Raw genomic sequence first — 135,133 nt, forward strand, 5'->3', positions numbered from 1 at the left:
ACCGCGCTAGCTATCTAATCATCATCAACGCTGGCTAGCTTAAAGAGGAAACATTCACTTTGTAACAGAAGCAAATATATCATCAAGTTCAACATAATCGTCACCAAGATCGAAGTTCAGGACACGGACATGAGACAAGTACTAATTAAGAGCATGAACTAGTAGCTACTGATCCTGCTGCTCCCTCTCAGGTAGAATAGCATAGAACATGTATAGCTCTCCTGATTCATCATACTGGAGCATGCAGATGAATCTGTCTCCTAATCTTGGGTTGCGCTTCACCTTACTGCCCCCTAGTACTTCTCTGCGATCGTTAACAATTTTGCTCCAATCTTTCACTATTAAGCATTCTTCGCTTTCAGAAATCCTGAATGCACTCATGTGCAATGTAGGAAATCTTGGTCGTAAGCTAACCATTGACATGCGACCTTTTGTCTCGATCCACTGAGGCACAACTGTCATCGGAAGTCCCTGTTGAACAACATCGTATAGTAATTAATATACTAAGCAATGAAAGTTTAGCTTCAAAAATAATGTATGCAAAAGATGCACTAATTAAGGATAAATATTTAAAATCTTACCATCTTTTGATTATAGATGTGACCGTAGTTCAATACGATCACCATTGGTCGCACGTTTTGAGTACTAACATTTCTAAGTTTAGGAAAAAAATTGTCTTGACAGTATTAAGATCCTCAAGCCATAAAACATAATGACTTATCTCCTCGCAGTTTAGTTGAGCCCCGGGACAGTAGTAGGTCCTGTCTACCAAGCGCCGGACATGTTTGCTTGAACCGAAATAAGCTGACAATACAAATTAGTTGTCAACTATTTTTGAATAAACTGTATGAAAGACATAAACATATGCATGCATGGTTGAGAAAAACTCACCAAATGGTAGAACTGGAGGCGTTTGCACATCGACCCAGATGTCTATATTACCTTCAATATCATCTTCCGGACAAATATCAAAGGTGATAACCATATCAGGCTCAAATGCATAAACCTTGCATAGTGCTTGCCAAGTTTTGCATTCAAAATGGGTGTATGTGTCTCCATTATATAATTTGACGTTGAAAGTATACCCATGCTCCGTCTTCAAGTAAACTCTCTTTACCTCCATATCATCTATAGCACTAAAACCTATCTTATCCAAGACAAAAATTTTTGCATGGCAGGGGATGCGCTAGTAGAATAGTGAAAATTTAAAATTATAAGTTGAAGCAAATGAAGCATAAGTTTTGCATTCAAATAATAATTGACAAAGTGACTTACTGTATCAACTTCGAATGTCTCATCCAGCTTGATGCTGAAGCGCCTACCATCAACAAGGAAATTTTGGTCGCACAGGCCGCGCTGGTCTTCACAGTGTTCACACAAAATAAAATCTTTTTCGTCGTCAGATGACATTTCCTATGTTCATATAGGTGAAACATTAAACACCTATATCTAGCCAAATATATATTCATCTAACATTTGATATTAATATATCTAACTATATATTCAATTGACATTACTATATATTTAACTTTTCTATCTAATTCATCTAACATTCGACATTAATCTAACATTTATATAAACTCAAAATATATAAAAAATTAAATAAACAGAAAAACTCATTAACAAATAATATTTTAATTAGATCATCAAATCTCATATACCTAAATTTTCTTACTAAAATAAACTAGTTATATTAATTATTCAACTAGTTCTAATCTCATATACCTAAATTTTCTTACTAAAAATAAACTAGTTATATTAATTATTCCACCAGTTCTAATCTCATATATCTAAATTTTTTTACTAAAAATAAACTAGTTATATTAATTATTCAACTAGTTCTAATCTCTAGTTCGACAATTTTTCTATCTAGCTAGCTAATTCATCTAACATTCGACATTAATCTAACATTCGATCATCTAATTAACTTTTCTAAAAAACAGAAAATAAGTAAAAAAATGTGTGTGTGTGTGTATGTGTGTGTATGCATGTGTGTGTATATATACGTATATGTGTGTACGTATGTGTGTATGTGTGTGTATGCATGTGTGTGTGGTATATGTGTGTGTGTGTGCGGCCCCGTACGCCGCCGCCCCGTACGTACGAGCGGGGGCGCCGGCGTACGGGGCGGGGGCGCCGGTGTGTGTGTATGTGTGTGTATGTATGTGTGTGTATGTGTGTGCGGGAGCGAGAGAGAGACGTACGGCCGCGGCGATGGCGACGGACGGCGGCGGCGTTCGGGGCGGCAGCGCGAGACGACGACGACCACGGGCGGCGGCGGGGACAGCGACGATGACGACGGACGACGGGCGGCGACGACGGGATCGAGCGGCGCGCGCGGCGGAGGTTGGAGACGAAGTTGGGATGAAACTGAAATTTTCGTAAGAGCTATATATATAGGGATGGGCCTTTAGTACCGGTTGGTGGCTCCAACCGGTACTAAAGGCCTATTTTCGCCAGGCCAAGCGGCGGGAAACGAAGGCTTTTAGTACCGGTTGGAGCCACCAACCGGTACTAAAGGGGGGGCCTTTAGTACCGGTTGGAGACACCAACCGGTACTAAAGGCCTTGCGCTGCCACCCCAAAGTTTAGTCCCACCTCGCCCGGCGAAGGGCAGCCGCACTGGTTTATAAACCCAACCACGGCTACCTCTTCGAACTCCTATATATAGCAGGCTTCTGGGCCTAATTAATTAGGGCGCGCTGCCCTGTGAGTCTGCTGGCCCTCCTGGGCCTGCATCTGCACACCCTAGGTCTGGTAGACCCACAGGGCAGTGTGCCAACAAATTTGTTATATAGTTTTTTCTTTTCTGCATTACTTATTTTCTTTTATTTATTTTTGAGTAGTTTTTATATAGTTTTTTCTTTTCTGCATTATTTATTTTTTTCTATTTATTTTTGAGTAATTTTTTTGTATAGTTTTTTTATTTTCTGCATTATTTATTTTTGTATAGTCCGAAACCCTGATATTCGGAAAGAGTTTGTCCAATTTGTACACGAAGTGCGTCCAGTTTTTGCCGTGACCCTCTCTACTCTTTCGCGCATGCTATGCGGGTGATATGGTGATACCATGCCAAGTTTCAACATTTTCAGGATTCATTTTGTAGTGATTTTCAATTTCACGGTCATTTAGCTCTCTAAACAATTAGGTAAATGACCGAAAAACAACAAATGATGTCAGAACATGTTGGAAATTGATGACGCCGCTTTAAATGCTGCATACTGAACACAAAAGAAGTCCGGAGTTTAAATAAGTTATTAAAAATAAAAAAGAGGTGCAATGCTGGTTAATTTGCTTCAAGCCATTCGGAATAGTGTAGACTGCACTGCACATAGCTCAGTGCAATCTATGCTATTCCACAAGGCTTGAAGCTAATCAACATGTAGGTGAGCATTGCAACTCTTCGTCATTATCTGTGCACTCACGGCTTATAAACCGCTCATACTGCCTCTCTCTTGGCGAAGATCACAAGATAGTTTGGTTAAATTGCATTACTTGTAAGTCCAGTTAACATGGATGCTTATGATGCAAGAGCAACAGCAAAAGTGAAAATTTGGCACAAATAGGTAGTTGTGTAACTAAAATAGGTAGGAGGAGAGATAGCTCTTATGTCACAAAAAAGAAGTTGTATCAAACCTTTTATGTCGGATCTAGAACAAACCAATCGGTATCGCCATCATACAGCCCAACCGTGGCTCGTGATGCATATATATGCATATCAAATGCACGGTTGGACGTATGATGGCGAATCCGAATGATTTGTATTCAATCGATGAACTGGTAGATGTATGCAGTCGATGAACTGGTAGATGTATGTAGTCGATGAACTGAAAGACTTATGCAGGGAAGGCGAGAGGTGGGCTAGCTATATATAGGGTCGTCTGGCTCACAAAGTGATTGTGGTAGTTTCGATCCAACGACTCACATGAACTAGGAAGAAACACACCCTTGATCCAACGACTCGCAAGAGCTAGAAAGAAACACACGATCCGTGTGATTCTTCCTGATTGGTGGGATGCACATTAGTACCCACTCCGGACTCCGAAACCCTGATACTTGGAAAGAGTTTGTCCAGTTTGTACACGAAGTGCGTCCAGTTTTTGCCGTGACCCTCTCTACTCTTTCGCGCATGCTATGCGGGTGATATGATGATACCATGCCAAGTTTCAACATTTTCAGGATTCATTTTGTAGTGATTTTCAATTTCAGGGTCATTTAGCTCTCTAAACAATTAGGTAAATGACCGAAAAACAACAAATGATGTCAGAACATGTTGGAAATTGATGACGTCGCTTTAAATGCTGCATACTGAACACAAAAGAAGTCCGGAGTTTAAATAAGTTATTAAAAATAAAAAAGAGGTGCAATGCTGGTTAATTTGCTTCAAGCCATTCGGAATAGTGTAGACTGCACTGCACATAGCTCAGTGCAATCTATGCTATTCCGCAAGGCTTGAAGCTAATCAACATGTAGGTGAGCATTGCAACTCTTCATCATTGTCTGTGCACTCACGGCTTATAAACCGCTCATACTGCCTCTCTCTTGGCGAGGTGGGACTAAAAACAGCTTGCCATAACCTCATTAGTACCGGTTCGTGGTAAGAACCGGCACTAAATGGTGATGGTGGGGCCATAGCCTGACCGCAGGCTGATGCAGCCTCTTTAGTACCGGTTCGTGGCATGAACCGGTACTAAAGGTTCGCCACGAACCGGTACTATTGATCGCCGCCACGAACCGGCACTAATGTACACATTAGTGCCGGCTCTAATTCAAATCGGCACTAATGTGCTTCACGTTTGACCCTTTTTCTACTAGTGTAAGATGATCTCTCACTAAATTATCAAGAAGTGTTCTCCCTGAGTATGCACCGTTGCGAAAGTTCTTCGTGCTGAGACACCACGTGATGATCGGGTGTGATAGGCTCTACGTTCAAATACAACGGGTGCAAAACAGTTGCACACGTGGAATACTCAGGTTATACTTGACGAGCCAAGCATATACAGATATGGCCTCGGAACACGGAGACCGAAAGGTCGAGCGTGAATCATATAGTAGATATGATCAACATAGTGATGTTCACCAATGAAACTACTCCATCTCACGTGATGATCGGACATGGTTTAGTTGATTTGGATCATGTGATCACTTAGAGGATTAGAGGGATGTCTATCTAAGTGGGAGTTCTTAAGTAATTTGATTAATTGAACTTAAATTTATCATGAACTTAGTACCTGATAGTATCTTTCTTGTTTATGTTTGATTGTAGATAGATGGCTCGTGCTGTTGTTCCGTTGAATTTTAATGCGTTCCTTGAGAAAGCAAAGTTGAAAGATGATGGTAGCAATTACACGGACAGGGTCCGTAACTTGAGGATTATCCTCATTGCTGCACAGAAGAATTACGTCCTGGAAGCACCGCTGGGTGCCAGGCCTGCTGCTAGAGCAACACCAGATGTTATGAATGTCTGGCAGAGCAAAGCTGATGACTACTCGATAGTTCAGTGTGCCATGCTTTACGGCTTAGAATCGGGACTTCAACGACGTTTTGAACGTCATGGAGCATATGAGATGTTCCAGGAGTTGAAGTTAATATTTCAAGCAAATGCCCGGATTGAGAGATATGAAGTCTCCAATAAGTTCTATAGCTGCAAGATGGAGGAGAACAGTTCTGTTAGTGAGCATATACTCAAAATGTCTGGGTATAATAATCACTTGATTCAATTGGGAGTTAATCTTCCAGATGATTGCGTCATTGACATAATTCTCCAATCACTGCCACCAAGCTACAAGAGCTTTGTGATGAACTATAATATGCAAGGGATGAACAAGACTATTCCCGAGCTCTTCGCAATGCTGAAAGCTGCGGAGGTAGAAATCAAAAAGGAGCATCAAGTGTTGATGGTTAACAAGACCACTAGTTTCAAGAAAAAGGGCAAAGGGAAGAAGAAGGGGAACTTCAAGAAGAACGGCAAGCAAGTTGCTGCTCAAGAGAAGAAACCCAAGTCTGGACCTAAGCCTGAAACTGAGTGCTTCTACTGCAAGCAGACTGGTCACTGGAAGCGGAACAGCCCCAAGTATTTGGCAGATAAGAAGGATGGCAAGGTGAACAAAGGTATATGTGATATACATGTTATTGATGTATACCTTACTAATGCTCACAGTAGCACCTGGGTATTTGATACTGGTTCTGTTGCTAATATTTGCAACTCGAAACAGGGACTACGGATTAAGCGAAGATTGGCTAAGGACGAGGTGACGATGCGCGTGGGAAACGGTTCCAAAGTCGATGTGATCGCGGTCGGCACGCTACCTCTACATCTACCTTCGGGATTAGTATTAGACCTAAATAATTGTTATTTGGTGCCAGCGTTGAGCATGAACATTATATCTGGATCTTGTTTAATGCGAGACGGTTATTCATTTAAATCAGAGAATAATGGTTGTTCTATTTATATGAGTAATATCTTTTATGGTCATGCACCCTTGAAGAGTGGTCTATTCTTGTTGAATCTCGATAGTAGTGATACACATATTCATAATGTAGAAGCCAAAAGATGCAGAGTTGATAATGATAGTGCAACTTATTTGTGGCACTGCCGTTTAGGTCATATCGGTGTAAAGCGCATGAAGAAACTCCATACTGATGGACTTTTGGAACCACTTGATTATGAATCACTTGGTACTTGCGAACCGTGCCTCATGGGCAAGATGACTAAAACACCGTTCTCCGGTACTATGGAGAGAGCAACAGATTTGTTGGAAATCATACATACAGATGTATGTGGTCCGATGAATGTTGAGACTCGTGGCGGATATCGTTATTTTCTCACCTTCACAGATGACTTAAGCAGATATGGGTATATCTACTTAATGAAACATAAGTCTAAAACATTTGAAAAGTTCAAAGAATTTCAGAGTGAAGTTGAAAATCATCGTAACAAGAAAATAAAGTTTCTACGATCTGATCGTGGAGGAGAATATTTGAGTTACGAGTTTGGTGTACATTTGAAAAATTGTGGAATAGTTTCGCAACTCACGCCACCCGGAACACCACAGCGTAATGGTGTGTCCGAACGTCGTAATCGTACTGTACTAGATATGGTGCGATCTATGATGTCTCTTACTGATTTACCGCTATCGTTTTGGGGATACGCTCTAGAGACGGCCGCATTCACGTTAAATAGGGCACCATCAAAATCCATTGAGACGACGCCTTATGAACTGTGGTTTGGCAAGAAACCAAAGTTGTCGTTTCTGAAAGTTTGGGGCTGCGATGCTTATGTGAAAAAGCTTCAACCTGATAAGCTCGAACCCAAATCGGAGAAATGTGTCTTCATAGGATATCCAAAGGAAACTATTGGATACACCTTCTATCACAGATCCAAAGGCAAGACTTTTGTTGCTAAATTCGGAAACTTTCTGGAGAAGGAGTTTCTCTCGAAAGAAGTGAGTGGGAGGAAAGTAGAACTTGACGAGGTAACTGTACCTGCTCCCTTATTGGAAAGTAGTACATCACAGAAAACTGTTTCTGCGACACCTACACCAATAAGTGAGGAAGTTGATGATATTGATCATGAAACTTCAGAACAAGATACTACTGAACCTCGTAGATCAACCAGAGTGAGATCCGCGCCAGAGTGGTACGGTAATCCAGTTCTGGAAGTCATGCTACTAGATCATGATGAACCTACGAACTATGAAGAAGCGATGGTGAGCCCAGATTCCGCAAAGTGGCTTGAAGCCATGAAATCTGAGATGGGATCCATGTATGAGAACAAAGTATGGACTTTGGTTGACTTGCCCGATGATCGGCAAGCAATTGAGAATAAATGGATCTTCAAGAAGAAGACTGACGCTGACGGTAATATTACTGTCTACAAAGCTCGACTTGTCGCAAAAGGTTTTCGACAAGTTCAAGGGGTTGACTACGATGAGACCTTCTCACCCGTAGCGATGCTTAAGTCTGTCCGAATCATGTTAGCAATTGCCGCATTTTATGATTATGAAATTTGGCAGATGGATGTCAAAATTGCATTCCTGAATGGATTTCTGGAAGAAGAGTTGTATATGATGCAACTGGAAGGTTTTGTCGATCCAAAGGGAGCTAACAAAGTGTGCAAGCTCCAGCGATCCATTTATGGACTGGTGCAAGCCTCTCGGAGTTGGAATAAATGTTTTGATAGTGTGATCAAAGCATTTGGTTTTATACAGACTTTCGGAGAAGCCTGTGTTTACAAGAAAGTGAGTGGGAGCTCTGTAGCATTTCTGATATTATATGTGGATGACATATTACTGATTGGAAATGATATAGAATTTCTGGATAGCATAAAGGGATACTTGAATAAGAGTTTTCCAATGAAAGACCTCGGTGAAGCTGCTTACATATTAGTCATAAAGATCTATAGAGATAGATCAAGACGCCTAATTGGACTTTCACAAAGCACATACCTTGACAAGATTTTGAAAAAGTTCAAAATGGATCAAGCAAAGAAAGGGTTCTTGCCTGTGTTACAAGGTGTGAAGTTGAGTCAGACTCAATGCCCGACCACTGCAGAAGATAGAGAGAAAATGAAAGATGTTCCCTATGCTTCAGCCATAGGCTCTATCATGTATGCAATGCTGTGTACCAGACCTGATGTGTGCCTTGCTATAAGCTTAGCAGGGAGGTACCAAAGTAATCCAGGAGTGGATCACTGGACAGCGGTCAAGAACATCCTGAAATACCTGAAAAGGACTAAGGATATGTTTCTCGTATATGGAGGTGACAAAGAGCTCATTGTAAACGGTTACGTTGATGCAAGCTTTGACACTGATCCGGACGATTCTAAATCGCAAACCGGATACGTGTTTACATTAAACGGTGGAGCTGTCAGTTGGTGCAGTTCTAAACAAAGCGTCGTAGCGGGATCTACATGTGAAGCAGAGTACATAGCTGCTTCGGAAGCAGCAAATGAAGGAGTCTGGATGAAGGAGTTCATATCCGATCTAGGTGTCATACCTAGTGCATCGGGTCCAATGAAAATCTTTTGTGACAATACTGGTGCAATTGCCTTAGCAAAGGAATCCAGATTTCACAAGAGAACCAAGCACATCAAGAGACGCTTCAATTCCATCCGGGATCTAGTCCAGGTGGGAGACATAGAGATTTGCAAGATACATACGGATCTGAATGTTGCAGACCCGTTGACTAAGCCTCTTCCACGAGCAAAACATGATCAGCACCAAAGCTCCATGGGTGTTAGAATCATTACTGTGTAATCTAGATTATTGACTCTAGTGCAAGTGGGAGACTGAAGGAAATATGCCCTAGAGGCAATAATAAAGTTATTATTTATTTCCTTATATCATGATAAATGTTTATTATTCATGCTAGAATTGTATTAACCGGAAACATAATACATGTGTGAATACATAGACAAACTAAGTGTCACTAGTATGCCTCTACTTGACTAGCTCGTTAAATCAGAGATGGTTATGTTTCCTAACCATGAACAAAGAGTTGTTATTTGATTAACGGGATCACATCATTAGGTGAATGATCTGATTGACATGACCCATTCCATTAGCTTAGCACCCGACCGTTTAGTATGTTGCTATTGCTTTCTTCATGACTTATACATGTTCCTATGACTATGAGATTATGCAACTCCCGTTTGCCGGAGGAACACTTTGTGTGCTACCAAACATCAAAACGTAACTGGGTGATTATAAAGGAGCTCTACAGGTGTCTCCAAAGGTAGATGTTGGGTTGGCGTATTTCGAGAATAGGATTTGTCACTCCGATTGTCGGAGAGGTATCTCTGGGCCCTCTCGGTAATGCACATCACATAAGCCTTGCAAGCATTACAACTAATGAGTTAGTTGTGAGATGATGTATTACGGAACGAGTAAAGAGACTTGCCGGTAACGAGATTGAACTAGGTATTGGATACCGACGATCGAATCTCGGGCAAGTAACATACCGATGACAAAGGGAACAACGTATGTTGTTATGCGGTCTGACCGATAAAGATCTTCATAGAATATGTAGGAGCCAATATGGGCATCCAGGTCCCGCTATTGGTTATTGACCGGAGATTTGTCTCAGTCATGTCTACATTGTTCTCAAACCATAGGGTCCGCACGCTTAACGTTACGATGACAGTTATTATGAGTTTGTGCATTTTGATGTACCAAAGTTAGTTCGGAGTCCTGGATGTGATCACGGACATGACGAGGAGTCTCGAAATGGTCGAGACATAAAGATTGATATATTGGATGACTATATTCGGACACCGGAAGGGTACCGGAGAAGTATCGGATAAAACCGGAGCACCGGGGGGGTTACCGGAACCCCCCGAGGGGTTAATGGGCCTCATGGGCCTAATGTGTAGAAGAGGAAGGGGCTGCCAGGGCAGGCCACGCGCCCCCTCTCCCCCTAGTCCGAATTGGACAAGGAGGGAGGGGCGGCGCCCCCCCTTTCCTATTCTCCCTCCACCTCTCCTAGTTGGACAAGGAATCGGGAGGGGAGTCCTACTCCCAGTAGGAGTAGGACTCCTCCTGCGCGCCCCATGAGCCGGCCGCACCCCCTCCCCTTGGATCCTTTATATACAGGGGCAGGGGGCACCTCTAGACACACAAGTTGATCTACGTGATCGTTCCTTAGCCGTGTGCAGTGCCCCCTGCCACCATATTCCACCTCGGTCATATCGTTGTAGTGCTTAGGCGAAGCCCTGCGTCGGTAGGACATCATCATCGTCACCACGCCGTTGTGCTGACGGAACTCATCCCCGAAGGTTTGCTGGATCGGAGCCCGGGGAGCGTCATCGAGCTGTACGTGTGCTAAGAACTCGGAGGTGCCGGAGTAACGGTGCTTGGATTGGTCGGATCGGGAAGACGTACGACTACTTCCTCTACGTTGCGTCAACGCTTCCGTTGCGGTCTACGAGGGTACGTAGACAACACTCTCCCCTCTCGTTGCTATGCATCACCATGATGTTGCGTGTGCGTAGGAATTTTTTTGAAATTACTACGAAACCCAACAAATCATAAGTGGGATGCTTGTTCAAGTAAGAACAGCACCCAAGCACCGGTCCACCCACATGTCAAATTATCAAAGTACCGAACGCGAATCATATGAACGTGATGAAAACTAGCTTCATGATATTCCCATGTGTCCTCGGGAGCGCTTTTCCTTATATAAGAGTTTGTCCAGGCTTGTCCTTTCCTACAAAAAGGATTGGGCCACCTTGCTGCACTTTATTTACTTTTGTTACTTGTTGCTCGTTAAAAATTATCTCATCACAAAACTATCTGTTACCACTTATTTCAGTACTTGCAGAGAATACCTTGCTGAAAACCGTTTATCATTTCCTTCTGCTCCTCGTTGGGTTCGACACTCTTACTTATCGAAAGGACTACGATAGATCCCCTATACTTGTGGGTCATCAAGAATCTTTTCTGGCGCCGTTGCTGGGGAGTGAAGCGCCTTTGGTAGGTGGAATTTGGTAAGGAAAAATTTATATAGTGTGCTGAAATTTACTGTCACTTGTTACTATGGAAGGTAATCCTCTGAGGGGCTTGTTCGGGGTATCTTCACCCCGACCAGTAGAGCAAAGAGTTGCTCCTCAACCTACTGAACCTATTGAAAATGAATATGAAAATGAAATTCCTTATGAGTATCCTTCGGGTATGATAGAAAAACTGCTAGCTAATCCTTTTACAGGAGATGGAACAAAGCATCCTGATGAACACCTAATATATGTGGATGAAGTTTGTGGATTATTTAAGCTTGCAGGTATACCCGATGATGTTGCTAAGAAGAAGGTCTTCCCTTTATCTTTGAAGGGAGACGCATTGGTATGGTATAGGATATGTGATGATACGAGATCATGGAACTATAGAAGATTGAAATTGGAATTTCATCAAAAGTATTACCCTATGCATCTTGTTCATCGTGATCGCAATTATATATATAATTTTTGGCCTCGCGAAGGAGAAAGCATCGCTCAAGCTTGGGGGAGGCTTAAATCAATGTTATTTTCATGCCCCAATCATGAGCTCTCAAGAGAAACAATTCTTCAAAAAATTTATGCTCGGCTTTCTGAAAATAATCGCACCATGCTCGATACTTCTTGTGCTGGCTCTTTTATGATGAAGACTATTGGATTTAGATGGGATTTATTGGATAGAATTAAACGCAACTCTGAAGATTGGGACCTTGACAATGGTAAGGAGTCAGGTATGACACCTAAGTTTGATTGCGTTAAATCTTTTATGGATACCGATATTTTCTGTAAGTTTAGCACTAAATATGGACTTGATTCTGAGATAGTAGCTTCTTTCTTTGAATATTTTGCTACTTATGTTGATCTCCCTAAGGAGAAGTGGTTTAAATATCATCCTCCCATAGAAGTAAAAGTAGCTGCACCAATTAAAGTTGAAGAAAAGACTATTACTTATAATGATCCTATTGTTCCTACTTCTTATGTTGAGAAACCACCTTTCCCTGTTAGGATAAAGGATCATGTTAAAGCTTCAACTGTGGTTTGTAAAAGCAATATTAAAACATATACACCTCCTGAGCAAGTTAAAGTTGAACCTAATATTTCTATTGTTGAAGATCTCTTGTCTGATAATATAGATGGGCATGTTATTTATTTCTGTGATGAAACTGTTAGAATTGCTAAACCCTGTGATACATATAAACCTAGACCTGTGATAGGCATGCCTGTTATTTCTGTTAAAATAGGAGATCATTGTTATCATGGATTATGTGATATGGGTGCTAGTGCTAGTGCAATACCTATTGACTTATACAAAGAAATTATGCATGACATTGCACCTGTTGAGTTAGAAGAAATTGATGTTACTATTAAACTTGCTAATAGAGATACTATTTCACCAATGGGAATTGTTAGAGATGTTGAAGTCTTGTGTGGGAAAACTAAATATCCTGCTGATTATCTTGTTCTTGGTTCCCCACAAGATAGATTTTGTCCCATTATATTTGGTAGACCCTTCTTAAATACTGTTAATGCTACCATAGATTGCACTAGGGATGTTGTTAATGTCGGCTTCGATGATATGACTCATGAGTTTAATTTCTCTAAATTTAGTAAACAACACCGTGAAGAAGAATTGCCTAGTAAGGATGAAATTATTGGTCTTGCTTCTATTGCCGTACCTCCTAATGATCCTTTAGAACAATATTTGCTAGACCATGAGAATGATATGTTTATGAATGAAAGAAGAGAAATAGATGAAGTATTCTTTAAACAGGAACCTATGCTGAAACACAATTTACTTGTTGAAATCCTAGGGGATCCTCCTCCACCTAAGGGTGATCCCGTGTTTGAGCTTAAACCGTTGCCTGATAATCTTAAATATGCTTATCTTGATGAAAAGAAGATATATCCTGTTATTATTAGTGCTAACCTTTCAGAGCATGAAGAAGAAAGATTATTGAAAACTCTAAAGAAGCACCGTGCTGCTATTGGATATACTCTTGATGATCTTAAGGGCATTAGTCCCACTCTATGTCAACATAAAATAAATTTGGAAGCAGATGCCAAACCAGTTCATGATCCTCAACAACGTCTGAATCCTAAAATGAAAGAAGTGGTAAGAAAAGAAATACTAAAGCTTCTGGAGGCATGTATAATTTATCCCATTGCTGATAGTTAGTGGGTAAGTCATGTTAATTGTGTCCCTAAGAAGGGAGGTATTACTGTTGTTCCTAATGATAAAGATGAATTGATGCCACAAAGAATTATTACAGGTTATAGGATGGTAATTGATTTTCGCAAATTAAATAAGGCTACTAAGAAAGATCATTGCCCCTTACCTTTTATCGATCAAATGCTAGAAAGATTATGCAAACATACACATTACTGCTTTCTAGATGGTTATTCTGGTTTCTCTCAAATACCTGTGTCAGCTAAAGATCAATCAAAGACTACTTTTACATGCCCTTTTGGCACTTTTGCTTATAGACGTATGCCTTTTGGTTTATGTAATGCACCTGCTACCTTTCAAAGATGCATGATGGCTATATTCTCTGACTTTTGTGAAAAGATTTGTGAGGTTTTCATGGACGACTTTTCCGTCTATGGATCTTCTTTTGATGATTGCTTGAGCAATCTTGATCGAGTTTTGCAGAGATGTGAAGAAACTAATCTTGTCTTGAATTGGGAAAAGTGCCACTTTATGGTTAATGAGGGTATTCTCTTGGGGCATAAAGTTTCTGAAAGAGGTATTGAAGTTGATAAAGCCAAGGTTGATGCTATTGAAAAGATGCCATGTCCCAAGGACATCAAAGGTATAAGAAGTTTCCTTGGTCACGCCGGATTTTATAGGAGGTTCATTAAGGACTTCTCAAAAATTTCTCGGCCTTTAACTAATTTATTACAAAAAGATATACCGTTTGTCTTTGATGATGATTGTGTAGAAGCATTTGAAATACTTAAGAAAGCATTAGTCTCTGCACCTGTTGTTCAGCCACCTGATTAGAATTTACCCTTTGAAATTATGTGTGATGCTAGCGATTATGCTGTAGGTGCTGTTCTAGGGAAAAGAGTTGATAAGAAATTAAATGTTATCTATTATGCTAGTAAGACTCTAGACAATGCTCAAAGAAATTATGCTACTACTAAAAAAGAACTTTTAGCAGTTGTATTTGCTTGTGATAACTTCAGACCTTATATTGTTGATTCTAAAGTAACTATCCACACTGATCATGCTGCTATTAAATATCTTATGGAAAAGAAAGATGCTAAATCTAGACTTATTAGATGGGTTCTTTTGCTACAAGAATTTGATTTGCATATTGTTGATAGAAAAGGAGCTGAGAACCCCGTTGCAGACAACTTATCTAGGTTAGAGAATGTTCTGGATGACCCATTACCTATTGATGATAGCTTTCCCGATGAAAAACTAAATGTCATAAGTACTTCTCGTAGTACCCCTTGGTATGCTGATTAAGCTAATTACATAGTTGCTAAATTTATACCACCTAGCTTCACATACCAACAAAACAAAAGGTTTTTCTATGATTTGAGACATTACTTTTGGAATGACCCACATCTTTATAAAGAAGGAGTAGATGGTGTTATTAGACGTTGTGTACCTGAGCATGAGCAGGAACAGATCCTACGCAAGTGCCACTCCGAAACTTATGGAGGACACCACGCGGGAGATAGAACTGCACATAAGGTATTGCAATCCGGTTTTTATTGGCCTACTCTCTTCAAGGATGCTCGTAAGTTTGTCCTATCTTGTGATGAATGTCAAAGAATTGGTAATATTAGTAGACGTCAAGAAATGCCTATGAATTATTCACTTGTTATTGAACCGTTTAATGTTTGGGACTTTGATTATATGGGACCTTTTCCTGCCTCTAATGGATATACACATATTTTAGTTGCTGTTGATTATGTTACTAAGTGGGTAGAAGATATTCCAACTAGTAGTGCTGATCACAACACTTCTATTAAAATGCTTAAAGAAGTTATTTTTCCAAGGTTTGGAGTCCCTAGATATTTAATGACTGATGGTGGTTCACATTTTATTCATGGTGCTTTCCGTAAAATGCTTGCTAAATATGACGTCAATCATAGAATTGCATCTCCGTATCACCCACAGTCTAGTGGTCAAGTAGAATTAAGTAATAGAGAACTCAAATTAATTTTGCAAAAGGCTGTCAATAGTTCTAGAAAGAATTGGTCCAAGAAACTTGATGATGCATTATGGGCCTATAGAACTGCATATAAAAATTATATGGGTATGTCTCCGTATAAAATGGTATATGGAAAAGCATGTCACTTACCTCTCGAACTAGAACATAAAGCATATTGGGCTATTAAAGAACTAAATTATGATTTTAAACTTGCGGTGAGAAGAAGTTATTTGATATTTACTCACTTGATGAATGGAGAACCCAAGCTTATGAAAATGCCAAGTTGTTTAAAGAAAAGGTTAAAAGATGGCATGACAAAAGGATACAAAAGCGTGAGTTTAATGTAGGTGATTATGTATTGCTATACAACTCTCGTTTAAGATTTTTTGCAGGAAAACTTCTCTCTAAATGGGAAGGCCTCTATGTTATCGACGAGGTCTATCGTTTCGGTGCCATAAAAATCAACAACTTCGAAGGCACAAATCCGAAGGTGGTAAATGGTCAAAGAATCAAACATTATATCTCAGGTAATCCCATAAATGTTGAAACCAATGTTATTGAAACCATAACCCCGGAGGAGTACATAAAAGACACTTTCTAGAACGTTTCAGACTCCGAAAAGGAATAGGTATGTGGTACGGTAAGTAAACCGACTCCAAAACAATTTTTAAGGCAATATTTCTCCGTTTTGGAATATTTAAAAAAATAGAAAATTAGGTACCAGTCCGGGAAGGACACGAGGGCCCCACGAGGGTGGAGGGCGCGCCCTACCTCGTGAGCACCTCGTGTGCCTTCCGGACTCCGTTTTCTTGCACGATACATATTTTGGTCAGTAAAAATTCACTATATATTCTCCCGAAGATTTTGACTCCCGTATCATGCAAAAATCTCCTGTCTTTGTTTCGAGTTGTTTTCTGTCAGGGTTGTCAAGGTCAGGCACTATGTCGTCTCCCTCCTCCTCCAACCATGAGGGCAACGACGCTTTGCTAATGAAGATAGAGCTGAAGAGAGAAGAACCTATGATCAACAAGGATAAAGGGATCAAGAAGGCCATGGAGGACCAAGTTCCAGCAACAGAAGACACCCTTCAACTGGATCATAATCTTCTTACCCCTACAGAAATCGAAGCTTTCAAGATGATTGAGTTGGCTCGTATACAAATTTAAGTATCTCACACGTGAAAATATTTTTTGAAGGAGCATATCATCGCACTCAAGGGCATTATCCGCAAGTTAGAAGACCTCCTACGCTCGAAGTGTGACTATCCGTCATCAACAACCCCACCTTCTTCACCAACAAAGGAGACATAATCACTTGGGTATGGGCACTCCCCTTGGCAACTGCCAAGCTTGGGGGAGGTGCCCCGGTATCGTATCACAATCACAACTCCTATCTTTACCGTTTTTCTTAGTTCGATCCTATTAGTAGTATTTTGATCTAGTAGAATAAAGTTTATGGCATGATCTAGTTTCGAGTTTTACTTTATTATCTCTCTATGTAATCGAGTCCGTGAGCTATATAATAAAGATTAGTGATTGAGTCAAGGGCTTGCTTATTTTTGCCATGATCCTAAATAAAAGAAAAGAAAAGAAAAAAATAATAAAAAGAAACAAAAGTTCATATTGATCTTATTGATAGTAATGACTTCACATAGAAAGAGTGTGATGATTAAAAGTTGTTGGGAGTTGGCAGACATAGCTTTGGTCATCGTTGCAATTAATAGGAAGTAATAAGGAAAGAGAAGTTTCACATATAAATATACTATTATTGACATATTTTATGATTGGGAGCACTCATCAAAATATGACATGCTAAAGAGTTGATGTTGGAGAAGGAAGACAACGTAATGGGTTATGTTTTCTTATATCTGAGATAAAGTTTGTTGTCATGGATCATCTAACATGTTGAGCTTGCCTTTCCCCCTCATGCTAGGCAAATTCTCCGCACCAAGTAGAGATACTACTTGTGTCAGTTTTGCCATGAGAGTCCACCATATCTACCTATGGATTGAATAAGATCCTTCAAGTAAGTTGTCATCGGTGCAAAGCAATAAAAAATGCTCTCTAAATATGTATGATTGGTTGGTGGGGGAGAAATAAGCTTTATACGATCTTGTGATGTGGAAGTAATAAAAGCGACGGACTGCATAATAAAGGTTCATATCACAAGGGGCAATATAAAGTGACGTTCTTTCGCATTAAGATTTTGTACATCCAACCATAAAAACGCATGGCAACCTCTGCTTCCCTCTGCGAAGGGCCTATCTTTTATTATTATCTTCTACCTTATGCAAGTGTCATGGTGATCTTTACCTTTCCTTTTTTATTTTATCCTTTGGCAAGCCCAGCATATATATAAAATTGGATGTAAGGGGGCATGAGTTATTATTGTTTACATTACCCTTGAGGTAAAAGGTTGTGGGGCGAAACTATAAGCCCCTATCTTTCTCTGTGTCCGATTAAAACTCTGTAACCACAAGTATTGCGCGAGTGTTAGCAATTATGAAGGACTAGATGCTAGTTGAGTATGTGGATTTGTTTTTTAGCTCTGACATAGACTCTTTCTGATGTTATGATAAATTGCAATTGCTTCAATGACTGAGGTTATAGTTTGTTGGTTCTCAATAAGGTTTCTGATTCATACATTTGCATTGTGAATAGATCATCACTTGAACATAAGTAATCATATGACAATATATATATATATATATATATGTTGCTGTTATGAGAATAATCATGATGCCCTCATGTCCGTATTTTATTTTTATCGACGCCTCTACCTCTAAATATGGGGACATATTTATTGTTATCGGCTTTCGCTTGAGGACAAGCGAGGTCTAAGCTTGGGGGAGTTGATACGTCCATTTTGCATCATGCTTTTATATCGATATTTATTGCATTATGGGCTGTTATTTCACATTATGTCACAATAATTATGGATATTCTCTCTTATTTTACAAGGTTTACATAAGGAGGGAGAATGCCGGCAGCTGGAATTCTGGGCTGGAAAAGGAGCAAATATTAGAGACATATTCTGCACAACTCCAAAAGTCCTGAAACTCCACGGAATACCTTACAATAAATAATGAAAAATCCTCGCCAAAGATGAAGACCAGGGGGCCCACACCCTTCTCACGAGGGCGGGGGCGCCCCCCCTACCTCGTGGGCCCTCTGGTGGCTCTCCGATGACCATATTCTCCTATATGAAGTCTTTCATCGAGAAAAAAATAAGAAGCAACCTTTCGGGACGAAACTCCGCGCCACGAGGCGGAACCTTGGCGGATCCAATCTAGAGCTCCGGCAGAGCTGTTCTGCCGGGGAAACTTCCCTCCCGGAGGGGAAAATCATCGCCATCGTCATCACCAACGCCCTCTCATCGGGGGAGGGCAATCTCCATCAACATCTTCATCAGCACCATCTCATCTCAAAACCCTAGTTCATCTCTTGTATCCAGTTCTTGTCTCCAAGTTCGGGATTTGTGCTTGTACGTTGCTAGTAGTATTAATTACTCCTTGTAGTTGATGCTAGTTGGTTTAATTGGTGGAAGATCATATATTCAGATCCTATATGCATATTAATACCCCTCTGATTATGAACATGTTTATACTTTGTGATTAGTTACGTTTGTTCCTGAGGACAAGGGAGAAGTCTTGCTATTAGTAGTCATGTGAATTTGGTATTTGTTCGATATTTTGATGAGATGTATGTTGTCTAGCCTCTAGTGATGTTATGTGAACGTCGACTACATAACACTTCACCATTATTTGGGCCTAGAGGAAGACATTGGGAAGTAATAAGTAGATGATGGGTTGCTAGAGTGACAGAAGTTTAAACCCTAGTTTATGTGTTGCTTTGTAAGGAGCTGATTTGGATCCATATGTTTCATGTTATGGTTAGGTTTATATTATTACTTTTGTTGTAGTTGCGGATGATTGCAATAGAGGTTAATCATAAGTGGGATGCTTGTTCAAGCAATAACAGCACCCAAACACCGGTCCACCCACATATCAAATTATCAAAGTACCGAACACGAATCATATGAACGTGATGAAAACTAGCTTGATGATATTGCCATGTGTCCTTGGGAGCGCTTTTCTTTATATAAGAGTTTGTCCAGACTTGTCCTTTGCTACAAAAAGGATTTGGCCACCTTACTGCACTTTATTTACTTTTGTTACTTGTTACTCGTTACAAATTATCTCATCACAAAACTATCTATTACCACTTATTTCAGTACTTACAGAGAATGCCTTGCTGAAAACCGTTTATAATTTCCTTCTACTCCTCGTTGGGTTCGACACTCTTACTTATCGAAAGGACTACGATAGATCCCCTATACTTGTGGGTCATCAACGTCGTCGTCCGTGATGGACTACCACACTCGTAGGGTTTGGAGAATAATCTTCATCTTGACCGCCCACACTTCGTAGTTGGCGTCGGTGAGCATAGGGTACTGGATGGGGATGTTGCGATGCGTCTATATGTTGGCGCCGCCTATTCCGCCGCCACTGGTCGCTGACTTGCCGCCCTTCTTCACCTTATCGCCATTCTTGTTCACTTTGGAACCGCCCTTGCCAGATTTGACTGACTCAGCGTCGCTGTCCGTCATCATATACCATCGAGGCTCTAGATACCAATGGATCGAACCACCCAGGATCATCACGTATGTGTACGTGCAAAGCTAACTCGAACAAGCACACTAGTAGCTTGATCGATTAGTGCCTAGTACACACGTACGTGCAACTAGCCCGAAACTTGCGTATTTATATGCCTCAGCTGGCTAGCTTGATACACTGGATCGATGTATTTCGGCGTCGTCGGCGAAACACTTGCGAACGAAACAAACTGATGGATAGATCACCAAAGGCTCGTATCGAGCCTTGCTCTTGCTTTTTATTGCTCTGAACTTTTCATTGTGTTATTACAAGGGCTGGGGATAGATGTGTATATATATAGTAATACTATTCATTACCCAGGTTGCAGAATAAGTTATTATTCAACCGAGGTAATATTATGATCACTTCATAAGTAAATTACGTTTGGAATACAAATAGTTACATTCATAATGATTCACTACATAAAATTTGGTATAAGAAAAATTAAAAAAACAGGTTACAAAATCAGAAATACCGTATTTTATGTATGTTTTTACGTTCGTAACTTTACGTAATATAAAATATTTTTTATGGCGAATATATATTTTCTTACGTTCTCTTTTTATGTATGAAATAAGTCAAAATTTACGAAATCTAAAAATGCGGTGCATGGACGTCAAAACAGAGAGGGATGAAGAATAACTATTCGTCACCCCAGGGTGAAGAATAACTTTCGTCACCCCTCTCTATTTTTACATCAATGCACTGTATTTTTACGTTTCGTAAATTTTGTCTTATTTCATCCGTAAAAAGAGAACGTAAGAAAATATGTACTCGCTGTAAAAAATATTGTATGTTGCGTAAAATTATGAATGTAAAATCATGGTATAAGACATACATAAAATGTGATTTTTCTGGTCTTATTACCTATATTTTGGTTTTTATACCAAATTTTATGTATTGAATCAATGTGCATGTAACTATTTATATTCTAAACATAATTTATTTAAGAAGCGATCATAAGATTACCATGGGTGAAGAAATAACTTATTCTGTACCCTACGTGATGAATAGCATCACTATATATATATATATATATATATATATAATATATGCTAAGCATAGCCTACTGCTATTCCTACTCGGTGTAGTAATGCTAATCCTACTCGGTTTGCAATTAAAATCATTAAGCTACACGTGAAGGGCGGCCAACCAGCTATGCCACGCGGCACAAGCTGGTTGGCCGCGGTGAGAAATCTTTTGCAATTTTTTAGATAAAGTTGTGGATTATTTTTTAAATACTAAGCGTGGAGGGCGGCCAACCAGCTATGCCACGTGGCGCAAGCTGGTTGGCCGCGGTGAGAAATCTTTTGCAATTTTTTAGATGAAGTTGTGGATTATTTTTTAAATATATATTTTTACATGGAGATGAGGACCTCTGGTGGTGGCCAACCAGCTATGTCATGTGGCGCAAACTAGTTGGCCGCAGTGAAAATCTTTTGCAATTCTTTTAGATGAAGGTGTGAATTATTTTTTAAATGTATATTTTTAGATGGAGATGAGGACCTCTGATATTTTTAAATGAAGGGTTATATAAAGTGATACTCGCTAGTAGCTGTTGTGGTAATTTTTTCTTTTTCTTTTATACTTGTTTTTTAGATGAAGATGAGAATTTTTTTTCTTGAGATGTTTTTTTAGACGGAGGCGAAAACTCTATGTATTTTTTTAAACAAAAACATGCGCACAATTTTCTCTCAAGCGGCGCCACAGGGTGGCGCCCCAACCATTAGTACTAACCAAACTAGGACACACATGCACGTGCCGTGCAATCTTGGATTCGTGCTTAACTCTTAACATTATCCCCGTCCGATGTGAATAGCTGAATCTGGCGGAGATTCTGCAGCCGCTCCCGTGCCCGATTGGCTTTTTTCCTTGCAGATATCTGCGAATGCCGCTATCATTTGAGAGACTGAGGAGGTGCAACCTGCCATCTCTAGTTGAAAAAAATTGCAAAAAAAATCTCCAGGATAGATCTCTCAGTTCTCAACAGGTGCCGGTAGGCTGATCTGTGTAAAGCACGTTCTTGCCGCCATGCATACTTACCATCTCAGGTCTACATTTGACAGGTATTAGATACAAAATTCTCCAAGTGCAAGTCATGTCAAATATGTAACAAAACATATTACAGACATGCATTTTTGGTAGTACAATGTAGGCAGGTAGACATGACAACGATTTTTTTGTTTGCATCTCTGTGTTGCAATTCTCTTTGTGTTTAAGTTTTGGTGGTACAAGTTCGGGTCATCTATCCAAATGTTGTTTCTCCTCCCACCTTACATTCTCCCCATTGTTTTAGTCTGTCATTTTGTCTATTATCAGCTTCGCCTTACACTCTTACTAGTACTCAATTGTCACGAAATGAGAGCAAATGCGATGTCCGGATTTCATTACGAAAATGCCACACATATAAATATGTATTGATTAAAAGAATATATAGTATTAAATAAAAGGACATCAAAGACCAAGGGCGACTGTGCACAGAGTGAACTTTGAAGCATTTATGCATGCAATCGATGCAGTATGAACGTTTTATAGATCTGAGTTTAGATTTAAACAATGTAAGAAGATAAAAATGGAAAATTTATCTGGCCATCACCCGATATTGACATCTGTAACGCTGACCCCAAACTTCTTGCTTCCAATAAAAAAACACCACCGTACACTCTAAATAATTCTCCAGGGACTGATTAGTAAATCAGCTTTGCATACATTATTATTTTTCAGGAGAACTTTGCAATACATTACTTGTAATGATTATGTGAATATGTGAACAAGGCAAAATATAATTTATATGAGGCTTCGAGCGGAAATGTACTTCGCTACACATCCGTTCACCTCGGTATTGAATTCCTGGTACAAGCAGTTACTCCCGAAGTCAGAACCGGCAACATATTTCAACCCTCCACCCCCCCCCCCCCCCCCCCCCCCCGCCCCCCTTGCCCACACACACACATGTCTAGCCTTTATGCACATATTGCGTTGTCCAATAGTACAAAACACATTCTAATTTGGCAAGTGCAAAGTTCGATCATGAGCAAAAAAAAATGCTGACTTACATAGATTCATGTGTGAGCGACATCTTAAGACTTTGACCAATGGAGACTAACATATGTTAGGGTATATAGACTGCACATTTGTGAACAGTGCAGCTGTATTTTTTTGTCATGTAGTATATCACTATATTAACTTTTTGATACACTCTCCATTTTTGTTTACTCCGCATATTATGTTTATCTAATTAAACTCAAACTTTCAATAAATTTGTAGAAAAATATATTAACATATACATCACCAAATCAACATTATTAGATTCATCATTGAATATATTTTCACATCATATAGATTTGTCATTGTAAATGTTCATATTGTTTTTTCACAAAGTTGGTCACACTTTATAAAGTTTGGGTTTAGCCAAAGCTAATATGCAGAGTAAAAAAACAGAGCAAGTATATTTCAAATAGAAAAATATTTAAAATGATGGCTGCCAAAAAAATAAACAGAACTTATATTTTTTGAAAAGAAGGGAATATTTAAGCTCCTACATAACGATTCGTGTTGAGTCGAGTCAAGTCGATTCTTAACTATTTTTTGCTTTTACTATCCACCCGAGCTCACACATTGGACACATCAGAGCAGCCGCATCCACATATAAGCTCCTACTTAATGATTCGTCTATTTCTCAAAAAAAAGAACTTAATGATTGGTGTTGAGTCAAGTCAAGCCGCCCTTGTTTGTCCCATCCATGCGCACCTGTCATTTACAGGTCCTCTTTAAAGCTAGCACGTTACGCTGCCCCTTTGCCTATCTGTATCTGTCGTCTTTAATTCCTTTTTAAGGCTAGCACGTTGCGTTGCTCCTTTGGGACATCTACTCTAGAATCTCCACTGCACCTGCAGGCTGTTGTTGCAACATTGGGGCAACCCTAGCTACCTCTCCCTCTCACGGCTGGACGGAGGTAGAAGAAGACACAAGATATAAGAAATTCTGGGCCGGCGCACGAACGCCGCCGTGGGCGCACGCACATCCTAATCTTTCCTCCTAATCTTTCCTCTCCTTTACGATGTCTATATGGCTGACTCCAACTCAACCAACCAATACACCGGGGGTGGGTTTTATACCCAACACGCACACACACAGCCAGGCAACAACCTACCCGGCTCTTATGCACACGACTTGCTCCACTACATGCACTCACGCACTAATAGCTGACTTGATCACCCATGATCCACATGACCCGGACCTGCCTCTCCGCAGATCCCTACAGCCACACTACACACACCAACAAACTAGTTCGCTACAGCCGCACACACAATGCACACCAACGAACTAGCTAGCTACTGCCAGCCATGCTACTGCACACACGCTACACACGGCCGGTCGCCACAGACCTGGCACGTACGCACACACTCGCCGGTCACCACGGAACTGAGCATGGCTTATTTCCATCAGCTAGCCAGCAAGCAAGGAGACGACCATTCATTCATCTCGTTGCTCCTCCTCCGCCGCAGCTACTTCTTCCGATCTCTCAACGTCTCCTCCCAAGGTTAGTCTCTCTCTCTCTTTATGCAGCTAATAGATTGTTAGTATTTTCAAGTGTTCTATGGCACCATCATGTTGAGTTTTAATATGTACATCCTGCTGTAAATCGGTCGTTGTTTGGTGAAATGGGAAGTTGTAGTGTTGATCCACAGCTCGTGGCTGCTCAGTCGTCCATAGTTGCTCAGGATCTGTCGGCCGTCGCCTCCCCCGCTGGCTGGAGAATAAGGGGAGGGTCCGGGCCTGAGGCTTCCCTCTTCCTCTGTACTGAAATCGGCATTAGCACGGTCAATGATGCCACACTCAGGTGTCTAATACATATACTGATATACATGGCCATTTCCAAGCACTAGGTTGCTCAGTGCCCTTGCTCGGGGATATCCTTTCAGATGGTCTACACGCCGTATATACTCTGCTTCTTTCATTCTCACCAACTTTAGCCCCGGCGGCAAAACCGCTTTCTTTCTCCTGCCTGCGTGTGGGATATCCTTTCAGTGAAGAGTGAACACGCAGAGAATTTTTTTTTTCGAATAAGTGAACACGCAGAGTTAGTACTACTATGTAGGATATGTGGGCAGGGCAGGATTTGCAAAAATATATGCATAATTGAAATTCCCGGAGCTTTCACACGCTGCCAAATACTCCATACTGTTTTCGTCTGGGTTTCTTGAGCTCTGTTTTGGGCGTTCTCCCTAGAAAACACGGTAGAGTAGGAGAGCAGCGTTTGGTACGTGCTTGGGGTATCTTTTTTTTATGCGGGTAATAATTGTGAGCTTTATAAAACTAGGGCATTTGTGGAACAGTGGGCAAGAAGATGGTATACTATTGTACTGGATACGAACGAGACATGTGTACTCTGTGGGTCAGGGCTAAGCCCATCGGTATCCACTTCGCCATCTCTCGGGTTCAGGACGCTGGGTGTTGCAGCGAGGACGCCGATATGAACGGTCGCTAGGCCAGCCGCAGCGAGAGCCCTAAATGATGATTTCATTGAAAAGATCGAAAGAGTAGATTGTGGGCTGCTTTAAGCCATCTCGAAATAGGCTTTCGCCCCGCTATATAGATATAGCAACCACACGATACAACTGATAGTCTGTTGCTGGGACAGACAGCACAAGCAAGCCTAAAAGAAATAACAGAGAAAGAAAAAGAAACTAATGACAACAGAGTCAGGTCGACGAAAACGATGGTACCCGCAACCGCTGCGCCCGCCGGAGAATTTCCACCACGCTCCTAGCACTTCGGACCGCCGCATACCAAGCAACACATTCAGGAAGGAACGCGACGATGCCAACGCTGTTGCCCGGACTGGTCCTAGGGTTTCCCCCTGTACACGGAGGGGCGTGTGGAAGAGGTAAGCCCGGCGCCCTTCAGGAAGGATCGGCGGCGCCCGCGGGTGTCACCGCGTCGATGCCGGCCAAGCCGACAGGGATTTCTCCCGTCCGCCACACAACCACAGCCCCGGCCGCTCCGTCGCACTCCACCAATCTTGCAGCCCACCAACATGCGCCACCACGATCTTTAGATCACCACCGCCGTCTCACCATGGAAAGAGAAGCGAGACCGATGCATCCGAGAGGGGACAGCCGGGAACAAGGAGCGGCAGAAATCAGCAGCCACGCGGGAGGGGACAACCTCCACCGCCCTTGGCGGTCACCGGCCGGACGCAGCAATAGGAGCACACCAGGCCCACGGCCCGGCCGAGCCAGAAAGGACTCGTGAAGCTCCCGTCACCACGCTGCAGTTAGCGCGCCACCGTCTCCGCAACCCCCCGCACGAGCCGCACCTCCGTCCGTCGAAGCCGTCACACATGACCAAGCGGCGAAGCGAAACCTACGAGGCCGAGAGGAGACAACCGGAAATGATGAGCAGCAGAATCGGCAGCCACGCGGGAAGGGACGACCTCCACCGCCCATGGGGGTCACCGGCCGGACGCAGCAAGGAGAGCACACCTGGCCCACAGCCCGGCCGAGCCAGATAGGGCTCGTGAAGCTCCCATCGCCGCGCTGCAGTGCGTGTGCCTCCGTCTCCGCAACCCCCCGCACGAGCCGCTCCTCTGTCTGTCGGTGCCGCCGGCCAGGCCCGCCCAGACCCAGATGGGGCCCAAAAGGGCCGAGATCTGGGCCAGAAGGGCGCCGCCGCCTGTCGCCGCGCCAGCCCACAGCCAAGTGGCTGCGCCGCCGCCTCCTCACCATCCAGCGCAGCGCCGCCACCGGAACCACCGCTGCCCGAGGAACACCACCGCACACCCGCGATGGGGAAGGAAGACCACCCGCAGCACCACCGGAGGACCGAAGCCGGGCCCCCGCCACCACCACGGGGCACAGCCGCCACGGGCCAAGCCCCCATCCACCACCGCAGCACCGCAGCGCGCCGCCGACCGGAGAAGGAGCCGCCTCGCCGTCGGACCCTGTGCACGCCCGATGCCACCGCCCAGGGAGGGAGCCCCGCGCCCACTAGCACCAAGACGTGGAGGAGAGATCCCCCGCCGCCAGCCACCGCGAGGGGCTTCGCCCTGGCGGTCCCGGCCAGCGGCGGAGGCAGGAGGAGGAAGGGGAGGGCGCCCGCGGCGGGATCTGGCGCCGCCGCCCAAGCCACCCGCGGGGGGGACAGCGCGGGGGCAAGGGGGGATTTTTTTTCAGTGTAAGTCTTTGAGGTGCTTTAAGCCATCTCCAACCCAGTGATCTATTTCGTCCGTCCGCCCGCAGTGAGGCATTATCTTTAGCCTCGGATCGGAATGTGTGATGTGCGAAAATCAGTTCTGATTGTGCTGAGGTGGTCTTGTGTGTTCACCATCGCAGCGTACGGCTCTCTTGTGAAGTAGATCGTTGACATAGCCATCTTTGACACTGAACGGAGATAACTTATTAGAGATGCTCATGCTCTTGCTAGATATGCTATTTTTCTTTCAGAGGGCATCTCCAATGTTAACCCGCAATGCAATCCACATACGTTTCAAGCCGTGTTTAAACCAATTAGACAAAATTCATCAAACCCGATGAAATTCAATAAAGTTTGGATAAAAAATAGCACAAATCATTCATACATAGCATGCAAATAAGTCCAGTATAATAATAGTTCAAATTCAAATTGAATGGATCATGTTGTCCCACACATACTGCCCCTTGAGCTTCATGTATGTGCGTAAATGGCCATCTCTCTATCATATGATACATCACGACAGCGCGTACGGGCTACAGAATGTGTAGAGCAACATTAGTGAATGAATGATCAAACCAACAAGTTGAACAACAAGAAGCAAAACTTACAGTCTCCCCCGCAGCCGCGCGCAATGGCCACCTTGCCTCCTGCATATCAACCACACGACAAAACTTGGCGGCAATTGTCTGGATGGCGTACCATCAATAGGATAACGATTTCACATTGCAGTCCAATTTTGGGAACCTTTTAGAAGGTTCTGGTCCTTTTTTGTATTATTTTTTTCTACTCAACTCTTTACATATTTTGTTTTGTTTTTATATTTTTTCAGAAATTTCAAAAAATGTTCATGTTTTTTTATAAAAACGCTCGGAATTTAAAAAATTGTTTGTCTTCTTCAAAAAATGTGTTCATGCTCTTGTTCACCCAATCCGGTGTGTCCTCCAGCTTCCCTAGCGGCACGTGGAATGCACTGTTTGTTAACCCCTCCAATTTCACCTCTTCCAACACATCGCCACCATCCGTCTCGTTGATGAACACTAGTGGTAATACACGGGGCGAAACATCGTTGCTTAGCAGGAACAACATCGGGTGTCCACTGCTGATCAAATGACAACCCTTTGTGTGCTTCCTCTCACATGGAGTACTTTATAGGTGACCGTGCGTAGAGTCTTCAACCATATTTTTCTTCTGTTTGCCCATCCGATGGACCGCAAGCATCAAATAGATGTTTTCTAGTAGTAGTACTCCACTACTAAGCATAACAGCATCTCCAACAACCGCGCTAAAGCGCCGCGCGCAAAAAATCTGTTTACCGCGCGCGCTGCGGCTGGTTTTGCGCGCCCGCCTGCGCTGGCTCCAGCAGCCGCGCTATAATGCAGCGTGCGCGCGCCGCTCCAGCAGAGCGCAAAAATACAGCACGCGCGAGCCGCACAAACTACATATACATGTATTTATATGAGCAAAAATGATCAAACATATATGATATTTTGGACAAAAATGAACATGTGAAATTTGACACAAACAAGTTGATGAATAAAAGTTCATGCCCACAAGTTCATCCAACCAAGTTCAAAATCATGCCCACAAGTTCATCCAACCAAGTTCAAATGCAAACTAAAGTTGAAGACATGAAAGACACATCAATCTTCATCTTCCTCGTCTTCGTCTTCGTCCTCATCTTCCGAAAACGACTCTTCAGCCTCCGAAGATGAATCTTCCTCCCTCTCCTCATCACGCACCGCATCACGCACCGCATCATGTGAAGCTCCGACGGTGTTGGCAAGATCTTCAACGGCATCTTCATGGGAATGTGTGTGAGAAGCCATGGCGGCCGGAGGTGCACCCATGCCTCCCATGAGAGAAGCAAAACTCAAGCCTCCCATGGCGGCCATAGCGTCGGAGGGTGCTCCAAAGCCACCCATGCCTCCCATGGCGGCCGGAGGTGCACCCATGCCTCCCATGGCGGCCGGAGGTGCACCCATGCCTCCCATGACGTCCGGAGATGCACCCATGCCTCCCATGACTCCGAAGCCACCCATGCCTCCCATGGCGCCGAGGCCACCGCCACCCATGGCGCCGAAGCCACCCATGCCTCCCATGGCGCCGAGGCCACCGCCACCCATTGCACGAACCAAGGCTCTTTTTTGGATCAAGACTTCTTGTTGGGCAAGATGGACATACTCTTTTTGCACCGCATTGAGGTTAGATGTGTCCAAGAAGAACAAGTGCTTCTCCCATTCCAACAACTTAGCTCGCTCCTCGTTGCTCACTTTCCTCTCCTCCAAAGTCACCTTTCTCTCCTCGGCCGCCACCCTTCTCTCCTCGGCCGCCAACCTCCTCTCCTCGGCCACGGCATCTTGGTTCCTTACCATTTTCCTCACCTCATTGGCTTCGACCCTTGCCTTCACAATAGCTTCCATAGCATTTTTGAGCTCATCATCTCCTTTCCTCTTCTTCTTTTGGGTTTGGTCTTTCTTGCACCCATCCGGTCGTTTTGGCTTCGAGTATGAAACCGAGTTGGGTGTGGGGCTTCTCTTGCCGTCATCACTTGATGCATCATCCTCCTCCTCCTCATCATCATTCTCAATTGCTAGCTTCCGTTTGTTGCTCAAATTCAAATCCTCCAAACCAACACGCTTCTTCCATTTCTCATCATCCTTTAACACTTCATAGCAATGAGGCAAGGTAAAGACCCTGCCTTTCTTGATCTTCCCCTTCTTGGTTGTCCTTGTCTCTTCTTTGAACAAGTTTTGTGCAATGTTGTTCTACAAGAAAAACAAAACAAGTTAGCACTTCGGTCACCAAAAACAAGTATGATGAACATATATGAGATGCCACTTGCTCGATCATCCTCATTTGTGCCACTTGGGTTATCTTGTCAACTGCCTTTTGTACGGCTGCCCACTTTTGACAATCCGCGTTGATTGTCGACCATCGGGACCGAAGTGATCTCTCAGAGCGGTCAATTCCACTCAAGTTGTGAGCATCATACTGTTCTTTCATTCGCCCCCAATACGCGTCTCTATTTTGATCACCTCCAATGGATGGATCCCTCGACACTTGCAAATAAGTATGGCATAGTAACTTGTCATCGTTGGTTGAGTAATTGCCCGCTCTTTCTTTCGGCGCCTCGACAATTCCCTCACCCTCCTTGTCCACCTCAAACTCATGGTCTTGGAAATGGATGTCATTGGTTTGAGACCAATGCGAATTGTTGGACCCAACACCCATAGTGGACATGTATGCATAATCGTTGAGACTACAAAGTTTTTTGAACAATGCAAATAAGCTATGTATATGTGATGATGATGCATTGAAAAAATAAGAAGAAAAGAAAAGTTGGAATTTTTTTCACCTTGGGGGCATTTGGTCGAACACGTGGTGCGCGTCGGCGGCCGGCTCAACGAGTGAGCTCGCCGGCGCTTCGGAAGCCGCCGCGGCCGTCGAACGCCCTGCAAGCTTTTTTCCCCTCGCCTTTGTGATGCCGGAGCCGTCCGCCGCCTTGTTCTTCTTCGCGGATGTTTTGCCCTTCTTCGTCCGCGCCGCATTGGGTACCTTCTTCGACGGTGCGGCGGCGGCACGGGACTGCGCCGGCGCGACGCCACCCGGCGCCGTGGTCATCCGCGGCGGCAAGAAGAGGCTGCGCGCGAGGCCGACACTCGGCGGAGCTCCGGCGGTGGCGACGCCAGCGCTCGCCGCGCTAGGGCTTCCGGCGGCGGTGGCGGCGGCGGGGTCACGGCTGTACAGCGGGGTGAGCGGCGCGCCGGTGTGCGCGTCCATGGGTGGGTGGCAGGGCGCCGGCGCCGGCGCGCGTGGGGCGTAGGACGAGGAGAGGAGAGAGTGCGGCGCGAGCGCTCGAGTGTGCCGCGCGCTGTAGCTGGCGCCCCAAATACACCGCGCGGCTAAGTATTTTTGTCCGCGCGCCCAACCTGTTATAGCGCGCGCGCCGTTTTTGCGCGCCCGCTGGAGCGACCCGCCGCGTTGCGCACGCGCTAAAACGGCATAATTTACGGCGCGGCGTTAGTTTAGCGCGGCTGTTGGAGATGCTCTAAGCTAGATCTAACCCTGTAGTACGAGCCAGCATGAAAACCGGAGCTTTGCCTTTTGTTTAGCAAGGACAGACCCACCATTGCGATCGTTGTTTTGTCGGCACTGTTTGATTAACCAAGATCCTAATCTTAGCAGGCCTCATTGAGACGGATGGTTATTTTTATATGTAGCATCGTATTCGTAGGCTTCAATCCATTGGTCCTTACCAGGAGGCTCCTGACATGGTCATGGTGCGCACCAAGGACAAATTTTTCTAATATGCTTGAGCCCCGGGCCAGTTAAAAAAAACACAACCCAAGGGGGACAGCCCCATGTGAACTTCGGATTTCTTTACTTGTAATGAAGAGGAGGCATCCAAGAAGTTGCCAAACTCAATCTCTGCAAAACTAGTCGCCAGTAGGCAGGATTAAGCAACAAACAAAGAAACAAGAAAGAAATAAAATGATGGTGGTGGGTAAACCACTAAACACCCACATCGAACAAAAAATACTGATTATTTCCAATCACTTATTTAACAACATACTAAGAATCCCGCAAAAAATAACTAAGAAGTGGTGTAATTGTAAAACTTTGCCCTCCATATTGGCATCTCAAATCTGAGGTGCTTAAACTTTTTTCTGTTTTTAGATATGTATGTTGACAATAAGGTGAAATCATATACGGCCAATGGGGTTTAAAAAGGTGGAGATCCTTGAGATTGCTTGCAGCGCCAGCAAGTTGCGTGTAACCTTAGGATCAACATGGATGGGTAATCTTGAACTGCCGGAGAATGGCAGCTCCAGTGTGTGTATAACGTTAAACAGTGATGGAGTTAGCTCCCGGCGACCCGGGGCACCTGCCCGGGCTGCTCCGGCCATTGTTCACTAAACTGAAACAAGTCTTGCTGAAGGGTACGAATCTCAAAGCTGTCAAGGACTCCAAGCACACCTTGAGAGCAACCTTGTGAACCATCCAAAGACACCTATTATGAAGTCGGAAGAACTACCAGGTTCCTGCTAAATGCATAGCATATATTCTCTTTAAGTTCCTTTTCTTTTCACCTACCACTGGCTCGATCCACTGTTTGCAATCTGATGTGTATTTGTCCATTTCTTTAGTACATGGGTTATATTATATATATTGATTAGAAACATGTATTTGGTCATTCATATCTTGCATTCTTGCGCGTTAAGTTGATCGTCTTCTCTTGCAGTGTACGTAGTGCTGCTGTTCTCCTCTTGCAATGTATTCTCCTCCAGTCTCTACATATTCTAGATCTGTGCATATATATAGTGGTGCTCATTTCACTATTTACCGATTACTACTAGGGAGGGTTTTGCTAACACGGAACCAAATAGGATGTTGTCAGATTTCCGATATTTTAGTGCTCCCCTACCGCTGCACCTGTGAGCCATCACATGCGTTATCCTCGTATGAAGTTGTTAAATGTAGCTATTCTGCTCATGTCGTCCTTTTCCCCTTTTCTTCTCGAGATCCGCTTGAAACTTTCAGCTACACCGAGACAACCGTGGTTACCTAGGCTGGATCTGTCAGCCGTCACGTGCATGACCCTAATCTGACGATGTTAAATAATAAATGTCCATAGATCTTACCATTACTTAACGTCTCGTCTTGCAGTTCTCTTCATTTCTATGTATTCAACCCCAACACCTCTCCTCATTTCGACGAATGCAACCCCAGCCTGAACCAGTCTTATCTTCCTGCGCCTCTCGTCTTCTTGGATGTTCCGCGAGAAGCTAGCCGTATCCCCAAGCAGATCTTCCAGGTCAGTGATCCAGACTTTTGTACTCAAATAGCGTTCAAATTTACAGTTTGTGTATTTTCTTTTGGATTACATCATGACATTTTATGGCTGTGTTCATCCTTGTGATGCAGAGGCCGGGGTAATCCCCTTTTTAGAAAAAAAGTATTGACATTTTTCAAAACTGAAGAACAGATGAAACTCGAGTTATTAAGTAGCTTGTTAATTAATAGCAGGATATGCAATTGTTATATTGTGCACTAACACGTGCATGAATTTCTGCTACACCATGGCTATTTAGGAAGTATGATATTCTTAGAAGAAACGGGAGGGGGTGATTAATTGGAAGGGTGGGCGACTACTACGGTAGCTAATGTTTATACATGTGCTCCTAAGAAATATTTCCAGGCCTGGGGTGCCAGTGGTAGGGCTGCAAACGAATCAAGTTCGGCGAGTTGGACACGGCTCAGCTCAATTTATATTAAAATTCGAGCGAGCTCAAACTAAGTGAAGCTCAAGGTCGAGTTATGGAACATGACTCATGCTCAGCTTATAATGATCTCGAGTCGATCTCGAGCTAGTTTCGAGCTAAATGAGACGATGCAAAATATAAATCTGGGACTATTATTCTAACTAGATAAGGAACAACATAACATAAAGAAGCACTAAAAAATTATTCCATTAGAACAAGGATAATTAAAATTTCTTAGATGTAATTTGACTTATGCTCTCACGACCGAATGTCTAGTATCAACATAAGATAAGGATTCACGAAATATATATAATTGAGAAAATGAAGCAGATGGTGGTCTTCAATTGAAGGTACGACCATCACTTCATGCTTGGAGAGCTCATCTTTAGACGAACTACCAACATATGGTGGTCTTCGTGGATGAAAGAAAAGAAAAACAAAGGTGCATATGATCAAAACTTTTGGTAGAAACAACAGAATATTTAACGCACGGCCGACCATGTACTATACTAAGGTCTAAATTTGCTCTGCGATTAATTAAGCTTCCCTGCTTGCTTGTAAATAAAATGGAGAAAAATGATGAACGGCGTATAACATAATAAATTATCCTATTTCCATTTAATATATTATCCTATTACTAGTACTAGGGAGGGTTTGCTAACACGGAACCAAATAGGATATTGTCAGATTTCCCATATTTTAGTGCTCACCCACCGCTGCACCTGTGAGCCATCACATGCGTTGTTCTCGTATGAAGTTGTTAAATGTAGCTATTCTGTTCATGTCGTCCTTTTCCTTTTTTCTTCTCGAGATCCGCTTCAAACTTTCAGCTACACCGAGACAACCGTGGTTACCTAGGCTGGATCTGTCAGCCGTCACGTGCATGACCCTAATCTGACGATGTGAAATAATAAATGTCTATAAATCTTACCATTACTTAACGTCTCGTCTTGCAGCTCTCTTCATTTCTATGTATGCAACCCCAAGACCTCTCCTCCTTGCTATCTATGCAACCCGAAACTGATCCAGTCTAATCTTCCTGCGCCTCTCGTCTACTTGGGTGTTCCTCGAGTAGCTTGCTGGATACCCAAATAAACCGTCCAGGTCAGTGATCCAGCCCTTTGTACTTGTCAAATAGCCTTCAATTTTACACTTTGTATACTTCCTTTTGGATTCTATCATGATAATTTTTCAGATCTGAAAAAGCGATGAACTCGAGTCGTTCGTTATGTAGCATGTTAATTATTAGCCGGATATGTATTTGTTTACTAGTAACATATGCATGAATTTCTGCTACACTGAGGATATTTAGAAAGAATGATATGCTTAAAGAAATAGAAGAGAGGGATTGGAACGGTGGGCTACTACTATGCTAGCTAATGGTTATGCATCTGTTCCTAAGAAACATTTCTAGGTCCTGGGTGCTTGTGGCCTAGCGCGTTCACTGCTCCTCGCTCTGTCGGAGACAACAGGCGCGATGGGCCGTCTGCCCCGTGCTGCTCTTGCTAACTCTTCAGGCTCTTTACCATGACGAGTAAATAGTGTAAAACTACCACATTTCAGGTCATGATTCAAAAAACTACTTCCTCCGACCCACGGTATAAAATTGTTTTTAAGCTGTCATGGAGTACTTCTTTTTCAAAATTTCCAAAAAACCAACCACCAGATTGGTGAGCATTTTGCACGCGGCTGCGCTGCAGGGCGGGCGCGCGGCTGTGAACGTGACGGCGTGCTTCTCTGATCCGGCGGCACCATGTGCAGGCAGTGCGCCTGTTCATCGCCCGTGCCGCCTCTGCATTTTCTATACTACTAAATAAAAAACACAACACAAATAGTGGTGCCCATCTCACAATTTTACACCGATTGACTAAAAGGGAATACCAAGGGTTTGGTTGTTAACTAGGACGCAACTAAAAATGATATTCTCAAATTTCTCCACATGTTGACTAAATGGGTATGTCGGGGGCCATCACACGCATGCATTTCACCCCAATCTCAACTTGTTAAGCATTGAAGTCTGGTCTCTTTGATCTTCCTAATTCAACCGATCTCGCTCATTCCTAACATCCTCTCTGCTTGCTTGCCGCTCTCACCTACAAAAATCCTACACTTACGGACTACCAGTTGCGGACTCGTCGCACGGACATACCTGTCCTCCCCACGCTAAACTCTCCCTCCCTGATTTCCGATGGGAGCCCCAACATGATCCAATAAGATAAGGCCGCACCAGCCCGTAACTATAGTCCGTAAGTATCACCCCGTAACTCTAGCAAAGCTCCTCTCACCTATGGCAAGTGGTTATCCTGGCTGCACCCTAATCTGACCGTGTTAACTGTGAATTATTGTCTGCTTGGCCTTATTGATTGTATTCAAACATTTAAGTCAATGGTCTCGCCCAGACATAGTGCTTCTCTCTTCATTTCTATATATGCAACCCCGGCCCAACGGAGTGCCAACCAGCTGGTAGGTGGATACAATCTGATACAAGTTGTGAAATGAAGTCTTGTCTCTTTGGTCTTCCTATGTATATACTCCCTCCGTTCACTTTTATAAGTCGTTTTAGACAACTGAAATTGACCTGTTTTATATGCTGTCTGAAATGTCTACAAAGCCTTATAAAAGTGAACAGTAGAAGTAATTTTTTTTACTTACTCACCTGTCATTGCGCATACTTAATGCCTCTTCCTGCCCATCTCTTCATCACTATATATGCAATCCCAACCAGTTGCTGCTAGGTGGATCCAATCTCGTCTTCCCGCGCCTCTCTTCTACTTGGATGTTTCTTGAGTTGCCCAGCAGATTGAGCTTCCAGTCCAGGTTAGTGCTCCAGCTCCTGTAAATTCTTTTGGTAACAATTAACCAGCCTTTACTTCTACAGTTTGTGGAATTCTTTCTTAACACTTTCAGATCTGAAAACGGATAAAATATGACCTGTTAAGTAGAACATGATCTGTATTCGTTACTAACATGTACATGAAATTCCACTAGCGCAAGGCTGGGTCAAGAAAGTATTATAATCTTAGAGGAAATAATGCAATACCTTTACTATTTCCAATGACAAAAAATATTATTTCAAAAGGTGCTTAGTGTTAGCATTAATCTTGTCATGATGTATCAGCATGTTTACTTTTAAGTTTGCATGTAGTTTAGATGGTCTGGGGTAATGGTACACCGGCAAGATGTACGTGCGATGTAAGTTGGCACGAGATTGTGCATGGTGAGATGGTAGTGGCCGTGTGAGGCGGTGCACACGCGAGATGCCGTGCTGTGTGAAGCACCTGCACAAGACCTGGAGCCAACGGCCTACATAAGACTTAGCAGCAGAATAGGCCATGGAGTTAGCTAGTGCATGCACGTATGTAAGTTAGTTGAGATATGGTTGAGTGAATCTCACTAGTGCAGAATCGGGTTTTAGCGCCGGTTCGTAAGGGCCTTTAGTGTCGGTTCTAAACCGGCACTAAAGAGTGGGGACTAAAGAATCGGGTTGTACGCGTTATGCACATATATAAATAGATTTTTTCGTAGAACCGATCATTAATATATATATATATATCATTGAATGTCTCACAATCACCATTAATTTTTCACGCATACACATGTATATATATACAATTTCTCCTACATGTTGCCTTGGTGCCTTCGGAGCACGATGACAAGTGGTTCATGCGGCGGTAGCAGGTAATAATATTCTCCTTTGGGATCTATGACCTGGTCGAGCAAAAATCCCGCTATTTCCTCTTGAAGTGCTCGTATGTGCTCCGTTGGTAGGAGCTGCTCCCGCACCTCTTTGAAGTGTTAAGAAGGAGATCAATATGCATGTGTATTAGTTGTGTGACTAGATATCGATAATGGTGTAAAAATTGTAAATAGTGTTCTGGCAAACGTATCCATTCCTGTCTTTGAGATTTGCTCCTTTCGGACGCCATCATGCGAATGTTCTCGAAAACGTAGTATGCACACACGTCAGTCCCCGGCGCCTGCTTCAGGTCCTTTACGAGAACATAATTTAATCAGATAATAATTAATCAAGCATGATAATTAATTAATGGTATTGAAATAAGAATTAAAAAGATGGTAGCTAGGTAGTACTACTGAATTACTGACCTTGGGTCGACACCACAACAGCTTTTTTCGCCATTTGCCTGGAGTCACCATGATGAACTTTGCCCAAGCCCTGCCCGCCGGCAAAGAAAATTAATAAAGGGGTTATTAAATATAGTTGATATCAGGAAATGACGAACTAAATAGGCCGAGATATAGTTAATAATGATTGAAATTACCTGTCGAGTATCCCCTTCACGATGATGAAGTCACTTTCTTTCTTAAGTAGTGAGTCCAGTACTTTAACTTTTCCTTCTTCAACTTTAATGTCTAACAAGACCCAGTGGAAACTGCATGCGCACACGTTTGCATGTCTTAATTAAGCGGGCATGTGCATAACACTAATCAACTACCCTAAATCCTATACACTTAATTATTAACATCTAGCTAGCTAGTAAGCAAAAACAGAATTTGCACTACAAGACAGTGTGACTCACCTGAAGTTGTAAGAAAATAGTATATCTTCATTGCTATTGAGGCGCTCAAGAACTCTAGCATTTTATTCTCTACATCTTGTTTACAATAATCATATGTCCATGTCCGTTCATTAAAGGTATTTGGGTCAATGAACCCAATGCCATAGCGTCCAGCTTTCTTCATTTCATACATCTTCATCCTGCATAATACCACAAAAAAGAAAATATTGTGAGGATAATTAAAGATAATGATCGATCAATGAGCACTAAATCTAGCTTGATACTTAAATTACAGAAAGAAATCACTTACAGACAATAGCAACTGACGAGAGATTTGTCGAGTGCATCTTGATTGAATAACTGAAATAGTTCTGAACACTCAACGCACAGAGCTAGCTTATGGAAGTAATGCTCTTCCTCTTCTATAACTAAAAAACAGAAAAATTTATAACATTTCTATATAACTAACATTTCTAATATTTCTATAACTAAAAAACAGAAAAATTTCAAACATTTCTATAAATATTTCTATAACTAAAAAACAGAAAAATTTCTATAACTAAAATTTATAACTAAAAAACTAAAAAACAATGTGTGTGTGTGTGTGGACATGGCGGCCGGGGCAGGAGGTCACCGGCAAGGCGAGGCGACGGGGGGCGCCGACGGGGACGGCGACGGGCGGCGCCGACGGGGATGGCGACGACGGGGATGGGGACGGGGCGGCGATAACGGGGACGGGAACAGGTCGGGCGGGGACGGCGACGGGCGGCGCCGACGGGGATGGCGACGACGGGGATGGGGACGGGGCGGCGATAACGGGGACGGGAACAGGTCGGGCGGGGACGACGGGACGACGGGGCGGGGCGCGGCGACGGGGACGACGGGGACGGGGACGGCTGGGGCGGCGACGACAGGGACGGGGCGTCGACGGGGGCAGTGACGGGGCGGCGACGGGGGGCGGCAGACGACGGGGCAGAGGAGAAGAAGCAGATGAGAAACTGAATTTTTTGAATTGTTTTCTTATATAGGATGGGCCTTTAGTACCGGTTGGAGCCACCAACCGGTACTAAAGGTCAATTTTGGCCAGGCCAAGCGGTGGGAAGCGCCCCCCCTTTAGTACCGGGTGGTGGCTTCAACCGGTACTAAAGACCCCCACTTTAGTACCGGTTGGAGCCACGACCCGGTACTAAAGGGGTGCGCTGGCGCAGGTGCGGTACGACAAGTTTAGTCCCACCTCGCTAGCCGAGGGACGTCCGCACTGATTTATAAGCTCCAGTGCGGTAGCTCTCTCGAGCTCCTCTTCAAAGCAGGCCTACTGAGCCTACCTGTTTTGTGCTGCCCTGTGGGCCTACTGGGCCTTTGCGGGCCTGCATCCTGGCGCGACAACAGGTTGGGTTTCTAGTCTTATGCAGGCCCCTGTGGTGCAATAGGCGGGCTTTTTTATTTTCTTATTTTTTTGCTTTATTTATTTTTGAGTTGTTTTTAGCTGTATTTAGAGTTTTTTTGTGAATATTTTTGCTTTAGGTACAAAAAATTACAAACTTTTTGTTAGTGCCGGTAGTTTTCAAATTTGAATAGTTTAAATTTTGAATTATTTGAATTTTGTGTGAATCACTAGTTTGTGAAAACTTAACTTTGAAAGTAGATTTTTCAGTGATTCTTTTTTCTTATGTTTAATATTAGTTTGTTTTATCATTATATTCAATTTGGTAATGCTTAGTTTATTTAAAAAATGAAATGCCTTTGTAACAGATGAGTTTTCGTCCGAAACCCTAATACCTCGAAATAGATTGTTCATTTTGTACACGAAGTGCATCCAGTTTTTGCCATAACCCTCTCTACTTTTTTGCACATGCTATGTGGGTGAAATTATTATACCATGCCAACTTTCAACCTTTTCTGAGTTCATTTGAAGTGCTTTTCAATTTCAGGGTCATTTAGCTGAAAAAACCAGTAAATGCATGAAAGAATTTGTTTGCACATAAAATTTCTTCACGTTTCAAATGCCAAAACACATAACTACCCTAAATATTACAGAGATTCCCTCCTGGGTGTGAAACACAGAAGAAAGTGATGATAGTGAAGTCGATCACATCCCAGATCTTTGGGTGTGAAACTTTTTCTTCGCGTGTGTCCCTTTGCGCCGTAACCATGGAAAATCTTCATCATTTAACTGGATGCTCGGGTCAATATTCACCGTGAATGGAGCAATTGCATCAAACTTTTCATAATCTTCTGACATGTCTGTCTTGTCATCCACTCCCACGATGTTTCTCTTCCCAGAAAGAACTATGTGGGGTTTTGGCTCATCGTACGATGCATTCGCTTCCTTATCTTTTCTTTTTCTCGGCTTGATAGACATGTCTTTCACATAGAAAACCTGTGCCACATCATTGGCTAGGACGAATGGTTCGTCTGCATACGCAAGATTGTTAAGATCCACTGTTGTCATTCCGTACTGCGGGTCTTCCGTTACCCCGCCTCGTGTCATATTGACCCATTTGCACCGAAACAATGGGACCTTCAAACCATGTCCATAGTCAAGTTCCCATATGTCCTCTATGTAACCATAATATGTTTTCTTTACCGCCTTGGTTGCTGCATCAAAGCGGACACCACTATTTTGATTGGTGCTCTTCTTATCTTGGGCGATCGTGTAAAATGTATGCCTATTTATTTCGTACCCTTTGAAAGTCATTATATTTGAAGATGGTAACTGGGACAGCGAGTACAGGTCATCTTCAATAGAGGCATCATGCATGGTACGTGTCTGTAACTAGCCGGCGAAAGTCCTCATTTGTTCACGTGTAATCCAGTCATCAGACCGCTCCGGGTGTTTGAAGCGTAGAAAATTCTTGTGTTCGTCCATATACGGAGCCACCAAGGCGGAATTCTGTAGAACTGTGTAGTGTGCTTCAGTGAGAGAATATCCGTCCATACATATTATTTGATCCCCTCGTAGCGTGCCTTTTCCATCTAGTCTGCCCTTATGCCGTGATTCAGGAACACCAATCGGTTTAAGGTCAGGAATAAAGTCAATACAAAACTCAATGACCTCCTCATTTTCATGGCCCTTGGAGATGCTTCCTTCTGGCCTAGCACAGTTATGAACATATTTCTTTAAGACTCCCACGAACCTCTCAAAGGGGAACATATTATGTAGAAATACAGGACCGAAAATGTTAATCTCTTCGCATAGGTGAACTAGGACGTGCGTCATGATGTTGAAGAAAGATGGTGGGAACACCAACTCGAAACTGACAAGACATTGCACCATATCATTCTCTAACCTTGGTATGATTTCTGGATCGATTACCTTCTGAGAGATTGCATTGAGGAATGCACATAGCTTCACAATGGCTAATCGAACATTTTCCGGTAGAAGCCCCCTCAATGCAACTGGAAGCAGTTGCATCATAATCATGTGGCAGTCATGAGACTTTAGGCTCTGGAACTTTTTCTCTGCCATATTTATTATTCCCTTTATATTCGACGAGAAGCCAGACGGTACCTTAATACTGAGCAGGCATTCAAAGAAGATTTCCTTCTCTTCTTTGGTAAGAGCGTAGCTGGCATGACACTGATGTATGTCGTCTTTTCCGTGCATACGTTGCTGGTCCGCCCGTGCCTCAGGTGTATCTTTTGTCTTCCCATACACGCTCAAGAAGCCAAGCAGGGTCACGCAAAGATTCTTCGTCACGTGCATCACGTCGATTGCGGAGCGGACCTCTAGGTCTTTCCAATAGGGCAGGTCCCAAAATATAGATTTCTTCTTCCACATGGGTGCGCGTCCGTCAGAGTCATTCGGAACAGGTTGTCCGCCAGGACCCTTTCCAAAGACTACCTTCAAATCCTTGACCATATCATGTACATCAGCACCAGTACGGTGGCGAGGCTTCGTCCGGTGATCCGCCTCACCTTTGAAATGCTTGCCTTTCTTTCTTACGGGATGCCTGCTCGGAAGAAATCGACGATGTCCCAGGTACACATTCTTCCTACAATTATCCAAATATATATACTGTCGGTATCATCCAAATAGTGCTTGCATGCACGGTATCCCTTGTTTGTCTGCCCTGAAAGGTTACTGAGAGCAGGCCAATCATTGATGGTCACAAACAGCAATGCCTTTAGGTCAAATTCTTCCTGTGCGTGTTCATCCCATGCACGTACATCTATTCCATTCCACAGCTATAAGAGTTCTTCAACTAATGGCCTTAGGTACACATCAATGTCGTTGCTGGGTTGCTTAGGGCCTTGGATGAGCACTAGCATCATAATGAACTTGCGCTTCATGCACAACCAAGGAGGAAGGTTATACAAATATAGAGTCATAGGCCAGGTGCTATGGTTGCTGCTCTGCTCCCCAGAAGGATTAATGCCATCTGCGCTTAGACCAAACCATACGTTCCTTGCGTCACCTGCAAACTTCTTCCTGTACTTTCTCTCGATTTTTCTCCACTGCGACCCGTCAGCGGGTACTCTCAACTTTCCGTTTTTCTTACGGTCTTCTCTGTGCCATCGCATCGCCTTGGCATGCTCTTTGTTTTGGAACAAACGTTTCAACCGTGGTATTATAGGAGCATATATACCACATCACCTTGGCAGGAATCTTCTTCCTGGGGCGCTCGCCCTCGATATCACCAGGGTCATCGCGGCTGATTTTATAGCGCAATGCACCGCATACTGGGCAAGCGTTCAAATCCTCGTACTGATCACCGCGATAGAGGATGCAGTCATTAGGGCATGCATGTATCTTCTTCACCTCTAACCCTAGAGGGCAGACAGCCTTCTTTGCTTTGGACGTACTCTCGGGCAATTCGTTGTCCTTTGGAAGCATATTCTTTATCATTACCAGCAACTTTCCAAATCTCTTGTCAGATACACCATTCTCTGCCTTCCATTGCAGCAATTCCAGTGTGGTACCCAACTTTTTCTTGTCAGCTTCGCAATTCGGGTACAACAATTTCTTGTGATCCTCTAACATGCGCTGCAACTTCTTCTTCTCCAAATCACTTGCGCAGTTTCTCTTTGCATCAGCAATGGCCCGACCTAGATCATCAGCGGGCTCATCTGATGCCTCTTCTTCAGCTTCTTCCCGCATTGCCGGCTCAGCTTCTTCCCTCATTGTTGTATCATCGTATTCAGGGAACCCATGGCTAGGATAGTTGTCGTCGTCCTCTTTTTCTTTATTGTCTTCCATCATAACCCCTCTTTCTCTGTGCTTGGTCCAAACATTATAGTGGGGCATGAAACCGGACTCAAACTGGTGGACGTGAATGGTTCTTGACTTAGAGTAATTGTGATCATTCTTACAGCCAGCACATGGATAAGGCATAAAACCATCCGCCCACTTGTTTGCCTCAGCCGCAAGCAGAAAAGTTTGCACGCCATTAATGAAATCGGGAGAGCATCGGTCATCGTACATCCATTGTCGGCTCATCTTCATTACACAACACCGAAAAGACCAAATAAATACAAGTTCATACATAAAGTTCATACATATATAAAGTTCATACAATACTTAAATGCAACAAACAAATAACTCTCTAGCTAAAGAATTTAAATGCAACAACAAATGCGATCAAGATCGTAACTAAGGTAACAATTGATCCAACAGCATAATGATACCAAGCCTCACTATGAATGACATATTTTCTAATCTTTCTAATCTTCAAGCGCATTTTCTCCATCTTGATCTTGTGATCATCAACGACATCGGCAACACGCAACTCCAATTCCATCTTCTCCCCCTCAATTCTTTTCAATTTATTTTTCAAATCCTCATTTTCTCTTTCAACTAAAATTAACCTCTCGACAATAGGGTCGGTTGGAATTTCTGGTTCACATACCTCCTACATACAAATATCTATGTCAAATTGATGGGCATAATTTGTCATAAACACGAAATGCAACAAATAGTTTTAAAGGAGAATATACTACATCCGAATTATAACAAGAGCGAGGGCTAACGGGGACGGATATCAAAATCATGGCACTATGTATAACAAACAACGTACGGGTAAGATAATTATACGAGTAACTATATATCCAAATCACACAAACATCAATTTTTTATATAAAACATTCATAAACAAGAGGCTCACCACAAGGTGGTGCCGGCGACAGGACGGTGCGGGCGATCGACACTGGTTACGACGGAGATTTAGAAGGCACTAAGTAAATAAACCACACCTACATATGCAAACTAAGTGTTATTTTTGACCTCAAATTGCATATAAATCAAATTCTAGCACATATAATTCCTCCCAAATTACTAAACTCACAAATTAATCACTATATAAAGCATTGCAAGGGCTAATCAAGCAATGAGAGATGAAAGGACAAGTTACCAACCTTTGTGATCATTTGAATAGATGAGGGCCTTCAAATCTTGACAAATTTTGGGCAAAATGTGTGATGAGCTCGAGAGGAAGAGGGGAAGAACAGAGAGGAGAGGGGAAAGGGGAAGAACAGAGCGAGCTCGGGTGGACGAAGGGTTTATGTAGGACGACCTTTAGTACCGGTTCGTGACACGAACCGGTACTAAAGGTGCTGGAGGGGCCCCAGACTAACAACATCCTGCCACCACTCTCTTAAGTACCAGTTCGTGGCACGAACCGGTGCTAAAAGTTCGCCACGAACCGGTACTAATGAGAGCTGCCTGGCTAGCCGTTGGAACCGGCACTAATGGACACATTAGTGCCGGCTCAAATTCAAACTGGCACTAATGTGCTTCACATTTGACCTTTTTTTACTTGTGTTTGTCAAGTTAGTTAGTACGTCCATGTAGCTGCTGGAGGTTGCATGCAGCAACATTGGTGGAATAGATGGCCATGTCCTGGACGTGGGCATAGGAAGCGGACCAGGGTGTTTTGCCTGGCCGTGTTAGCTGAAGTATTTATACTTTGCATATAGAGTAATAAAAGAGACCGAGAGGACTAGAGGAAAATGTAGCGCCTATGTTATTCACTGAGAGACGAGGCAAAGCCAGCTTTCTCCTTGGTGAAGTGCGTGCGTGTGTGTGTGTGTGTGTGTGTGTGTGTGTGTGTGTGTGTGTGTTTAGAGAATCCTTGAGCTGAGAGAGTTGCAAGAGAGAGAAGAAGAGGCGCTGCAAGGTGGCGGCGCCAACACTTAACTAATGGATATTCCATGAAACATTAAAAATTCATATTTTATTCAGGAAGAAGTTTCTATGTCGAGTTTTATACAAAGCTAGAATATCTGTGGGGTTACCACTTTACCCGCTTTAGAGAAGTACTCCCTCCATTCCAAAATAGATGTATTTTGGAACGGAGGGAGTACAACATAAGAAAGCAAAACCAAAAAAAAGGAGAGCACGTACTACTCCATGATCAGCACCAAACAAGGGAGCATCTTCTCAATCGATTTCCATCAGCTAACACCTTCTCAGTCCACCTGTTAGTAACACCTAGCAGGATGTGGATTGTAGATCTTAGAGAAAAACAGCGCCGTGACCGCCTCTTGACATTTTGCCGGCAACAAGGTCTTCCTTTGTAAAGACAGATCGGTGGAAAACTGTGGTGGCGGCCTCTGCAGTGTGCGTGTGCGGTGACCACTGAGAGTGCGCTGGACCGGTGTGTTCCTCAGGCCCGACAATGCGGCTTGGTTGCGGCCTGCGGCCTTAGATGTTGGGGTTTGGCATGAGGCCTGGGTATATGGCTCAGACAATCTGCAACCCTTCATCAAGTTGATATGAACAGAGACAAATGTTGGCAAAATGGTGGCTTCAGACTTATTGATGTATTACTTTGTATGATCTTCGTGAATAATTAATAAAATGACTGCATGCATCGCCCTGATGTAGAGGCCGGGGGTTATCCTCCTTTTAGAAAAAAAAGTCTTCCATTTATGGCTTTATGAAGAACATGACCAGGAGAAGTACAAACTTTGCAACTAAAACACCAAAATCATAGGAAGCTAATATGTTAAGATGTAAAGAAAGAGGAAAAATTCGGATTACTTATCTTATCTCAAAAGCTCAGGCTCGTGAATATTGTATGTTTAGGTAATGCTTACATAAGCTGCATTTGGGATTAATAGTTGTGGCCTGCAGAAACTTTGCGATTAAAATTTAACCGCGACCCCTAGAAAACATTGTTTTATGTATCAAACATTGTATTATGTTTGAAATCTTGAATAGTTTGACTAGCTATGATTGTAGGACTTTTCAGCAAAGGTAAGGGTGAGGGTGAGAATGTTGCTAATCAAGATGGGAACTTTTGTTTAACTTAATTAAGATAGTAACTTGGTTTCTCTAGCAGAGTTCTTCGTGCATATCATTAGTGAGGGTGTACGCGTTGGAAAACATGGACAAGGGTGAAACTAGTGAGTCGTAACATGCAAAGTATCGAGTGCTCTCAACAACCATGGGAAAATATATGCATGGTCAATCCCTGGGAGCTTTCACATGCTGCAAAATATAGTGTTTTCTTCCGGATCTCATGGAGTAACTCACAATCTTTCAGTTTCGATTTGCTTCTCATTCCAACTCCGTTCATCTCTACATCACACTAGGCTTTTGAACAATAGTAGCAGTACTCTTATCTTAATTTTATACATAGTATGTTCGTATATATTCTTGTATAAATCTTACAATGGTATATTTTATTTTGTTTTTATGTAACAGGGTTTTATTACATCAATGGACATTGTGTAGAAGTTTCGATTTGTGCTATCGGACACACCAACACACCAATAGGTATGCAAGTTATTGCTGCAAAGTGCCAGCTCACGAAAAATGTTCACATAAAACAAGTAGAAAATACAAATAAAATAATTGTTTACAGTGGATTAGGTACGTGACTTGGTGCTTGAGTTATGGATTCACGTATATACTTGTAAACCTTAATGAAATAATCCTCGGAAAATCTATTAATTTTGTAGAACATAGGCATGATTGCGATGCACATTTGTATTTTCTTGTTTCATCAAAAGAAGATAACATTAGGATACAATTATAATAGAGCTGCTTTAAATATGTATTGGCACCTAAATGATTTACTAGACAATTTTGATGTGCAATTTCAACTGTTATAAGATAGTTCTCCATTCAACTGTGCTATATTAGTAAAATGAATATTGTTAGTGTTGAAAGTTCATAGTGTGAAATAGATTACAGGGCAAATAAATGGATCATGAGGTCTTGGAGCGTATAATTGATGGAAGACAGAAGCCAACGGATATACCATTTCTTGTTTTGAAGGATATCACAAACAATTTCTCGGATGATCGAGAAATTGGCCATGGTGGATTTGCAACAGTTTATATGGTAATGTTATTTTCGTCAGAAACTTGGGGTATATGTCATCTAAATATCTCGTTTCGAATTATTATCATCCTACCTACTTGAGCAGTCCTCGTGTTATCCAACTATATTAATAGTCGGTGTTCCCATCTAGTTAATATCACAGTATATATAGATGATGCATACGTCCCCAAGATACCAAATAGTTTTGATGGTGTATTGTGCCTCATATTTTTCCGCTTTTCTGGTGCTATATTGTAGACATCGACACGGTCCTGTTTAAAGTCAGTACAAAGTTGAGTCACTTATTTTCAGACGAAGGGAGTACATGATTAGACCTAGACCCGGCCGTCTCGGTACTCGACTTTGAAGCCGACTAGGACAAGCTTGCAGTACTCTGTTTATACTAGGACACCAACAACTCATGGGGCGCAACCCATTATGTACGTGGAAACTTGCCATATTAATTAGCAGACCTACACGATTGCAACTAGCCAGTAATTTACTTGCTAACTAGAATATGTTTAGATTATTTTCCGAAGGAATCCTTGTGTCTCACCTTTAGTGTACAAGCTTGGGCGCATGCATTGATTGGGTGGCTCCTCTTTTCCCCAGCATGTATGTTTGGTGGCGCGAGTGTTGCATTTCCATCAGGTGCCTTTATTTGTGCTCTTTCATAAAAAGTTGTGTCTACTGGGTGTTGCATAACAGAATTCTGTTTTTTCCGCACAACACCTTCGAATCAGCTAAATATTCTTCAAATACTAACAAGAGAAGTTAAACAGGGTGTCCTCCCAAACGGGGAAACCATTGCTGTAAGAAGGATAAGGAGCAACCATTCAAGCAGTGAAACATATTTTCATCATGAGGTTGACACCATGTTAAACATTGAACATGAAAATGTTGTACGGTTACTTGGCTTCTGTGCTAGCACACAACAGATAGCCATAAAACTTGAAGGATTGAAAGAGCATATTTACGCTGAGGTAAGAGAAAGATTGTTGTGTTTTGAGTTTATCGGCAATGGAAGCCTACAAAAATACATTACTGGTACGAAACCGCATGCAACTCTCATCTTTACTTATTTGTGTTTTTCCTTTTTAACTTATTTTTGACACATTTTATCCTTGGTCAATAAGTGAGATAGACTGGAACACAATGTTGAGGGTTATTTGTTGTGCACTATATAGCATGCATAAATCAAATGTTGGAAACTTTCATGGATCAATGCTACTTTTTCCATTATGCAGATGAATTAAGGGGACTTGAATGGAACACCCGTTATAAAATAATTAGAGGCATTTGTGAAGGTTTGTACCATCTGCACCAGGAAAAGCACATATATCATCTGAACATGAAACCTGGAAATATACTGCTAGATAATGATATGGTTCCAAAAATCACTGATATTGATTTATTGAGACTTGATAAAAAGTCGCAAAACATGAGTGGAAAGCGACTTGGAACACTGTAAGCTATGTATGAACTTATCTTGCTTTCTTAACATTTACTATCACATTTTCTGATGCAATAATGCATTGAAATGCCGGCCTTTTATGTAGGGGATATTGTGCTCCAGAATACCTATCTCAGGGAAAGATGTCATTCAAAACAGACATGTACAGTTTGGGCATTATAATTGTTGAACTAGTGACAGGAGAAAAGATGATTCGTGGTAATAATAACAATGTAAGTGGGGTTTATCTCGCCATGCAAGCAATCTCTTTTAGGAAATACTCGAAGTTTCTACCTTGCATATATTTTTCACCTTTTTTTTACTAATTCTACTTAATTTTCATACTATGGTATTTGATGGCATGCATATCTTCCTAACTGATACATATTAGAAGAGAAATATAAGCCATGCGATGATCTTTCCCAAAAACCTACACAAGACTGGAAGCTAATTATTAAAAAAGGGTAATTTGATTTGCAGATATCACCATTTCATAGATTGATTCTGATGATGGTAACTTCATATGAGCCTTCAAACATTTATATTTCATCCATGTAGCATCGTGTCACCGGCCATGCCCCTTTCCACCTTCCGGTACTCACTGAACCACACTTACTCTTTGCCTCATAATCTAAATTGTATTGCCTCCGTCCAGAAATACTTGTTGGCGAAATGAATAACAATGCATGTATCTAAAAGTAAAATATGTCTAGATACATCCATTTCTCAGACAAGTATTTTTGGACGCAGCGAGTATCAGTATGGTAGGTTATATGGTTAACTGGATCCAGGCCACTTAACCTTTCACAAATTTGGAATAATGCCATTACAAAAGCCAAAGTTGGATATATACCACCACAACTTTGCAATACATCTACATATGTCATTCTCTTCACTTAAGAGAACAACGATTCATTAACCTTGTATGTCTATGTATATTTTGGTACTGACCATAATACCCCTATCCTATGGTGCACAACATGGATTAAACAAGAGATGCCAACTCCTAGATTTTGACAATTAGTTAAGTGTATCATCTTCCTTCATCAAAGTACTTTGACATCATTTGGACATTATTTGGACAAAATTTGGGCAGCACTTTGGTAGTATTTTCCAATTCTTGCACATAAAATTGGAACAAAACAACAAAATGGACAAGCGAGAAATAAATTTAGAATCAGTATTCACATATAGGTTCGTAAGCACATTAAACACACAAGTCCATGGCAAATACATCACATAAATAAGATTAATTACCAAAGGGAGGTTCCAGTTCAATCAACAATCAATGTTGCTAGCCACCAAGCAATTGAAGAAGCCTTTTCTGCATCAAGTGCATACTTACTCGAGGTATAATAGGTGCAAATGGAACATTCTTCTTGGCCTTCTTCTATTTAGAGGTAGTCTTCACAAGGGTTGTTTTCTTGGTGTTTTCTTGTGTTGTAGGTTTCTTCACATGGGTCTTTCTTCACTCGTGATGTACCTTTCTTCACATGGGCCTTCTGCTTTGGCCTTCTCTTGTGATGTAGCTATGTTAACACATATCTTCTTGGCTGGTGTGTTGGCCTTTTCATATATTTTGGCCTTCTTTGGAGTTCTTCTCAAGTTTTTTCTCTGCATTCACCGCATGTGTTTTACATTGAGAAATAACAGACTAAATTTGGCACTTGCAGGGACTAGCCCATGTCTTATTTTTTTAAGAATAAATACCTATAGAGCCAAGGCCCAATGTTTAAGATTGACACAATTAATAATTCACTCAGGAAAGTGCATCAATTTACCTTAAAAGATTTACTAGGATTTCATCATCTTCTGCATCAACATTTGTTATGGCAGTTGTTCCATCACCTTTGTTTCTATGATGCACAATAGATGAATCGTTTTTAAGTTGGACTAGTTATGAAAAGGAATTTAGAAAATACTTCAGGTGTAGAAGTTGTCGCATCACCTTTTGTTTATCTGTCTATATGGATCTGGTACATCTTTTGTAGGTATATCATTATCTATTGCCATGTGTTCATTATGCATGCCAATGCAATAGGCATGGTTATTTGGTCATAGGCTGGACGACTAAGCATTAGAGCCGTTTTAGGATGCCATTTTGATATGTTTTTTTGCATCATCTACAACATGTTCATTTTTCCTGATCCGCTAGAACTCCAACCACCTGCACTAGTAGCTCTGTAACATCCAAACCGCGCCCCACACAATGCTTTCTTGGCCACCATAGGAGTTTTCACCATAATCTTGATGTCGTTTCCATACAAGCATCTGCATCGGAGACATACAATCATGCTGACTTTGTCAACACTAACCATAGACACTTGTAGAAGTTGCCTGTACCATTTTCACCGTCACCATAGAAGCTTTTGTCGGCTCTCACCCATCAGCTCATCAGCCCTGATCTTGGACTTCAGCTCATCACACAGCCTTTGCCCCTGGCTCGTTTAGCACAAGCATCTCTCACATGCTATCCATGACATAGGGTTTCTTCTAAAACCGTTTTGTGATGGTGATTCCATAAGTTGTATGCCAAGTTCATTTTAGACTATTTAGTAAGTAATAAATGATGAAGAGTATTGGATGACCATTTTCTATGTTAGATAACTATGAGTTAAACAAATAATAAATTAGATTCCATATATCTAACTGTGAGTGCCAACTATTTTTCTCTACTCCTGTAAAAAACTGAGTTGGTGGTGATGGTCTGCCTGCCATCTTTCGTTTATGAACGTCCGATCTGCATCCAACGCACATGAGACAATATGCGACGATACTTCAAAACGACGCCCAAACTTCGTTACACATTTCTATACCACTATATAGTGTAGGAATAAGTTTGAATTTGAACCATACGGTCTACACATCCAATGGAGAGTAAGTGGAAAATCCCTACAACATGGCCCGTTGATTTCTTCATCCAACTGTTGAAGGACACGTCTGCTCTGTCTCCCATCGCGCTCGCCATCCAGGTTCCATTTCTCCTCCCCAGCGTCCTGGCCTCCCTCGTCCATTGGCACATGCACGCGTCTCACATCTTCCTAAAGCGTTACCTAGAGCTGGCTTAATTTCGTTCCATGAGAACGCGCAGACCTCAGCATCAGCCAAAGCCACGGTGGCCAACAGGAGGACGGAGAAGTTGTGCATGGCAGCGGCCGCGGTGCTGCCTGGGAGGCCCGAGAAGCCATAGTCGTTGGGCGGCAGCTAAGTGATGTCGGCAAGCATAAGAATGATGGCGGTATTACTAGACTAAGGATGTTGTAGAGGAGATGAGAACAAACTGTGTGAAGGATCTGGAGACAAGGGGCGAGTAGGGAGAGAAGATACGTCCCCTGCAAAACAGAAAAAGGGAGAGAAGATACGAGAGAGTTCGAGGGACACGCATAGATTCACCGGATGAGGTGCAGCGCAGTCTTAGAAAGCAGAGTGTTCATGGGCCGTGGATTACCTCTGCTCCGACAAGGTTGGTGGGCTGTATTGGAATTTCTTGTTCCAAGTCAAAAAAACTGAACCCCCCAAAAAAGTAAAAAAAATCAAAGGTTTGTCTAAAAAAATCTCAAAAGAAAAAACATGACGTCGGGTAATAGGTGGTAATAGGCATAAAGATACATAAAACATGACGTCGTGTAATAGGTCTGTAAAATACAGACAATCTACTTAATCAACTACTACATACATGCACACATGTTTGTACTTTACTAAATGCCAATATGAACCATCTGTGTGCACTTCATCAACGTGCAAAGCACGTGCCATTTACTAGTAATATATATAAATGTGATTCAAACCGTATAGGTGATAGACCAAACTTGACATGGACGAGTCCGTATAGAGATGTTTGAAGTACATAAATATCACCAAAGATTTAGAAGTGGACACATGTGCGTGAAAGTTAGCTATCCACATGTCAGAAGTATGACTTGGTTTCAATATCTTATGTGTTTCAACTCTAAGCTTTGTTGTTCAAAGTAGACAGTGTTCCGGAGGCCTACTCTCTTGTGTGCATTAACGCACGCGCGAGAGAGGGATGCTATTTGGTGAGTGAGCGCACCTCCTTAAGTCCTTGACATCATGGTTCATCCGATGAGATCATCGTGGAACATGTGGGAGCCAACATGGGTATCCAGATCCCGCTGTTGGTTATTGACCGGAGAACGTCTCGGTCATGTCTGCATGGTTCCCGAACCCGTAGGGTCTACACACTTAAGGTTCGATGACGCTAGGGTTATAAAGGAAGCTTGTATGTGGTTACCGAATGTTGTTCGGAGTCCCGGATGAGATCCCGGACGTCACAAGGAGTTCCGAAATGGACCAGAGGTAAAGATTGATATATTGGACGAAGGGTTTTGGAGTCCGGGAGTGTTCCGGAGGTACCGGGTGATGACCAGCATGACCGAAAGGTGTTTCGGGAGCCCCGGCAAGTGTTGGGGGGGCTTCATGGGCCAAGGGAAGGGGGCAAACCAGCCCACTAAGGGGCTGTGCGCCCCCCTCACCTAATCCCACGTGACCAGGGGGTTTGGGGCGCCCCATCTAGGGTTCCCACCTCCTGGCTTGGGGGCCAAGTCACCCAAGGGGGAGATCCCATCTGCCCTGGCCGCCGCCCCCCCTAGGGGAAACCCTAGGGCGCCTTCCCCTCCCCCTTGCCCCTATATATAGTGGAGGTTTTGGGGCTGCACATGACACGAGATGAGTTCCTCTCCTCTATATGACGCAGCCCTGCATCTCTCCTTCCTCCTCTCCCGCGGTGCTTGGCGAAGCCCTGCAGGATAGCCACGCTCCTCCATCACCACCACGCCGTTGTGCTGCTGCTGGATGGAGACTCCCTCAACCTCTCCCTCTCTCCTTGCTGGATCAAGGCATGGGAGACGTCACCGGGCTGTACGTGTGTTGAACGCGGAGGTGCCATCCGTTCGGCACTAGGATCTCTGGTGATTTGAATCACGACGAGTACGACTCCATCAACCCCGTTTTCTTGAACGCTTCCGCTTAGCGATCTACAAGGGTATGTAGATGCACTCTCCTTCCCCTCGTTGCTGGTCTCTCCATAGATAGATCTTGGTGATACGTAGGAAAATTTTGAATTTCTGCTACGTTCCCCAACAGTGGCATCATGAGCTAGGTCTATGCGTAGTTACTATGCACGAGTAGAACACAAAGTAGTTGTGGGCGTCGATATTGTCAATTATCTTGCCGTTACTAGTCTTATCTTGATTCGGCGGCATCGTGGGATGAAGCGGCCCGGACCAACCTTACACGTACGCTTACGTGAGACCGGTTCCACCGACAAACATGCACTAGTTGCATAAGGTGGCTGGCGGGTGTCTGTCTCTCCCACTTTAGTCGGATCGGATTCGATGAAAAGGGTCCTTATGAAGGGTAAATAGCAATTGGCATATCATGTTGTGATCTTTGCGTAGGTAAGAAACGTTCTTGCTAGAAACCCATAGCAGCCACGTAAAACATGCAAACAACAATTAGAGGACGTCTAACTTGTTTTTGCAGGGTATGCTATGTGATGTGATATGGCCAAAGGATGTGATGAATGATATATGTGATGTATGAGATGATCATGTTCTTGTAGTAGGAATCACGACTTGCATATCGATGAATATGACAACCGGCAGGAGCCATAGGAGTTGTCTTAATTTATTTATGACCTGCGTGTCAACATAAACGTCATGTAATTACTTTACTTTATTGCTAACCGTTAGCTGTAGTAGTAGAAGTAATAGTTGGCGAGACAACTTCATGAAGACACGATGATGGAGATCATGGTGTCATGCCGGTGACGATGATGATCATGGAGCCCCGAAGATGGAGATCAAAAGGAGCAAAGTGATATTGGCCATATCATGTCACTATTTGATTGCATGTGATGTTTATCATGTTTATACATCTTATTTGCTTAGAACGACGGTAGTAAATAAGATGATCCCTCATTAAAATTTCAAGAAAGTGTTCCCCCTAACTGTGCACCGTTGCGACAGTTCGTTGTTTCGAAGCACCACATGATGATCGGGTGTGATAGATTCTAACGTTCACATACAACGGGTGTAAGACAGATTTACACACGAGAAACACTTATGTTGACTTGACGAGCCTAGCATGTACAGACATGGCCTCGGAACACAAGAGACCGAAAGGTCGAGCATGAGTCGTATGGTAGATACGATCAACATGAAGATGTTCACCAATGTTGACTAGTCCGTCTCACGTGATGATCGGACACGCCCTAGTCTACTCGGATCATGTAATCACTTAGATGACTAGAGGGATGTCTATCTGAGTGGGAGTTCATAAGATGAACTTGTTTATCCTGAACATAGTCAAAAAGGATTTTGCAAATTATGTCGTAGCTCGCACTTCAGTTCTACTGTTTAGTTATGTTCCTAGAGAAAATTTAGTTGAAAGTTGATAGTAGCAATTATGCGGACTAGGTCCGTAAACTGAGGATTGTCCTCATTGCTTCATAGAAGGCTTATGTCCTTAATGCACCGCTCAGTGTGCTGAACCTCGAACGTTGTCTGTGGATGTTGCGAACATCTGACATACACGTTTTGATAACTACGTGATAGTTCAGTTAAACGGTTTAGAGTTGAGGCACCGGAGACGTTTTGAAACATCGCGAAACATATGAGATGTTTTGAGGGCTGAAATTGGGATTTCAAGCTCGTGCCCACGTCAAGAGGTATAAGTCCTCCGACGATTTTCTTAGCCTACAAACTAAGGAGAAAAGCTCAATTGTTGAGCCTGTGCTCAGATTGTCTGAGTACAACAATCATTTGAATCGAGTGGGAGTTGATCTTCCAGATGAGATAGTGATGTTTCTCCGAAGTCATTACCACCAAGCTGCTAGAGCTTCGTGATGAACTATAATATATCAGGGACATATATGATGATCCTTGAGATATTCGCGATGTTTGACACCACAAAAGTAGAAATCAAGAAGGAGCATCAATTGTTGATGGTTGGTGAAACCACTAGTTTCAAGAAGGGCAAGGGCAAGATGGGATACTTCATAAAACGACAATTCAGCTGCTGCTCTAGTGAAGAAACCCAAGGTTGAACCCAAACCCGAGACTAAGTGCTTTTATAATAAGGGGAACAGCCACTGGAGCAGAATTACCCTAGATACTTGGTAGATGAGAAGGCTGTCGATAGAAGTATATTGGATATACATTATGTTAATGTGTACTTTACTAGTACTCCTAGTAGCACCAGGGTATTAGATACCGGCTCGGTTGCTAAGTGTTAGTAACTCGAAATAAAAGCTACGGAACAAACGGAGACTAGCTAAAGGTGAGATGACGATATGTGTTGGAAGTATTTCCAAGGTTGATCAAATATCGTATGCTCCCTCTACCATCGAGATTGGTGTTTGCGTTGAGCATAGACGTGATTGGATTATGTCTATTGCAATACGGTTATTCATTTAAGGAGAATAATGGTTACTCTGTTTATTTGAATAATACCTTCAATGGTCTTACACCTAAAATGAATGGTTTATTGAATCTCGATCGTAGTGATACACATGTTCATGTCAAAAGATATAAGATAGTACCACCTACTTGTGGCACTGCCACGTAAGTCATATCGGTATAAAACGCATGAAGAAGCTCCATGTTGATGGATCTTTGGACTCAATCATTTTTGAAAAGTTTGAGACATGCGAACCGTGTCTATTGGTGTATATGCATGAAGAAACTCCATGCAGATGGATCGTTTGGACTCACTTGATTTTGAATCACTTGAGATATGCAAATCTTACCACATGGGTAAGATGACTGAAAGCCTCGGTTTCAGTAAAATGGAACTAGAAAGCAACTTGTTGGAAGTAATACATTTTGATATACGTAGTCCAATGTGTGCTGAGGCGTGTAGTGGATATCGTTATGTTCTTACTTCACAGACGATTTGAGTAGATGTTGAGTATATTTACTTGATAAATCACGAGTCTGAATTATTGAAAGGTTCAAGTAATTTCAGTGTGAAGTTGAAAGATCGTCGTGACAAGAGGATAAAAGATCTATGATATGATCATAGAGATGAATATCTGAATTACGAGTTTGGACATTGTGGAAATTGTTTCACAACTAATACAGCCTGGAACACCATAGTGTGATGGTGTGTTCGAACATCATAACTGCACCCTATTGGATATGATGCATACTATGATGTCTCTTATCGAATTACCACGATAGTTTATGGGCTAGGCATTAGAGACAACCACATTCACTTTAAATGGGGAACCACGTAGTTCCGTTGAGACGACACCGAATGAACTATGGTTTAGAGAAACCTAAGATGTCATTTCTTAAAAGTTTGGGTCTGCGATGCTTATGAGAAAAAGTTTCAGGCTGATAAGCTCGAACCCAAAGCGGATAAATGCATCTTCATAGGACACCCAAAACAGTTGGGTATACCTCCTGTCTCAGATTCGAAAGCAATAAGGGATTATTTCTAGAATCGGGTCCTTTCTCGAGGAAAAGTTTCTCTCGAAAGAATTGAGTGGGAGGATGGTGGAGACTTGATGAGGTTAATGAACCGTCACTTCAACTAGTGTATAGCAGGGCACAAAGAGTTGTTCCTGTGGCACCCACACCAATTGAAGTGGAAGCTTATGATATTGATCATGAGACTCCGGATCAAGTCACTACCAAACCTCGTGGGATGACAAGGATGCGTACTACTTCAGAGTGGTACGTAATCCTGTCTTGGAAGTCATGTTGCTAGACAACAATAAACCTACGAGCTATGGAGAAGCGATGGTGGGCCCGGATTCCGATAAGTGGCTCGAGGCCATAAAATCTGAGAGAGGATCCATGTATGAAAACAAAGTGTAGACTTTGGCAGAACGGCTCGATGGTCGTGAGGCTGTTGAGTACAGATGGATTTTAAAAGGAAGACGGACAATGATGGTAAGTATCACCATTAAGAAAGTTCGACTTGTCATTAAGATGTTTTCCGAGAAGTTCAAGGAGTTGACTACGATGAGACTTTCTCACTCGTAGCGATGCTAAGAGTCTGTTGGAATTATATTAGCGATTACTGCATTATTTATGAAATCTTGCAGATAGGATGTCAAAACATTGTTTCCTCGACGATTTTCTTGAGGAAAGGTTGTATGTAATACAACCGAAAGGTTTTGTCAATCCTGAAAGATGCTAATAAGTATGCAAAGCCCCAGCAATCCTTCTAAGGACTGGAGTAAGCATCTCGGAGTTGGAATGTATGCTTTGATGAGATGATCAAAGTTTTTGGGTGTATGCAAAGTTTATGAGAAACTTGTATTTCCAAAGAAGTGAGTGGGAGCAATATAGAATTTCTGATGAGTATATGTTGTTAACATATTGTTGATCAGAAATGATGTAGAAATTCTGGAAAGCATATAGGGTTATTTGGAAAGTGTTTTTCAATGGAAAGCCTGGATTAAGCTACTTGAACATTGAGCATCAAGATCTATAAGGATAGATCAAAACGCTTAATGGTACTTTCAAATGAGCACATACCTTGACATGATCTTGAAGGTGTTCAAGATGATCAGTCAAAGAAGGAGTTCTTGCCTGAGTTGTAAGGTATGAAGTTAAGACTTAAAGCTCGACCACGGCAGAATAGAGAGAACGGACGAAGGTCGTCCCCTATGCTTAAGACATAGGCTCTACAGTATGCTATGCTGTGTACCGCACCTGATGTGTGCCTTGCCATGAGTCAGTCAAGGGGTACAAGAGTGATCCAAGAATGGATCACAGGACAGCGGTCAAAGTTATCCTTAGTAACTAGTGGACTAAGGAATTTTCTCGATTATGGAGGTGGTAAAAGAGTTCGTCGTAAAGGGTTACGTCGATGCAAGCTTAACACCTATCCGGATAGCTCTGAGTAGAGATACCGGATACGTATAATGGAGCAACAATTTAGAATAGCTCCAAGTAGAACAGTTATTTGGAATAGCTCCAAATAGAACGTGGTTGCTACATCTAGGAGATGACATAGAGATTTGTAAAGCACACACGGATCTGAAAGGTTCAGACCCGTTGACTAAAACCTCTCTCACAAGCAACATGATCAAACCCAGAACTCATTGAGTGCTAATCACATAGTGATGTGAACTAGATTATTGACTCTAGTAAACTCTTTGGATGTTGGTTACATGGCGATGTGACCTGTGAGTGTTAATCACATGGCGATGTGAACTAGATTATTGACTCTAGTGCAAGTGAGAGACTGTTGGAAATATGCCCTAGAGGCAATAATAAATTGATTATTATTATATTTCCTTGTTCATGATAATCGTTTATTATCCATGCTAGAATTGTATTGATAGGAAACTCAGATACATGTGTGGATATATAGACAACACCATGTCCCTAGTAAGCCTCTAGTTGACTAGCTCGTTGATCAATAGATGGTTACGGTTTCCTGACCATGGACATTGGATGTCGTTGATAACGGGATCACGTCATTAGGAGAATGATGTGATGGACAAGACCCAATCCTATGCATAGCACTAGATCGTGTAGTTCGTATGCTAAAGCTTTTCTAATGTCAAGTATTATTTCCTTAGACCATGAGATTGTGCAACTCCCGGATACCGTAGGAATGCTTTGGGTGTGCCAAACGTCACAACGTAACTGGGTGGCTATAAAGGTACACTACGGGTATCTCCGAAAGTGTCTGTTGGGTTGGCGCGAATCGAGACTGGGATTTGTCACTCCGTGTGACGGAGAGGTATCTCTAGGCCCACTCGGTAGGACATCATCATAATGTGCACAATGTGATCAAGGAGTTGATCACGGGATGATGTGTTACGGAACGAGTAAAGAGACTTGTCGGTAACGAGATTGAACAAGGTATCGGGATACCGACAATCGAATCTCGGGCAAGTATCGTACCGATAGACAAAGGGAATTGTATACGGGATTGATTAAGTCCTTGACATCGTGGTTCATCCGATGAGATCATCGTGGAACATGTGGGAGCCAACATGGGTATCCAGATCCCGCTGTTGGTTATTGACCGGAGAACGTCTCGGTCATGTCTGCATGGTTCCCGAACCCGTAGGGTCTACACACTTAAGGTTCGATGACGCTAGGGTTATAAAGGAAGCTTGTATGTGGTTACCGAATGTTGTTCGGAGTCCCGGATGAGATTCCGGACGTCACGAGGAGTTCCGGAATGGTCCGAAGGTAAAGATTGATATATTGGACGAAGGGTTTTGGAGTCCGGGAGTGTTCCGGAGGTACCGGGTGATGACCAGCATGACCGAAAGGTGTTTCGGGAGCCCCGACAAGTGTTGGGGGGCTTCATGGGCCAAGGGAAGGGGGCAAACCAGCCCACTAAGGGGCTGTGCGCCCCCCTCACCTAATCCCACATGACCAGGGGGGTTTGGGGCGCCCCATCTAGGGTTCCCACCTCCTGGCTTGGTGGCCAAGTCACCCAAGGGGGAGATCCCATCTGCCCTGGCCGCCGCCCCCCCTAGGGGAAACCCTAGGGCGCCTTCCCCTCCCCCTTGCCCCTATATATAGTGGAGGTTTTGGGGCTGCACATGACACGAGATGAGTTCCTCTCCTCTATATGACGCAGCCCTGCATCTCTCCTTCCTCCCCTCCCGCGGTGCTTGGCGAAGCCCTGCAGGATAGCCACGCTCCTCCATCACCACCACGCCGTTTGTGCTGCTGCTGGATGGAGACTCCCTCAACCTCTCCCTCTCTCCTTGCTGGATCAAGGCATGGGAGACGTCACCGGGCTGTACGTGTGTTGAACGCGGAGGTGCCGTCCGTTCGGCACTAGGATCTCCGGTGATTTGAATCACGACGAGTACGACTCCATCAACCCCGTTCTCTTGAACGCTTCCCCTTAGCGATCTACAAGGGTATGTAGATGCACTCTCCTTCCCCTCGTTGCTGGTCTCTCCATAGATAGATCTTGGTGACACGTAGGAAAATTTTGAATTTCTGCTACGTTCCCCAACATATATACCCCTCCACCTACTCTTCATTCGTAGAGAGATCCATCAGAACATACCTACACTTCCAATACACATTTTATGAGAGAGAACCACCTACACTTGTGTTGAGGTCAAGATATTCCATTCCAACCATATGAATCTTGATCTCTAGCCTTCCCAAAGTTGCTTTCCACTCAAATCTTCTTTCCAAAAAATCCAAATCCTGTGAGAGAGAGTTGAGTGTTGGGGAGACTATCATTTGAAGCACAAGAGCAAGGAGTTCATCATCAACACACCATTTGTTACTTCTTGCAGAGTGGTGTCTCCTAGATTGGCTAGGTGTCACTTGGGAGCCTCCAACAAGATTGTGGAGTTGAACCAAGGAGTTTGTAAGGGCAAGGAGATCGCCTACTTCGTGAAGATCTACCGCTAGTGAGGCAAGTCCTTCGTGGGCGACGGCCATGATGGAATAGACAAGGTTGCTTCTTCGTGGACCCTTCGTGGGTGGAGCCCTCCGTGGACTCACGCAACCGTTACCCTCCATGGGTTGAAGTCTCCATCAACGTGGATGTACGATAGCACCACCTATCGGAACCACGACAAAAACATCCGTGTCTCCAATTGCGTTTGAATACTCCAAACCCTTCCCTTTACATTCTTGCAAGTTGCATGCTTTACTTTCCGCTGCTCATATACTCATTGCATGCTTTACTTTCCGCTGCTCATATACTCATTGCATGCTTGCTTGATATGTATTGTGTTTGTTAAACTTGTGCTTAAACTCCACTTAAACTTAAGAATATTAAAAACTGCAAATTTTGGCACTTAGTGTCTAATCACCCCCCCTCTAGACACCTCTTCTTGATCCTTTCAAGGACAGAGAAGAGAAGCGTGGCTTGAAGGATTGACGGGATCATCAACCACTCGCACCGACGAAGGATCATGGAAAACACTGTGGAAGACGGCGGTCCCCTCCAAAGTACGTATGTTCTTGTGGAGGTTATCTAAGCAATCCTTACCCACTGAGGATGTCAGAGCACACCGTAAAATGTCGACAACAAGTACATGCGGCTTATGTGGGGCTCAAGACTCATGGTGGCATTCCCTCCTACAATGCACTGTTTCAAGATGCACTTGGGCATTGGTCGACGAAGAAATGAGTTGCACCCTCGCATCCTCCACAGAAACGAGTGCCAAGAGCTGGCTCTTTAGCCTGCTTGATACATTACCGCATGATAAATTTGTCCTACTGTCGGTGACCCTATGGGCAATATGGACAGCACGACGAAAGGCCATTCATGAGGCGATTTTCCAAACTCCACATGCAATACAAATGTTCATCACCCGGTTTATTGCAAACCTAGAAGCTATCCGTACTCCTAATCCTACACGGGCTCCGTTGGTAAGGACAGGTACTTCGATACAGCGGCCGCGGGCACCTCCAGCAACATACGCCAAAATCCATGTTGACGCAAGAGTACGCACCCGCAGAGGAGGAGCAGCCGTAGCCATGTGCAGGGATACCCAGGGCTTGTTCTTGGGTAGTTCGGCACTTGTCATTCCAGGAATTTGGGACCCAGCCACACTGGAGGCGATGGCATGTCGGGAGGGCATCGCATTGGCAGAAGATCTTAATATTAGGCGTTTTGTGCTGTCGTCTGATTGCAAGCAGGTGATTGGGGACATTGCCAAAGGAAACAAAGGACCCTACGGTGCCATCATCACGGAAATTATCTCTAGATCGTCACCACTATCTTGTACCTTTACTTTTGAAAGTCGTCGATGTAATTTCGAAGCTCATAAGTTAGCTAAATTTGCTTTTTCTTCAGCTTAGGGGGCGTCATGTATGGCTTGGCCAGCCGCATGACCAAACATGTATCCCACTTTCTGTGGATTTTGAATAAAGTGGCTTTACCCCTCAAAAAAAAGCAGACCGCGATCACAACAACTCCATCGCTCAATTCATCGTCGCCCTCGTCCGCCGCCGAACCTCTGCACACCGCACAGTCGCCGACTCCAACTCCGGCTCCACCCCCAAGCACCGGGGTTGTTGCCCGTTCCTACGCGGCGGTCGAGGCGACGCTTCAGCGCCCCATGGCGGGCATTCCTCCGACGGCGCGTGGTGCCGTAGCCTCGGGAGGGCCAAACCCTCGTGCCCCTCCGATCGTGGGGCCGACTCCCGCTCCTTCGCGTCCTCCGGCTCAGGCGCCGGGATACTCCGGTCCTCCACATCAGCAGCGGGGTCCGGCGCCGGTCTACAGCTATGGCCCACCAATGCAGCAGCCCCATGGATATGGCCATGGAGGGCAGTACGCCTTGACGTACGGTACGGTCGTCGCCGGAGGGCAACCGTCCATGTACGGGGTTCCGCCAACCGGGGTATCCGCCCCTCTGCTATTCCATCCCAGTGGGGTTGTGGCTCAGCCGGCTCAAAAACGCAAAAAAAGAAGAAGCCGCCTCAGCAGCAGCAACACCATGCGGGTGGAGATTTGCAACATGGTTTTCATCACCCGCCGCACCATGTGCCAGTTCAACAACAATTTCAGCAGCAATCCATACCGCAGCAGCACATACAATCATATCAGCACGGGCAATGTCAATAGGTTGTGCAAAATACGCCACAGGGGTCTGCTACTGTCGATGTCACACCGTTGGCTGCTCTAGTGTCTGATGTGCAGGTGGATACGGCGCCCAAGTACAAGGCTAAGAAAGGGGTACGTTGCTGGAAGTGTGCGGTTGATACGCATGCAGTGAAGGATTGCACTGTGCAACACTACTGTTATATTTGTGACAAAATTGCTCATCCAACACTGCAGTGTCCGGTTCTCAAACTCCCTAGACCCAATGCTTTTGTTTTGGGAGTTGGTGCGGAGGAAACATACTTTTTCCAGTTGCCTGATTGCGTGGTGAAAGATCACTTAGCACCAACACAGACTCCGATCGCCCGAGTTCAGGCTACCGGTTTAATGGTACCGTCTAGTATTGTTGAGAGCCAGATTGCCAGGAGATGCCCGATACATGATCAATGGAAGTGGGAGGCTATTCAACACGGGCATGATGCATACCTTGTTAGCTTTCCGTCTTTCGAGGACTTGGACAGGGTGGATGGTATACAGATGACCGTTCCGTCTGTTAATTCTCAGGTGACCATTACCGTATGGAGGTCTCAGGAGGTCCCTCATAAGCTAGAGCTCCAGAAGATTTGGCTCCATGTCGAGGGGGTTCCCCATACGGTGCGCCATTTTTGGGGCTTATGGGCCGTGGGTACTTTGATGGGCAATACCTTGGATGTGGATCTTATTAGCCTGTGTCGCCGTGGAGTTGTTCGTATTCTCGTGGGTATGACTAACTCTCAGATTTTGTCAAAGGACAAGGACGGCGCTGGGCCTTTTGTTGCTTCAGATGTGGTGGTTAAGATTAAGGGCTACACGTTCACGTTCAGGAGGGAGCCGGCAGGATACATTCCGGACCCTGAATTTGTCCCGTTCATTTGGAGATGCAAGGGTGATGATGTTGATGATGGTAGCGGCGCTAAGGAGAAGGATGATGAGATGGACACTTCGGAACACACTGGAAATCCGTCGAACCATCCGTCGTCTAGTTTAGCCCCGAAGGATAACACTCATGTGACTCAAGTTCAACGCCGGGAATTGTCGAGTGCTGGCTCTGGTGGTGCAACGAGAGGTGGTCCTGTGCTTTGGGCGGTCACTCCGTTTAACTCTTCGCCGCAGACGCCAAGAGGCATGGAGCTTGTCACGAATCTTAGAGTCAACTCCACTTTGAGTAGTTCTCTCGAAAGATCGCCGCGGGATCATACACAGGAGTCGTCCTCAACTTCTTCACCGTGCGCTTTGTTTGCATCGCAGCCGGCGCCGCATTCTCAGCCGGCATCATCGCAGTCCGCTGCCCTCCAGTTGGTGAAAGCCACCGGCGGCTCGGCGGGGCGCCCGGAATCTTCTTCAGTGCACCTACAACCTGCTGCGAAGGTGGCGTCGCAGCCGCCTCCGCCGACGCGGACGGCGGCGGCCAAGCCGGCCGTCTTCAAGCCGGTGCAGGCCGCCGGAGGCATAGCGAGACGTCCGGTCACGCCTGTGGTGAGCCGGCAACCCATGGCTTCAGTTGAGGCGGACAAGCAGGCAGCTCACGTGGAGCAAGACATGCATGCAGCTCACGTAGAGCTAGACATGCATGCTTCTAGTGGGCTTGGACGTGAAGGCCTACCCCAGGGTGTGCAGCCATGCATAGTTGAACCTACGGCTGCTGTTCAGTCTCAGTCGGAGCCGGACTTGTCCGCTGCTGCTCTTGGGTCTCAGGCAGAGCGGACGTGTTCGCCTCACCCATGCCTGCAGTCAGGCCATCTTTGGCAGCGGCGCCACGTGTACCGGCGGTCGAGATTGCCGGGGAGGGGGTTTCTACTCCACCCTCATCCCCTCCTCCAGCAGCAGTGCATGCGCGACATCCTTCACACAGGGTGACATCCACACGCCGAAGTGGCCGTCATGTGGTGGACAATGATGGAAGGACGGACACCGACGAGGACTCTTTGACCAAGGCTATGCGGCGTAAAACTGTGCAGAACCTTGACAACCAAGGTACTTCGCCATCGCCCAAATCATTTTTATCTTTTTCTACTTCATCCATTGTTGCTAAGTTAAATAATGTGGGTGTTAGTCTAGGAAATAATGAGAATGATATTTCTGTTTCTGCAAACGCTTTGAGACATTTGGAATATGACCGATTGAAGGTTACTCCACGTGTTATTAGCAAATCTTTTATCTCACATCTAGATGAGGAGGAGCTGCATGCCACATCAGATGGTCAGCTACTCGCTCATGTAGTAGGGGAGGTTTCAGACGTGGGTTTGGAGGAACCCGGGCTTAGTTCATTGATTGAGCTTACAGCTTTCGGTCGTAAATCCAAGTCTGATCGGTCGTAAAAAGGTCGTGAACCCTCTAAAAGGGCGAAATTTTCTAAATCTCCTATTGTTTCCTCATGAATGGCATGTTCTTTAATAGCAGAGGTCTTGGTGACTTGGCTAAACATCTATTCATTGCGGAATGTAATAGGGAGTACAATTTAGATTTTTTGGCTTTATCTGAAACGGGAAGACGTGATTTCTCAGTAAGTCTGCTTAACCGCCTTTCTGGCGGGATAGATTATAACTGGATTTCACGACCACCTCGAGGTCGTCCTGGGGGCATTTTAGTCGGCATTAACACAGAGACTATGGATGTTTTGGCTAGTCCGGAAGGAGAGTTTCATATTAAACTCCATATCCGAAACAAAGCTGACAACTTCACATGGACCATCGTCGCCGTGTATGGGGCAGCCCAGGATGAACTCAAGGCCGTTTTTCTCCGTGAACTGGTTAATCTAGCGAAAGATAATCCCTACCCCATTCTTATTGGTGGGGATTTTAATTTGCTACGATTTCCAAGTGAGAAAAGCCGAGGTAGGTTTGATAATCACTGACCTTTCCTTTTCAACGCTGTCATAGACAGTCTAGATTTGCGAGAGGTTTCAATGATTGGAAGACAGTTCACTTGGGCGAACAGTCTTCTAGAGCCGACATATGAGAAACTAGATCGCGTTTTAATGGATACCGACTGGGAATCCAAATTCCCTATGGTTTCTGTTCGCGCTCTTCCTCGTATAGAGGCTATCTCAGACCATGCACCCATCCTCTTAACCACTGGATCGCCACGTCCACAACACCGACGCAAGTTCAAGTTTGAACTAGGTTGGTTGCATCAAGATGGATTCCATGAAATGGTCAAGGAGGTGTGGGATAAACCGGTTGCCGGGCCTACCCCAATACACAAATGGAACAACAAAATGCGTGCATTACGTAAGTTCCTTTGTGGTTGGGCTAGGCACACTGCGGGTATCCTCAAAAAGGAGAAGCTTTGTCTTTCATCCATTATTGATGATTTAGAAGCTTTGGCAGAGATTAGAGCTCTCTCTGACCTCGAATTAGAGATCAAGAGTCAATCGAATGCCAAGTTAGCTCGCATGTTGCGCGAGGAGGAACTCAAGTGGTACCAACATTCAAACTCTCAGTTTATCCTCAAAGGTGATTCGAATAAGAGATATTTCCATGGTGTCGCCAATGGTAGACACCGGAAGAAACTTATTCATTCCCTACAACAGGAGGAGGGCATGATTGAAGGGCATGAGCAACTTAAGTCTTATATCACTAATTATTATAAAAATCTATTCGGGACTCCTCAGGAAGGAAACTTCTCAATGGATGAGTCTCGAACAGATGACATTCCCCAGGTTTCTGATGCGGAAAATAGCCTTCTAACAGCTCTATTTTCTGAGGAGGAAGTTAGAAAGGTAGTTTTCCTAATGGAGCATAACAAAGCACCGGGTCCAGATGGTTTTCCCGCTGAGTTCTACCAGAACTTTTGGGAGGTTATCAAACATGATCTCCTACTCTTGTTTGGCTGCCTTCATGCTGGTCAACTAGAGTTGTTTCGCTTAAACTTCGGTGAAATTATTTTAATACCTAAGGTTAATGAGGCTGAAAGGATACAACAATATCGTCCAATATGCCTCCTTAATGTTAGCTTTAAAATCTTCACTAAGGTAGCGACTATTAGGCTCAATATGGTTGCTGAACATGTGGTTCGTCCTTCTCAAACTGCTTTTATGCAAGACAGGAACATCCTAGATGGGGTTGTTGTCCTTCACGAAACAGTTCATGAATTGCATCAAAAAAACTGAATGGGGTGGTTCTTAAAATTGACTTTGAAAAGGCTTATGACAAAGTCAAGTGGTCTTTTCTTCAACAGACTCTCAGAATGAAAGGATTTTCTGCAGAGTTGCGCGCAATGATCCATAGTTTTGTGGCTGGAGATAGTGTTGCCATTAAAGTCAATGATGACGTTGGCAACTATTTCCAACCAAAGAAAGGATTGCGACAAGGTGAATCAATATCGCCCATGCTATTCAATATAGTGGCGGATATGTGAGCGGTCATGATTGAGCGTGCCAAGGTTGATGGTCAAATTGATCGGGTAGTGAATCATCTAGTGGATGGTGGTCTTTCTATCCTTCAATATGCCGATGATACGATTCTCTTTATGGATCATGACCTCGAGAAAGCAAGAAATCTGAAATTAATTTTATCAGCATTCGAGCACCTCTCAGGGCTTAAGATAAATTTCCATAAAAGTGAATTGTTTTGTTTTGGCGAGGCTCAAGACGAGGCCCATCTGTATGCCGACCTGTTCGGATGCGGGTTGGGCCAGTTTCCGATCACTTATTTGGGTATACCGATACTTTATTGAAGACTCACAAATGCTGAATGGAAACACGTCGAGGAGAGACTACAAAAAAGGCTTAGCAGTTGGAAAGGTAAACTGCTATCTCTAGGTGGGAGATTGGTCCTCACAAATTCAGTACTAAGTAACATGGTACAGTATATGATTTCCTTCTTCCAATTGCCGAAAGGAGTTTTACATAGATTGGATTACTTCCGATCAAGATTCTTTTGGCAAGGAGATAGCGAGAGAAAGAAATATCGGCTGGCTAAATGGAGTGTGGTTTGCCGTCCCAAGGACCAAGGCGGGTTGGGAATTCATGACCTTGAGGTTAAGAATAGGGCCCTCCTTGGCAAATGGTTATGTAAGTTGTTGACCGAAGATGGTGTATGGCAAATCCTCTTTAGAAGAAAATATGTGGGTTCAAAGGCGATATCCCAGGTATACTGGAAGCCTGGGGACTCTCATTTTTGGGCGGGATTAATGGCAACGAAGAAATATTTCTTCCGCTATGGGTCCTTCTCAATTAAGAATTGCTCGGAAATTAGATTCTGGGAGGATAAGTGGTTAGGTAATGCTACTCTCCGGGAACAATATCCAGCTCTATACAATATTGTACGTCACAAGGGTGATACTATTGCCAAGGTTTTGGAATCATTTCCGCCCAATGTGACGTTCCGAAGGGATTTAATTGGACCTAGACTCCAATCCTGGAACATATTACTTCAACGATTATCCACGGTACAGTTATCACAGGGGTCCGATTTATTTCGTTGGAACCTACATGGGAATGGGCAATTCTCAGTGGAGTCTATGTATAAAGCTTTGATCCAGTTTGACGTGCCAGTTGATAATAATAAGAAGATCTGGAAGATGAAGATACCTCTTAAGAATAAAATCTTTGCATGGTATCTTCGTCGCGGAGTCATTCTTACTAAAGATAACCTTATTAAGAGGAATTGGCATGGAAGTACGCAATGTGTATTTTGTCCGCATGATGAGACAATAAAACATTTGTTCTTCCAATGTAAATTGGCTCGTTCTATATGGTCAGTCATCCAAATAGCTTCTGGCTTGTACCCTCCTTGTAGTGTTGCTAATATATTTGGCAACTGGTTACATGGGATTGATCACAAGTTCAGAATTCTACTTAGGGTGGGAGCGCTTGCCGTGATTTGGTCGCTTTGGCTATGTAGAAATGATAAGATTTTTAACGATAAAAGTACTTCCCTTATGCAGGTTATCTACAGATGTACTGGGACGCTTCGTTTATGGTCCTCTCTACAACGAGTGGAGAATCGAGACCTGTTTACGGAGGTGCGTACACGATTGGAGGCTACGGCGAGGGATACTTTTACCCAACTTGGGTGGCAGCATGATATAGGATTGGGCCACCGACGGTTTAGGCGCTATACAAATATACATTTTTCTTTGTATTTCGCCTTCCTTTTTTATTTTATTTTTCGCTTGTCGTGAGGACATTGTTGGCTGTGTGCATCTTAACTATGCAGAGGCCGGGTGTTACTTAAATCTTTTAAGTAATAAAGCGCCCCTTTTCGAAAAAAAGACTATATTTTTCTTCTATTTGGCCATCCGATGGACCACAAGCATCAAAGAACACTACTAAAGCTTAAGCTAGATCTAACCTAGAAGTACGAGCCAGTACAAAAACTGGAGCTGTGCCATTTGTTTAGCAGGACAGACCGACCATTGAGGTCGTTGTTTCTGACGCTGTATGATTAACCAAGAGAGGAATCTTAGGCCCCCATTCAGACGGATGGATATTCTTTACACGTAGCATTGTACTCCTAGGCATCAATCAATTGGATTATACGAGGACGCAGCGTGAACCTCCTGACATGGTCATGGTGCGCACCAAGGACATGTTTTCCTAATATATACGCTTGAACCCCGGGCCATTTAAAATAACACAACCCAAGGTGGACAGTCCCATGTGAAGTTCAGGTTTCTTTACCTGTAATGCAGAGGAGGCATCCAAGAAGTTGCCAACTCAATCCCTGCAAGACTAGCGGCCACTAGGTAAGAAGCAAACAAAGAAACAAAGAAATGAAATGATGGTGGTGATCAAGGTTTTGTTATGGTCAGAAAACCACTAAACACGCACATCAAACAAAAAATAATGATTTGCTTAAAAAATTTGAACTTAAACTTTCGATCTATATATAGGTAAATACCATACAATCATTTATTTATAATAACAAACATAATAAGAGGTGGCGTACTTGTAAAAAAAAATCCCTCCATATTGGCATTTCGAATCCAAGGTGCTTAGACTTTTTCTGTTGTTAGATGCATACATATGTTGACAATAATATGAAAACATATATGGCCAATGAGGTTAAAAAAGGTGAAAGATTACTTGCAACGCCAGCAAGTTGCATGTAACCTTTTGCTGCCAGAGAATGGCTGTTCCAGTATGTTATATAACCATAAAGTTACGCGACTTAATTATCTATCAGAACTGAAATACTCAAAGCAGTCAGGGACTCAAGGCACACCTAAGACACCTACCTACTATGTAGGTGGAAGAATTCTGTACCAGAAAATGTATGTGGAAGAACTACCAGGTACCTTCCGAACTCTGAAAATGGTTGCTTATTTTGCAGGTGTATTTGTACATAGGTTATGTTTTATTGGCTATAAGCATGTATTTGCTCATTCATATCTTGCATTCTTGAGTTATAAGCTGATTGTCTACTCTCGCTGTGGACGTAGTGATGTTGTTCTCCTCTTGTTGTATTCTGCTGCTGCCTCTACATATTCTAGATCCGTGCATATAGTGTTGCTCATTTCATGATTTTAACGGTTAGTACTAGGGACGGTTTGTTAACACGCAACAAAATAGGATGTTATTAGATTTCCGCTATTTTAGTGCTGACCTACAGCTGCACCTGTGAGCCATCACATGCACTGTCCTCGTATGAAATTGTTAAATGTAGCTATATATTCTGTTCATGTCGTTCATTTTCCTTTTTCTTCTCGAGATCCACTTGAAACTTTCGGCTACACTGAGACTACCGGGGTTATCTAGGCGGGATTTGTCAGCCATCACGTGCATCATCGTAATCTGACGATGTTAATTAATAAATGTCTATAGATCTCACCCACATATAACGTTCGTCTCGTCTAGCACCTCTCCTCAGTCCTCATTTCTATGTATACCACCCCAAGCCCTCTCCTCCTTTCTACACCAACCTGATCCAGTCAAATCTTCCTGCGCCCCTCATCTAGTTGGATGTTCCTCGAGTAGTTAGCTGGATCCCCAAAGAGTTCTTCCAGGTTAGAACCTCCAGCCCTTTCTACCTAAATAGCCTGCAGTTTTAATGTTTGTATACTTTCTATTGGATTATATCCTGTCATTTTTCACATTTGAGAAACAGATGAAACTCCCATTGTTAAGTAGCTTGTTAATTGTGAGCCGGATATGTATTTGCTTACTAACATGTGCAGGAATTTCAGTTACAGTAAACTGAGAAGCTGTCGATCCGTGGTTTGGTAAACTGGGAAGTTGTATTGTTAATCCATAGCCTGTGCCTGCTCAATTCCTAGTTGCTCTTGCTCTTGCAGTCTTATCACCTCCGCTGGCCGGAGAGGACGGGAGCTTCTCTCTCCCTGTTCATATCCAGATCCAGAGTAGATAATAGATACTGTATGTTCCAGCGTTGTCTTCTCGATGCAACCTCAAGCGGTCGGACAGCAGTAAAGCGTCTCGCCCAGATCTTAAACTTACGGAAGCGAGCGGAGCAGCGTCCCTTCAGATCCGAGGTTTCCCCCCTTTCCATTAATCTCCCCTGCTTTGCATTTGCCTCCAGATCTGACCAATCAAGTGTCTAATCTATGGCCATTTCCACGCACTAGGCTGCTCCACTGCCTTAACTCTGCTTCTTTCTGATGTTCTTCACGCCGTACTCTACTTCTTTCTTCGTCAGCAACCAATGCCCCGGCCCTGCGGCAAAACCGGTTTCTTCCTTCTGCCCGTGTGCGCGTTTCAGGAGGCGACGGTGCATCCAGATGGCCGGCACCGAAGCTTGTCGCTGCTGCTGCACCATGATGTCCCTACTTCCTGACGTACCGAGCCCTTGTCTGCCATTTTGGACAGGCAGCGAGCTATTTCGTTTGGGGCAGGGAAGGCTCTGCAAAATATACGCATGATTAATTAATCTCCGGGAGCTTCTAAATGCTGCAAAATATGTAGAGTAGTGTTCTCTTCGGGATCTCTGAAAAATATTTGTTGTCGCGTGATGATTTACTAGACAACTTTCTCGTACAACCACCATATGCTTCTATAGAAAGGTACCAGTGATCTAGTCATTCGTCACTTCTCCTTGCAATGGTGCTCTAGTTGGAACAAACCTTTTTTTTTGTTAGTGTTGAAAGTGCATAGTATGAAATGTATTCCACAACAGATACATGGATCTTCAGTTCTTGGAGCGTATACTTGATGGAAGAGAGAAGCCAACAAATCTATCATTCACACTTTTGAAGAGTATCACACAAAATTTCTCGGACGATCGAGAAATTGGCCATGGTGGATTCGCAACGGTTTATAAGGTAAGTTAGCTTAACAGAAAGAGAATTACGCATATGTCATCATCTAAAGATCATGCTTGAAATTGTTATACCGACTTGAGCCTCAGTAGTTAAAATCACAGTATATATACAGCAGGTGTTACATACATTTCCAAGATACCCCTTAGTTTCTGGGGAACCCTGCGTATATATTGAAGTCAGTCAACCAGGCAGATTCTTGTACTAAAAAAAAGGGCAATTCTGCGTGTGCCGTGTGGTACACCTAGGATAGAGACACGGTGTGTCGCGCTAATGGCACAAACCTGTGCCCATGCATTAATTAGTTGGCCAGGGAGCCTCAAATATATGGTGGCCCGAGTGTTGTGTTACTATACTCCATCTCTTTATTGCATAGCACCTTCAAATTCAGCTAGACATTCTTTAAATGCTCACAAGAGAGGTTAAACAGGGAGTGCTCCCAAATGGGAACGTTGCGGTAAAGAGGATAAGGAACAGTCATTCAATCAAGGAGGCATTATTTTATCGTGAAGTTGACAGCCTGTTGAACGTTGAACATAAAAATGTGGTACGGTTTCTTGGCTTCTGTGCTAGCACAGAGCAAACAGCCATACAAATCAAGGGATCAAAACAACATATTTATGCAGAGGTAAGAGAAAGATTACTCTGTTTTGAGTATATCAGCAATGGAAGCCTGCAAAAATATATTACCGGTACGTTGTTGCATCCGATAGCTGTTATCTCTGTTTATTTATCTTTTTCCATTCATTTCATGTTGACGTGTTTTATTTACAATAAAGAAGGTGTAGACTAGAACACATATGTTGATGTCACTTATTGTTCAGTATATAGCATGCATAAATCAATTGTTGGAAATTTTCATTCTCGCTGCTACTTTTTCTATTATTCAGATGAATTAAGGGGACTTGAATGGAATACACGTTATAAAATAATTAGAGGCATCTGTGAAGGTTTGCATCATCTGCACAAGGAAAAGCAGATGTATCATATGGATCTGAAACCCGATAATATACTACTAGACAATGATATGGTGCCGAAAATCACAGATTTTGGTTTATCGAGACTTGATGAGAAGTCAAAAACTATGAGTGAAGAACGTCATGGATCACTGTAAGCTATGCATCAAAAGAACATGTTTCTTTGCATTTACTCTCACATTGTTTGATGTTCTAACGCATTGAAATACAACCTTTTATGCAGAGGATATTGTGCTCCAGAATATCTACATCAGGGAAAGATGTCATTCAAATCAGACATGTACAGTTTGGGTGTCATAATTATTGAACTAGTGACTGGACAAAAGGCGATCCCTAGTAATAATAACAATGTACGAAGGTTTTATCTCGCCATGGAGCAAATCTCTTTTCCGAAATATAGTTAACTTTCTACCTTGCATATTTGTTACAACATTTTTGACTAATCCTACTTAATTTGCATATTATGGTGTTGGATGGCATGCATATCTAGTAAAATTATACATGTTAGATGAGAAAAATAAGCCATGCGATGTTCTTTCTCAAAAACCTATCTGCGCACCATCGAAAAGTAAACTCTTTGGCAGATAGTGATATTGAGTTACACATTACTCGTACCACAGTTTAGGAAATTGATTCTGATGGATGGTAGCTTCATGTGATGGCTCATAACATTTTCAGCCATCTGGTCCCGGGTCACCAGCCCTGTCTCTTCATAGCTTCCCAGAGTCCTTGGACCACTCTCCCTTCACGCTAAAATTGTATAGTATACCATGCTAGGTTGCTTATATGTGACTTTGGTGGATTTAGGAAATACCCACACACTTGATTTATCCACAACAAAAATTAATTAGTTTTGCTAAATTTTAGTCGATTGAGACTTAGTTATGTCTCAATTAATGCTATATTCATGAGATCTTACGGAGAGATCCGTGCAATTTTTTCTTTTTTCATTTTTATATGTTATGTCACTCGATTGAGACTTGGTTAAGTCTCAGTCGACTAAGATCTAGTCACACCCAAAATTAACAGGAAGGTTCTTTTCCTACTAGAAAACACAAGTTGTGGGCGTTGTTTATTCTGTTTTTTACAAGACCATGTCAAAAGGGTAGCGAGCTTCTGCACATATAAGTAAGGCCGTTGTCGATTAAAGGACGACCAAGCAAAACCGTGACAAATGAGACAAATTCCCTAGCTAAACTAGACCAGGAGTGTTATCCCGGAGAATAGCAACACCGGCAACCCGATGGCACCAACTTGTTTTAATCACCTATGCGCCCCCTTGAAGTTGACAAAACCGATGCCAGCCCAAGCCAACCTCCACGTGGAATTTGTTCGCCATGCCTAGTGAATTGTGACTTGCGAGCAAGTTCTTTGGCAACTCCTCCAAGGAGGAAAACAACACACGTGGGCACCATCTTTGCCAGCATCGACCCCATTGAAAACTTATGATTTCGCCTCGAACCGCACATGACCACCCTATCAAACCTTGCGGAGGGGCTCACTACACCAATAGCCCTCTCTTGCTCCAGATCCGACATCTCGAACATGGGAGAAGACGAAGGAAGGGGAGAAGGCCCTGCTGTTGCCCAAATTGCCGTCTACGTTGTCGCTAGGTGAGTGTAGAAGGGAGACGGTAGGTGAGCACTAATTTAGAAGGGTGACGCCAAGGGGTGGCTCCCTGGGTTCCTCTGCCATCTCCTACCCTAGATCCGAAGTTCCGACATGACATGCGGGACCATGATGGCTATAACGATGTGGAGGATGATGGTGACCCAGGTGGCATCCTTGGACGACAACCTCTGCTCGTCCCCATAATGTGTCTGTTCCGGTTTGCAGATAGCGACGATGGGGCAGGCACGGGCTGGATGGCTCGTGATTTTTTGTTTTTGTAACTAACCCCCCTAACCAGCGTGTTTGTTGCATCAACGGTGAAAGTAGTTAACAGTGACGTTTAATCCCTGACCAGCCCAAAAACCGTCAATCCCGGGGTTTAGGCACCCATCAGTGATGTATGAATCCATAGTAGTGAGTGTTGGCACTGTTATCTCTAATGCAGTCTGGTAGGTGTTAAGTTCTTGTTTGAGTTCAGGCGCTTGCTGTAGTACTGGTCTGACAAGTATTCTTGGAGGCGTAGACGCTCAGCAAGGTTGTATTAGAGTCGGTTTGTCGATGTGTCTTAGTAGTGTCCGTTGTTAGTGCTGATTGATTCTAATTTGGTTTAGGAGTTCAAGTTTGAGTCAATTAGGAATTGTAGCACCACGTGTACGTGGTGTGCTCGAGTCTAGATACCAGGCAGGTTTAGTTATCCGAGTTCGAGTGGTACAAGTGCTGGTCTGGTTGATGTGTGTACATACACAGTAAACCACGTTGTGCTTTGCATTAGATTGTGTCCTTGGCCACTGAATTAGATAGTGCGCCTTCATCCGGTTTGGAGACATTATCAATATTATAGCTGTTGTGACTTTGTTTATCAGATAGGTAGTTTCAGGTTAGTCCATGTATTCATGATGTCAGACTCTATTGATGGCCGTATGTATAGATTGATGTAGAGGCATGGGTTATCCTCCTTTTCAAAAAATAGGAAGAAAAATAAAACCACTGCTAACTCGCAGGACTGAACCGAACCAACCAGATTTGAGGAAATCCAACAACCACCACAGCCACCATGAAGTTCAACCTATGTTGACGGCCAGCACCACCCCCACCGCAACAGTTTTGGCTCTGGCCTCCACCGGAAGTTATGGTCCTTATATGTGTATATATAGTCCCCTTTTTGTATATCCTCATTATATATAAGGGGCTTCATGCATTTTACCATACATATACATGCATTGACCTTTGGCCCTCTGTGAATGTTAGTTGCTCATTATCCAACATGATATTAGTTGCCAGGTTAGCCTCTCTCCCGCAAGATGCAACTCCGTGGGTGCTCCACCCAAGCCGCCGCTGCTGCTATGCCCCGTCCCTAGTCAGCCGTTTGCTTCATCTCTGGCCCCCTCTACTCGGATCCGCCAGCCGCCGCTCCTCTGTGCCTGCCGCCGGCCATCTCCTGCTCGGCTCCACCCGGATCCGCCGCCACTGCTCTGCCAGATCCGCCCCCGACAACCTCCTCTCGACATCGGTCGCCCCCTCCTCGTCCGGCCGTGGCCACCTCCTACTCCGGCCGTGGTCGCCTCCTGCCCGTCCGGCTGCCTACGCCCTTGTCCGGCTGGTTGGGTGTTGTCCGTCGCCCGGCCGCTGACGTCCAGGTTGATCTGGATCCTCGGCTCCCCGCTCGCGTTTTGGCTTCGGTTGTGCCTCTGCCCGATCCAGATCTCGTCTCCTGTGACAGTTGACTTCCAAAAAAATATAAAAAATTAGAGACCTCGTCATGTCTTCTTCAGGCTATGTGGATGTTCCTCGGTGCTCGGTGATCTTCGACGGCACCAACTATGCCGAGTTTGTGAGTTTCATGCGTATCCATATGCGCGGTCTTCTCCTGTGGGGCATTCTGGCCAGATCCCCTCTCCACTATGCCGTGTTGCTCCCGTGGCTCCTACCCGCTGGTGCCGGCCTTGCTGTTGATGCTTCTTAGGCTGATTGGGATGCAACCAAGGCTCTCGATGATGATGCGGTTGATGCTTATGATCAGCAGGTATCGTCTTATTCAAATGATCTTTCTGTCTACCGAGATGATCTGTCTCCTTACACTCAGTGGTGCAATGATGATGCTCGAGCTGCTGTTGTTCTCACTGCGAGTGTCATCCCTCAGCTTGCTTCGGAGTTCATGGGCCTTGGCACCATTGCAGCGATGTGGTTTTATCTCTGTCAGCGCTACCAGCCCTCTGGTGATGCTCTGTACTTATCTGTGGTGTGTCAGGCGCACGCTCTTCAGCAAGGCGACTCTTCTGTTGATGAGTTCTACACAGAGAGCTCTGCCATTTGGCGCCAGCTTGACTCTCTCCGGACAGTTGTTTGTGGTGCTTGACGTTGCTGCCAGACCATACAGTCCGACTTGGAGTTTCGGCATGTCCATGAGTTCTTATCTCGCCTCCATTCCGAGTTTGAGCCTCACCGTGCTCACTTGCTTGCTCGTGGTTGTGTTCCTATGTCGGAGGTGCTTGCTGAGATTTGTGCTGAGGAGACCCATCTTCGTTCTGTTGGGTTGCTTGTCGTTTCCTCTATGTTGGCTGCTCGAGCTCCTGTGTCGTCCGCTTGCCTAACGGCTCCACCGTTCCTGCCCACACCTTCAGGGGGTGGGTCTCCCTCTTTATGCAGAGAAGGGCCGGTCACGCCGTGACACCTCCTGTGGCTATTGCTCCAGGTCAGGTCACCCAGAGTTTGATTGTCGCCAGTAGTAGCGAGATCCGAGACGCTCTTTTTCTAGTGTGACTAATGTGTCTTCCGCGACTCGGTCACTCACTGAACAGGACATTGTGCGGCTCAAGCGCATACTGGCTTCCTCCGAATCTTCATAGGTGGATTCCGCTAATGATGTAACTGCTTCCACCTCTCCATCACTCTGGCACATACATAGTCACGTACATCTTCATGGGTTATGTATTCTGGAGCTTCTTTTCATATGTCTTCTGATTCTTCCCCGTTGTCTTCTGTCTGACCTCTTGATTCGTCTATTAATGTTCTCACTACCAATGGCACACCCCTTTCGGTTGCTAGTCGTGACACTCTTTCTACTCCGTCTTTTTCTGTTCCTAGTGTTTCTCATGTTCCCCCGTCTTACGATGAATCTCTTTTCCGCTGCCCAACTTACTGATTCTGGTTGTCGTGTCATTCTTGATACCGAATCTCGCTCTGTTTAGGATCATTGCACCAAGGCTCGGGTTGGTGCTGGCCCTCAGCGCCGTGAGTTAGAGGGCCTTTGGGAGGTCGACTAGCTTCGTGTTCCTTCTGCTGCCACCACTTCTGCCTGTTCTCATGCTCTTGCTGCCTCCTCTTTCGCGTCTTTCTAGCAGTGGCATTGTCGACTTTGTCATATCAGTGGCTCCTGCTTGTCATCGTTGGTGCGTCAGGGCATCTTAGTTAGGGTCTATCTCTGGAGATGTTTCTTTACATTGTGATGGTTGTAGACTTGGCAATCAGGCCCAATTACCTTATCCTACTAGTGAGTCGGTATCGCAGCGTCCTTTTGACTTAGTTCATTCTGATGTTTGGGGTCGTGCTCCCATTGATTCGAAAGGTGGTCATCGCTACTATGTTCTGTTTATTTATGATTTCTCTCGCTATACTTGGCTTTACTTTATGAAATCTCGTAGCGAGGTTCTCTCTATATACAAGCGATTTGCTGCCATGGTACACACCAGTTTTCCACGCCTATTCATACTTTTCATGCTGATTCCGCTGGAGAGTGTATCTCCTAAATGTGGCGTGGTTTTCTTGTGGAACAGGGCACTCTTGCCCAGTTCTCATGTTCTGGTGGCCATGCTCAGAATGGCGTTGCAGAACGTAAGCATTGTCATCTGCTTGAGACTCGTGCGCTGATGATCGCCGCCTCTCTTCCACCCAACTTTTGGGCTGAGGCCATTTTCGCGTCCACTTATCTCATCAACATTCAGCCTTCAGCTGCCTTGTAGGGTGGTAATCATATGGAGTGTCTCACCGGCCACTCTCCTGACTACCTAGCTCTTCGCATGTTTGGATGTGTGTACCATGTTCTTCTTGCCCCGCGAGAATGCACCAAATTGATTGCTCAGTCAATTGAGTGTGTTTTTCTTGGCTACAGAGATGAGCAGAAGGGCTATCGATGTTGGGATCCTGTTGGTCGTCGGCTGCGCATTTTGCGTGATGTGACTTTCGATGAGTCTCATTCTTACTACCCACGTCCTTCCTCCTCGAGCTTTTCTGTGGACGATATTTATTTCCTTCTCCTTGATACACCCTCCTATGTGCCTCATGTATTGCCTCTTCCTCCGGCACGTCTCACTCTTCCTCATACACCGGCGACACCACCTTCCCCTCCATCCTCCTCCACACCATCCTCGTCGATATGTCGGCCTCTCTCTCGGTTTGCTCTCCACTACACTCGTTGCCCTCGTGTTGAGGATGATCCTACTGACGCACATTCCACTTCCGGAGCACCTCCTTTCACGCCTCCACCGGTTCATAATCTCCGTGCTCTGCCTCGCCCCCACTAGATCGCTATTCTCCTGACCGGTATGGTCTCTCTACTATTGCTGAGCCCACTTCCTATCGAGCTGCCATGACTCAGGCTGAATGGCAGCTTGCGATGGCCGAGGAGATTGCTGCCCTTGAGCGCTCTAGCACGTGGGATCTGGTTTCCCTTCCTTTTGGTGTTCGTCCCATCACGTGCAAGTGAGTCTATACGATTAAGACTCGCTCCGATGGTTCTCTTGAGTGTTACAAAGCTCATCTTGTGGCTCGTGACTTTTAGCAGGAGCAGGGACGCGATTATGATGAGACATTCGCTTTTGTGGCCCACATGACCACTGTCCGCACTCTCCTTGTTGTGGCTTCGGTTCGTCATTGGTCTATGTCCCGGCTTGACGTTCAGAACGCCTTTCTCAATGGTGAGTTGCGTGAGGAGGTTTATATGCAGCCACCACCGGGGTACTGTGTTCCTGATGGTATGGTCTGCCTCCTTTGACGCTCCCTCTATGGTCTCAAACAGGCCCCTCGCGCCTGGTTCGAGTGGTTTGCCTCTGCCGTGACTGTCGTTGTCTTCTCGCCCAGTGATCATGATCCCACTTTGTTTCTTCACACACCTCCTCGTGGTCGGACTTTTCTCCTTCTATACGTATAGATGACATGATCATCACCATTGACGACTCTGATGCCTTTGTTAAGCCCTGCCTTCGCGACCAATTCCTAATGTCTGATCTTGGTCGCCTTCGCTATTTTCTTGGGATTAAGGTTTCTTCGACCTCTGCTGGCTTCTTCATCTCCTAGGAAAAAATATATTCCAGATCTTCTTCCCGAAGGCACAGACTCGAGTGCAGCATGGGTTCTTTCCCTCCAAACTTAGTGTTGTTAACCCACCATGAGTTTGGGGGGGGGGGGGTGTGGGGGGGTGTTAGATGTGTATAGTCCCCTTTTCTGTATATCCCCATTGTATAAGGGGCTTCCTACACTTTACCACACATGTACATGTATTGGCCTTTGGCCCCCTGTGAATGTTAGTTGGTCATTATCCAACAATGATCATCAACATTTTGCAGCGTCCCTGTATAGAAGTGACATAGAGGAGTAGCAACTAGGAGATGGGTGCTGCAGAAGGACAAACTGGTGATTCAGAACAAGCGATCATGACATGATGAAAGCGTCGCAAGCTTCAGGCGCATCCCATGCAAAGTTAACGTCCTTGTTCTGCATCAGACATGAGACATCAAGGTTCCAAAAGCTACGGTGCATGCCTGACGTTTAGTCTACTCTGGAACGCCCATTCTTACGCCTTGGAAGCATAGCACCATGAAGCTTTTGTGTTGTGTATAGATTGACTATTTGTCACCCTGGATGAGGAATAGTTATTCTTCACCTCCTCTATTTTAACATCAAAGCACCGTAATTTTACGTTTCATCAATTTTGCCTTATTCTAGACGTAAAATGAGAACGTAGGAAAATGTATAATCGCCATAAAAATATTTTATGTTATGTAAAATTATTAATATAAAATTACAGTGTAAACTATACATAAAATGCAATTTTTGAATCTTGTGACCTATATTTTTGTTTTCTTATGCCAAATTTTAGTAGTGAATAATATGAATGTACCTATTTGTATTTCAAATGTAATTTATTTGTGAAACGACCGTAAGATTACCTCGGGTGAAAAATAACTTATTTCTGTACCCTAGATGATGAATAGTATTACTATATGTATAATAACGGTAACTAAGCGTGACTGCAGAATAGCTTATTATACACCCCTAGTAACGCTCTATTCAAAATATAGTAGCGTATCATACAAAATATAGTAATTTGTTTCACAATGTAGTAAACTAAAAACTTGGACAGTATTTTTTTTTCATAATTACTAAATTTTATACAGTGTTTTACTAGATTTTTTACATAGCGTTACTAGGTGTGTAGAACTATTCTACACTCAGCTTTCGCAAACAGATTTTTTTTCTTTTGAAAAAGGAGGTTGAACCCCTGGCCTTAACCAACAAAGCCTTATAAGATAAAACATTAGGCCAGTTTTATTAAATTATGCAACAAAGCCTTACAAGATAAAACATTGATCTATTCGAAGCCACACTCTAGGAGACAAGTGTCGCCACACCTACAACCTTAATGATGGGGGTGGCATGATCTGGGCGCCCTGACCTTACACCTATGCACATCACCTAAAACCGGAGCACCGGTTTAGCAGATCCTTAACGCGCGCCGCATGCGCACGCTCCCAAAGTCGTTGTAGCCTTCTTTCACGAACCCATCTTCAGGACGGGGGTCAACGCATAGACCTTGCCAGACTTGCCATCAACGCCATAAGGATGCCAGGCAATGCCACCGCCCTGCATGGGTGCATAATCATGAGACCGCCGCCGAGACCCCGTTAGACCAAGCCGCCGAGACTCGCCGTCTTTGACTAGGAAGAAAGCATGCCGCTCCACCTCAGCACCCCTCCAGCCAGCACTTGCCCTAAAAAACAATGCCCTCGGGAGGGAGAACGGCACCACGCGCTGCCGTCGTCTGATCCAGGTCTCCCCGATTAAGGGTTTCCCTAGAGTAGCCCTGGCTAGAAGACGAGAGCTATAGTAGCGATGCCTTCAACAAGGTAACGACACAAATACACCACCATCGCCCGCCATGACCAAAGTCGGCCCGTTTTTCACCGGCAGCCGCACATCCCCGAAGCCGCAGCCGGCTAGATCGCCACCAACCACGAGGTCAGTGTCGACACCATCATCTGGAGCCATTGCCCTAGCTTTTGATCCGTGAACCCAAAGTGTTGTGGTTCTCCCGCATCTAGCGTCATCGACTTCAGATATAGCTCCAGCCGCCACGCGCCTCCTACGACGAAACTGGGCACGGGATCCCGTGAATCGCCGCCCCGGAGGCACCGCCACATGGAGCCACCTTCTCGCCTGTCATCCCCGGCGGAGGGGCGCTGCCGCCAGCGTTTTCATAGCCAATGCTTTGAGGTTCTTGTGCCTCAAACAGGTCACACCCTTGCCAAGTCCGCCGTCCTCGCGATGCCATCGGAGCAACGTCGTTCCATCAGGAGGAACAACCGCAGGAGGAGGATCTCGCACCACCGTGCACTGCCCCTTTAGATAGCCGCGAGTTGCCAGATCCCCGCCGTCCCCTTCACTAGCGGCACGCGGGCTTTCCCGGCGTCCGCCTCCGGGGATGACGAGGGGAGAGAGGGGAGGGAGGAGGGGGCTGCGGCGTCGGTCCTCCTGGAGGATGTGACGTGAGGGAGCCTCTTCCTTTGTTCCTTCGGAAACTGAAATACTCTGTTGAGAATTGAGATGCTACGATTTTTTGCTTCACCATTTTTCTAAATAAAGGGAGAACTTTCCAGCTCTGCATGGAAAGACTACAACAACCAGATTTGCACATGTTAAAGAACATAGTTTGGATGCGTTATATAGGGAAAGCTTGAAGAACCACTTGAAAAACTTACAAAACTAGAAACCATTTTTTAAATATAAATCAACAATATTCAGAATATCGAATTAGTAGCCACAACTTCACTACGTGCATGCCGGGAGAAAACCCATCTGTATTGTCTCTAGCGCCTCTTTGTATGTATGAACCCTTCTCACGTCTCTCTCTCTCTCTCTCTCTCTCACACACACACACACACACACAGAGAGAGAGAGAGAGAGGAGAAAAACAAAGAACATGGGATGCTCGGTATGGCAAAAGATCTTTGGAGTGAGTGAGAGAGATATTGGGATCTTACGTGATTGATGATATTGGGAATTAAAACCTTATCTCTCTCTTTTTGCATTGATCCTTAGCATCCGTCGCCTTGCCTAATTTTGTGTAGATCAGAGAGGCTTGTCTAAGCTGGTTTACATGTCATCATCCCGATGCTTGAGTTTTTTGTTGTTGAACATTTCAACTTATTCTATGTCACATTTTGCGGGATGACAGGTACTTAGGAGATGGAGGCACAGATGGAAGAAAACTGGGAATGAAACACCATTTGTTTACCAACAAGTAGCAAAATGCCTCGAAATTGGGTTACTCTGCAAGGAAATTGACCCATCCAAACGGCCTTATGTATGGCATCTGATACATGTTATAAGAGAAGTTGAAGGTGCTAATGCAAAAATCAGCAATGCCTATGAACATACATTTGGACATGTAAGCTCGTAAGCTGCCTGGGAATGATTAGTTCGCTTTGGACTATTTAGCCCCCGATTTCTTTCTTTCTTTCTTCTTAACACATATATGTACTCCTGCTCCTTTATGCAGATAAGCCCTTACTTGGAAGATGATATGCTTGGAATTGAGCCACTCCAACTACATTTTCCTTTTGAGCTCAACAACCAGATGTCATGTGAAATTCAGCTAACCAATGATACAAACTCTTACATTGCCTTCAATATCGAAAATACAAGCCCCCTGTCATACCACACACAGCCGCAGAAAGGCATTATGCCACCACAGTCCAAGTGCAATGTTGAAATAACAATGCAGCTGCAGGGAAAGGCACCAGGATATATGCATCGTGCAAATGAACTTATTGTGTGGAGCACCAAAGTGAATGATTGCATTGCAGTTGAGGATATAACTATGGGAATGTTCATTAATGATGCGGTCAGAGCTGTTGATGAGGTGAATTTGGATGTTGTTTTTGACGACAATGAGCCACAGGAATCAAGTGACAAAAGCAATGAGGTCAGCTCTCTAAGAATACTAAATTGCAAAGCCTCGTCTATTTCGTTTGTGTCTAGTGCAAATGATCTTTGATTGTAGTTAGAGTGCCAAATTGATAAATATCCAGCTCAATCTGATTTTTAACTATTTGATACCACAATATAATCAGTTGTCCTATTGTATGTAGATTAGATTGTCTTGTGCTTCCTTGTCTTTTCTTTCATGAAGTATTAATTCAACAAATTATTTAACTGTTCATGAGTCAGAATTTTGTTTGTTCATAAGTCTCGCTAGTTGTGTGTGTGCATCGGTGCGTGATACTCGCACCTAGAATGAGGTGAGATGGAAATTAAGAAAGAGAACATTTTGTGAAGCTCTGTCCAGTTAATTATAGGTAAGTCCAAATGTAACTTGTGTGCAATGAATAATGGTGCAACCAAGAGTGATGTATGGAAGAAAAAAGCGTGCAAGACAAAAATCTAAGACATTCAATGTATATTGAGATAAGTGAACTATTGGTTACGAGGGTGTCTCATGCTTTTTTGACCAAAACTTACATAACACTAATGCACCTGACTCCCAAGCAGGGGCCCGTGCGCGTGTGCATTGCACCAGCGTGGGTGTGAACGGCAACATGGTTTTAGTGTTTGTTGGGACGCGGTCAACATGTTGGTCCCATCCACGTGACTCCCCCTTCTCTCTCATCTTCCCTTTCCTCTCTTCGTGGGGTCCATACCTTTGTGCGCTCCCATTTTTTTCGGTTTTTCTGTGAAGCTCCAAAAGCTCATAGATACCAATTTTCATATTCGTTGAAATTAACACTTGAAAACAAATTAATTTTAGAATTTGGGGCAATAGCTTCCGAAAGTCGGTAGTGTAAAATCAGGAAAGTGCCAAAAATATAAACTTCCCTTTTTTGTATGTCGGAATTGATAGTACCCCGGCTCCCTGGTGTGTAACGGCTAGTTAGCCCTGCTCAGAATTGAATTAACTATTATTGTAAGTCTATGACTCCAGCACTTGTTTGTCACATCGGCTACTATGACCAAAAGAAGTGATTAGGATCTAGGATGCTACAGAATATGATATCTTACATTCAGTTTTTCGTAAAGAACCGCAATGTTGGAGAAGGTGTGGAGTATATATAAACTTTGATAGGTGAAGTGGTGGTTATGGTTCAATGGCACATGAATAATTACTGAGCCATGAGAAAAATTGGACCAAGTAGTTCACTTACTGATCTTCCACATGAAGTTCTATCAGATACAAGTATCCACTGGTTGGACTAACTCAGATCATATTATTATAGAAAACTAGGATACTTGCCCGCTCAAAATGCATGGGCAGCATCTTGAATTTAATTTAACTTTTTCATCAAAAAAGCATTGCTGTGTATTAATTTAATTGATTAAAAGGTGTGTAGCGTGATCTTTTTTATTTTAATGAAACACAACTCTTCCATCAAATTTGGCACCGACATCACGCACAAGCATCTTGCACCCCAAAAAAATATGGATTTTTTTTGCTATTTTTAACTATTTTACTGTTCGGCAGGAGTAGATGACCCTGGGTTCAGAGATGAATTATCGAGAAAACAACTTCTATCTTATGATATGTGATGTTGATGGAAAACATAAACTTCGATACATATGTTTTTACTTTGCTTTTATTTGAGATGCTTGTAAGATCAATGTTGCAGCTCTCCACTTAGTTGTAAAAGCGAACTCGAGTTCCATTTTTCTAAAGGGATAGTTTTGTGAAAGAGATCTAATTAACCATTGCAAGTTTACAAAAACTGCTTACCAGAGACCGCTTCATCCCTTGCAACTAGTGTTGCCGTTCTTGTGGGTGGCAAGGGAGGATGAGGAGGAGGAAGCGGGGAGCGGCAAAAATTTACTAGTGTGAATCACAATATACTGTTACTAAATTCTTTATTCAAGAAATCTCACACATCGAGGAATATTTTTGAACTATTAAAAATGCAGTAATGATATGATTTCCATAAGAGTCCAAACTTAGCATCCCATCGTCCTTGGTTACATGGTTGTCTTCCCCGCGGCAGATGGCACGCAGCCTATTTTCCCAAACAAAAACGACATGGCCATGTCGTTCTTAATAGGAACAACATGTCCATGTGGTGGGGCGGCCCTAGTTATTGTCGTCGTACCTAAAGATGAGAAGGCATGTCAGCTGTACTGCAGTGATTTGCTTGTACGGTGAAGCTAAGGGCTTTGTCTTATGTTCTTCTGGCACACAGCGTGGGAGTGTTGCCATTCTTGTGGGTGGCAAGGGAGGAGGAAGAGGAGGAAGAGGGGAGTGACTACTGCCGAGTTGCATGACATGCGAGGGGCCGCTCGGATAGCTGGTGGCCATCATGGGCCGAACAGGGCTGGCAACACGGGCTGGGTGGTGTTCGACGCAGAGCTAGTAAACGTCTGCCCAAGACTGGCATTTAGAACTACTACCAATTTTTGAATACTAGTTGATCATGTGGTAGGCTAGTGGTCCCTATTGCTTATGGGACACTGATTAAATCTGCTTGGGTCCCTAGAATTATGGGAAAACACCTCTAGCAAATATGTGCTAGAGCTGCAAGTATACCTGCCTATGAATGCCATGGTATAAGATGCAAGTATTACCTCCCCGCAAAAAAAAAATGCAAGTATTACCTGTCTATAGTTTTAAAAAAGTATTAACCGTCTATGAATGCTATTGTGTAAAATTATTCGAAGCAAATATGCTGCCTACAATTTCCATTGTTCAAGAACAAACTACTGGTATTCTGATTTTGATACATTCAGGATGACCAAGAAAATGAAGAAGGTAGCCTGAGCAAGTCACGAAAGGAATTAAAGAAGGTACTTGGTTGTTCTTCTGGACAAAATAAGTCGGATGCCGATGATGATGATGATGATGATGATGATGATGATGATGATGATGATGATGATGTAATAATCCATTCACAGAGAGTTAATATTTATTTTTATTTTATTGATATGGATTTCATTCTTCCCTTATTTCAGCAGGATGTATCTCCTGTGACAGAGGATGAGATCAGGACTGTTCTTCTTGGAGTGGCTTGTGTCACCACACAAGATTTAGTGTCCATATTTAAGTCTAGACTACGAAGTCCAGAGGTAGGATTCTTCAGCATTATTGTTGCAACTTTTAAGGCTGTTGCATTCTTTTTCACTAATTACTAATAATGATGCAGCATTTGTTCTAACCACGTATATTAAGAATTGCAGGCAGTCCTGTTTTGCATTAACTCAGAATATTTTTTGAAGGATTTAGTTATGGTTTGTTAATTGTCACGCATGAAGACACCTCCAGTTTCTTGGACCTCGTTGATGGTGTGCCTGATAGTCAGAATTTCTTGTTTTTAATAATCACAAAGTGTCATTACTGAACTGGGAATTGTCGGTTGGCAATTTGAAAAATACTCCCTCCGTCCCAAGATAGGTGTCTCAATTTTGTACTAGTGTTAGTACAAAGTTGTACTAAGGTTAAGACACTTATTTTGGGACGGAGGGAGTAGGAACGAAGTTATTGCTGTTAGTAACTTGGCATCCAGATTTGGATACAGTCAGTTACACCGTCTGCAAGAGTGTCGTGCATTGGGGCATGGACGCTATCAGGCTCCCCATCCACCGCCTTTTTTTTTTGAAAGGCCATCCACCGCCTTCTGGTGATGCTATGGTTGGCTGGGTGCCTGGATGGAGAAGTCCGCCCATAGTCTACATCAGCGGCTGTGCTATTTGCTAATTCGATCCCAACTTTATCACATCTAATTTTGGTAGTACTATTTATATTGTTAAAAAAAATCTCATGTTGTTAAAAAAACAGTTGTGGGAATAGTTCTAGTGGAAAAAAACATGTTTCTTTGATGTAACTTGCTAGGCAAAGCTTTAAAATTCATAGAAGAAATCATGTAAAGCTCAAAATTGGTTGTGTTTTGCACTCGCTAAATGTTTAGTCCTTCTCTGTAACCAAAAGTGTCTATCATGCTCTTTCTACCAGTTTGTTGAGTTGACAACCCAATTTGTTTCTTGATCTCATTTTGTCTTGCATCGCAGTACAAGAACGCCTTTGCTGAAATTCTGAAGAAAATTGCGACGATACGGAAGACTAATGGCTACAAATATGTCGTCCTCAGAGAGGATAAGAAATGATGAGCTCAAAAGTGGAGATTTCCTTCATTGCGAAGCTTCCTCTTGTGTCTTTCTAGGGATAATAGTTTTGTATTATATTCGGTCTTCTGACAAGTGTATGACGAACTTCTACTGCAGCTTGCTTGTAGAAATCAAATAACGATAGGTGCTATGTTGTCATTCCCTGGAGTTATTCTAGAAGAAGTTGGGAATTACAAGGTTACGATGATGTGTGAGAAGAGGTATATTCATGCCAGGACAGTGTTTTCTGTTTGACCAGGTTCTTTAAACCTATGAATCCAAAGTGTAAAATCTAGAACGATGTTCCTAAGAGTAAAGTTTCATTGTGTTACTCAGTACAGTTTTTTTTTGTTGTTGCAATTTTCGAGTCCCATGTCACCCAAAGAATAGTGAGCGTCCCTAGAAGCTGTAGGGTCTCTACCTATTTATCCCTAATAATAAAGCAAATAATGTTTCTAGTGGTACTTCATAAGATTTGCCCCCAAAATTGCCAATAATTACCCCCATGCCACCGGTAAGTGGGAAAACGATTCCTTTTTTTTACAATTCGCTACACAGGACTTGGTTTATTACCAGGCAGCGGAAGCGGACTAGGAGCACTCGGCAGCGCAGCACCCTGAAATCCTGCCCGCTACCCTAGTCGCTCGGGATCCGTGCCACTTTTGACGAAATGTTTTGTTACGTGTGAATACACAACCCACGTGTAGAAAGAAACATTTTGTACCTGTACTGCTCCATTAATATGAACACAGAAGAGTTAAGAGCGGGCAGCAGGAGGCTCGATGCGGCACTATTTGTACACGAACACGTCACCGTATACCTCCAACGCCGAGGGTGATGCACCGCAGCTCACGTCGAAGGAGACCCGTCCGGAAGTGCAGTACGCAAGCAATCTGGTGGGCACTTTTCAGGACCCAAAGCCCCACGCGCCTGGGCGGGACCCCGTCAGGGTGCGCGGCGGCTATGGGCTGCCGTAGGTCGACCTGATCGCCCCTAGGGGCTCAAGGTTCGCCGCCCTGCAATGAAGAAGAACGAACGAAGAACGAGGAAGGAGAAGAACAAGGGAGAAGATAAAAGTAAAGGTAAAAGATGATAGATTGATTTGTTCGATTTAGTGTTCTTCAATCGGCCATCACCTCTCATCTATTTATGAGGCGGCCGGACTTCCCGTACAAGAAAAGGACTCAAAATCTCATTCAAATCCTTCCAAAATTAGCCGAACTCGGATTAGGTATGTCTGAGACGGTAGTTTGGTTTTTGTGTTTCACAGGCCAAATACGACCTCGGATGAAGATGTACCCGAAAGACAATTTCACAGTTTCAACGAGATGAACAACTGTCGTGTTGAACATTTTTCAATTCGAAGTCGTCTTGTGGGCTGAAACGCTCACGCAATATAAACAACTAGATCGGAATCGCACCTTGGCACGAGGGTGCCGGTCCCAACATTTTGATCAAGCAGGTAATAGTAATCCAGATTATGGCGCCGTATTCTTATTTTGTTGTTGGCGGGTGGTGCCCTCAACACATTACCCGGACGTGTAACCAAAGTATAATTTTTTGCAAGAGTAATAACTGTTGCCAACACATCTTGGCCCATTGTCTCCAATAGATGCAGCACGCCTAATCCTAAATGATGACATAATGTCAGATCAAAATAAAAAGAGCAAAGTAGCTTCTTATGATAGATTGCTATTTGATTATAATGCATAAAGACCCGAGCAAGGAATAGTAATCGCCCATGTCAATAGGTTCACAACTGTACATTCATTACAGGGGATAGATGCTTAATATACCAGAAGCAAGTCAGATTACAAAATAACAAAGCGCAGAGTAGCTGCCCTTTGATAGATTCTATTTAATCACAAAGCCATAAGGATCCAATTCATACCATACAATGGTTGTCCACAAAAGCAAGAGATACATCATAGTAACAAAAGTACATCGAAAGGTGTAGCGGCTGCCGATGCATCGGAAGCTCGTAGCAAGGACGCAACTTCCCATGCAAGCTGGTAAGAAGAGAAAAGGAGGTGGAGCACCACAATACATAATTTATTAGACTAAAGGGCACTAAAATATCACAATAATTTGAAGGAGCAATTGTATGCCTACTCATGATCTTGACAGATGCAACTTTGGTACATGTATTTCTTTGAACATTTTTCATTTGAAGAATGCCGATCTTAAAATTATGACGGTGCAGTTTGGTTATAATCAAATCAATCAACCAACTATGCAAGTATGGTAGTTATCAACAAAGAGCCACATCGCACCCGTTCTTGTTAACTAACACTTGTTCTATAGCTCAGTTGTATAGCTCTCCCACGACATGCACGATCACCACGATCTGCAGCACGTCGCCCCACTGCGCCATGCGCTCTCTCTGTTGTACTGTAACACCATATATACCCCAAGAGGAATACAGCAGCACCAAAGGTGCATTGCTTCCCCGATCCTCCTTGTTCACATGGTATCAGACGCCGGTCTCCTCCTGCGTCGTTAGACCTCTTCCGCTGCACTCTCCTTCCAACTGCTCCACCGCACCCCACCATGGTCGCTCCATCTCCACCACCTCCTCCACCACCTTCCCCCCCTCCCGGCTTCGGTCTCGGTGGATGTGCCGGCGGCTCTCCTGCTGCCCCAGCAGCTCACCGCCCCACACTCCTCACCCCATCCCTCTTCAACCGCGGTGGTGCTCTGTTCGCCCCCGACCCCAGCGCCACCTCCTCCACTGCACCGCCCAATCCATCTCCCCTCTCCGGCGTGTTCATCAACCAACACGTCCCGATCGTGCTCTCTCTCAACCCTCCCAACTTCTCCCACTGGCGTACCCTGTTCGAGGTGATGTTCCAGAAGAGCGGCGTCGCCGACCACTTCACCGGCGCACCGCGCCGTGCCGATCCGGGCTGGATGCAGGACGACGCTCACATCGTGTCCTGGCTCTACCACCGCGTCGGCGCCGACATCTTCGCGCTCATCCATCAGCGTGGTGCGACTGCGGCCGAGGTGTGGGCCACGATCTGCACCCTCTTCCTCGAGAACAGCGAGCACCAGGTGGTCCTCCTCACCACCGAATTTCGCCGCCTCGAGCAGGGCAACATGTCCATCATCTCCTTCTTCGCCAAACTCAAGGAGTGCGCCGACCGGCTCGCCGATCTCGGCGCCCCTGTCGACGATCGTGATCAGGTACTGAACATGATCCGCGGGCTGCACCCGTGTTTTCGGTACGCCATACCTATTCTCACCATGCAGACCCCCTTCCCCACTTTCCTCCGCTGCTGCGCCTTTCTGCTCCTGGAGGAAAGCCGCCAGGCCGCCGACTCCACCACCACGGACACCGCTCTCCACGCCGCCCGCGCCCCCAACACCAACCACGGCGGCGGGAACACTGGTGGTGGCACCGCCCGCGGTGGCGGCGGCCAATACAAGGGCAAGGGGAAGAGCTCCAACTACGGCAGGGGGCAGTCCTCCAACTTCGACGGGGGTGGCGCGCCCCCTCGCCCCGCTGCTCCAGCCCCGGCACCGTGGACTGGCATGGTGCACGCCTGGCCCATGCCTTGGCGTCCACATGCTCCGGGCGCCGGCATCCTCGGGCCACGACCTGGCGGTGCTGCCCCGTTCGCCGGCATGGCCTACCACCAGTCCGCGGCGCCGACCAACAACACCAACTACGGGGCGCCGACTGTCTGGCCGCCCGCCGTGCCGCCACATCCGCTGTACGGGGCCCCGGCTGCGGGCTCTGCTGCCTCTTCCACGCCCAGCTGGGATCAAGCCTCCCTCGTCCAGGCCCTCAACAACCTGACGATGCAGCAGCAGCAGCCGATCACGCCGCCCGGAGCGGAGTGGTACCTCGACACTGGAGCCACGTCGCACATGGCCTCCTCCTCTGGTATGCTCTCCTCCTCACAGCCTTGTCATTCTGCTCGCATTGTAGTCAGCAACGGGGATTCCTTTGCAGTCACGCACTCCGGGCACCTCAACATCCCCACACGCACCTCCCCTCTCTCCCTCAACGATGTTCTTGTCTCCCCCCACCTCATCAAAAACCTAATCTCTGTCAAAAAGCTAGCCCGAGAAAACCCCGTTAATGTTGAGTTTGACGATATTGGTTTCTCTCTTAAGGATCGAAGCACGAGGAAGGTGATCCTCCGGTGTAACTCTGACGACGACGAGCTCTACCCCATGCCCCATGCACCAGTTCAGGCTCATCATGCACTCACCGCCGTCTCGCGTGACTTGTGGCACCAACGCTTCGGGCACCTTGGCGCTGATGCTCTTGATCACACCCTTCGTCGTTCCTCCCTCGTCCACACGGGCGGTGGCGGCCATGTCTGTCATGCTTGTCAACTAGGCAAAAGTACTAGGTTACCTTTCAGTTCATCCGATCATGTGTCGTATTTCCCATTCCAGTTAGTTCATTGTGATGTATGGACCTCGCCCGTTATGAGCATATCTGGTTGTCAATATTATCTCCTATTACTCGATGATTACAGCCATTTTGCTTGGACCTTCCCGCTCAAGCATAAATCAGATGTCTTTCCTACACTGCGCCATTTCTTCGCTTTTGTGCGTACTCACTTTAATCTCCCTGTTCTCACCCTACAAACAGATAATGGTAGAGAATTCGATAACCAGGCCGCGCGCACGCTCCTCTCCTCCCTTGGCGTTGTCCTACGTATGTCATGCCCGTACTCCTCGCCACAGAATGGGCGGGCCGAGCGCGCACTGCGCACGCTCAATGACATTGCTCGCTCGCTTCTCGTGCACGCACACATGCCATATGAGTACTGGGCGGAGGCACTCCAGACTGCCACGTTCCTGCTCAACCGTCGACCATGCCACCCCCGCCATGACCAAACTCCATTCTTCCTACTCTATGGCTCATACCCAGACTACACCTTGCTCCGCATGTTTGGGTGTCTATGCTACCCCAACATGACGCCCACTACGCCCCACAAGCTCGCGCCCCGCTCCGCACCTTGCGTCCTCCTCGGGTACTCACCTGACCACAAGGGCTATCGGTGCCTCAACAGGATGACCAGGCACGTCGTCATATCGCGCCATGTCGTGTTTGATGAACACACGTTCCCGTTTCAAACACCTACCCCTACACCACCCACGGACACCGCTCCTCTCCTCGATCACGCGATCGTCCCGCTCGTACCGCGGCGTCCCCGCTCCCTACGCTCTCACGAGCGTCCTGCTGCTGCAGCGCCTCCCGCTGCCCCCGCGCCACCGCCTTCCCCGCCGCGCGCGCCTGCTACCCCAGGTGACGCGCCTCTCTCCCCTACCGTCGTCGCGCCGTCGCCGCCAACACCTCACCAAACTACCCCGACCCCGGATCCTGCTATCCTGGCAGCCGAACCGCCTGTCGCGGACACGGATCCCCAGCCCGCACCCACCGTCCGTCGTCGCGCTCCCCCGCCACCTCCCAGCCACCCCATGCAAACCCGCGCGCAGGCCAGCAAATTTCTCCCTAACCCTAAATATCAAACCAACCTCTCCGCTACCACTGACGCATCCATCTCTCCCGTTCCAAAAAGTGTGCAGGCTGCTCTGCGAGATCCACGTTGGTTGTCTGCGATGCAGGTGGAGTACAGGGCTCTGATGGATAACCAGACGTCGCGGCTCGTTCCCCGACCGGCCGGCGCCAACATCGTCACCGGCAAGTGGCTGTTCCGGCACAAATTCAAAGCCGACGACACGCTGGAGCGTTACAAGGCGCGCTGGGTCGTCCGCGACTTCTCCCAACGCCCGGGCGTCGACTTCGACGAGACCTTCTCCCCTGTGGTCAAGGCTGCCACCATTCGCGTGGTCCTCACCATCGCTGCCTCCCGCGACTGGCCGGTTCACTAGATGGACGTGAACAACGCCTTCCTACACGGGCACCTCTCCGAGCAGGTCCTCTGCCAACAGCCAGCCGGCTTCATCGACGCCGCCCACCCCGACCACGTTTGTCTTCTTGACAAATCGTTGTACGGCCTCAAGCAGGCGCCCTGTGCCTGGTTTGCCCGCTTCGCGTCGTACGCTCGCCGGATCGGCTTCTCCAGCTCGCGCGCCGATCCCTCCTGCTCTACGTCGACGACATCGTCCTTGCCGCCTCGTCGACTACACTGCTCCAACACCTGCAACGATAGCTCTTCGCGGAGTTCTCCATGAAGGATCTCGGGCCACTGCACTATTTCCTCGGCATCACAGTCACCCGCAGCGAGCGTGGCTTCTACCTGTGCAACGCAAGTACGCGGAGGAACTGCTCGACCGCGCCAACATGCAGGCCTGCAAGCCCGTGTCCACTCCACCGACGGCGCCCCCGTCTCTGATCCCTCGGAGTACCGCAGTCTCGTTGGCGCTCTCCAATACATGACCATGACGCGGCCCGACATCGCCTATGTCGTCCAGCAGTGCTGCCTCGTCATGCATGACCCGCGTGCTCCTCACCTCGCTCTGGTCAGACGGATACTTCGCTATCTGCGTGGCACCACCACACATGGTCTACACCACCAGCGCTCGTCGCCTCTCGAGCTCGTCGCCTACTCCGACGCCGACTGGGCAGGGTGCCCCGACACGCGCCGGTCCACATCGGGCTACGCCGTCTTCCTCGGTGACTCCTTGGTCTCCTGGTCCTCCAAACGCCAGGCCACGGTGTCCCGTTCGAGCGCCGAAGTGGAGTACCGCGCCGTGGCCAACACCGTTGCTGAGAGCTGCTGGCTGCATCAACTTCTCGGCGAGCTCCACGTACCCCTGGCCAAGGCCAGCATCGTCTTCTGCGACAACATCTCGTCTGTGTACATGGCGGCCAACCCCGTTCACCATCGCCGCACCAAACACATCGAGCTGGACATCCACTTTGTCTGCGAGAAGGTGGCGCTCGGGCAGCTTCGTGTCCTGCATGTGCCCACGCAACAACATTTCGCCGACGTGCTCACCAAAGGGCTGCCCACGGAGGCGTTCGAGGACTTCCGTTCCAGCTTGTGCATCCGGCCACCGGACGCTCAAACTGCGGCAGGGTGTTAACTGACAGTTGTTCTATAGCTCAGTTGTATAGCTCTCCCACGACATGCACGATCACCACGATCTGCAACACGTCGCCCCACTGCGCCATGCGCTCTCTCTGTTGTACTGTAACACCATATATACCCCAAGAGGAATACAGCAGCACCAAAGGTGCATTGCTTCCCCGATCCTCCTTGTTCACAGTTCTAAATTGCAGGATAGGTGCTTATTATAGTTTCTAAGATTGGTATGCATCTATTAGAATCAAGAAATACATGTATACACCAGCAACTAGTGCTCGGGAGGGGGCCCGAGGGGGGGGGGGTGAATTATGCTTATGCGGCGCCATGAATATCTAAATATATATTTTATTGAATATATATGATGCATTTACTTTGGTTTTTCAATAGTCATGGTCAAAAGTTTTAAACTTGACTTGTATCCTACACAAATATTTACTTTGGTTTTTCAGCTGTCGTGGTCAAAAGTTTTAAACTTGACTTGTATTCTAAAAAATATAGTTTCCTAATGTGATCCAGTGTGTTGTTGCGACTAAAAATATATATTTTTAGTCAATCATTTGTACATCTCTAACCTACACGCTCTAGCTATGCTTACTATGTAATTATGAAGTTATTAACTTTCTTGTCATCATTTATAATTAGAACATGACAATGGTTTGATATATACCCTTCTTGACAGAGATCCTAAAAGACGTAAGGCACATAAGCCTAAACAAAACAGTGGTGTACCTTGGGAAAAGATCACTTTGACCCTTGTCTTTCTTCACCAATCAATGAACCAATACTCTTGATGGCCACAGATTGCCCATTCATTTTTTATAAAAGGTGTATTGACCGGGTAACTGACTTTTAGGTCTATTAGGTACTGAGCATTGTAGATGCAACATCGAAGAGCAAAGATGGTTCCTTAAATAGATAAGTTTTTTGGAAAATTCATATGGAGAAAGCTAGAAATCTCACCATGCTACCGAGGTAAAGCATCCGACAACCCAAAAGGGACAACATGATAATCATGGAGGAAAAATGGCAAATGAGACCATGGAAAAAGGAAAGCAGAAAGAGAAACTAATCAACTTAAGAGGAGAAACGGATTTTGCCTTGGCGGACGTTGACCGGTCCATCCCCTTGATCTAGTGCGTCGATTCCAAAACGATTCCAAGTCCAGAACAACAAAGCACGACATATGAAACCAGAGCTGCTGCATAGATAGACAAAGTTGTTGTAAGCCATGTTTTTATTGCAGTTGAGCCCAGAAGGGCTATTAAGCTAAGTTAGAAATTGTAGTCTGAGAGCTCAATATATAAAGTGTTTAGTACATCCAAAGGAAATAGCAGTCACGAAGTATAAATCAAAATTACTAAAGACTAATAAAACCAAGGTATAGTCAACCTACATGATAATTAAGGCCCTGGCTTTGATTAATGTAGCAGCCACGATTAATAGCCATGTCAACAACAGTTTTCCGCTTGATCTCCTAAAGAGCTGGTTCAATGATATACAGAAAATTAGACACATGTGAAAACTGACACCTTTTGAAATTAAAGCGTGGGGTGATCATATTTCACATACATGTAAATTGCTTTCAGATCATCTGGAATCTCGGTGATCTTTTGGACAGACATCTTTGTAGATAGTACTAATTTTCAGGACAGCTGACCAAAAATAAAGTTCAGTAGTCTGTCGATTCGTTTCAAATGATGCAAATAAAAATTGCCGAGTAGGGTGGCTCACCTGCTGCTGTAGGCATTGCTTGGAGGTGCCGGCAGATGCCAGATGGACAGGCTGTGTTGCGAATCAGATCCGGCGCATGCGCAAGCTCGACGGGGAGCTGTGAGAGCTTCGATGTTGCGGCGTCTCACCTCTTCCATGTCCATTCTCATATAATCAAAAGTAGACATGGTAGATCCGAAGCAATGTATCAAAGACATAAATTGAGGGGGAAATGCAAACTGATTAAAGATTGAAGCCGTAAATTTTGTTAGGAAACATGCAACTTAATATTATCAGGAGGCAAACGCCATCATATATACATATGTACAGGGGAGGCCAAAGGCCAGAATGCAAAAGGCCAAAGCACACCATAAATATAACTCTAACACCCCCCTCAAACTCAGGGTGGATCCACAACACTGAGTTTGAAGAGATAAAATCCATGTTGCGCTCTAGTCTGGGCCTTCATGAAGAAGTCCGCCAGCTGTAACTCTGAAAGCACATACTGAAGAGCAATAACATGGTCCTGCACGCCAGCACGCACAAAGAAAGCATCAACACCAATATGCTTGGTAAGCTCATGCTTCACTGGGTCCCGCGCAATACTGATAGCACCTGTACTATCTGACAAGAGTGTAGTAGGTGCGGTAATAGTAACACCAAAATCCTCAAGTAACCAACGTAACCAAGTCACCTCTGTTGTGAGAAGAGCCATAGCTCGCAACTCAGCCTCTGCACTTGAACGGGAAACTGCGGTCTGTTTCTTCGTCTTCCAGGCAATGAGAGAACCACCAAGAAAGACACAGTAAGCAGAAAGTGAACGATGATCCGAAGGATCACTAGCCCAGGTAGCATCCGAATAGGCCTGGAGCTGTAACGAGCTAGAACGAGGAAGGAAGAGACGGTGAGAGATCGTGCCACGAAGATATCGTAGAACATGAAGAAGGTGACTATAATGAACCGAAGTGGGAGAAGAAACAAACTGACTCAGGATATGGACAGGATAGGAGATATCCGGACGAGTGACAGCGAGATAGACAAGACTGCCAACAAGATGACGATAACGAGTCGGATCAGACAAGGGCTCACCATCAGTAGCATGAAGGTGAACATTAAGCTCCATAGGAGTCTCAACAGTGCGCTCATCACTAAGAGCCGCACGAGCAAGAAGATCCTAGATATACTTTTCTTGGGAAATAAAAAAGGCATCAGAGGTGGAGGAAATCTCAATCCCAAGAAAGTAACGAAGTGGACCAAGATCAGACATAGAAAACTGGTCACTAAGACGAGCCTTGACAAAGGCAATGTACTCAAGATCATCGCCGATGATGATCATGTCATCAACATATAGAAGAAGAAGAGTGCGACCACGAGCAGAAAGGTGGACAAACAGCGCTGGATCATGAACACTGGGTGAAAAACCAGCTGCCGCGACAACCGAGGCAAAACGCTCAAACCAGGCACGGGGGGCTTGCTTAAGGCCATAGAGAGAGTGACGAAGACGACAAACCATGCCATCAGGAACTGAATACCCAGGTGGTGGCTGCATATAAACTTCCTCACGCAACTCACCATTAAGAAAAGCATTTTTAACGTCAAGCTGAGACACAGACCAGTGGCGAACAGAGGCCACGGCGAGAAGTGTGCGAACAGTGGTCATATGGGCCACAGGAGCAAATGTCTCATCGTAATCACGACCATGCTCCTGCTGAAAGCCACGAGCCACAAGACGAGCTTTATAACGCTCAAGAGAACCATCAGAGCGAGTCTTAATCTTATAGACCCACTTACAAGTGATGGGGCGAACACGGGGAGGAAGAGAAACCAGATCCCACGTGCCGGTGCGTTCAAGGGCAGCAATCTCCTCTGCCATGGCAAACTGCCATTCAGGATGAACAATAGCATCTCGATAAGAAGTCGGCTCAACAACGGTCGAAAGACCATAGCGAGAAGGAGAATATCGATCAGGGGGTGGACAAGGCCGAGAACGGAGACCATAAGTCGGCTGAGAGGAGGAAGGCGACACATCAGAAGTAGAGGGCACATAAGTAGACTCATCCACAACACGGCGACGACGAGTATAATGGAATGGAAAGGAGGGCACTGGATGTGGAGACGGGGAATGTATCGGTGATGAAGGTGGAGAAGAGGAAGGTATCGGTGATGAAGGTGGTGAGTCATGCGATGAGGGAGGAGAAGAAATCATAGGAGAGGATTGCGTCGGATCTGCAACAGCGAGACGAGGAGTAGGAATACTATTGGGCACAAAGGGAGGTGTATCTGGAAAGGTAAGAAAGGAGATGTCCTCCGTGGAAAAGGCCGAGGAGGATGGACGAGGGTAGTAGGGACGAGACTCATCAAAGGTGACATCCCGGGAAATACGCATCCGATGACCGGTGGGATCCCAACACCGATAGCCCTTATGCTCATCACTGTATCCGAGAAAGACACACTCAACAGACTGAGCGGTCAGTTTGGTGCGTTCACGAGGGGCAAGCAAAACATAGCAAACACAACCAAACAAGCGAAGCGCCGAATAATCAGGAGAACGACCAGAAAGACGCTCAAGAGGAATACCACCCTGTAGAGCAGCAGATGGCTGAATGTTGATGAGATAGGTGGAAGTAGTAATAGCCTCAGCCCAGAAGTGTGGCGGGAGAGAGGCAGCGATCATCATCGCACGTGTCGTCTCAAGAAGGTGATGATGCTTGCGCTCAGCCACACCATTCTGAGCATGAGCACCCGGACAAGAGAACTGAGCAAGAGTACCTTGCTCAGCAAGTAATCCCCGCAGCGCATGGGAGATATACTCACCAGCCGAATCTGCACGAAAAACACGAATAGGAGTAGAAAACTGGTTATGAACCATGGCAGCAAATTTTTTGTAGATAGATAAGACCTCACTACGAGAAGACATGAAATAGATCCAAGTGTACCGAGAAAAATCATCTATAAAGATAATATAGTAGCGATGACCCCCTTTCGAAGCGAAGGGAGCCGGACCCCAAACATCAGAGTGAACAAGATCAAAAGGGCGCTCGGACACTGACTCACTATGAGGATAAGGTAGTTGAATCTGCTTACCAAGCCTACAACCCAGACAATCTAACGAAGCGTTACCGGAGACAGATCCCAGAACACCACGGTGAACCAAAGACGAGAGACGAGAACCACACAAATGGCCAAGACGATGATGCCACTGCTGAAAAGAGCTGGTAGATGCAGCAACAGGGGCTGCGAGACTGGCGGCGGCGGCAGCGGAGGGAAGACGAAGCCAGTCAAGCTCCCAGAGACCATCAGAGCGTCGAGGGCCAGCACCAAGCAGAGCACCCGTGCGACGATCCTGAACAGAACATGAATCAAAGTTAAGAATGACCCTACAACTAGAGTCAACAATCTGACCACCAGATATGAGCTGCATAGTAAGTCGAGGAACATGAGCGACAGAAGGAACATGAAATGAAGAAGTGTTAAGAGTGCCTCGACTAGCTACAGGGAGGGGAGTACCATCAGCTGTAAGAACACGAATAGGAGACTCGACGGGTCGAACGGAGGTCAGAGTAGAAGAATCATAAGTCATATGAAAAGATGCTCCAGTATCAAGAATCCATGGGGATGTACCTGAATGAGTAGAAGGTGGTTTCTCAATGCCAGAAGAGTCAGTCACAGAACCTGCAGAACCAGTCGGTGAATACTCTGAAGCAGCAAGCAGACTTCGGAGCTGCGCAATTTCACGCGCAGACAGGGACACAGCGAAAGAGGTCGAGGTAGGAACACCGGCCGCTTGTAGAGTCGACCGAGAGTAGCGAGTCGATGTAGAACGACCACCGCCACGCGCGGAGGCCGCGAGAGGAGTCGACGTAGAGCGACCACCGCCACGCGCGGAGGCCGCAAGAGGAGTCGATGTAGAGAGATCACCACCGCCCGCGGAAGCTGCAAGAGTCGACGAAGAGCAGCCACCACGACGTGTAAAAGCCGCAAAGGGAGCCGATGAAGAGTGACCACCACCGCCTATAGAAGCGTCGAGAGGAGTCGACACAAAGCAGCCATTGCTATCCAAAAATATCGGAGTAACAGAGTGCAAGGCGTGAGGAGGGGCACCGAGTAAAGATGGAAGGTGCATGTGTGAGCTGATGTTGGATAGACAACCAGCGCCTGAAGACAACGACATAGTACCTTTTTCTTTTTCTTTTTCCTTTTTTTTCTCTCTCTTTTTTTTAACACAGAAAAACGACCAGCAAAATCAGCCAAAAAGCAGCTGAAAGGTAGCGCACAGGCAGGAGGCAGGAAGCCAGCGGGCCGAAACAGCCCGGTCGCAGCCGCCCAGCCAAGCGCCTCGATGAAGGAAGCGGGCGGAAAGCGCCCGATGGAAAGCAGGCGGCGGCCTGATGAGTGCCCAATCTGGAGGCGGCCGGCGACGGGAACCGGCAAACGGCGGCGGGAATCAGGTCGGTGGCGGGCGTCTCGGTCGAGTGTGACGAAATCGGGAGCGCGTCCCGATCTGAGCTGCAGCGGGCAGCAGAAAATCGTCTAGGAGCGGCGACTTGGGGCGGAACCGTCGCCGGCAGCAGAGAACCGGCGAGCAACCGGCAGCAGAGATGGAATCTGGGTGGGAACGAAGATCGTGACCTCCGATAGCAGCTGCTCCGTTTTCCAGTTCGAGATCGATCTCGCACGGACGGGGACGAGAGTAGAGCAGCGGCAGCAGAGAAAACTGCACGCGCAAAGGCAACGGCCAAGCACAGGGATGAGAAGATTTGGAGCAGCAGAGCCGGAAAAGGATGGTCGTCACGACGTGATTGGATCTAGCACGAGTTGCAGCGTGCGAAAAAAGAACTTAAAGCTCTAATACCATGTTAGGAAACATGCAACTTAATATTATTAGGAGGCAAACACCATCATATATACATATGTACAGGGGAGGCCAAAGGCCAGAATGCAAAAGGCCAAAGGACACCATAAATATAATTCTAACAAATTTCACTCCCACAATTTGCAGATTGTAATTGTTTCAGATGAACCAAATGAATATATTTATATAAGGCAAGAGAAAACATCATCATTGATATTCCCTATAGACTTAGGTCTCTGCCAAGAATCACACAAATTCCTTGATGCTCCACAAAATATTGATACCGAAATTGAAGAACGATGCCAAGTAAGGGAAGGACACATGATTGATCTAGTAAAGGTGCACACTTTCAGCCAAGATTAATGTTGCAAGGTAATTGTCTCGGGACCAAAGCAACTTTTTTAGCACAAAGCTCCGATACAAAAAGGGAAAGGAATAACCACAACTGCACTTCCTTCTATCTAAGGTCACATACAACAACAATTTGAACTTATACTGTTATTAGGAAATTGAAACCTTTCTTCAATGTATATTTACCTAGAAAGATTCTCTCTAAACTAAGCCAGCATCCTTCATCAAGGCCACCCAGTTCGGCGGTAAAACCTGAGCACCCAATAAACATGCGAGGAAGCCAGTAATATTAGCCCAAACAAATCGAGCACTTCTCCAATAAAATAGAACTAAATCTCTACTCCCAAAGTCTAACAAACCGAAATCTGATCTAAAAAGCAACACATACTGTAAATTGAAGACCCTATTATGCAGATAAACTTGTGGTTATCCCTACAAAAAAAGCACCATAAACAATTGCAATTTGATAAGCAAACCCTACAGTGCTAAAAAAATCCTACTCTGGAAATTATTGTCTAAAGGTATAACTGAATGAAAAGATGGTTGGTCCATCTTCTGTATAACTGTATGTATAGATGACTTGTACATCTTCTATATCGAAGGTGTATCAATCAGCGGGAAATTAATACTGGCACTATCCCATACCAGGCACAGTCTCTATCAACTGCTCGCGCATCTCAAGTTAGCTATCCATGTTCAATCAGATAGAAATTCAGCAAGGGAGAGGAAGAGAAAGAGAGGCAAGAGACAGAGGAAGAGTGGGAGGGTGAGGAGATTGTCCAGACGCAGCCTGTTGCCCACACATAGCAACAACTCCTCTCCCTCTTTGTCCGTCTCCCTCTCCCCCAACTTCATGCTTGAACAGGAAGTGAGGCCGACCATACCTGGCGGAGCGAAGCCGAGCAAGGATGACGGCGGAGACATCTCAACCTCCTCGTTATCTCTATGGCCCACGCTCCTGGTCCTCCTACCTGGTGATGTCTCGATGGAGTATTTCAGTCTATAATGTACCAAAAAGCAAAGCAATCCATTAGACATATTACTGTATCACTATTTAGTGGCAGGCAACATAGTGGAATGAATCAATTCATCATAGGCACTACGTATTAGCAAATCATGTAGATGCACCTCCCACACCACTTTCTTGTCAGTGCTTTTCAAATTGAACAAAAAGGAAGATCCTAAACTCTAAAACTGAACCGAACCTTTTGATCTCCTTGTCAGATTACACACATGAATATAAACATCCGGCCGATGCATCTAAATACTACTAAACTCTTATCCACGAATAAATTGGAAAGTGAAGCAAGGTATGCTAAAATTCATGTATCAAGTGACATAACTTGAGTGTTTTCGGAACATAAGATCAAAACTGAAGGCCCAATGTGTATCCAACATGAACACACCATCTTTTGGTCCATGGCATAAGCATAGGATAAAAATCTGTGTATCACCATCATGCCTCGATCAACTCAACCTGCGCAGAAAAAACAACAAAAGATCATTTCTGATAAACATAACCGAAATTGGACATTAACATATTTTTAGGAGAATAGCTACACTACCGAAATCAGGGGCTATGCCTACGGCCCAAGGCCGTCGGCATATGCCACAATGCCGTCGGCATAGGCCTATGCCTACGGCTGCCGTCGGCATACCCCCGTCGGCATAGAATACGTCAGCGTATTCTGTCAGGCCGTCGGCATACTAAAGCCGTCGGCATAGCTGTCTATGCTGACGGCTTCCGTACAGCCGTCGGCATAGTTTCACCGTCGGCAAAAAAAGAACAAGACGGCAGCTGACGGCGCCGTCGCTAAGTAAAACCAACCAGGAGCTGCCACATGGCAAAACTATGCCTACGGCTTTGCCGTCGGCATAGATTTGCCACGTGGCAGTTCATGGTTGCTCCTGGCCGAGGACTATGCCTACGGCAAAGCCGTCGGCATAGATCATCTATGCCTACGGCAGCCAGGAGCTACCACATGGCATGAATTATTTCTACACACCACTAACACTGCAAGCAAATACAGCAATGCATATGCATAATCAAGTCAGTGTTTCCTTCATAATTATATAGAAATAAATAGAAAGTTCACATGGAAGCTGCTGGCACAAACATTTTTTCATATTAACAGAAATAGGCAAATTCATGTTAAAGAAGCAGTGCCTTTCTCAATATACATAGAAAACCTATCATAGCAGATCAACTCTGCATCCGGCCGCAAACCCCCATAACTAATATTTTGAACATAAGGGATTTTCTTGGCCATGTAGCAACAAGATCCTCGGTTAATATACAAAATGAGAAACATACTTCATGATATCTTTCCTGGAGAAATATCAAATTACGTGTGGTTTGCGTGCAGAAAATAGAGTTTACTAACAAATCAATGGAAAAGATGAACTATACTCAAATGTGAATAAGGTAGCAGTGGGCATTGATGGCAAGAAAGGGATAGTTCGTGACCTTTAGGAACAAAATGGAGCTAAAAGAAATAGAATTATTGAAGCTGACAAGTTGAACACCGATATGATATATGTATTTTAATATAGGTTCTGAAGTGTTAGATGAAAGCTCACCAAACTATCTCAGTCTCTGCAACTTGATTGCATAATGTTTCAGATCCCACAACTTGAATGTGATAATGCAAATAAACAAAATCATAATTAGACCATCCAGGAAGTTAAATAGGCAAATGTCCAACAATAAACTTGGAAAGATATCATCAAAATCCAAGTGAGCAGACTCTAAAGCAAATTCAATGTACTTCTTGGAGAACAAAGGGCTCGGAATGACTTCACTGACTAATTCATCATCAGTTGTTGGCTCCTCTCCAGCCTGTGAGGAGGCCATCCAGCTTAAAAGCCCAAGTGCTTCAGAATCTACATGCTACAAAAGAAAGTGACAAGAGGCGCTTTATTTATCAGGAGAAAGTAAAAAACACATTCAAATCGAAAGCATGATATGCAAATGTAGCCAGACAAAATGCACATACATAATCCCAAGACGGGAAATATCAGAACCCACATCTAAAATGATTGGCAAGATCAAACAGTGACCCTGTACTGGCATCCTCTACCATCTGAAGTACTCACTTCATACCAGACCTAAAATTATCTTCCACCCTCTCGAATTTTACCATTAATGTGCTTGTCAGGCATTTATTCTTGGACCACCAGGAGCACCATCTACCAATAGCCAGAAGCCAAACAATGCAGTTCTTCATCTTACAACTATTTTAGGTACATTATATAGGTTGGGAAAATTGGTTCGGCATGTTTCTTATTTATAAACTGCTTTGGATAACACTACAAACTGACCCAATAATATATGCATAACTTAGATCAAGCCATAACCAGATAACTAAGATCTGAGAACTACCTTTTCATGTTGGTCAAATGACTGAGATGTTCTTTGAGCAGAATTATCACTACCAATATTTTCGCAGCAGTCATTTTGTGAGAATGTGATAGTCCCAATAACATCGGTCAATGATTTAAAGCACCTCTCAAGATTTTTAGATGCTTCAACGGCAGAATCTTTGTGTTGGGACCCCTCCTCTTTTGGATCCAACGCAGAAAGAGCACTCTCATACTTAATACCATGAAGAAAACTTTTAAGAACAGCATCCCACGGTGGTCGACCAATATCAGCAGGTTTTGTTTCGTCTAGTAGTCTTAAGTGCTCAAGTTCCTAAGCAAAGCAGGTATGAGAGGTTTACCAATAAGTAAATCATGAGAAAACGAATGTAAAGCCAGATCTGCCTCTCCATATGAATGAACACCAAACCAAATCGCTAGGAAGTTTCTGAAATCTCTAGCTCCAGATTCTTTAGGGAGGGAGAGAGAGGGGGGAGGGGGAGAGAGATGTACCTGGAGGTCTAGCAGGCGCGGTGGGAGAGCCTGGTGAGCCCGACCGCCGCCGCTACTGATGGCTCCGCACTTGTGGTAGCCGGTTGCAACGACGCGCACCACCTGTCCTCCTCCCGTTGACGCGCCAGCCGTGGCAAGGGCGCGCTCCGGTTGACCTCCTCCCGTCACCTCGCCTGGCATCTTCCCATTGAGCGCGCAACAGCGCCCTCCTCGGGGAAGAGCAGCTCCACCTTCCTCTCCTCCCGTCGCGCGAGGTGACTGGGAAGAGGCAGTGCGAGCAGCAGATCCTCGATGGCGAGCGGCAGAGAGAGGCGAACGACGGGAAGGGGGACGAACGGTGGTGAGAGCAGGAGCCGTGAGGCTGGTGGCTAGGGTTAGGGTTTGGAGAGGAGAGAGAGAGAGAGAGGAGGCGGGAGGAAGAGGAGAGGGGCGGCGTGACGTCGTGGTAGGTGCCCGGGCGAGTGGCGACGGTGGCGGCGGCGGCAAGGAGAGAGAGGGAGGCAGGCGCGGGAGGGAGAGAGAGAGGCTGGCGCAGGAGGGAGAGAGGGAGGCGATTGGGCAGCGGGGATTGGAGGAGACAGGGAGGGGATTGGGCAACGGCGCACAGACGAATGAGAGCACGAACGAATGGGCCGCCGCCCTCCCCCACCCCATAGCCGCACGAGCCAACCGCTACACGCCACGCACGACCCTGTCAGCGAATAGACCAAAATACCCTCGGCGGGGGCAGGGTATTACGTGCGGTGGCACGAGATCTTTCCCCCGCCGATGCGCGCGACGAGACGACCGGGCCATATCCAAGCCACGGTCGCTGACAACCGAGGCCCACCTGCAAGCGGACCCACATGTCAGGGACTTCGGACCGAAAAAACGTAGTAAAAAACGAGCGCTGGGAGGCGTTAGAGGCGGTTACTATTCATTCCAGCAGTAACTTATTTTGATCCGACGGCCCAAATTCCTCAAGATCTTGATCCAACGGACGAAAACGCATCAAAAGAACCGATCCAACGGCCCAGAATCACTGATCTCTGAGGAGGCCTGTAGAGACCTTCTTCTCTTATTTCTGGATTGGTGGCGCTACCTATGAGATATATGTCTTACTAGATCATTAGAGGCGCGCGTTGCTGCATCCGTCCATTTTGACAATATAAGGACAGGAAGTTTTCCAAATATATAGAAAATTGATTGCTGAGTTGGAAGATAATTCTATTTTCGTTGAAGCCAGATTTTTCCATCTCAATTTTTTGCAGGCATGCTTATGAGATAGCATATGTCGACAGGAACAAAGTAAAAAGCCAAATTTACGTTCTCATAAATGAACTATAGTATGAGAGAGGATTATCTCATATCAAGCTCTTGTTCTCACATTTCCACACTATCAGCATTTTTGCACATACATAGGCAGGCACAAATAAAAAATGTTAATCTGGCGAACATCTATCAGTTTGCCAGCATATGATTAGACATATAGAGCAAGAAGATTGAAAAGCTTTCATCAACATCACATGGATTTTGCAACCACCAATAGCAAGAAGATTGAAAATATGGCTTTCCAATCTGGCTCTTTGAGCAAGTATTGCTACACCATCTAAGTGCTACTTGTGACATGTTGTTGACTAAGCCTGAAAGTACCATTGTTATTTCAGAAATAGGGAAATCGACAACACTACGTAAACTCTAGCCTACCTTACATCAGCGAACTCGATGACTGCAAACTTCTGAATAGAGTGGGGATGACGATTTGACCACATATTCTGCAATAGACAATCTTAAAGACAGAGAGGAAATTTAGTATTTACATATTTGCAAATTTCCAACACCACATCTAACAATACAGCGCAGAGAATTGCATTACAATTTACTATCATACACATAACCTGGAAATGACTAAAATTAGCATACTACACACATTCAGTTGTTCGGTCAATTCTTGTGTACACTGATTTAATGCTTATTGACCAAAAATACCAGTCTTACACAAGTGGGGCCAAGGAATATATATGAAAACATAAATAATGGTTAAAATTAGGGTAGCTGCTGAAGCTTATGGTAAAATATTTACCATGACTCCATGAGTACACTTAACTACCACAAAGGGTCATCACATGCAATAAGTATCTTTCAGTATTGAATTCATGATATAAAAACAATTAGCATTTTATGTTCGTTCGGAGCAGATTTGAAGATCACCAGAATGAGCTGCTGAAGCTTATGGTAAAATATTTACTATGACTCCATGAGTAGACTGAACTACCATAGGGGTCATCACATACAATAAGTATATTTCAGTATTGAATTCATGATAAAAAAATCAGAATTTTATGTTTGTTCGCAGCAGACTTGAAGATAACCAAAATGAATGAACAATAAATTTCTGGACATAGATGTAAATTGTGCAATAAGAATTCATGTTACAGGAAGGAGAGTGGCTAACCTTGATGTTGACATGTAATATTTGTAGTCAAATAGTATAAACTCACAAACTCTTGCATGGTTTGTTTGAGGCAGTTGTCATATTACGGTATAAACCAAAGAGGTGAATTTTGAGAGGAATAATGTTATACACATGGCAAATTCTTTAGTACAACACATCACATTAAGCCGTCCGTGCGTAGAGCAGAACTGGCCAATACCATTCAATCCTCTGCCGTACAAAGTTCGGACGCAACCTGCCATACTCGCATTCGTTCCGTGTGGCCAGAAATAACAAAATATGGAGAGAAGAGCCTAAGATGTACTTGTTGCACGTGAAAGGAAGGAGCAAAAGGAATCACCAGGAAACATGATAATCTATCTAGGATCCATGGATGCTGCAGTTGATGTGAAGAGTGGTCGGCCTTCGCTTTTCTGGCGTGAAAGACATACAGAAGATCATTTGACCAAAAGTCATATGTTCAAATATTAGAGATCAACCTTCACGCTTTCTTCTCTTTTCCCAATAAGAGATTAACGGATCTGGGAGCATCTGGGTGCGATGGATGGCGACGAAATCTAACGATACCTGCAGACAAAACAACAGACGTGAAGGGAGGGTGGAAGCATGACGGCCCTCTTCCTCGCCTGGGGACGCCGGTTCTACCAGCACTGCCGCAAATCGTGGTGGACTCTGCCGTTTGAGTTCAAGATCGGCGGAGGGGGAAGCGCCGTTACCATGGTGCTCATCCAGATCGCCGGGAACGTGGTGGTTCTCCATCTCTTATCCAGATCGCCGAGAACGTGGTGGTTCGCCGTTGTCGTCGGGGAAGCCACCGCGGTCGCGCCATCAGCCGTCATCATCTCCTCCATTAGGGTTCACGAGGCGTGGCATTTTTTTTCTTTTCGGGATATCAAGGCACTGCGTCAAATGAAATAGAGGACTACGTGGGCTTCTTGCGGGTGTTGGCCCAATAAACCAGAATGCTACGATTTGGCCACCGGAATAGCTGCTCACAGGACAACCAGCCCACTTAGCGGGAAACCATGAGATTCCTTAGCAAATCGGACGGCCACAGATGATCGGTAACTAATCTGACGGCCAAAATTGCTAAGTGCGTGAGAGGGCTCCGTTTAGGCTCGGTTATACTGTCCTTAACTAGATCATTGATGGCGCGCGTTGCTGCGCCCGTCCTTTTTTCCAAGAGATTGGTAGTAATTCCCACAAATATATGGAGGTAATAAAGGGACTTCATATTTCTATTATTTCAAAAATAACAACGCAACCATTCAATTTATTTTGAAGCAACAATACACATATTTGGGAGACATATATGGTCATATGAAATTGATAAACATGACACAAATTTCTCAATCCAATACTTGCTGGAACAAACTGAATCTTCGAAAATAACAAAATCTGAAGGAAATCATTTAATAAACAAACTACTTGGGGTGACATTTGGTTCAAGCTATAATAAAAGAAAAAAGAAAATATAAAGCAATTTGATAATAAATATGCATGAAAGGTAGCTTCCAAACAACCAATTTATTGAAGGGTAAGTCTTGTTTATGTGTTACAAACATTCTAGTTATAAATCTGTAGGGGTGACATTTTGGCCGGATACGTGTTTACTTAGAAAAAGGATAAAAATGAAATCTAGTAGATCCATGGCCATGCTAAAAACTAAATATGCATTGGTAATGGGAGTGAGATCCTCTCGTGGAAATCGGAAATATAACGCAGGAAGTAAAACCAAATTCCAACTTGATCATGGCCTCAACAACCTTCCAGTATCGGTGAAGCAAACACGTAAACAATATTTCTATCGAAGTACCAAGGAGCACTGCTATATAAAATAGGAGGGGCAATTGAAAGAGTTGTATACACACAAGTTAAATTGTGTAAAGTTTTTTAAACATCTCTTCAATCTATGGAAATAAGATTGCTAGTTTGTTGAGCTTTCTTTATGATGGACTTGTTTCGAATTACCATATATTTACTTTTTTATGTCAAGGAAATATATCTTTGTAAATCTTGGAATGGACATCAACTATTGTGAAAAGGCATAATGGTTGCTTTGTGATGTCTATGATTCTAAGAAGCCAAGTGGTTGTGTTGTGTTATAACTGCAGACAAAAAAAATACTTACCATTCATACCCACGTCTAGTGGACACCTCAAGAACGATTACACTGTAAATCAACTCCAGTACTTCTCAAATGAACAAATCAGCTCAGGTGTTCACATTTAAAAAAATGTTCTTGAATTTTACCTTTGCTTTTTCGAAAGGATATATACTAACAAGACAACTCAATGTGTATGCTCCCAAGATAGAACCAACAAAGAGTATCAGAACATGAAAGTCACCGTTGGATAGTGATATATAGCTCCCCCTGATAAACATTAAAAAACAACACTTTTCATATATGTTGCTGCTGCAGAAATTATGTGCTTCAGCCAGTAGTTCTCTAAGTAAAAAGCGGTTTATGTTCTTTATGTGCTAGTTGCAAAATAATAAACACAACCTGGTACCTGATTCATAACAAGGTTGACTAAATTCAGTGTTGTTAGCTAGCTAACTGTCGTAGAATCAAATGTAATTGTTGTTTTATGGCGTTTATTAGTAAAAAATAATACTATTTGCATATTAGTAAAGATATTTCATTCAAAATTTTGTGCTAAACTGAACGGCAATATAACCCCCAATCAAGTAACATACCTAATGTATAGCATTTTGTGAGATACATCCAAGAAGGGTGTGCTAACTGTCCCCATTATTCTGCACTGATGCACAAGCGCAAAGAGATGTTCCTCCCAATAAACATCCTCGCAATGGTACCCTAGCAGTGTTAATGGTGTGCTTAAACCAGATTAACTTAGAGAATCTGCATAGACCAATTTACTTGACATCAATGTTGGAAGATCAATTCAACAAACAGTAAAATTTTACAAGAGAAGTAGCAGTGGCTATATATAGAGAGCAAATACTTACCTCCAGGTCGCCAGAATCACTATGGGATGTTACAAATGAACTGGACGTGATAGAGATGCCACTGACCATTGGGGAATTCTGTGCTCACCGACTTTGTTCAGTAGTCCATTAGCTGCCTCTGCTTGGATTTGAGCTCCTCTGATGGCTTGAGGGATTCAGAAAGAGAGAAAATGAGAGAGCAACATCAATGTCAATATGTCGATGCCATGGTGGCCTTTGATCCATCCTTTTTCACATTTTGGCTCGCAAGTGCAGTAACAATTTGATCACTAAAAGATTCTGCAGAGAAAAAAAATTAACATGGTCGGTTAAGCAAAATTTCTTGTGTAAATCAAACATGATAATAGTATTGCACTCAATTTCATGATCAATTGAAAAGATAAATAGTTAGTGTGATATCCAGTACCTCACTTTGGCTGCTTGCAAATTACATATGGAGTTGCAACAACTCAGTCGTAAACGACGGCATGGCCTAATATATTCATATGTACTGCTATGCTTAATGCAAACTAAAATGTTCAAGGATTCTAGACTTACCTGGAAGCCAAATCCATGCTAAATCAATTCACGAGATCAATCAAGAACTGCCTCTGCACAAGAAAAATTCAAAAGTAGTAGCACCTTGAGCTTGCAATCGGTGGAAGATTAAAATGCTGCAAAGCATCTAAATATTCAATGATCGTGGAATTGGAACTGCAGCGCTTCATTGCATACTTATATCTATATTGTATCCACATAATTAGCTGCTTTTAAAACCAAGATCTGACCATTGAGCAGTTTTATGCACTGGATCTTCCTTGAAATAATGCAACAAAGAATGTACGACAAAGCTAGCTAGCCTTCAACGTACCATCAAAGATGTATGAGCCTGCTAACTTGTATGTAATATTCGTGGACTATTTAACAAGTTCAGTACAGTCACTCGCGGGTCCCAAAGCACAACAATTTGATTACACAATATCAGTTCTGGACCTCTTGGTATAATCTCAGATTGGAAACTACAGGCATTCTTCCCCACCGGCGGGAGCAATTGCCCTTCATGCCACGGCCGGTGTTTGGGATGGGCTCTGTTCTGCAGATCGCGATGGCGTACCTAGAGGAGGAGGGGTCTGATCGCCGGCAGAGGTCGGAGACGGGGAGTGGAGCGCCGTACCCATCGCCATAGCCGATGGGAACAATCGGCGGCGTCATCACCATCGCCGTGGTGGAGCAGAGAGGGGAGGTAGAGGAGTGGTCGGAGATTAAGGCAGGGGAGGACGTCGAGCCTTGATGTTTGGATCGATCCGTCGCCCGCCATGTTTGTCACCGGTCATGGGGATCGGATGGGAGAGGCGGACGAACAGAGAATAGGAAGGGGCAACCTGCGTGGGTGAGAAAAAGGATATTGGTGTGGGAAGGAAACGCTTGATGACCGTCCGTCCAAGATCGGACGTTCCTTCATGCAAGCGAAGGAGAGGGCCTCGATTTGGTTTCGGGAGTAGCTGGCCGTCGGACAGTCGGCCCAGGAGCAGCCCACGTGCGACAGGAGCAGTATCGGACGACCAGCAATGATCGAGCAATGAAATCCGACGGCCACAAACACGAATCGCTGAGAGAGCTCGCTTTAGGTGCGGTTATACTGTCCTTAATTGGGCAAGCGACTTTTTGCCTCGTGGGAGGGCTGCACTGGAATGACTCTAACTTTTACATACGACTTTGGATTGAGACGATTGCTATATCAAAACCGACCATTTCGACAAGACGAAGACAATTTGTGTAGAAAGTTTTCTCATTTGAGGCCGTCCTTGAGGCATAATCGGCCAAACAGTGCTCTGGATACAAAATCTTAGTATTGCGAACACAACTTTGATCTTCGAGATGAGATCGGATGGCGATGGCCCAAACTTCAAAGATGTTCATATAAACAATACATAACTTTTTCATGTAGATCACTTCTTCATTTGAGGCCATCTTAATTAAGTTCTTAACCGTGCCAAAATCTGGTGTGAACACATGCCTCCCTGTTTTTTTGGCAAAAGTTGTGTGCCGAAAAATAACTTGCACGAAGTTTGTTCTAAGGACGATGGCAACAATCCATCGGCCATTTGTATGTGCTTAGGGCGATAAGTATATATCGGCCATCTATATGCTTAGCGCGATAATTATATATCGGCCATTTCCCATTGCTTACTTGAACTTTGTTGATGCGAACTTGGGTGGGATTTCCTCAACTCATTGCTTAGTTTTAAAACACTCGAAAAGAATAGCATCAATAGTCCGGCAATAAAATTGTATATACCAATGTGCATCGCAAAGTCTTTCGCCGAACCATCGTGTCCACCCCGTCGCTAGGATCTTACAGATAATCAATAATGAGCTTTCTTTCGCCTGTATAAAAATTGCATTAGTGCCCGAAGTGATGAGCTCCAATTAGGCCACTTCGGCCTTACCTACATTGGTGAGAATAAGCATCGGCTATTGATAGATATATGCAATACACCATGATCAGCATAGTAGCCGGATGCTTGCTGTGCAACTCGTTTTCTCTTTAATTGTCATGTCTAGATATATGAGAAGTATTAAAACAATCCAAGGTAAATTTTACATCTAGACATACCCTAAAATAAATTATAAGTGATTCGTCAAAACGTTGATAACCCTTGGATATTTGTTGCACTTCTCATAACGAATCACCGAATGCCTCAATATGTGTAGCACCTATGGCAACCAAAGGCTTGTCTCGCTTTCCAATCGAACTAAGGACAATGTTCAGAAACTACACCGTGTTGGGGAACGTAGTATTTCAAAAAATATCCTACGATCACGCAAGATCTATCTAGTAGAAGCATAGCAACGAGCGGGGAGAGTGTGTCCACGTACTCTCGTAGACCGAAAGCGAAAGCGTTTAGTAACGCGGTTGATGTAGTCGAACGTCTTCATGATTCAACCGATCCAAGCACCGAACGTACAGCACCTCCGTGTTCAGCACACGTTCAGCTCGATGACGGCCCTCGTACTCCTGATCCAGTTGAGGCTGAGGGAGATTTCCGTCAGCATGACGGCGTCGCGATGGTGATGATGAAGTTACCGGCGCAGGGCTTCGCCTAAGCACTACGACAATATGACCGAGGTGTGTAACTGTGGAGGGGGCACCGCACACGGCTAAGATAAAACTTGGTGTGCCTTTGGGGTGCCACCCTCCCACGCATATAAAGGAGGGGGAAAAGAGGTGGCCGGCCCAAGGGGGGCGCACCAGGTGTGGGCAGTCCTACTAGGATTCTCTAGTCCAAGTAGGCTTCCCCTCCTCTTTCCTTTTTCGGAGTAGCAAAGGCGGGAGGAGAGGGAGAGTAGGAGAGGGAAAGGGGGGGGGGTGCCGCCCCCGCCCCTTGTCCAATTCGGACTCGCAAAGGGGGGGCACCTCCTGGCCGGCCCTCTTTCTTCTCCACTAAGGCCCATGATGGCCCATTAACTTCCCGAGGGGGGGTGAGGGAGTCCTGGATTAGGGGGTATCCGGACAGCCGGACTGTTGGACTATGAAGATACAAGATTGAAGACTTCGTCCCATGTCCAGATGGGACTCTCCTTGGCGTGGAAGGCAAGCTTGGCGATACGAATATGTAGATCTCCTCCCATTTGTAACCGACTCTTTGTAACCCTAGCCCCCTCCGGTGTCTATATAAACCAGAGGGTTTAGTCCGTAGGACAACAACAATCATACCATAGGCTAGCTTCTAGGGTTTAGCCTCTACGATCTCGTGGTAGATCAACTCTTGTAATACTCATATCATCAAGATCAATCAAGCAGGAAGTAGGGTATTACCTCCATCGAGAGGCCCGAACCTGGGTAAACATCGTGTCCCCCGCCTCCTGTTACCATCCGCCTTAAACGCACAGTTCGGGACCCCCTAGCCGAGATCCGCCAGTTTTGACACCGACATTGGTGCTTTCATTGAGAGTTCCACTGTGCCGTCACCATAAGGCTTGATGGCTCCTTCGATCATCGGTAATGATGTGGTCCAGGGTGAGGTTTTCCTCCCCGGACAGATCTTCATATTCGGCGGCTTCGCACTGCGGGCCAACTCGCTTGGCCATCTGGAGCAGATCGAGAGCTACGCCCCTGGCCACCAGGTCAGGTTCGGAAACTTGAATTATATTGCCGACATCCGCGGAGACTTGATCTTCGACGGATTCGAGCCCTTGCCAGGTGCGCCGCACGATCACGACGAGCATGATATAGCTCTGCCGTCGGACGGTGTTCGGGAGATCACACCTACAACCACTCCGTCCCTCGATCCGGAGCAAATTGCGCCATCCGAGGACGGGTGGATAGACCCCACCTTGGAGGCCGCACTCTCAGTGGCGATAGAGCCGAATACTGACTTTACCCCTCGCGAGAACTGTGCTGCCAAACCATTGGATTCATCCCTGGCCACAGGCTCCGAACCGCCCGCGTCCATGCCTATCGAATCCGATTGGGCACCAATCATGGAGTTTACCTCCGTGGATATCTTTCAGCACTCACCTTTCGGCGACATGCTAGATTCATTGAAGTCTCTTTCTTGTCAGGAGAACCTTGGCCGAACTATGTCCGGCTAGGATGGGATGCGGACGACGAAGAAATTCGCTCCCCACCCGCCACCCACTTAGTAATCACTGTCGATGATTTAACCGACTTGATCGACTTCGACTCCGAAGACATCGACGGCATGGACGACGATGCAGGAGACGAATTGGAACCACCGCCCACAGGGCGCTGGACCGCCACCTCATCATATGATATATACATGGTGGACACACCCAAAGAAGGCAACGGCGATAAGACAGCGGAGGATGACCCCTCCAAGAAGCAACCCAAGCGCCAACGTCAGCGGCGCCGCTCTAAGTCTCTCCATAGCAAAAGTAGTGATACCGTCACAAGAGACAATAGCACTCCGAACAGTTCCGAAGACGACGACAATCCCCTCCAGCAAGATTTAGAGCCGGAGGATGAGCAAGCTAGCCCTCCTGAGCGGGCAGCAGACGGAGAAGCGGAGGATGACAATTACATGCCTCTCTCCGAAGACGAGGTGAGCCTCGGCGACGAAGAATTTATCGTGCTTGAGGATCCCGTCGAGCAGGAGCGCTTTAAGCGCCGGCTTATAGCCACAGCAAATAGCCGGAAGAAAAAGCAACAACAGCTTCGAGCTGATCAAGATTTGCTTGCAGACAGATGGACTGAAGTCCTTGCCACCGAGGAATATGAACTCGAACGCCCCTCCAAGGGTTACCCAAAGCGCAGGTTGCTACCCCGACTTGAGGAGGAAGCATCGAAACCTACATCACCAGCGTACGATGCGGCTGATCGGCCACCTCGTGGCCGAGACAGAGAGGCATTTCAGCCTGAAGCTCAGCCTGCACCCCGCCGCCACTCAAACAAAAATACCAAGGCATGGGGCAACACGCGGGACCCGGGAGACGTATTGGAGAACAAAGCAAAACATGCAAGATCGATCTACGGATCACGGGGGCGCGCACCAACACGTGACGATGATCGCCACACCGGATACAGTAAAAGTAAATCCGTCCGGGCCGAATACAGCAGACAAGATTTGCGTCATGATATAGCCCGACACAGAGGCGCTGCACACCCCCTATGCTTCACTGACGAAGTAATGGATCATGAATTCCCAGAGGGTTTTAATCCCGTAAATATCGAATCTTACGGTGGTACAACAGATCCCGCAGTATGGATTGAGGATTTCCTCCTCCATATCCACATGGCTCGCGGTGATGATCTACACGCCATCAAGTACCTCGCACTAAAACTCAAAGGACCAGATCGGCATTAGCTGAATAGCTCGCCAGCAGACTCTGTTAGCTGTTGGGAGGATCTGGAAGATGCATTCCTTGACAACTTCCAGGGCACTTATGTGCGACCACCAGATGCTGATGACTTGAGCCATATAACTCAGCAGCCGGGGGAATCGGCCACGCAATTCTGGACACGGTTCCTAACAAAGAAAAATCAAATTGTCGCCTGTCCGGATGCAGAGACCTTAGCGGCATTTAAGCATAACATCCGTGACGAGTGGCTCGCCCGCCACCTCGGCCAGGAGAAGCCGAAGTCTATGGCAGCCCTCACGACACTCATGACCCGCTTTTGCGCGGGAGAGGATAGCTGGCTGGCTCGCAGCAACAACATTTCAAAGAACCTTGGCACTTCGGATACCAAGGATAGTAACGGCAGACCACGTCATAGCAGACACAAGCGCCGCAAGAACGGCGATAACGCCGAGGATACGGCAGTCAATGCCGGATTCAGTGGCTCAAAATCCGGTCAGTGGAAAAAGCCATTTAAAAGAAGTACTCCGGGCCCGTCCAGTTTGGACCGCATACTCGATCGTTCGTGTCAAATACACGGCACCCCCGATAAGCCAGCCAATCACACCAACAGATAATGTTGGGTGTTCAAGCAGGCCGGCAAGTTAAATGCCGAAAACAAGGACAAGGGGTTGCATAGTGATGACGAGGAGGAGCCCCGGCCGCCAAACACAGGAGGACAGAAGAGGTTCCCCCACAAGTTAGGACGGTGAACATGATATACGCAACCCACATCCCCAAGAGGGAACGGAAGCGTGCACTAAGGGACGTCTATGCGATGGAGCCCGTCGCCCCAAAGTTCAACCCATGGTCCTCTTGTCCGATCACCTTCGATCGCAGGGACCACCCCACTAGTATCCGTCATGGCGGATCTGCCGCATTGGTCTTAGACCCCATCATTGACGGATTTCACCTCACTCGAGTCCTTATGGACGACGGCAGCAACCTGAACCTGCTCTATCAGGATACAGCGCGCAAAATGGGTATAGACCCCTCGAGGATCAAACCCACAAAAACGACCTTTAAAGGCGTCATCCCAGGTGTAGAGGCCCATTGCATGGGCTCAATCACACTGGAAGTGGTCTTCGGATCTCCGGACAACTTCCGAAGCGAGGAGTTAATCTTCGATATAGTCCCGTTCCACAGCGGCTATCACGCACTGCTCGGGCGAACCGCATTTGCAAGATTCAGTGCGGTACCGCACTACGCATACCTTAAGCTCAAGATGCCAGGACCTAGGGGGGGTCATAACAGTCAATGGAAACACAGAGCGCTTGCTCCGCACGGAGAAGCACAAAGCAGCCTCTTAAGGCAATCCACCAATTCGGCGATAAAGCCCCCGGACACCATCAAGCGAGTCTGGAGTAACCTGCAATAGGATCGCCTGGCACGTTCAGAGCTCGCCTAGCAATTCGGCCCCCGCCCTAGTCCCAGTCAAACGGTGAAATCCGTGCCGCGCGTACATAATTACGCATTGAAAATACCATGGGCATAGGTGCGGGCACGACCATGGCACGTCCCACAGTGCGGCTCAACCGCCCTAGGGGCTGAATACCTTTATCATTTTCTCTCTTTGAGGACCTTACTCTCTGGAAGCCCTATCTGGCAGTGTGATTGCCGGTCACATAATACAACAACCAAGGAGGCAGGAAGCTACGTCGTACAATGGAATCCCCAGGTGGTCTCTGATAACGAGTGAAATACCTGCTTTAAATACCAGTCCGCAGCTTGCCCTTGGATAGGACATGTCAAATAGTCCTATTTTTTCTTATTGCACTACTTGTATCAGTACGCTACAACGTATTCTTTAAATAACAATGCATAGCATTAGTCTATTATTGCATTGTCTATTCTTTTTTATATGTTTATTTATGACAATCAACATCCATACATTCTGGTACGGCCAATACGCCAGGGGCTTTTGTATACCCCATAATATGGCGTGAGAAGTCCGAACACTTTCGACAGTGCGGCACCCCGAACTTATAGCATTATATGCATCAGCTCTGAATCATGTCTTGGGTCAATAGTTGGGTTTGCCCGGCGCCCATGTTTTGGTACCTTACGATTCCGCTATATCGGCTAAGGTAGCACTGGGAGAACTACTGCGATTGTGTCCCGGTTCTTCCGGACGAGCACCTCAGTAGAGAAAGCCAAAACTGACTGTCATGATGAGGCGAGAGCTGGTCGCTGTTCGAGAGGTCTCAAGTCCTTAAAGACTTTTTCCGCTTCGGGTGAGGAGTCGGCCTTGTCCGACTTAGGCGTATATTGCGCCCCAAATTGGTCTTCCGAATAATAGGGGCTTCGCCAAAATTTAAAATTATAGACTTCTATGGCTAAGTGAGAGTGATAAAGCATTATAGTCCGATTGCCTGGTTCGTTGCGCTGAGCACCTCCCTCGAAGGACCCAAAAATGGGAAAAAGAGTGCTCAGAGTTATCCCGAACACCCAAGTACTAGTTGCATGGGGGCAGAAGCCGACGACTGGCCAACTCTCAGATTTGATAAACGGCCGCACAGAAGGTAATATTTTAAATTCAAAAAGCGTTGCATAGCGCAAATGAACTAGTTTTCATATTACAGGATCACATGAGCAAAGTTCATTCAAAAATTACATCTTTGGTACACACCTCCGCCACAAGGCGGGCACCCTTCAGGACACCGTCATAATACATTTCGGGGTGGCGATGCTCCTTGGCCTGCGGCGGCCCCTCCTTAACCAGCTTCTCGGCGTCCATCTTCGCCCAGTGCACTTTCGCACGGGAAAAGGCCCCGCGTGCACCTTCGATGCAGACGGATCGCTTGATAACTTCAAACTGGGGGCAGGCATCCACAATTCGCCTCACCAGACCGAAGTAGCTGTTGGGAAGGGGATCGCCAGGCCACATCCGGACTATAAGGCCCTTCATGGCCTGTTCGGCCGCCTTGTGGAGCTCGACCAGTTGCTTCAGCTGGTCGCTCAAGGGCATCGGGTGTTCGGTCCCAGTATACTGAGACCAGAACAACTTCTCCCTCGAGCTCCCCTCCTCGGCCCGGTAGAACTCCGCGGCATCAGACACACTGCGGGGCAGATCTGCGAACGCTCCTGGAGAGCTCCGAACTCGGGTAAGTAAAAAGAAATTTTCTTTGACATGCTTGCTTAGCATAATGAATGCCTTACCCGCCGCTATCTTCTTGACCGCCTCAATTTTCTGGAGGGTCTTTTGGGCTTCGGCCTTGGCATGTTTTGCGCTTTCAAGGGCCTTTGCAAGCTCGGACTCTCGCGTCTTTGAGTCAAGCTCCAAGGACTCATGCTTCTTCACGAGAGCCTGGAGCTATTGCTGCACCTCGCCTACTCGGGCCTCTTGTTTTTCTCGCTCGGTGCGCTCTTTGGCCGCTTTGTTTTCGGCCTCGGACAGCGCCTGCTTCAGGGTCGCCACTTCGATCGTGGCCCCTGGCACATTCATGATGATCCTATTATTTTGCAACCAAATTTATTTTTAATATATAGACAAGGTATTGCTTACCTTTGCTCTCCTCGAGCTGCCTCTTGGTAAGGCCAAGCTCTTCCTCGGACCGCTCAAGGTCCTGCTTCAGGGCATTGACCTCCGCAGTACGTGCGGCGGTGGCCAGCAGCGACGCCTGCATACGCATATAAACATATTATGATTAGACTCCTGTGATTATTATTTGATCCTTTATTCGGCTTTTCTTCGCAAACGCCAAACAGAGCATCAGGGGCTACTGTATATACGGTAATATTTTCCCATATTTCGATTACATACCTAAAAGCCTGTTAGGAGGCTGGCACAAGCTTCAGTTAGTCCGCTTTTGGCGGACTGAACCTTCTCGATCACCGCACTCATGATAGTGTGGTGCTCTTCGTCCATGGAAGCGCCGCGAAGCGCTTCCAGCAAGTTGTCCGGTGCCTCTGGATGGACAGAGGTCACCGGCACGGGCGGCTTGCCCCTCTTAACAGGGGGTCGCCTGCCGGAGTCCGTAACCACAGAAGGTTCCGGCACAGTGTTCGGCTGGGGGCCGAACTTGGAGCCCGTGGGAGTCTTGCTCCCTTTGCGCCCGGGGTCCGGATGGTCGCCTCGAGGCGCCTCCAGGACTACCTCCCCTCGGCTTGGTGCCTTTTGAGACAACACCTCAATGTTTTCCGTAGGGTGAGGGGTGGAGGCGGTCGGAAGTGAACCGCTACTCATATCCGACGGGTCCAAAGAACCGTCCGACGAGGATACGTCCATGCGGGCTCGGGACGAACTGCATAATCATATTCGGCGTAAGGAGAAGCAGTGCAATAAAAGCATACCATGAATTACTCTGGTATCCGAATACTTACGACTTCGCCAGGGGCTTGTCCCTGGGCAGCCACTCGTCTTCACTAGAAGCGGCGGTTGTGGAACAGTCCGGAGGGAGAGTCCTTCCCTTCTTGGACCCTTCGGCCTCCCCAGTTGGGGCAGCCTTCCTCTTCTTGTCTCCCCCGGCTGGGGGGGAGAACTTTCCTCTTCCTCCTCCTCGTCTTCATGGGAGGAGTGCGCCTCGGAGTTATCGGACGATGAGTCCGATATCACCTGACGCCGGAGACCCTTTCGGGTCCCCGTGGCCTTCTTCTTGGCCTTCTTCTCCGGCACCTCATAAGGTGCCGGAGCCAGCATCTCCGTTAGGGTAGCATCCGCTGGATCTTCGGGCAGGGGGGCTAGACAGTCAATCTGCTCCGCTGTCTCCACCCAGTCCTGTTAAAGGCATGGAGGCTTAGATCCCGCACAAGATTAAACTGGGGATAATAAATACCCTATAAGGTATAGAAGAACTAACCGAACTGGCATGGCGCTGTGCTCTGAGTCCGCGGTCCTCGGTAAGGGAAGGGTTGACCTCGGCGCCCTTGAACAACACCCTCCAGACGTCCTTGTGTGTCGTGTCAAAGAGCTCGCGCAGAATCTGGTGCTTGGCCGGGTTGAACTCCCATAAATTGAATGCCCGTTGTTGACACGGGAGGATCCGGCGGAAGAGCATGACCTGGACCGCGTTGACGAGCTTGATTTTCTTGTTCGACATGTTCTTGATGCAGGTCTGGAGTCCAGTCAGCTCTACCGGGTTACCCCAGGACAGGCCCTTCTCTTTCCAGGTGGTGAGCCGCATGGGGATTCTGGATCGGAACTCGGGGGCCGCCACCCAGTTGATGTCGCGCGGCTCGGTGATGTAGAACCACCCCGATTGCCCCCCTTTATGGTCTCCACATAGGAGCCCTCGAGCCATGTGACGTTGGGAATTTTTCCCACCATGGCGCCTCCGCATTCCGCTTGTTGGCCGCCTACTACCTTCGGTTTAACATTGAAGGTCTTCAGCCACAAGCCGAAGTGGGGCCGGATGCGAAGGAAGGCCTCGCACACGACGATAAACGCCGAGATGTTGAGGATAAAGTTTGGGGCCAGATCATGGAAATCCAGCCCGTAGTAAAACATGAGGCCGCGGACGAACGGGTGGAGAGGAAATCCTAGTCCGCGGACGAAGTGGGTGAGAAAAACTACCCTCTCATGAGATTCCAGGGTAGGGACGATCTGCCCCGCGTTGGGCAGCCGATGCGCGATATCCGCGGCCAAGTATCCGGCTCCCCACAGCTTTTTGATGTCCTCCTCCGTGACGGAGGATTTCATCCACTTGCCTCCCGCTCCGGACATGCTTGGAACGGTTTGAGGATAAAGACGCAAACTTGGGTGTTGGAGCTCGAGTGCGCGAGAATGGATGAGCAAGGAGGAAGAAGGCGTGGGTGAAAGGGATGGATCCTTATCCCTTTATAAGGGCGGACAAAACTGTACGCCCCCACCTTCCTAGTAAACTCGCTTATTCCCCAAGCGCCGTAATTGATGGCGCGGTTGGGTTACCCACGTCCGTATTGATGAGAATCCCGTGATAAGGGGACACGATCTCTGCTTCGACAAGACGTGCCAAGGAAACCGCCTCATAATATGCGCCGAGGCTGGTTGAGAAAAATGGTTCGAATAATGACCGGGCCGTGGTGTGATGTCATGCTACCGAACGCGTCGGCAGATTAGATTTGTGGAAGTATTATTCTCTCTACGGTGGTATGTGGAACTTGTTTTGCAGAGCCAGACACTATCCTTGTGTTCAAAATCTTCCATGGAATATTCGGAGGAGGAACCCGCCTTTCAATGCCGAAGACAAAACTGCACGCCAGACTCATCGTCATTGAAGCCTGGTTCAGGGGCTACTGAGGGAGTCCTGGATTAGGGGGTATCCGGACAGCCGGACTATATCCTTTGGCCGGACTGTTGGACTATGAAGATACAAGATTGAAGACTTCGTCCCGTGTCCGGATGGGACTCTCCTTGGCGTGGAAGGCAAGCTTGGCGATACGGATATGTAGATCTCCTCCCATTGTAACCGACTCTGTGTAACCCTAGCCCCCTCCGGTGTCTATATAAACTAGAGGGTTTAGTCCGTAGGACAACAACAATCATACCATAAGCTAGCTTCTAGGGTTTAGCCTCTACGATCTCGTGGTAGATCAACTCTTGTAATACTCATATCATCAAGATCAATCAAGCAGGAAGTAGGGTATTACCTCCATCGAGAGGGCCCGAACCTGGGTAAACATCATGTCCCTCGCCTCCTGTTACCATCCGCCTTAGGCGCACAGTTCGGGACCCCCTACCCGAGATCCGCCGGTTTTGACACCGACAGGGGGGGGGGGTCCGGTAACCCCCGGTACTCCGAAACATCCCGAACTATTCCGGTGTCCGAATGTGACCTTCCAATATATGAATCTTTACCTCTCAAACATTTCGAGACTCCTCGTCATGTCCGTGACCTCATCTGGGACTCCGAACAAACTTCGGTCATCGAATCACATGAATCATAATACAAATCGTCATCGAACGTTAAGCGTGCGGACCCTACGGGTTTGGGAACTATGTAGACATGACCGAGACACATCTCTGGTCAATAACCAATAGAGGAACCTGGATGCTCATATTGGCTCCTACATATTCTTTGAAGATCTTTATCGGTCAAACCGCCCAACAACTTACGTTGTTCCCTTTGTCATCGGTATGTTACTTGCCCGAGATTCGATCGTCTGTATCCTCATACCTAGTTCAATCTCGTTACCGGCAAGTCTCTTTACTCGTTCTATAATGCATCATCCCGTAACTAACTCATTAGTCACAATGCTTGCAAGGCTTATAGTGATTTGCATTACCGAGAGGGCCCAGAGATACCTCTCCAATACTCGGAGTGACAAATCCTAATCTCGATCTATGCCAACTCAACAAACACCATCGGAGACACCTGTAGAGCATCTTTATAATCACCCAGTTACATTGTGATGTTTGATAGCACACTAAGTGTTCCTCCGGTATTCGGGAGTTTGCATAATATCATAGTCATAGGAACATGTATAAGTCATGAAGAAAGCAATAGAAATAAACTAAACAATCATAGTGCTAAGCTAACGGATGCGTCTTGTCCATCACATTATTCTCTAATAATGTGATCCCGTTCATCAAATGACAACACATGTCTATGGCTAGGAAACTTAACCATCTTTGATTAACGAGCTAGTCAAGTAGAGGCATACTAGGGACACTCTGTTTGTCTATGTATTCACACATGTACTAAGTTTCCGGTTAATACAATTCTGGCATGAATAATAAACATTTATCATAATATAAGGAAATATAAATAACAACTTTATTATTGCCTCAAGGGTATATTTCCTTCAGTCTCCCACTTGCACTAGAGTCAATAATCTAGATTACATAGTAATGATTCTAACACCCATGGAGTCTTGGTGCTGATCATGTTTTGCTCGTGATAGAGGCTTAGTCAACGGGTCTGCAACATTCAGATCCGTATGTATTCTACAAATCTCTATGTCTCCCTCCTTGACTTGATCACGGATGGAATTGAAGCGTCTCTTGATTTGTTTGGTTCCCTTGTGAAATCTGGATTCCTTCGCCAAGGCTATTGCTCCAGTATTATCACAAAAGATTTTCTTTGGACCCGATGCACTAGTTATGACACCTAGATCGGATATGAACTCCTTCATCCAGACTCCTTCATTTGCTGCTTTCGAAGTAGCTATGTAGTCCGCTTCACACGTAGATCCCACCACGACGCTTTGCTTGGAATTGCACCAACTGACAGCTCCACCATTCAGTATAAATACATATCCAGTTTGTGACTTAGAGTCATCCGGATCAGTGTCAAAGCTTGCATCGACGTAACCATTTACGACGAGCTCTTTGTCACCTCCATAAACGAGAAACATATCCTTAGTTTTTTTCAGGTATTTCAGGATGTTCTTGACCGTTGTCCAGTGATCCACTCCTGGATTACTTTGGTACCTCCCTGCTAAACTAATAGAAAGGCACACATCAGGTCTGGTGCACAACATTGCATACATGATAGAACCTATGGCTGAAGCATAGGGAATGACTTTCATTTTCTCTCTATCTTCTGCAGTGGTCGGGCATTGAGTCTGACTCAACTTCACACCTTGTAACACAGGCACGGACCATTAATTTCTTTGCTTGATCCATTTTGAACTTCTTCAAAACTTTATCAAGGTATGTGCTTTGTGAAAGTCCAATTAAGCGTCTTGATCTATCTCTATAGATCTTGATGCCCAATATATAAGCAGCTTCACCGAGGTCTTTTATTGAAAAATTCTTATTCAAGTATCCTTTTATGCTATTCAGAAATTCCGTATCATTTCTGATCAACAATATGTCATCCACATATAATATCTGAAATGTTACAGAGCTCCCACTCACTTTCTTGTAAATACAGGCTTCTCCAAAAGTCTGTATAAAACCATATGCTTTGATCACACTATCAAAGCGTATATTCCAACTCCGAGAGGCTTGCACCAGTCCATAAATGGATCGCTGGAGCTTGCACACTTTGTTAGCACCTTTAGGATCGACAAAACCTTCTGGTTGCATCATATACAACTCTTCTTTATGATATCCATTAAGGAATGCAGTTTTGACATCCATTTGCCAAATTTCATAATCACAAAATGCGGCAATTACTAACATGATTCGGACATACTTAAGCATCGCTACGGGTGAGAAGGTCTCATCGTAGTCAACTCCTTGAACTTGTTGAAAACCTTTTGCAACAAGTCAAGCTTTGTAGACAATAACATTACCTTCAGCGTCAGTCTTCTTCTTGAAGATCCATTTATTCTCTATGGCTTGCCGATCATTGGACAAGTCAACCAAAGTCCACACTTTGTTCTCAGACATGGATCCCATCTCAGATTTCATGGCCTCAAGCCATTTCGTAGAATCTGGGCTCATCATCGCTTCCTCATAATTCGTAGGTTCGTCATGGTCAAGTAACATGACCTCCAGAACAGGATTACCGTACCACTTTGGTGTGGACCTTACTCTGGTTGACCTACGAGGTTCAGTAACAACTTGATCTGAAGTTTCATGATCATCATCATTAGTTTCCTCACTAATTGGTGTAGGAATCACTGGAACTGATTTTTGTGATGAACTACTTTCCAATTCGGGAGCAGGTACAATTACCTCATCAAGTTCTACTTTCCTCCCACTCACTTCTTTCAAAAGAAACTCCTTCTCTAGAAAGGATCCATTCTTAGCAACGAAAACTTTCCTTAGGATCTGTGATAGAAGGTGTACCCAACAGTCTCCTTTGGGTATCCTATGAAGACACATTTCTCCGTTTTGGGTTCGAGCTTATTAGGTTGAAGATTTTTCACATAAGCATCGCAGCCCCAAACTTTAAGAAATGACAGCTTAGGTTTCTTGCCAAACCACAGTTCATATGGTGTCGTCTCCACCGATTTAGATGGTGCCCTATTTAACGTGAATGCAGCCGTCTCTAAAGCATAACCCCAAAACGATAGTGGTAAATCGGTAAGAGACATCATAGATCCATCATATCTAATAAAGTACGGTTACCACGTTCGGACACACCATTACGCTGTGGTGTTCCAGGTGGCGTGAGTTGCGAAACTATTCCACATTGTTTCAAATGAAGAACAAATTCATAACTCAAATATTCACCTCCACGATCAGATCATAGAAACTTTTATTTTCTTGTTACCATGATTTTCCACTTCACTCTGAAATTCTTTGAATTTTTAAATGTTTCAGACTTATGTTTCATCAAGTAGATATACCCATATCTGCTCAAATCATCTGTGATTGTCAGAAAATAACGATACCCGCCACGAGCCTCAACACTCATCGGACCGTAGACATCAGTATGTATTATTTCCAACAAGTCTGTTGCTCGATCCATTGTTCCGATGAACGGAGTCTTAGTCATCTTGCCCATGAGGCATGGTTCGCAAGCATCAAGTGATTCCAAAAGCCCATCAGCATGGAGTTTCTTCATGCGCTTTATGCCAATATGACCTAAACGGCAGTGCCACAAATAAGTTGCACTATCATTATTAACCTTGCATCTTTTGGCTTCAATATTATGAATATGTGTATTACTACAATCGAGATTCAGCAAAAATAGACCACTCATCAAGGGTGCATGACCATAAAAGATATTACTCATATAAATAGAAGAACCATTATTCTCTGATTTAAATGAATAGCCGTCTCGCATCAAACAAGATCCATATATAATGTTCATGCTTAACGCTGGCACCAAATAATAATTATTCAGGTATAAAACTAATCCCGACGGTAGATGTAGAGGTAGCGTGCCGACGGCAATCACATCGACTTTGGAACCATTTCCCATGTGCATCGTCACCTCGTCCTTAGCCAATCTTCGTTTAATCTGTAGCCCCTGTTTCGAGTTGCAAATATGAGCAACAGAACTAGTATCAAATACCCAGGCGCTACTACGAGCATTAGTAAGGTACACATCAATAACATGTATATCAAATATACCTTTCACTTTGCCATCCTTCTTATCCGCCAAATACTTGGGGCAGTTCCAGTTCCAGTGACCAGTCCCTTTGTAGTAGAAGCACTCAGTCTCAGGCTTAGGTCCAGAGCAACTTGCTTGCCGTTCTTTTTGAAGTTCCCCTTCTTCTCTTTGCCCTTTTTCTTGAAACTTGTGGTCTTGTTAATCATCAACACTTGAACCTCCTTCTTGATTTCTACCTCCGCAACCTTTAGCATCGCGAAGAGCTCGGGAATTGTCTTATCCATCCCTTGCATATTATAGTTCGTCACGAAGCTTTTGTAGCTTGGTGGCAGTGATTGAAGAACTCTGTCAATGACACTATCATCAGGAAGATTAACTCCCAGTTGAGTCAAGTGATTGTGGTACCCAGACATTCTGAGTATATGTTCACTAACAAAACTATTCTCCTCCATCTTGCAGCTATAGAACTTATTGGAGACTTCATATCTCTCAATTCGGGCATTTGCTTGAAATATTAACTTCAACTCATGGAACATCTCACATGCGCCATGACGTTCAGAACGTTGTTGAAGTCCTGATTCTAAGCCGTAAAGCATGGCACACTAAACTATCGAGTAGTCATCAGCTTTCTCTGCCAGACGTTCGTAACATCCGGTGTTGCTCCTGCAGTGGGTCTTGCACCTAGCGGTGCTTCTAGGACGTAATTCTTCTGTGCAGCAATGAGGATAATCCTCAAGTTACGGACCTAGTCCGTGTAGTTGCTACCATCATCTTTCAACTTAGCTTTCTCTAGGAACGCATTAAAATTCAAAGGAACAGTAGCACGGACCATTGATCTACAACAACATAGACATGCAAAATACTATAAGGTACTTAGTTCATGATAAATTGAAGTTCAATTAATCATATTACTTAAGAACTCCTACTTAGATAGACATCCCCCTAGTCATCTAAATGATCACGTGATCCATATCAACTAAACCATGTCCGATCATCATGTGAGATGGAGTAGTTTTCAATGGTGAACATCACTATGTTGATCATATCTACTATATGATTCACGTTCGATCTCAGTGCTCCGAGGCCATATCTGCATATGCTAGGCTCGTCAAGTTTATCCCGAGTATTCTGCGTGTGCAAAACTGGCTTGCACCCGTTGTATGTGAACGTAGAGCTTACACTCGATCATCACGTGGTGTATCGGCACGACGAACTGTAGCAACAGTGCATACTCAGGGAGAACACTTATACCTTCAAATTTAGTGAGGAATCATCTTATAATGCTACCGCGTTACTAAGCAAAATAAGATGCATAAAAGATAAACATCAAATGCAATCAAAATATGTCACATGATATGGCCATCATCATCTTGTGCCTTTGATATCCATCTCCAAAGCACCGTCATGATCTCCATCGTCACCGGCTTGACACCTTGATCTCCATCGTAGCATCGTTGTCGTCTCGCCAACTATTGCTTCGACGATTATCGCAACCGCTTAGTGATAAAGTAAAGCAATTACATGGCGATTGCATTTCATACAATAAAGCGACAACCATAAGGCTCCTTTCAGTTGCCGATAACTTTTACAAAACATGATCATCTCATACAATAATTTATATCTCATCACAACATGCCCTGCAAAAACAAGTTAGACGTCCTCTACTTTGTTGTTGCAAGTTTTATGTGGCTACTATGGGCTTCTAGCATGAAGCGTTCTTACCTAGCATCAAAACAACAACGATTTTTCGTCAAGTGTGATGTTTTAACCTTCAACAAGGACCGGGTGTTGTCAAACTCGATTCAACTAAAGTTGGAGAAACTGACACCCGCTAGCCACCTGTGTGCGAAGCACGTCGGTAGAACCAATCTCATGAACGCAATCATGTAATGTCGGTCCGGGCCGCTTCATCCAACAATACCGCTGAATCAAAGTAAGACGTTGCTGGTAAGAAGTATGACTATTATCGCCCACAACTCTTTGTGTTCTACTCGTGCATATAACATCTACGCATAGACCTGGCTCGGATGCCACTGTTGGGGAACGTAGTATTTCAAAACAATTCCTACGATCACGCAAGATCTATCTAGGAGAAGCATAGCAACGAGCGGGGAGAGTGTGTCCACGTACCCTCATAGACCGAAAGCGGAAGTGTTTAGTAACGTGGTTGATATAGTCGAACATATTCACGATTCAACCCATCCAAGCACCGAACGTACGGCACCTCCGTGTTCAGCACACGTTGAGCTCGATGACGTCCCTCGTACTCTTGATCCAGTTGAGGCCGAGGGAGAGTTCCGTCAGCACGACGGTGTGGCGACGGTGATGATGAAGTTAGCGGTGCAGGGCTTCGCCTAAGCACTACGACGATATGACCGAGGTGTGTAACTGTGGAGGGGGGCACCGCACACGGCTAAGATAAGACTTGGTGTGCCTTTGGGGTGCCCCCTCCCACGTATATAAAGGAGGGGGGAAGAGGTGGCCGACCCAAGGGGCGCGCCAGGTGTGGGGAGTCCTACTAGGACTCCCTAGTCCAAGTAGGATTCCCCTCGTCTTTCCTTTTTCGGAGTAGCAAAGTGGGAAGGAGAGGGAGAGTAGGAGAGGGAAAGGGGGGGGGGTTCTCCCCCCACCCCTTGTCCAATTCGGACTGGCAAGGGAGGGCACATGCCACGTCCTGGCTGGCCCTCCCTCTTCTTGTTGGGGAATGTAGTAATTTCAAAAAAATTCCTACGCACACGCAAGATCATGGAGATGCATAGCAACGAGAGGGGAGAGTGTTGTCTACGTACCCTCGTAGACCGAAGCGGAAGCGTTGACACAACGTAGAGGAAGTAGTCGTATGTCTTCCCGGTCCAACCGATCCAAGCACCGTTACTCCGGCACCTCCGAGTTCTTGACACACGTACAGCTCGATGACGCTCCCCGGGCTACGATCCAGCAAAGCTTCAGGGAGGAGTTCCGTCAGCACGACGGCGTGGTGACGATCTTGATGTTCAACTGTCGCAGGGCTTCGCCTAAGCACCGCTACAATATGACCGAGGTGTAATATCGTGGAGGGGGGCACCGCACACGGCTAAGGAACGATCACGAAGATCAACTTGTGTGTTCTAGGGTGCCCCCCTGCCCCCGTATATAAAGGAGCAAGGGGGAGGCCGGCCGGCCCTTGGGGCGCGCCAAGGAGAGGGGGGAGTCCTCCTCCTAGTGGGAGTAGGACTCCCCTTTCCTAGTCCAACTAGGAATAGAGAGGGGGAAGGAAAGAGAGGGAGAGGGAGAGGGAAAGGGGGGCCGCGCCCCCTCTCCTAGTCCTATTCGGACTCCTCATGAGGGGGGCGCGCCACCTCCTGGGCTGCTGCCCTCTCTCTCCCCTCAGGCCCACTAAGGCCCATTACTTCCCCGGGGGGTTCTGGTAACCCCTCCGGCACTCCGGTTTTATCCGAAATCACCCGGAACACTTTCGGTGTCCGAATATAGTCATCCAATATATCGATCTTTATGTCTCGACCATTTCGTGACTCCTCGTCATGTCCATGATCACATCCGGGACTCCGAACAACCTTCGGTACATCAAATACATAAACTCATAATATAACTGCCATCGAAACCTTAAGCGTGCGGACCCTACGGTTCGAGAACAATGTAGACATGACCGAGACACGTCTCCAGTCAATAACCAATAGCGGGACCTGGATGCCCATATTGGTTCCTACATATTCTACGAAGATCTTTATCGGTCAGACCGCATAACAATATACGTTGTTCCCTTTGTCATTGGTATGTTACTTGCCCGAGATTCGATCGTCGGTATCCAATACCTAGTTCAATCTCGTTACCGGCAAGTCTCTTTACTCGTTCCGTAATACATCATCTCACAACTAACATATTAATTGCAATGCTTGCAAGGCTTATGTGATGTGCATTACCGAGAGGGCCCAGAGATACCTCTCCGACAATCGGAGTGACAAATCCTAATCTCGAAATACGCCAACCCAACAAGTACCTTTGGAGACACCTGTAGAGCACCTTTATAATCACCCAGTTACGTTGTGACGTTTGGTAGCACACAAAGTGTTCCTCCGGTAAACGGGAGTTGCATAATCTCATAGTCATAGGAACATGTATAAGTCATGAAGAAAGCAATAGCAACATACTAAACGATCGGGTGCTAAGCTAATGGAATGGGTCATGTCAATCAGATCATTCAACTAATGATGTGACCTCGTTAATCAAATAACAACTCTTTGTCTATGGTTAGGAAACATAACCATCTTTGATTAACGAGCTAGTCAAGTAGAGGCATACTAGTGACACTCTGTTTGTCTATGTATTCACACATGTATTATGTTTCCGGTTAATACAATTATAGCATGAATAATAAGCATTTATCATGATATAAGGAAATAAATAATAACTTTATTATTGCCTCTAGGGCATATTTTCTTCAGTCTCCCACTTGCACTAGAGTCAATAATCTTGATTACAAAATAATGATTCTAACACCCATGGAGTCTTGGTGCTGATCATGTTTTGCTCGTGGAAGAGGCTTAGTCAACGGGTCTGCTACATTCAGATCCGTATGTATCTTGCAAATTTCTATGTCTCCCACCTGGACTAGATCCCGGATGGAATTGAAGCGTCTCTTGATGTGCTTGGTTCTCTTGTGAAATCTGGATTCCTTTGCCAAGGCAATTGCACCAGTATTGTCACAAAAGATTTTCATTGGACCTGATGCACTAGGTATGACACCTAGATCGGATATGAACTCCTTCATCCAGACACCTTCGTTTGCTTCTTCCGAAGCAGCTATGTACTCCGCTTCACATGTAGATCCCGCCACGACGCTTTGTTTAGAACTGCACCAACTGACAGCTCCACCGTTTAATGTAAACACGTATCCGGTTTGCAATTTAGAATCGTTTGGATCAGTGTCAAAGCTTGCATCAACGTAACCGTTTACGATGAGCTCTTTGTCACCTCCATATACGAGAAACATATCCTTAGTCCTTTTCAGGTACTTCAGGATTTTCTTGACCGCTGTCCAGTGATCCACTCCTGGATTACTATAGTACCTCCCTGCTAAACTTATAGCAAGGCACACATCAGGTCTGGTACACAACATTGCATACATGATAGAGCCTATGGCTGAAGCATAGGGAACATCTTTCATTTTCTCTCTATCTTCTACAGTGGTCGGGCATTGAGTCTTACTCAACTTCACACCTTGTAACACAGGCAAGAAGCCTTTCTTTGCTTGATCCATTTTGAACTTCTTCAAAACTTTGTCAAGGTATGTGCTTTGTGAATGTCAAATTAAGCGTCTTGATCTATCTCTATAGATCTTGATGCCCAATATGTAAGCAGCTTCACCGAGGTCTTTCATTGAAAAACTCTTATTCAAGTATCCCTTTATGCTATCCAGAAATTCTATATCATTTCCGATTACTAATATGTCATCCACATATAATATCAGAAATGCTACAGAGCTCCCACTCACTTTCTTGTAAATACAGGCTTCTCCAAAAGTCTGTACAAACCCAAATGCCTTGATCACACTATCAAAGCGTTTATTCCAACTCCAAGAGGCTTGCACCAGTCCATAAATGGATCGCTGTAGCTTGCACACTTTGTTAGCTCCCTTTGGATCGATAAAACCTTCTGGTTGCATCATATACAACTCTTCTTCCAGAAATCCATTCAGGAATGCAGTTTTTACATCCATCTGCCAAATTTCATAATCATAAAATGCGACAATTGCTAACATGATTCGGACAGACTTAAGGATCACTACGGGTGAGAAGGTCTCATCGTAGTCAATCCCTTGAACTTGTCGAAAACCTTTTGCGACAAGTCGAGCTTTGTAGACAGTAACATTACCGTCAGCGTCAGTCTTCTTCTTGAAGATCCATTTATTCTCAATTGCTTGCCGACCATCGGGCATGTCAACCAAAGTCCATACTTTGTTCTCATACATGGATCCCATCTCAGATTTCATGGCTTCATGCCATTTTGCGGAATCTGGGCTCTCCATCGCTTCTTCATAGTCCGTAGGTTCATCATGATCTAGTAGCATGACTTCCAGAATAGGATTGCCGTACCACTCTGGTGCGGATCTTACTCTGGTTGATCTACGAGGTTCTGTAGTAACTTGATCTGAAGTTCTATGATCATCATCATTAACTTCCTCACTAATTGGTTTAGACGTCACAGAAACCGGTTCTTGTGATGTACTACTTTCCAATGAGGGAGCAGGTACAGTTACCTCATCAAGTTCTACTTTCCTCCCACTCACTTCTTTCGAGAGAAACTCCTTCTCTAGAAAGGATCCATTTTTAGCAACAAATGTCTTGCCTTCGGATATGTGATAGAAGGTGTACCCAACAGTTTCCTTTGGGTATCCTATGAAGACATATTTTTCTGATTTGGGTTCGAGCTTATCAGGTTGAAGCTCTTTCACATAAGCATCGCAGCCCCAAACTTTAAGAAACGACAACTTT

General features: G+C 45.0%; 4 protein-coding genes, 1 long non-coding RNA gene and 1 pseudogene across 38 annotated transcripts; 3 read left to right on the top strand and 3 right to left on the bottom strand.

The window, feature by feature from the left end:
- Window positions 1-24,173: 24,173 nt before the first annotated feature.
- On the top strand, window positions 24,174-50,599 carry LOC125525592 (cysteine-rich receptor-like protein kinase 26). 6 transcript variants are annotated; one of them, XM_087531740.1, is made up of 11 exons: window positions 24,174-24,850; window positions 33,172-33,319; window positions 34,724-34,871; window positions 36,493-36,584; window positions 46,932-47,003; window positions 47,417-47,573; window positions 48,335-48,599; window positions 48,800-49,019; window positions 49,112-49,238; window positions 49,486-49,599; window positions 50,452-50,599. In XM_087531740.1, exons 6-10 carry the CDS (start codon window positions 47,433-47,435, stop codon window positions 49,561-49,563), a joined length of 831 nt encoding a protein of 276 aa, XP_087387866.1. In that variant the 5' UTR covers window positions 24,174-24,850; window positions 33,172-33,319; window positions 34,724-34,871; window positions 36,493-36,584; window positions 46,932-47,003; window positions 47,417-47,432; the 3' UTR covers window positions 49,564-49,599; window positions 50,452-50,599. The 6 variants fall into 6 exon arrangements, with proteins under 6 accessions (XP_087387866.1, XP_087387865.1, XP_087387867.1 ...); XM_087531739.1 differs by having other exon boundaries at window positions 49,486-50,599; XM_087531741.1 differs by lacking the exon at window positions 49,486-49,599.
- LOC147962307 (uncharacterized) lies at window positions 30,856-31,783 on the bottom strand (annotated as a pseudogene).
- A 20,747-nt stretch (window positions 50,600-71,346) lies between the features above and the next one.
- Window positions 71,347-89,055, top strand: LOC125525107 (uncharacterized). Of its 4 annotated transcripts, none has more exons than XM_087531733.1 (11): window positions 71,347-71,517; window positions 71,806-72,003; window positions 72,645-72,789; window positions 73,217-73,478; window positions 73,677-73,896; window positions 73,987-74,113; window positions 83,824-84,036; window positions 84,148-84,573; window positions 87,354-87,500; window positions 87,576-87,689; window positions 88,629-89,055. In XM_087531733.1, exons 3-11 carry the CDS (start codon window positions 72,649-72,651, stop codon window positions 88,722-88,724), a joined length of 1,746 nt encoding a protein of 581 aa, XP_087387859.1. In that variant the 5' UTR covers window positions 71,347-71,517; window positions 71,806-72,003; window positions 72,645-72,648; the 3' UTR covers window positions 88,725-89,055. The 4 variants fall into 4 exon arrangements, with proteins under 4 accessions (XP_087387859.1, XP_048546090.2, XP_048546092.2 ...); XM_048690133.2 differs by having other exon boundaries at window positions 71,899-72,003; XM_048690135.2 differs by lacking the exon at window positions 71,806-72,003 and having other exon boundaries at window positions 71,348-71,517; window positions 87,579-87,689; window positions 88,629-89,054.
- A 2,219-nt stretch (window positions 89,056-91,274) lies between these two features.
- On the top strand, window positions 91,275-93,014 carry LOC147962308 (uncharacterized). Its single transcript, XM_087531734.1, has 2 exons — window positions 91,275-92,613; window positions 92,847-93,014. The coding sequence occupies exons 1-2, from the start codon at window positions 91,275-91,277 to the stop codon at window positions 92,879-92,881; spliced, it is 1,374 nt and encodes a 457-aa protein (XP_087387860.1). The 3' UTR covers window positions 92,882-93,014.
- Window positions 93,015-96,171: 3,157 nt separating this feature from the next.
- LOC125524585 (uncharacterized) lies at window positions 96,172-107,145 on the bottom strand. 26 transcript variants are annotated; one of them, XR_015609700.1, is made up of 10 exons: window positions 106,527-107,145; window positions 106,036-106,347; window positions 105,234-105,543; window positions 103,538-104,130; window positions 103,042-103,085; window positions 102,840-102,905; window positions 97,472-100,793; window positions 97,310-97,392; window positions 97,134-97,222; window positions 96,173-96,938 (listed from the first exon to the last, which is right to left on the bottom strand). XR_015609700.1 is itself a non-coding variant. In XM_087531745.1 (5 exons), the coding sequence occupies exons 1-4, from the start codon at window positions 106,704-106,706 to the stop codon at window positions 105,238-105,240; spliced, it is 624 nt and encodes a 207-aa protein (XP_087387871.1). In that variant the 5' UTR covers window positions 106,707-107,145; the 3' UTR covers window positions 102,610-104,130; window positions 105,234-105,237. The 26 variants fall into 26 exon arrangements, 5 of the variants coding, with proteins under 5 accessions (XP_087387871.1, XP_087387870.1, XP_087387872.1 ...); XR_015609705.1 differs by lacking the exon at window positions 103,042-103,085 and having other exon boundaries at window positions 96,172-96,938; XR_015609699.1 differs by having other exon boundaries at window positions 96,180-96,938; window positions 102,840-104,130.
- A 917-nt stretch (window positions 107,146-108,062) lies between these two features.
- LOC147962309 (uncharacterized) lies at window positions 108,063-113,261 on the bottom strand. Its single transcript, XR_015611788.1, has 6 exons — window positions 113,027-113,261; window positions 112,471-112,523; window positions 111,934-112,212; window positions 111,661-111,826; window positions 108,213-111,334; window positions 108,063-108,148 (listed from the first exon to the last, which is right to left on the bottom strand). It is a non-coding gene; the product is annotated as an uncharacterized LOC147962309 (long non-coding RNA).
- Between the last annotated feature and the right edge of the window lie 21,872 nt (window positions 113,262-135,133).

Source organism: Triticum urartu, chromosome 7A (genome assembly GCF_056163025.1).
Source record: "Triticum urartu cultivar PI428250 chromosome 7A, HENAU_Tu73, whole genome shotgun sequence".
Classification (NCBI taxonomy): Eukaryota; Viridiplantae; Streptophyta; class Magnoliopsida; order Poales; family Poaceae; genus Triticum; species Triticum urartu.

Coding starts and splice junctions, on each gene's coding strand:
- LOC147962308 (XM_087531734.1), top strand. CDS start 91,275: ATGGTCGCTCCATCTCCACCACCTCCTCCACCACCTTCCCCCCCTCCC. Junction 92,614..92,846: donor GCACATGGCCTCCTCCTCTG/GTATGCTCTCCT, acceptor TTCTCTCTTAAG/GATCGAAGCACGAGGAAGGT.
- LOC125525107 (XM_087531733.1), top strand. CDS start 72,649: ATGGATCTTCAGTTCTTGGAGCGTATACTTGATGGAAGAGAGAAGCCA. Junction 72,790..73,216: donor GATTCGCAACGGTTTATAAG/GTAAGTTAGCTT, acceptor GAGGTTAAACAG/GGAGTGCTCCCAAATGGGAA. Junction 84,037..84,147: donor ATGAACATACATTTGGACAT/GTAAGCTCGTAA, acceptor TCCTTTATGCAG/ATAAGCCCTTACTTGGAAGA.
- LOC125525592 (XM_087531736.1), top strand. CDS start 47,433: ATGGATCATGAGGTCTTGGAGCGTATAATTGATGGAAGACAGAAGCCA. Junction 47,574..48,334: donor GATTTGCAACAGTTTATATG/GTAATGTTATTT, acceptor GAAGTTAAACAG/GGTGTCCTCCCAAACGGGGA. Junction 49,020..49,111: donor GGAAAGCGACTTGGAACACT/GTAAGCTATGTA, acceptor CCTTTTATGTAG/GGGATATTGTGCTCCAGAAT.
- LOC125524585 (XM_087531742.1), bottom strand. CDS start 106,706: ATGCCAGGCGAGGTGACGGGAGGAGGTCAACCGGAGCGCGCCCTTGCC. Junction 106,348..106,526: donor CGCGCCTGCTAGACCTCCAG/GTACATCTCTCT, acceptor TGCTTTGCTTAG/GAACTTGAGCACTTAAGACT. Junction 105,544..106,035: donor CATTTGACCAACATGAAAAG/GTAGTTCTCAGA, acceptor TTTCTTTTGTAG/CATGTAGATTCTGAAGCACT.